A 128,154-nucleotide genomic window follows, 5' to 3' on the forward strand; every position below is an offset into this window, starting at 1 on the left:
GGATTGTTTCTTCACCTCATTGATGAGTGTTCTCTGGGTCATTTTGACCTACCGCCCACTTCTTGAATTGTATGTAAGAACAGAACTTGAGTGAATGTACTTACGTGAACCGAATACCAACAACTGACAAAGTACTTACTAACGCTGCACAGCACTAATTCAACTGACCAGATAAGAGTTTACAAGCTAACATATTTAGCATAGTAGCATAATTATTGGCCTGCATTCTGAAGCATCTCTGCTGAGACCCTCCCTTTACTCCCTTTTCACTTCCTCTAGTCCGCCTCTACTTGTTACTGTCTTTGTGTACAGTTACTGTGCACAAGGCGGATTATTGGCTAATAAACACAGTCAGCACCAGTAAGAACCACATAATAATGCAATAACTGTCTTGACATGTCAGCATATAGCATCATTATTTCGTGACTGATGATCGTATGACACTGAGTCTGAGAACGGGAGTGGACTTCATCATCCCATGTTGGATTCAGCTGAATTTACTCTTTTTGAAAACATCCCGATCAAAGACAGACTTTGGTGTAAATGTTTAAAAACCGGTTGCATTTGTCTCCATTGTATTTATCAGTTAGCTTCAGTTCCACTAACTTTCCATTCTGGGTATTTGTTCATATGAGTTTGTTTCATCAGCCATCCTGAAAATCTTTGTGTCTACATATTCTATATTAGTAGAATTAAACTTTACAGTAACATTTGATCCCCTAATTTTATCTGAGAGAAAAACATATATTTTATTAAGATATAGGCTAGCAACCGCAGCTAGCTGCCAGCATTATACTTCGAGGAAGTATAATGCTGAGTGCTAATAAAAGAATTAAAAATGTTTTTTAGTAAGACATGCCTGAGCTAAACATAGCTTGCTAAAACTAGTTAAACAGAGCTAGCCTGAATGTGAGTCCTGTGCTGTTCCTCAATTTAGTTTGTTCACCACAGTTTGTTCCCGTCTTACAAACATTTTCAGTTCTGCTTCTTCTTAGCCATTTCACATAGCATGTCTTTGAAAACAAAAGAGCTAATTGCCAAACCAATTTACAGCAAAGAAATAAAAAATACATGTAGCTCGCACTAAACTTTACAGTGTGACTGTAACACTTGTGTTTAACACGGTCTCTTTTTAGACTAAACTTTGTGATGACACCGTTAGCATGCGTTAGCTTGATTTGCCTCCACATGTTGTTGGCATGGCGCCGTCCCTGGCAGCTGTTGGCCCCTCGTCGCTCCGTCCGTGTGGTAACGTTAGCTCGTTAAAGACAGAAACAACACCCCCTGGTTTGAGTCTTACGCAAAACGCAGCGGAAGGCTGTGATTTGCCGGAGTCAGCCCTCCCTCTTCGGGGGGTAACTTATTACTGGAGTTCGCAGGCGGAGCGGGTTTCCCTCAGAGATAAATTGTGACTGGTACAACTGGTGGAGTCGGGTACGAAGCTGTCCTTTCTGGCTTCCTGTGGGGTGACAGGCAACAGGCTAAGCTACAACCGCCCGTCCCGGACCGTTAATTCACACAAGAAAGAAAGGGAGGACGCTGCCTGGGAGTTAACATGTCGGGGAATAAAGAGAGTGACGGCGGCTGGAAGAACTTTCTGTGGAATTCAGACAAGAAGGAGTTTCTGGGACGAACAGGAGGCAGTTGGTGTAAGTAACGTTGCTCCATTTCCTTTATTACGCCGAGCGAACAAGCTAACTATTGTGTACAGACGACGGGGAAAGTGTCAAATGAACACCGGCGAGTGGAAAATGTGCTCGGCGGCCGTCTCTTCTGTGTTTTCTCTGCCCTCGTTTCCTGGCTGTACAGACAGCACCTGTTCGAGCTCACTGCGTTTGACATGCTGCGTCGTGACTTGGCTTTTCGTTGGAGGCGGTGTGGACGACTTGCACCGTTAAATCACTATAAAGGTGTTTGTGAGACGCGCTGAGCCCGCTGGACATGCTACAGGTAGAATGGTGTCACTAAGATATGACATGTTAAAAAGAAAACGAGAACAAAATCAATGAAGTACAGGTACAAAATGAATAATTCGTTGCCCGTACACGTTTGCGTTGACTGGTCACTGTTAGCCCATGTGATTGTTTTGACAAGGCTGACTTCACGGTTAATACATTGTAATAGGAAATGATTATCCAGGGCCATTCATTAATAAACGCCCTTTTAGAAAAGGTCGTCTGGAAGGACAGTCTGTGTGATGGACCAGGACCTTTTAATGAACCAAATGGTGAAAGTTGGGCTAGGTTGTTGTGGTCCACCTCCTCCCGAGGACAGCAGACACAGAGGACATTTTATTCCTCCTAATAATAAGCTGAACAGCTAATCTCTGGCTCCTGTTTAACAGGCCCAAATATGCGTCCCCCCCCCCTTTACTCAAACCCAAGATTAATGGACCCGCCTCTGATCGTTTTACAACAGTTTTTAATACTTTTAACAAGGCCTCATAGGACCAGTAGTGTTTGCAGATTAGATAGGATAACTACACATATGATGCAACATCCCGTCAACATGAGGCGTTTTACACACTAGAAATGTGTTGTTTCACAGCCGTGCTTGGCGAGACGGCGCTTGGTTAACATGGTGCTGGGGAACAGATCACGATGTCTTAAGGGCCGCCCCTCTCCATCGCAAAGTCTTTTTTTCCTGAAAGAAAGGAGACATTGGTCGGCTTGTCTTTGCCAATTTAAATCGCTCATTCCTCAGACCTTAACGAAAGCTCAAATAAACAGTTTACTTTAGAGAAAGGCTGATTGTCCGACGAGAAATCACAGTAATGTGATGTCGCAGTCATAGCTGCGCTGTGGTAACGTGAGTCACTGGCGAGTTCCCAGCGAAGTTACAGGAGCTGCTGAAGGTGGAGATTGTTAAGCCCCAGCGTTAGGAGTTGTAGTAGTCTTGTAGTTATAGTGTTAGTACGCACTAGCGGCATTACATGGTGTAGTGTTGGTGTTTGTCGTGAGGGCAGGGATGTCGCACTAAGTAAAAGTGCAACAGGTATGTCTGTGTCTGGGAGTTGCACGAACCGTGTCGGCTCGTCGTCAGCTCCGTTCATACATATTCACTAATGCTGCTAGAAGCGACAGAGCGATCGCTATTTTCTGTTTCTTTTCAGTAGGTAAATATAGGAAATGACGAGTGTCAGCGTGACAGGGCGCTCACTTGTTCCCCTCCGGTGCTGCTGTGTGCTCATTTCAACATGTCACACGCACGGAATCTGCCAGGAAATAACGCTGGGAAGACGCTGAGCAGACATCACGAAAAGCGCCTGTAAAAGTGGAGACATCGGCCGTGCGGTGAGAATGTGGTGACGGTCCCTGCACAGCACGCTGCAGCAGTGTGTGGGGGAGGTGCTCTCCATTCAAACTATCTCTCACCGACAGCAGGCCAGCTCCTGTGCTCGGTACAGCTGCGTGCTGCACTGTTGATATCTGGCCAGCGTCGACACAAAATGGTGTTGTGTACCCATGTCACCCACGTGTACCCACACAATGCTGATCAGTCTGACATATGTATTTGGGTTGATTACCTATAAATACATATAAGAGTAGGGCTTATAAGCCTGCTCTGCTTGAAATCAGCTATGAATCAGAGGAAGGAAGGGAAAACTTTCAACAGTTTGTCTGTATTTTACCTGTGAGAACCTGTCATTTGTTTTGGAAATACAGCTCACCCACACAACAGGTGCTAATTGTATCCCTTTAGTGGCCTACATAAAGTAAAAACTAAAGTAATCATTTAAGTAAGCAAAAGCAATCACTGCACTTAATTGAAATGTGGCTTCAGTGTTGAGTTTATAGTTTTGCTCTTAACAGGTGCATCATGCAGCAATCTTGCATTGGTTGCATATATGCTTATTAGAAAATACCTCACAACGCCTCTACGTTGGCACCAGGCTCTGTTACAACTTCTAGCCATATTATGAACCTAAGTCAAGGTTTGAATCAGTGGCCGTTAAACATAAAGTAATAACAAGTTATTGGTATGTGAACCTTTAATTCAGCAAAGAATAAAGTCAGGTTTTCACTTGCCAAACAGTAACATTCCTCATTGTCTTAAACCTCTAAACCACTGATGGTATGTAACTACATTTGACCTCCAGAAAACAAGAGAAGTCACACTATTTAGCATTTACCCCAATTATTCAAAGGTGGGAGGGCTGCACTTCCAGTACATGATGAGTCAGTAGTGATTTTCTGTCAGAGTCCCTGTCACCTCTAACGTAGACACTTCCCCCACTGTCACCTCTTATACCAGGAAGTACTTGAAAACACAGGCCCTACTGAACAAAGTAGCCTCAGTTTCTTCTTGCTCTGGACTGCCAATAAAAGTGCAATTAGCATTTTCTACTTTGTGTTTCAGACAAACTAACTGTTATGCATTGTAATAAAGCAGCCCACAGATACATTTACCTACCACTAAATATATTTTAGATTTTAAAACCTGCATTTGTTCTTTTTTCTTGAAGGAATATGACCATGCTTTTTCTATCACTCACATAAAGTAACAGCTATATTCTGGCATCATACTGTCTGATTGTGGCCTTCTGAACTTTGACTGAGCATCACTCTTAATGTGTATTATGTACTGTGTCTCCAGCACTTGTGATCACGAGTTACATCCATTCATGCTCATATGCTGAGGTATGCACTTTGCATATGAGATAGTATGGCACATAATATACAACCTTCAAACCTCCTACAGAAGTAGTGCTAAATCTCTAAAGACATGTGTGCTATATTTTTTCATAAAATCTTATTCTGCTGCCAGTTGCGTACATTTCCAAACAAGCCACTGTCAAACCAGTTTGGTAGGTTGGTCACAGCTTACAGCCCACAGTATTATCTGTTGCCACAGACTTCAGAGGTCAGGAGATTGAGTTGGCTCAGTGGGCCTTCTCTCTCCATGCCTGTTTCATGCTGATACTGCGAACTTTTGCACTTTAAGGTTAGTGAGTAGTTTGATAAATTAAATAAAAGGTTTTTAAAAATACCCATCACAGTTTTCCTTTGTGTCCCTAATGTATTCTGAATTTCTTGTTTTGTCTTAACCAACAGTTGGAAACTTAAACATATACATTTTTTTATGAAACGAGAAAATTAGCTAATCTCACAAACTGAAATTAGTACATGTTTAGGATATATGTTTAATCCATTAACATTGTTGTGGATAAACAATATATTTATTGTTGCAGCTGTAATCATTTTAAGATTATTAATGCCGTTTATGCTCCCTTCCCCAGGTAAAATCACCTTGTTCTATGTGATATTCTATGGATGCTTGGCTGGAATCTTCATTGGGACCATTCAGGCAATGCTGCTCACATTAAGTGATTACAAACCCACCTATCAGGACAGAGTTGCACCCCCAGGTAAATATAATCCAAACCTTTTTACTTTTTTTGCCTTTTAAGTGATCTGCTGCATTTTTCATCAGCTCAGGTTCCCGTCACAGTAATCAGAAATCTGTTTGTGATATTGTTGGTGTTTGCTGTAGTCAAAATGACTGCTGGGTGTGCCTTTAAGCAGCTACTCTATCAGAAGTCTTTCTGACCTTAGATAGGTTCAGCCATTTTGTCCTTCAATCCTCTCAGCCAGTCAATGCACCCCCCTCAAGCAGCAGGGGGAACATTTGAGGCTTAAACTCATTGTGATTAAAACAATTCTTGTGTGCTATGATTTGTTACAGCAACTGACATGTTCACATGTATGTGTGGCTACACACACAGACTATAGTCCATACTTTGTATATATATAAAAAAAAAAAAAAGTTTAGTTTTTAACACAGCTAAGAATCCACTAAGCTTATTTTACTGGAAAAACTCTAATCTGTAATCTTGTGAGAACAACAACATCAAACACTGCTGCAGTCACTCAAAAAGCTTTTCAAAATTTCCTGCAAGCTTGGAGACGGTGCCGATTTTAAGTGCCCAGCCTTGTCTTGTTGTGCCAATACATGTTTGCACAGCACATGCTAGAGACTTGCGCAGTATTTTTAGCAGGCATTGTAAATGACTGGCTTCATGCACACGGGTTAGTTGGCCTGTTGTTTTGTCTTTCAGACGTCCACTGACCATCAAAGAGTAGCCAACAAAGTAGTGAGTGCTGAAGTGACTTTCCAGTAGTGGCATGATAAAGGAAGCCGAGTAGTTAGATGTTTTTTTTTTTCCACAGTAGAGGCCCGCCTCTCACTCTGAGGCTAAAAGTTTCCATTGTGAGAGAGACACACGTGAGAGTGGATGGGTGGGGGCAGGGGACTGGTGAACTTTCACAAGCCTTCACTGAAATTCAAATGTTAGTTCTCTGTCTCTGTTGGACATATTAGAGCAGTCTTGCTTCGAACTTCAACAACAAATAAACACATCCAACCAGGAGGCAGGCAGAGGGTTCATAAATGTCATGTTTCCTTTCACTCCTCTTACCCATCTCATTCTCTTCATGCCACGCCTCACTGGGGCCTTGTGCACAAGGTCTGTGGAAAATTCCTGCTATAAAGAGCCATCTGAGGAAATCCCCAAGACCCTACACTGTGTGCTGTCCTAAGATAATAGACCAGAGAGTCTCTGTGGGCCCTACAAAGAAGAGCATACATGACATACAGCATAGCTTCCGTCAGGAAATTTCATGTTGTTGCATTAAGTTCTTTTCTAATCAATACATTTTGTATTTTCTTATCAAAAATCTTTGTGTTTTTTTTTTCTAGGTCTATCACACACCCCACGCTCAGACAAATCCGAAATAGCTTTCAATAAATCTGATGAGACTACATATATGAAGTACATCGAGAGCATGAAGACTTTCCTTGAACAGTACAATGATGATCCTCAGAAGGATGAGCTGAAATTTGAGAACTGTGGAGGCAAGTATAAGCCAATCATACAGGGATTGTCATACTCTCTGGCTGATTCCTGATGGGTATGTAACAATTGTCAATCAAGATTTGTCACTCACATTTATCCATTTAGTTCTAATAATGATAAATAATCAAATGAAACAATAACATTTGTTTCTATATTCTGCTGATTTCATCTCAGTATGTTTAACTTGGGCTTATCAAAGTGACTTTGTTCTTTTTTTTTTGTTTGTTGTATTCATTTACATTTACAGGTCTAATGTTTTTCTTTGTACCAATTGCAGATTCTCCTCAGACGTACAAGGACCGCAATTCTCTGGAAAGTGATGTAGGACAGAGGAAAGCTTGTCGCTTCCTCAGGTCTTGGCTTGATGCCTGCTCAGGGGAGAGTGATCCCAATTTTGGCTTCAAAGAGGGAAAGCCCTGTCTTATTGTTAAGCTCAACAGGATTGTCAATTTCAGACCAAAGGTAATTGACCATAAGCTTCAGACCAAAGGTTTATAGCATACGTGCAACAGTAAAATTAATTTTCACACTGATAAAGATAAAGAGAAAGACTTCACCTAATAGGTTGTTAGCTACTAACATAAAAGTCGAACTGGTTTTTGTTGCTTATTTATATGATAAAATTGAAAGCTATGTGAACTAAATTAGGTAAGATGAATCAACTGTATCTCATTAACAATAAATCACACATGCAGGTAAAAATCCATAAAGTGCATAAAGTCCTAATAATATTATATTTGTTCAACTTAATGCAGCAAAGATAGTGTACACAGAACTACTGCAAAGGGGATTATCGTTTGTTCTTATTATTATTTGTTGTGCCTTTGTTAGATGCCTTTGTTAGATTCCTATGAAAACCTCAAAATAAATGATAACAGATGTATGTATGCACAATATTTATTGTAATGTATTGTAAACTACACAGTTATAGTATCATTCAGTGCAATGTGGTTCACTTTTTAAAGAGGAATTCCAATGATTTTGCACATTTTACAATGTGTTGACATGTGTTGGTGAGTGTTACTGCACATGTGAATAACTTTAGTGCTCCAGAGGGAGCTGTGTGAAGTCTGATTAACCACCTCAAGTGATGTCACTTGAGTGAGTATCACATGCACAAGCGGCTATCAGTTAAAATAGCAAGAAAAAGTATATGAACCTTTTGGAATTTCGAGTTTTCTGTATTAATTTGTTAAAAAATGTGATCTGATGTTCATCTAAGTCAAGAGTATTAACAAATACAGTATGTGCCTAAAGTAATAAAACACAAAAAGTCTGATCATTTCTATATTGAAAACACCCATAAAAACCTCATAATTCTAGTGGAAAAGTGTCTCCATTTGTAGATTGTTTGTCCAACTGTAGACTGGTGAATTTTTAAAGTCTTTGACATCACATCGTAACCCTTTCCAGCTTTATGTAAATAATCAATTCTTGATTTGGTAGATCCTCTAAAAGCTCCTTCTAGCGAGGTTTGGCTCACATAAGTGTATTCTTGTGCGGAGCAAACTCCAAAAGTTTCTGTGGGTTTTGTCAGCCGAAGTAGTTCTAGTGCACACCTACAGGGTGTAACTGTGACTAATTTTCTTAACGTATGCTAACACATGACTCCAATTAGCTTTCTTGATGAAATTTCAAAAGGTTCACATACTTTTTCTTGCCACTGTATCTACCAATCCACCAGTGTCCTGACACACTGCTGTTGCAAACTTTCTGAGGGCTAAACGTAGCTGTCCAGTTCTAAAAGTTCACATTGACAACATGCTGAAATACACTGGCATAAGTAAACTCAAATCAAACTAAGCAAGCGGGTTACACTATTTAAAACCACTGTCCTTGTTCTGCTGACAGCTTGGGTGAAATCTAGCATAACCACCTGCTCAGCCCACTTACTAATCTCTATCTGATCTTTTAGGCGCCTGACAATGAGTCACTCCCAGAGGGTCTGCAAGGCAAAGCAACGCCCAACCTGATCCCCATTCACTGCAAGAACAAGGTATGTTTGAAATGACAGCATCTGGCCAAACTTTCAGAATTAATGTTGTGAAAAGCTTAAATTTGGATTCATATTCAACCACTGTGTTTGCAGAGAGAGGAGGACAAAGACAAGATTGGAGAGATCAAGTATTTTGGCTTAGGCAAAGGCTTTCCTCTGCAGTACTACCCCTACTACGGCAAACGACTACATCCCCAGTACCTGCAGCCTCTCGTGGCCATTCAGTTCACCAACCTCACTCTTAATGAGGAGCTCCGCATCGAGTGCAAAGTATATGGAGGAAACATCGACTACAGCGAGAAAGACCGCTACCAAGGACGTTTTGATGTAAAGTTCACAATCAAATCGTGACCTCAGCCATGACGAGCACTCTCATTTTCAACACATAAAATGTAGAGTAAAAGAGTTCAGATAAACACCACTAGTCTTTGAACATTCATGATATACAGGACCTACACTTAATCCATGTGCTTTACACTAGTGTTTCTGTGTTTGTTGAGGGTTAGAATGTACAAGAGTAGCAATAGCAAATATTTATTCTACTGAAAATGAAAATATTCCTTGAGCCATGGGGATGTGTTCATCTATTACTGTAAAAACGCGATTCCACTACTGATGTGTAGCGAGCTGTGTTTTCCCCAAGTATTTCATCCTAATGTGGTTTCTATATATTTTTGGAGTGTCCAGTGCTGTAGTCGAGTCCTGTTGTAATCTCTTTTGTCTAATGTCAGATTTAGTGGTCCAAGGTGTGCAGGTGTCTTAGTTTATGTGAGCGTGTGGAGTGTGTGTCAATGTGCTCTGACTAACTGAAATACTAGCATGGTACTCTGAACCTTTAAAGCCCATGTATGAGTAAATGACTGTGCTCCACAGAATCTATTTTTGTCTGTTTCTTTATCCAAGTTTTTCACGTTAACTGTGGAAGGATACATTTGTACACATTATCCTTGTTGTTCACCTCAGCTGTAGGATTTAATTAGGTAACATTTCTGTTTGATATTCTTACATCCGTTCATTCTTAATTCATAGTGTAGAGCTTTGTGGGTCCAGCCTAGAAGACTGTCACCTCCATGGAAACAGAGGCAACTCAGTGCTTTGAAATCTGTTTTGCTGGAGTCGTCACACAAGATGTGATGCAACTTACTATTGAATGTTTTAGCCATTTTCATGATGGAAGAATTTTATATTTATGCAGTTGTACATTTTTTTCAAAGTGTAATGTATGAATCCAATACCAAAGTCGCTGGTCAAAAAGTTAGTGAATATCAGAGGCAATGCAGTATCCCGTGTAATAAGATGTTTAATTGGTGTGAAAATACTTAATTCAATGTTGAAGTTCAAAACACTTGTCAAGAGGCTGCTCTTGTCACTTTATTTAATCCACATAAGGCTGAAACAATAAACAGAAAATTTGAAAACTGTCTTTGAATTTGGAGTTAAATATGTTTTCTTCATTTTATGTTTTTCCTTTTGTTTTGCATTCATCCGTCCAAAATCTTGAAGAAATACTGCACCTGGAAAGAACATTGAAATGCATTACAGCAAGCACTGAAGTGTCAGTCTGCCCTCTCTCTCTGATATCACATAATACTAAATAAAGTTACAAACTAAAAAGAATAAGTAGGTAAATTCTCTGCACGAGCCCTTTCTTGGCCACTATGTGCCAGTCTTGGGAAAATGGCAGCTCAGTCACAGGCTAATGTTTAACAAGGAGGCATTTGTCCAGACCACAGATCAGGAGCTTTCCTGAACAATGGCGCTCAATGGGTCAGACCCACTCCCTGCAAAACAATGGTTTTGTTTCAAATTCCTCTGCAACTCTTGTTCTCCTCCAAACCAGTGTGATCTAGGGTTGCCACAGCCCACAGAGAGGAGTCATGAGACTCGGCTTCACACAGTCGAGGGGGGTTTGTTCTTGGCTAAAATGCAAGGTAGTTATTTATGCATGGACTGAAAGACAACGAGAAAACCTATTTGTAGGATCAGAGGGTGTTCTCTACACTACATGCAGAGTACAATGTGTGTGTGTGTGTGTGTGTGTGTGTGCTTGTCAGTGAAGTACCACCCACCTCCAAGACACCGTCTTCAGCGAGGTCTGTACAGTGGACAGCGTTTTTCACTTTGTCTTTGCCGTAAAGAGCACGCAGTGTGGTGGGACGAAGATGCCGTGCAATTTCCTATTGAATGAAAATAACGGAACAAGATGTAATTAAAGACAAAAGACAACAGTCCAAACGTCAAGTTTAAAACGGAACACGCTGTACTATTGCATGTTTCTGACAGAGTGATTATTCAGCAAATCAACGTGATTGTGCAGAGGAAATGACAAAACACTTGACACTCAACACACTGAATGCTGGGAGAGGAGTTACCGCTACTTCATAATTTCAGATTTGTTAGTACAGCGTCACATGTTGAATTATTCCCTTGAGTTCATTTTAAGATTTGCTGGAGTTGAAGTTGGTAAAAGTAAACTACTTACTTACTATTTAGTTATAAGGAGATCATTTATGTTTACAGTTTAAAACAACTCTTAAGTTCTCCTTTCTGTTGCTCTTAAATGGTGAGAACTTTTTCACCAGGGAGCAGCTTTATCTTGAGCATTTGTCTGTTTCCTTTCATCATCAAATATTCTCAAGGTCAAAGTCGAGCTATCTTGCCCTTTGCTACTCTGCCTCTGCTTCCAGGAAATGCAACCCTCCCACAGGGTCCACTGTCAGGGAGGGAGGGACATTGTGTGAATAATTCATTCACCAAGATGGCTATTAACTCTGGGGGAATGCAAACTTTATGTAACAGTTATTTTGTAATATTTAATATGATGGGAAAAACAAACTGTGATATTTCACAGTTTAAAAAAACAAAAGCTTAACACAGGTGTGTTGAATGTTCAATGAAAACCATCTATTTGTCAAAAAGAATATAAATAATACAACAAGATTGACTTAACGCTACCAAACGTTTATCTTGTGAAACTGAATGTGTCTGACTGTGGGGGAACATTTCCTGTCACAAGTCCTTTATTCTTTGGTGGTTTATGTGAGCACACACAAAAGGCAGGAACAAGTTTCAAGGTCATGCAGATCAACCAGAGCCTTCTCCTCAAAGCCATTCTTTGTCTTAAACAAAAACCTTTGTGGAAAACAAGTACCCTGGTTAGAATGACTGGAGTGCACAATACTAAACTGCCTATGATAAAAAAAAATGTTGCAAGGGTTAAGGATGAAGGGAACTGTAGATCATCTGGAAACTATGGCTCAGCTGTTTTAGTTCTTTTCCGAGATGTGTTGCATTTTGTAGAAACACATTTGCTTAGGATTTTAAATTAGACTTTAGGGACTTGTTTGAATGTTTCTATCTTTTGCACTTTTCCAGCTCAAAAGAAAAAAAACAGCTGTGGAGTTGTGAAGGAACAAACATAATGATAAAAGTGTGCGCCCTTACTTTGTCTCTCAGGAAAAGAAAAACAGCATCCTGCATTAAAATACATGCAAAACAGGAGCTGACCAGCAGCCTGTTGTTTATGCCACTCCATGAGACTAAAGCCAAAGACGGCAAAGTGGAAATTAGGGGGAGATCTACCTAGAGATAAAAGAATTTGTTGCAAAGCACTGCTCTCTGTAATTGCATTAGTTACCCATGAGTGACCTGCGGTCAGTGTTTAATTTGATTTTAATGAGCCCCATAGCATGCTAGAATGACATTTGCGTAATCACTACTGGCTTTTCGCACACAATAATGGCTGGAGCAGAGTGACCCAGTAGTTACATGACCGTCCAGAAATCGAAAAGTGTCACATCTGAGTATCGAGCCCTGCTGACGCGAGGGACAATGGACTCATACATACAGTCTGCCACTCAGCTACAACTATGGTCTACACTACTGTGATGAGTGTGTATTGAGAAAAAACTACTGAATAGTTTTTTGTTTTGTTTTAAATAAAATAAGAAAACTGTATCTGTACACACCAGCAGAAGTGAACAACTGCTAGAGACATTTAAAAACTACTACATCAAGAACAGTAGAATTGCTACAACAGTAGTAACCAACTTGAAACTTACAGAAAAGTTATTTTAACACTTGCACAATAAAAGAAAGGCGCAGTCTCCACCTTGGTGAGTCTGTGACATATTGTGTCAAACTAGATTAACTTGAAATTTGGAATTCTTGTCTGTTAAAAGGTTTTTTTTTTTTTCAAAAAGCCTATTTAAAATATAAATTTCTAGTAACACACATTTCTTGTCATCACATACACATCTTTTACATGTGATGACATTTCATTTTGATAATTTATAATGAAAATGAAAATAAACATGTATTGAGTTTATAACATAATGAACTAACCAGGTAAACAAAAAAATAAATAAATAAAACAAACCAAAAAAAGTAAATTCTAACAAAATGACCTACTATCAGGGAGGACAGCAATAAGAGACTGGGAAAGGACAGGCTAACATAGGCCCATTGTGTCTGTCCACTCTCACATAAGGAAACATCACAAGACAGAACACGATCTCATGACTAAGTGGGTGCAACGCCTCCAGTGAATCCGTTAGGATATCGTTGGGTGCAATATGTGATGCCTGGTTAAAGCAGTCATATAACACATGTAAGATACATTTGGATGTTTCTGCTATTTTCTACAATTAAATTGATCTCCTATCAACACTAAACAAGTGTTGGAGGTCAAGTAACGCATTATAAGTATTCAGCAGTACACTGCTGCTTTTAGATCAGCAATCAAGAATTAATCAATAACCATTTTCTTGTCTCAAACAACTGGCCCTTAACTATTAATAGACATTCTGACCTTTCCATTCAGTTTTGCCTTACAGCGTTACAGCTGATAATGACATCTGCCAAGTCTTTACACACTGCCTTTGAAAAGAGAATGTACTGTACTTTGGTACGTGTCAGAACAATGTTACACACAAACACACATGCCCTGTTAGTGATCTCATCACCTATCCCCCGTACGCACCAAAACACCACAAGTCTCAGATCTCAGGGGTGCTGTGACTTTCCACTTATCTTGTGTATCAAATAACCAAAGAGCAGGAGTGCTGAATGTTTAGGTTATATGTCAGATAATAGGGAGGTGAGTCTCAGGTCATGGAGTGATGAAACTGCTCAACCTCCCAGTTAGTAAGCAAAGTCTGAAGCAATCAATCAGGCTGCAAATAGAGGAAGAAGCCTGAAAACTAAGAATCCCAGCTACAGGAGTAAAGTATGAATTATATGAAACAGGTGGGAACCTGACAGGAAATACTGTATTGTATCTGTAATTCCCTAGAAGTTATTTACAGTTAGCATTTTTCTTACACCAAAATTGTTGGCACCTTTTCCCACCATTCAACCAGCTCATATGTATGCAGTTTTATTTGAAGGCTAGTATGATTCCACAAATGTCCTTTACAGTAAGTGTTGCTGTAAGAAACCAAACCAGGGTCGCATCTGGAAAGAGTACCTGATAAAGTGACACAGAGTGATTAACAGTGAGCAGTGGTAAGAGTCATGTGAACTGGAAATCATTAGCTTATTAAACTGTAACATTTTGACTTGGCCTGGAGGACTGATGGTTAAGCACAGAGTGTATAGTAAGTAAGGAAGTGTGAAAAACATTCAGCTGATGAACTTGTGGGAGATGTGTTCACATGTGTACAGTGCCTAATTCCTATTGTCACTAAACAGTGATTGGCAGGACGTCATTAGGTTTCACATCACGTACTAACACAGCCCTGATGCACTGGTTCCACAGGACCCAGGAACATACATACAAACACATGCACATGTTCACACATGCACAGTCAACGGTTTATTACAGAGTCCATGTCTTTTATCTAATCGCGAGACCACAAAATCTTTACAACATACAGCAAACAAGGGCTAAAAAAACACTTTCTCCAGGTCCTGACAAGTTGATTTGGGATTCTTGAAAACCAACAGAGTGTTTCTTTGCAGTGTTTCAATGAAAGCTTGACACCAAGTAGTTTGAAAACAACACAGGCAAAATAAATCTTAGACAATTTTGCAAGGCTACAAGACAGAGGGAGTGCCACATAATAGGCTGCACTGGCTCCACTCCAATTCAACATGCAAAAATGTGATTTGTGAAAGCACTGCTGTCGCTTTCATGCAGAATAAATAAGCAAGTAGATGTGTCTTAATGGCCTTTCATAAAACTGCCTGATGGATGGATAATCATTTCAACATCATATACACTAAATATTGTTTTAAACCACATTTAACCTATTGTTTGACATTTTAATTGTTAGAAAGGCTTATAGTGTACACATAACAAGAAAGTAGAAGATAAATATCATTAAATATCATTTCACTCACTGGATCAGCTGGCCCACAGAATTCCCTAAATGATTTGGGTGTGTCTGTGCCATGGATCTCCAGCACCATGCAGGGTCCAGAACACAGCTCGGTCACCATACTCTGTAGGAAAAGAGAAGGACTTGAGTGAAACTATAATAACATATGTACTTTATTTATTTCTTTTTTAACTTTATTTTATGTATTTTTTATGCAACAGCTTTGATTAGTGAGAAGATCTGTGATATCTTTTGTCACTCTTCTAGATCCTGACACTAGATTAGGCAATGTTTTCATTATTCTATAATCAAAAGAGACAGGGAGTAGACACTACTATGATGCAGTTACTTCCAAAACTGTAGCATTTTTACTCACAGGATACTCTGTAACAACTCCTTTGTAGACTTCATAGAATTCTTCTGCATTCGCCCTGTCCACATTGAACTGTGAATAAAACACGTCAGTCATGACAAACAAGCACCTGAATGAAGTTAAACAAAAGATTGCAAACAAAAGCAAAACAAACCTAACCCAAACGCAATGACTGTAACTTTTTTTTTTTTTTATCAAATAAGTGTACTAAAATAAAAATACTACACTTGTGTATGCTCATTGAGTTATACCAGCTCCGTTATCACAAAACATTTGTAATTTTACTTGCATACTAGGAACATCGAGTATATAGAACTACATCATCAGAACAAATGCATCAATTAATAACATGCACGTGGTCACAGAGATCATTGATTTATTTTGCCCAGAATGTGCACCAGATCTCATGTGGCAAAACGAATGGACTGTGAGAGGTCAATTAGGAGGTCAGGTTAGATCGGAGAAAGTCAATACAGTATGCATACTGGGTACACGAGTACTACTAAGATACAGCATATAAGCAAACTAACTTACCTGTAAAACTGATTCACATGAACACAATGATAGGACATCACACACAGACAATGTATAACTGTACCACATCAAAGCACATGGACGGGAGAAAAATACTGTGTGTTAAACTTTTACCATCTGAAGGGCTGAGATTTCAAATCCAGCTGAAGATATGGAGTTCACGATCTTTCCAGTCAGACCTGTGGACACATCAAAGCTGTTCTTATCTGTTAGCATTTATGATATGTTTACATAAGTTGAAAAGTATGGCATTTAGAGCTACAATAAACTCATAAGTGTGATGCTAAACAAATAATCTTGGGAACAGCAGTCACTGTTAATTTAAACAAAACTATTGAAATCACACAGGGCAATATAACTATTCTCATTAAATGGTTTTAATGTGCTATGTTGTTGGAGGGAAGCCATTGTAATAATAATATTCACACACAGAAGTAATTAAACAGTGGCAACAAAAAGTATGTGAATCTTTTGGAATTTTGTGATGTTCTGCATTAATTTGTCATAAAATGTGATCTGATCAGGTTTTAACAAATATAATGTGCCTAAAGTAACAACCCATACGAAATTCAGATATTTCATGTACTTATTGAGAACAATCATAAAAACTTTACAGTGCGAGCGGAAAATGTGAACCCAAATAACGTTTCGAGTTTACTCTGCACAAGAAGAATATGCTTACGTGAGCCATGCCTCGCCAAGAGGAGCTTTCACAGGATCTACGTTCAATAGATGTTGACTTACATGAAGCTGGAAAGGATTACAAAATTATTTCAAAGTCTACAGTTCTACAAATGGAGACACTTGGAACTGTGGCTCCTCTACTAAGAAGTAGGTGGCCAGTCAAAATGACACCAAGAGCACAACAAACACTCATCAATGAGGTAAAGAAACAATGATTTGGGCCTGCTTTGCTGCATCAGTGCCTGTCCAGTTTAAAATGATTGGGGGGAAGATGAATTGTGTATCAAAACCTTTTTCAGGATAATGTGAGAACGTCTGTACGTCAGCTGAAACTCTGTAGAAATTGGGTGATGGAACAGGACAATGACCCAAAACAGAATGGCTTTAGAAAAAAAATCCACCTTTTGGAGTGGCCAAGTCAGAGCCTAGACCTCAACTCAATAGAGATGCTATGGAACGACTTGAAGAGAGCCACACACATGAGAATATGACAGTTCTGCAGGACAAATGGGCTAAAATTCCTCCTGTGTGCAGGTCTGATCCACAGTTACAGGAATAACCAGACAGAGGTTATTGCTGCCAGTAGCAGTAATTAATTCCAAAGGTTCACATACTTTTTCCACTAGCACTATGAGATTTTTCTGGCTCTTGTCACTCTGGCCGTACATTATTGTGAAAATGGTACAGCAACAGTGACAATGGTGCAACAGTGACTGTGAAGGTCAGATGTCTGCAGACAAACATAAGTGAAAAAGCTCAGCAGTCTCGTAATCTCACTCCTCACTTTCTGATTGTGAATGCTGCTGTGTGTAATAATAACCTTCAGTTTGGACCAGTCGCTGCACCAGAGCCAATACATTTCTGTCTTATTTGGATAAATGTTCAGTCACAGTCCACTCATGTGTATTAGGTGAGTAACCACCTCCTGAGTCGTCTGTGCCCTCCCCTGGCAGCAGCCAGCAGCTTGCCTAGGATAAACACATACTCAACAGCTCCCAAAAGCAGCTGGTGCTGTTGCTAGGAGATCCTATTCTGGGTACCAGGCAACAGAAGCCTCTCCATTCCAGTCATGTCTGACTGCATTTTCAGTTCAAACTTCCTTTGTCGCTGTCGTGATTGGCTGCCTCGGGTATGTGTAGCTGTAGTGTACATCAGCCTGCTAAGTGATCCTCGAGGGGAATAAGCTTTTTGATTTGATTTGTCTTCGATCTGACTGGTAATCATAGTTTGGGCTCAGCTGGCCAAACACCCCAGACTGGGTTGCTATTTTTAGATAAGTACACAGGTGTCACCTTACATAGTGACATAGGGGCGTTTTACAAACACTACTCTAGACAAAGCTCTCAATATCTCTATCATAATCTCCCACAAAGCCAGAAATATTACCAATCACCTTAGTTTTTGTTTAAAAAAAGTTGTTAGAGCTGTAGACTTTCTACAATGCAGCCTGGCAGATGCTCGGCCAATCAGCAAATTATGGGGAACTGTGGTGGTGATTCTTGCTGCATCTCTAAACTCATGCGACCTGTTAATAACTTTACAAAACAAGTTAGGCAGTAAGTTTTACAAATCACTTTACTGTATTTATCAGTTGTGCTGGGTGGTTCTTGGCGACTTTAACTGCATTTTAAGATCAAATTCACCTTCACTTTAGAACTTGAAAATCAGAAGGCTATTGGCAGTCCATATAAGAGGCCACTAAGGAAGTGATCATGTCTTGGTGAGCAAATAAAACATCAGTCAAGCTGTAGACAGCACAGTCTACCTGACATAATGCAAGGCAAATACTAACTGGCAACCAACTGTCAGATGACAATAAGCATAGACAAATATGTAGGTTATGTATGTCACCATTAAAGACAAAACTAAAAGAGCAATAAGAGCGAGCCAGTGTCATAAGTCCTAATTACAACATTATCATTGTCAATATCCACATAGATCAATTAAAACATGCATACAAATGTATATACATTTTATATTGCAGCTGATTGTAAATCTAAGCAAAGCATGCCCAAACACATTGTATATAGGCTTTTTAACATAACCTCTCGTATGGACTTGTCAGAGCAGGAAAGGCACAGGTGCAACTAAAATAATGACACTATTGATGGCTCCATTCCATTTAGGTGTGGCACAACGTCCTGCCAGCAAGCAGCATGCACTTTACCAGGATCTTGGCATAGCTAGATATGATGCAGACACACTGGTTGCTAAAAAAATGTAATCTTAAAAACTGGACATCAAGTGCTCACAAACACATGAATACTATTATCATTCTGTTTAGTTCTTTTTAGTACGACACCTCCTTTCAGATGTTCCTTTTGAAAAAAACATTTCAAGCTGGAATGAGCATCTCCTAATCATGGAGACAATGGACAATGTTCAGCTAAAAGCTTCATGAAGTAACATAGAAGTATAGAAGTGTCTTTGAAAAGTAGTAAGAGAAAGAGAAATTACATATATAAATATAGCAAATTAGCTTTGGGCCCCTAGGATAAGAACTAGATATTAGATCAGAAACATAGATTAAGTTTTATGGAAGCCTGTTCATTCTAATGAATTGCATTTGGTATTACATGTCGTGAACCACCAGTCCAGTCAACAACTTGCTGCGTGCATTCTTTAGCTCTGTCCAGAGAATTTCACATTTCACAGGTCACAGCTCTAGAGGCATTTTCCTTGAACGGGGATCAGAGCAGGGATTTGGAAAAATCCATGTAGTGCCTTTGTGTGACACAAACACTTCAACAGCCAGGTGGAAGAGCTCATAAAAATGTGTTTACTATAATGCATAATAAAAATACTGTTGTTATCTGTAACTACAGATAATCTAAGTATCTTTGTGTCCCTTACCTTCTGATATGGCATGAGGTTTGATGATGCAGCATGTGCAGTCTGTAAAGATAGCTGTATTAGACGGCCCGTGACCAATTTTGGATGGGAAAAAAAATTCAAGTTCCTAAGAAAACAGAAGTGGAAGAACATATAGGTAACAATTTCTAGGAATGTGGATGTGGGTTACAAGGGCACTTACAAACATGATTAACGTCCTTACTCTCGCTGCTGCAGCAAGTGAGTCAGAGCCATGCCCGACATTTTTGATGCCATCTGTTCCAAACTGGGCACGGACACTCTGCGGTGCCTCCCTCCGCGCCACAGCAGAGTCTGCAGGTCCCAGGAGCCTCCTCCAGATAGATATGGCCTCATCACCCATCAGCTCCATGGCAACGACAGGGCCAGATGACACAAACTGCACCAGGTTACTGCAAAATGTAGCATTGGATTAAAGACAATACCTAGCAGTAGAAGTCAACCAGCATTTAATGTGTTCAAATGTGACTGAAGTGTAATAAGGATTACTGATCACTGATATTGGCCAGAAACCATCTATTGCTGTTCATATCTGCTTAAAACAATTTACATAAGCAACTCACTTGAAGAAAGGCTTTGTCTGATGTTCCATATAAAAATCTGCTGCTTGGCTCCTGTAATGTAAGAAAACCATAAACCACAGAGTTAATGAGTGACCAAATTATTCACCATATTTAATATCAACTCTGGATACTAAACTGCTGAGAAAGACATGTACAGAGGTAAGAGTGTCACTTTTTAAGTGTTTGGAATACAATTGTTCTGAGGTGACAGTACTAAAATAAAATTAAAAAACATTCTAACATTCTAAAACATTTTATGTTTGTTTTACAAAAAAAGTTTTTAAATGTTTATAAGAAGTGGAATTTCCATGGAACAACAACAATTTGTAGAACCTACATTTGAACAACTAATTGATGAATTATATAATCCAGATTCTTAAACAAACTCAGGATGTCTAAACTGTCCAACTAAAGTCATGGCTGTTTTACTATTATATGCTAAAACTGACAGGAAAGTACAGTGAAAATCCTTTTTATTGTTCTTCATTTGTAATGACTATCTGCAAAATATGTTTACTAGTCAGAATTACTCATTGTTGTATTTGCTTGTCTTTTGGCATGCCATATGTTCTTAATGTGAGTGACAAAGCAACACCATCCATCTGTTTATGTGAGGACACTGGCACCAGGCTGCCTGTGTCTGATACATTACCAGCAGACCATACCTTGTTTTATTATTAGACACCCAGTAGAGAGGCTTTGACCTTACCATGTAAGCTTTGTCATTTTAGCTTTGGTCACAATCAGGTTGGAGGAATATATCAATTCAAGGACATCTCCGATTTTCGTAACTACATCTGGTTTTACCACAGCCAAGGTTCTAAAAAAACAGAGACAGGAAAAAAGTATATAAAGGTACATACAGTCTTGTGTACTGCCTGATTGAGCCTGATTAGGCTAATTGTTTTGATAATTTAAACATAAATTTAGGCTTTTTGTAGAAAAATAAACAGATACAAGAAATAAATATATGTTGTTTAATGTCACATTTGAAAAAAGTCTTGTTACCCAACCCCATTGCTAACAGGAACAAAATGTGATAAGTATACAACATGTTAAGCATTCCTATGACAGAATGTATGTACTGTACATAATGTAACAGTTTAACAAAACATGTTGTGTGGACTAATGAGAGAAGAGAGAATACAGTATACTGTCTAAGAGAGCAAAATTGCAGGGTTGTAAAAGAAGACGCTGTAAAGTTGGGATCCATGTAACCAGTGTGAAGCTAACCAATCATACCTTTCTTTTTTGCTTCCAAGTTTGTTTGCTGTGTACTGATCCCCATATTCAATCAGGTTTAGCTGCCGCGAGAACACATTCACTCGATTCCCAATGAACAGGTCCTCTTGATGGAGGTCTTCATATTTGGTCCTTCTTAAAAATATACGTTGGTTCTTTACATCAAACTGAAAACAAAAACTATTATTGGTAGTTTGCATGATTAAGCAGTTCATGATTTCAACAAGATATCACAAGGAGTATATAACCGTAATCGAACTGTAATCGAAGCACTGCGAAGAAAGGCCAAAAATAATAACAATAATAACAAAAAAAAAACATTTGACCAGAATTTATTTCTCAAAACCTTGATAAACTCTAATGTAATTGCCTATTTAGAAACTATATTTTTAAATTCATTGATTATTGAGGGGACATTTAGGACACCACTGATGGTGTTGTAGCTGCTAACTCAGGAGTTAGGTGTCTTGCCCAAGGACACTGTGACATGAACATAGGGAGGTAGGGATCAAACTATTGTGGTTAGCCGATGACTGGCTTTATTAGCAGCCCCCCCAGCTAATTTGAACTATATTAACTGTGGTAGTAAATGTTTACCATTTCCACTGAGCCATCTTTAGGGTAGTAGAATAGTTGGTAGCGCCGCAGGAGAGCTGCAGTTGGGTCATACCACTCAGCAAGAAAGGCATAGCGATCCTCCTGAAAAGGTCAAGGAACAGGTCAAATCAAATTAATGAAGAGACAGAATAACTTACATTAGGGTTCATAAAAATCAAACATATTTCATATAGTCACCTGTAATATACAAAATGTGTACTTTTATATCTGCAGATCTCTGTCAAAAGCCATATCTGTGGTATTGCATGTTAAAGCTATTTATTGCAACGTAGAAAAACTTTAAATATGCTTTAGAATTTCAGATTTATCAATGTATCTTTCATCTTTCTTGTTGGTTATTGTAAAAAAATTGTGTAGACTTATTAAATCTGGCTTAAGATGTGGAGGCATAAAACAGTGTTTCAGATTTAAGTCTCTGCAAACTGATTTTAAGCATCCATCACCAGTGTCACCCTATGACCCTTAAGTTAATGTGTCAGTTTGTCTCAAACTTAGATTCGCAGAACTTGCATCTCATTACGGTCATATCATAGTAAGTGGGGCCTGTATTTGCCTTTCAGCACTTTCTGTGCAAACAGTTTTACTTTCATCCCACAGTCCAAAGTCAGGTAAGTCAGGTGAATAGAGGGGCTTTGTGTGTTTGTGTCTGTGAAGGGCACGTCCAAGGTGCTTTCTTGTCTTCTGTCCATTGTAGGGTCATGTACCCCATGACCCTGAGTAAGCAAGGAATGACCCTAAAATGTTACGTGTAAAGGGAAGTCTAAGTTTATCACTACATATTAGTGGATTAAGCTAAATAATATCATGAACTCCATTATCCAAACATTAGCATGTGCTCTTTCGCCATATAGACATGTTTTTACTTATATTTTCCAGTTTAGTTGATCGTTACCCCACTGACCAGCCAAACCGGTCAAGCAGCAAAATATTTTTGAGGCAGTTTGTTAACGTTTATGAGAACTAACTAATCGATGCTACTTCACTTGGCTAGCTAGTATTTCTGTACGTTTATATTTACAAAAAATTTTAATTTACGGTCTTTCTAATGTTGTAGGGTTGTGTTGCTTTATTTGGCTACTCAAAAACATGCTAATATTAGTAAGTGTGATTATAAGTGTAATATAAAGTTAACAAGCTAGCTAGTGTGCTATCCTATAGTTGCTATGCTAACTTTAGCAAACAATCGTCCAATTCCGTGGTAACGAAGTTTCTCTTGGTATCCTACGGTGTGTCCACACTATTACAAATAAACAAGAACATATTAACTTACCATTTTATGAACTAGATAACAAAACGTATATCTCCAACTACTGTTTCTCTAGCTAGCTAACGTTAGCTCTCCAGGACATGCTTCGTTTCTATAGTAACTGTAGCGACAAGCCACGATGCATTCAGGGAACTCTGTAACGTTAACGTTTATTCGTGATGTTTTACTGCACAGGGTTTGTTGGTGATGGAAGGCAATACTAAAAGTAATATTACTATACTACATAAAATATAATGCACATAGATATTTGTTACAGATACATTTACGTAATATTTTGCCTTTAATGTCTTCTCCCTGACCAGCTTAGCTCGGTTTGTACCTCACTTTTGCAACAAATTGTCTGTTAAATGACCAAATGTAAATTTAACTGAATATTAATAGGGTAAAAAAAACCTAAACTGAATGATCGCCCTGTTTAAAGGTGATTTTCAATAAAGAAAGGTACAAGAACCGATTCATTCCTGATCTAGATTATATTGCTGGATCACACACAGTTAGACTCCAGCCTCGGTAACATATTGCAGACTTTGTGTACTGCGTCATCTAGTGGTGATCTGACGATATTTGGAACTCGGAATCAACAGATTTTCTAGTTTCGAGCAGCTGTAAACGCAACCATTGACCTTTGACTGTTACCCGGAACAACAACTGTTTAAAAAGTAGCGTTATGTATGAAGTAGTTTCATCTGATTTTCTGTTTTTTAAAACAGTGTAACTTATATTTATAGTTGAATCCCCTCGATTTGAGGTGTTTAGTGTCAACAATACTGTTGGACATAACTCGACAGTCTTTTAATATAAGTGTTTCTCCATGGGTTCTCGTCTTAGACATTACCTGAGGGATGGTGGACCTTTGATCTTGGATGGTGGATTAGCAACTGAACTCGAAGCGCAAGGAATCAATTTACAGGTAAATTAATATATATTTTTAAATCTTCACGAAGGTTACTGCGTTAGGATTACAGTTCTACCAGTCAGCAGTTACTTGTCATCACACAGCGTTGTGTGCCGTGTCCTGTTTACGACTTGTAAGCAGTACTGGTGCCAATACTGTTCTCAAATGTTGATGACAAAATAGGAGAAAACAGGAATCACCTAGCGAAATCCTATATACTGTACCATGTCAGTCAAACAAATGCAGCAGTCATTATACAGTGTATACTGCATTTCAGTTGGACTTGGGGATATTATTTAAATGTAACTTTGCCATTTTCAAGGAAGTTTTTACCAACTCTCTATTTAATTAATAACATTTTTTAGGTGTGGGGTGCATCGATGGAAAAACACAAGTGTCTTAAAGTTAGTGACAGTCTTGCAGTCTCCTATCTTTAGTTAAAAGATAAGACACTAGAAGTTAAACAGTTACACAAAGTTTGACTTTGGTTGGCCTACTTTTAATAGAAAGGTTAACTACAAAAGAATCACTTGCTTGTGGTAGCTCTTCTAATGCTGAACTAAATACTAAGAATTGACTGATTGTCACATTTAGGGAGATCCTTTGTGGAGCGCCAGGCTTTTGCACAGTAATCCCCAGGCTGTTAAAGATGCTCACTGGAGGTAGGTTCATGCATCATAATGAGTATGTATGTATGTATGTATGTATGTATGTATGTATGTGTATATATGTGTGTGTATATATATATATATATATATATGTATATATATATATATATATATATATATATATGTATGTGTGTGTGTGTGTGTGTGTGTGTGTGTGTATATATATATATACACATATACACATATACACATATACACACACATATATACACACACACACATATATATATATGTATATGTATATATATGTAGATAGATGTATATGTGTTGAGAACCCAGCATTTAAATGTTTGACCACAGGTTCCTCCTCAGTGGTGCTGATGTTATCACCACAGCCACGTACCAGGCGAGTATTACAGGATTCATCAATCACCTGGACATGAGCTCTGAATGTGCCAGAGAGCTGCTGATGTCTGGAGTTCATCTGGCCAGAGAAGCCATCGAGAAATTTGTTTCTGACAGTCTTTCAAAAGGTACAAAATGATACAGTGAGTGGACCCAGTGTCACTGTGATGCTATTTCATTGTGTTTTATTTACCTCTCAAGGGCAGAGCTGTCCCTTGGTGGCAGGCTCAGTTGGACCATATGGGGCTTTTCTGCACAACGGCTCAGAGTACACTGGGGATTATGCAGCAGAGATGAGCATTGAAGTGAGTGGTTTTCAGCACCCACATACCTAAAAGTCTTTATGCATGCTGTGTGAACGCAACAGCAAAGGTGCTCTACTGCCACTAAAGACAGTCATGCTGTTCTGACTTGCATTCAGTTGTGGTCATGGTATTAATCATTGATCAGGATCTTAATGTTTTGCTTTTTTTTTTTTTTTTTTTTTTGAAGGAGCTTAAAGATTGGCATCGGCCACAGATCGATTGTTTAGCAGCAGCAGGATCTGATCTCATTGCTTTTGAGACAATCCCAAGTATCAAAGAGGCGGAGGCTCTGGTGGAGCTGCTCCGAGAATTCCCCAACGCCAAGGCGTGGCTCTCCTTTTCCTGCAAGGTAACTAATGCTTAGGTGCATTAATTAATTAACATGGACCTATTACTGCATGAAAATGTCCCCATGTTCTGTACAAAAACACAGGATGGGAGGTGTATATCAGACGGCAGCCTGTTTACAGATGCAGTCCAGATAGCCAACAGATCCACGCAGCTGGCTGCTGTGGGAGTCAACTGTTGTCCTCCAGTTGTGGTGGAGCCGCTGCTAAACTCAGCAAGGTCACTGCTCAGCCCAGACATGAGCTGGGTGGTCTACCCCAACAGTGGAGAGGAGTGGGACACCAAGCGGGGGTGAGCCTGTTGTCAAGGATTTTCAATAGAGGAAAAAGTCTCAGGATTCACTTCAATGTGGGAAAAATGTTTCCTTTTCAGTTAAGAAAGTTTGCAAACTACGTAGCCACAAGTTAACACTCTACATTTTCAGTCTCTTAGGGAAAGCTCCTCCTTGACTTAAAAGATACAGACATGGATTAAACATACAATTTCCAATAAAACTCTACATTGTTCAGAACAGCAGTATTTATTTATCCAGTTATGTTGGAAGGTGAAGATTTTATACATTAAAAAATATTTAGTTTATAAAATACGATGCACCCCCTAAAGGTAGAATTGCCCAACATATTTTAAGTAATTAGTCCTGCATTAAAAGTAGTTTCGATACAAGACTTCTGGTTAGGCTTTGTCTTTCCTCTTGTCATACAAAGGTGGCTGCCATCACAGAAAACATCTGCATCCATACATGAACTCAGCAACACATGGATGAACCAAGGTGCTGCTCTCATAGGTATGGTGAACTGTTTTCTCTTCAGCCATTTCTGTCCCGTTTTCCACTGCTTTGTCTGACGAGCTTCTCTTTGTCCATTAGGGGGCTGCTGCCGTATTGGTCCTGCTCACATAGCAGAATTAAAACGACAGTTAAAAGGAAGTTGTGCGTCTCCAGCCTCTGCAGCGAAACCACATTAAAGATGACGTGTATTTGATGTCACATTAAAGGAACATCTCTGCTCTGTGAGTTTCTAAAAATCTTAATTTATTGGAAAATAAATAAATAAATAAACCATTACATCAAAAGCCACTTGAGGACACAATCATGTCTGAGTTGGGTCAAAGACAGTGGGCACCACGAAGGTGCAAAATCAAATGTGAGAATTTCTGTCTGTACATTAACATGAAATAAAAACCATGCAGTGTTCACTCTCTGTGGTTCACATTTTGTTTTTGGGTGATTGAGGGGATTCCACTATCGACTTCTGTACAGCTCCTCGCTTGAAATAACTGGGATCATCTACGTGATGGTCTTACTGTAGGTTTCACAACGGACAGTACAACAGAACGTCACCTGCTTTCACGACACTTGGACTGAACAGCATTTCCACTGAACTAACCACTGTACGCCAGGTGCAAGACAAGCCCACTGACTGTACCTGTACAATGAAGTATGGGGGAGTGTCGTCTTTGAACAGAATTTACAGCACTGGTTGAGTGTAATGTTTACTGGTACATATCACATCAGTTTAAGATGATGCAACATAAAGTCAGAAGTGTGTATGTGATCGGTAGTAAGATGGAATGAAAGGTATCCTGCAGTGTGAGCACCTAGTCTCCCACTTGTTTTGTTTAAGTACAGGGCTGGACAAAATAAGAGAAACACCTTACAGTGCAGTCGCCCATCGGAAGTCATGTAACGACTTAGTGTTTAAAACTCGCATGATTGTTGAGGCCACAGTTGTTGTTGTTGTTGATGACATTGCTGTTCCACTTTGTCACTTCAGTTTTCTTCTGTCTTCAGTTGTCACTTTCTTTCCAAGGCTTTCCGCTTTTCCAAGTAATGTAATTTAGTGTTTTACACGGCCGTTCAAACAGTCCTATACAAGCTGACTTATCATAGCACTAATAGTCAGGTCGCTAATAAAACCTGCATGCTGATAACTAATAATGAATACAGTGTGGCTTGTGTGTGTAGCTGCCTGTGTTACTGTTATTTCTAGTAGTTGCTGGTGCTTCAGTTGCAATCTTGAAAAAAAAAAAGGTGTTTTAGAACTGGTGAGGACAAAGAGGAACAGTAGGCACACCCTCTCAACAGAATCTGATTTAAATGGCCTCAAAACAGTTGAGTCATTAATTGAGCAATTTTAAAGGAGAAGTCTGTTTTAACATCACACCCAATAATGACCTGATCCTACGAGCAAGAATTATCTGCATAACCAAAGCTTAATCTTATTTCTCCAGTGGAAATAATCACTAGTCCACCGTGTGTTTTTTGATCCAAATGTACTATTTACTTGAGTTAGAATAGCATTTTCTAGACTAGCGATGCTCAGTTGATATGTAGGAACAATTAAGCTTGTGGCTGAGCGCCACATAAGGGAGGTCACATTCTACGTAGACCATTTTAGTGTTTTCCTGACATTTGTTAATGAATAATTACAGAATGACACCCGACCTGACCTTTTAAACTCTTTCTTACAGCTACTGTACTGTATTGTAATCTCAATTATTTAGTCCTGCCCCAATATGTCCTGCCGAGCCTCGTCAGTCTGTGATGTCCTCCTCGAGATCGCTGTCAGGGGAAATCCTCTGTCTGTTCTCTGTGGTGTTGGACTGGCGTTTCCAGGAGGTGTCTTTCTGACTTCCCATGCTGTGCGAGCGCCCCAGATGGGCCAGGCGCTTGGATGACGTTCTCTCCTCTGTGTCCTCCGTGCCACTTCCGTGAGCTCGCTCTGTGCCACGTTGGTGAAAGTCGTGGCGCAGGTTCTCCAAATTCAAAGCCCAGGGGCCGAGCTTCTGCCAGTTCACTCTCTGGAAGGCCATGATGCAGTGCAGGTTGCCACCCACCTGAGTGCCAGAGAGAGTTCTTTTAGTCATCTATACGTTAGTCCCCTAACATGATTCACATCATTTTCATATTCACAGAACCATTCAGTGCCTGATGTTACGCTCCTCCACTAATTTAATTTCCTTTCTATGTATCACCTACATGTCTTTACATAAAGGGCATCACTTAAATTGATGTGTGAGGGGCACCTTTTTGGTTTTGCGGCGCTGAATCCCTCTCTCTGTGTGCCGAATATCCAAGTATTCTGGGTTTTGTGTGTTGAGGTCTGTCACAATGTCCAGCCATCTGAAAAAAAAGGATCTGTCATTATCCATTCTTATTAATACTGAGACACAAGCCGCACAGTGACAGGTCTTACTTTTTACAGTGAATAGCTGGGTGTTTCCTGCTCGGCTCCCCAATTAAGATCCAGTACTCCATTTCATTTGTAGGTAGAGGGCCCCTTCACACAAACAACAACAACAATCATTTATTTCTAGATTTTAGCTGAAACAGAAGAAATGCTAATGACACATGCCAGCTGCGCCTCTCCAGAACAGAGGGGCCTGGTGGGAGCAGCTGTCTTTAAAACCCCTGCACTAAATGACTAATTGATGAATCAAAATAATATTAAACTAACAAATCGATACAGGAAACAATATATTTAAACAGAAGTGATGAGACCTACCTGTAAGCCTTTGCTGCTTTAAGTGGCGTGGCTTCAAATCCCACTGGGCAGAAGTAGTGGTTCTGGCAGTGGTAGATATAGGCCATAGACTCGTCCTTCAGCCCTTGTGTCAGTTTCATCAACGCTCCTTCAGCTAAAAGCATTAGCGTGGTTATCACTGTTTTATATCATCTATGAGATGATGTGTGGCTGGTTGTGACACCTGAAGGTCTCACCTGTTTCTCCTGCCGTCTTGTGTTTTCCATGTGGTTTGTACAGAATGTAGGAGCAACCTCTCACTCGGAAATTGTCATTGATTTGTCTGAACCAGCTGTAATAAAAATGTTCTGGTTTCTGAGCTGCAAAAAACAACTGATATTTAAAAAGACATAAGGAGTGATTTGCGTACCGCATTAGAGTAGCATTGCCGGTGAAAGGACCGAACTTGATTTCTTCAAAAGGCGGCTGAAACCCCAAAATATGCAGCGCCTCCTCCTGAGAGATGGGTGGAAGACTAGCAACGCAATAAGAAATGGTTGCATCTTTGAAATTGCTATAGAAATCAACTCAATAAGAACAAATTCCAAAGATAGTATATAGTCTTTGAATGTTTTGAGTTTTGTGATTAACACGGTTTTTCTTTTCTTTTTTGTGTCGTGAGCTGTGTTATCACATGAAAACTGACAGGACAGTACATAACATTTACCTCCCTGCACCCAGAGTGCTGTACAGGAAGTTCCAGCAGGACACCAAAGAGGAGATTCCGCATGAAGTCTTGTACTGTGGCCGACTGATGCAGTACCTGAAGTAGTAATGTAGAAATATAGAAACACAAATATTAACACAGTGAACACTCAGCCTCTTCACTTTTCCATACATTTTCATATGTTGATAATGCTTTGGTGCTGACATCACTGCTACAGCCTGATGTAAATTTGCATCATGTTCTCTCCTATAAAACTGTTGAGGCACTAAACATAGCGTTACCATCTCCTGAGGTCGAACACTTTTCTCTGCTTGATCTCCTCCATTGAGGCATGAGGAGGGATGTCTTGCAGATTTCGGCTGGGTCTGTCTGATGACTTCATCTTCTTGGTGCTGCATTTCTTCACGTTGCCTAAAAAAACAGGTAGTTAGTCAGCATAAAATGGGAATGGTGCGTTTGGGTGATAGTAAAATTACTGTGCACCAAAGAATAGTCAATTAACTTTCTTACAATTAGTACCATAGACTTCAAGAATAATGGTTGCCCTACTTGTTCTTATTTTTCTGGTGAGCACGCTGTTGAAGTCTGCTGTATCAATCTCCCAGGCCAAAATGGGTTTAGTGTTGCCACAGGAGACTTCCTCCATGTCAAGGTCCCCATCTGATCCCACATGGGCACCTCCAGCTTGACCAGCTCCAAAGTCAGCAGAGGGCTTTGGTTTCACAAGTGGGGGTCCATCATCCTGCTTGCTCTGGACCCTGTCCCTGGCTGTGTTTGGAGGACAGTACACAGAAGCCGCCTGGTTGAGAAGCGCATAATCTGAGCACACAGTGTAGAACTTCTCTCTGGAGTGTGTGACCGGACAGGTCCATGGCAGGTGGAGCTCAGCGCTTGAAGCTCGCCTTACTCTTGCAGCATCCCGGGCGACGGAGCTGATCAGACCGCGTTCCTCCCCCCCGTCGCTGGGCTTTTGCATTCCCGATGGTTCTGCTGGCCCAGATAGGTTTGCTTCCTGATCTTCAGATGTGTTAGGCATTGAACAGCCACTTAGATGGTGGATGACTGATCTGGCAGAGGCTGATGGCTGCCTCTTCTGGGGATGAAAGGACAGGCAGTTTAAGTACACTACAGAGATTTAACTGCAGGATGGAGGTCCAGTGGCAAAGTGAAACCCCTACAGAGCAGACAGGGAACATAATAATCTTTTTCAAGTAATGAGCATACAGCCATTGTTTCATCATCTCAGAGCACCGTGCAACACGACCTTTAACCTATAATAAGTCATCTATCATTCAGAGAGCCCGCAGTGTGTCTTACTATCTGTTACTGAACATTAACTAACCTGTACAGACGCTGCAGTCGACACAGACACACACACACACACACACACACAAAGACACACACAGCTACATCAGTGCTGTTAGCAGATGTAAACACGCCCAGCTGTTACGTTCACGTTTTTCAGGGCACCTTGTGGAATGAGTTACAAACAAACAGGACAGGAAACGAGTAAAATAACAAGTTAATAACGCATTACTAAAGCTGGGCGCACATTAACTTAGAACATCGTTCAAAATGAACGACAACATTACGGGAACGTCGTCTTCCTGACCCGTGTCTTCTTCCTGGGCAGGTCCAACGGACTGTACCATCCGTTGCGGCAACGGGGGCGTCTGAAAACAATAAAGCACATGTAGCTTAATAGTAGCATGAAAACAATCAAGTGAGAGATTACGTTAAACACAAACATGATGTCTCATTTAAAAAAATGTTATTTTCAATAGGTAAAATATTTACCTACAGCACACTTGTGACTTCATTGTCATTCCTGAATCCCCGTGTTAGTGAACAATAAAAGAGTCCCACAATTTGAACCAATCACAGGAGCGACTGAGTTGCTCTTTAAACTTGACTCCACGCTCTGAAGGTAAGACTTAAATTTCACTGACATTTAATCATCTTAAAGTTAAACCAACAACAACAACAACAGTAAGTTATCTACTTATCAGCTTGACTCTACTGACTTTTATCCCGTTTAAGTGATTAAGTAAAGTGCAATTTTTTGTAATAAAAAATTTCAGAAAGGTGACTGGACATTAAAGGATAATGATGTTATTATATAGCATCACATCATGAAACGTATCTGATTTGAAGCAATAGATTCTTAACATTGACAACTGAACAGAAAGCACACGGCCCATATATGAGATGGTTTAGATTACTCAATAGGCCTATGGATCAAAGGTATAGACACAGGCGCAGATTAATTCACATGCTGGCCCACACTGCAGCCTAGTGCCCCCCCACATATGCAAACAGGCAGAGTATGAGCCTTTGAAAGATTTAGATTTGCCACTTTGACGTTAATTGTGGCGATTTGAATTTTACAGAAGACCATGGCAAAGAAGCTGGTGATCATCGACACAGACTGCGGCATAGATGATGCTCAGGCTTTAATGATGGCCTTGGCAGCACCCAACATTCAGATCCTGGGTATAACCTGCGTGTATGGAAACGCCTCAGTGGAGAATGTCTGTCAGAATATTTTGAGGGTGCTCTCCATCTGTGAGCGTGACGGGGTGAGTGTGCTGAAGCCATATTTCTAATGATCACACCTGAGCAGACAGAGTATTAACGAGTGTGAACCCATGCAACACCATCACAACACCTCATACATACAGATTTTTCTTATTAATGCCAGTTAATCAAGATGATAATGCCATGTTGTTGTTTTCTTCTTCTACAGATTCCAGTGTTTCAAGGTTGTGCTGGTCCTCTGGTTGGAGCCAGCAGCTCCCGTACTGACCACTTTGGAACTGATGGACTTGGGGATGTGATCAAAGACAAAGATCCCCGGTGGAAGGAGAAAATCCAGAGAGAGCACGCAGTCGATGCAATGATCAGACTGGTGTCTGAAAACCAGAACCGGGTGAGAAACTGCTGTGTGCAGTGTCTGTAACGTGTGGCTGCCTTCTGTTGTTGTTGTTGTGTTGAACTGTGGTTTCTGCAGGTCTCCTTAGTGGCTCTTGGTCCGCTCACTAATCTGGCATTGGCTGTGAGGGTGGATCCATGTTTTCCCCAGAAGCTCAAAGATCTGTACATAATGGGTGGCAACATGGAAGGTAATACCATGATTCGATTGTTTGTATTTGAGTTACGTAGGCTTGTATAACTTATTGTGTCTTTGTAGGAAAAGGGAATTTGACACTTTGTGCAGAATTTAACTTTGCAATGGATCCAGAGTCTGCCTATGTTGTTCTGGAAGAATTCCTCTGCCCTACGTACCTGGCGACGTGGGAATACGCCTCCAGAAACTCACTGACATGGGTAAGATGTGTAGAGGCACATAAAACCTCTCAACAATAAGGGTCCCACTTAAGACTGATGTTATTGATTTCACTAATGCAGGAGTTCTTTGAGGAGCTGATCAATCAGGATGCACCTGCTGCACGCTTTATGAAGACAATAACATCCAAATGCTGGGCCTACTCCAGAGAAGCCATGATGAAAAAGAGAGGCGTGTACTTTCCTGGTTGTGGCTTCGTCTCCTATGATTCCTATGCAATGGCTGCCTGTGTTGACGGCACCGTGGTTACAGAGAGCATCGAATGCCCTGTTCGTGTGGAACTGCAGGGTTCGATGTCTCGCGGTATGTTGGCACTGGATCGCACAAATACCCTGAAAAAGAGCCACAAGGTGTTTGTTTTGACTAAATGTGACAGTGCAAAGTTTAGTCAGCTGCTGCTGGAGTCCCTCAGGCAGCCCTGCAACAAGTGACGTTTGGTTCCATGGTGAGAAATACACGTGACAGAAAAGTAGGATGAAGTTGAATAAACAAGAAAAATAGTTTGAGTTAATAGTTTCAGATGGTTTCACACAGGACACAAGGGTTCACTAAGGACTATCTTCTGGAATAAGAGCACTGAAGCAGCGTGTTTTTTTTTTTTACAGGGAGTGAAAGTGAACTTTGGTTCTTGGACAGATAACATGAACTCTGTTTCTTAGAGCTGGCTTGAAAATCGAACTGCTTTCTTTGTCTAATCTGTCACCAATGTGTGGAAGAAGTACTCCAATCATTTACCTACGTAAAAGCAACACTGCAGTGCAGAAAGACTCTGGTACAGGCTTCATTCTTTATGCTACTTACGCAAGTATGAAAATATCAGTTTACCAAAAGTAGACGTACTTTAAGTAAAAAATGTAAAAGATCACTGGGCAGACAGGTGGTTTCAAAAGGCCGATGTTGTGTCTGCATGCTGTAGTGCATTGAAATAAGATTTCATGAGATATATGCATTTCAAATATCTAAATTCAAACATAAAGAAGCTTTCGGTATGCATGTATGGTGTCATAACTGGACAATAATAATAATAAAAAACAACTGTTTAATTTTGTATCTTCAACTACAAACTTGTTTCTAGTAGTTAAATAAAAAAGAAGCTAACTGAATTTGTGTTGACCAGCAGGGGGAAGCATAGACCTGCCAGCAATAAACACAAGATCTAGTTCTGTCAGTAGTTTCATGATGAGACTCTTTTCCTTATAAAGAGAGAAAAAGAAACAAGCAAACACTGAAACATGAAGTTCTGCTGAAATCCTTTATTTCAATTTGCTTTGACAAACAGAGGTGATGTACAATACAAACCTCCAACTTAAATATTCTTTGATTACTTTGGCCAATTTGTTTAACACAGAAGGCTTTGATAGTTCCAGGGCAGGGCCCTCTTTAAAATGGGGAATGTGAACGTTATGTGAAGCCTTTTTGGGCCGTCGGTGAAGACTCATACTCAGGGTTGTGAAAGACGTCTCCTGCCAGTTAAAAGCGTAGTGCAACCATTTCAGTTGACAAGTATTCAAATTGAACTTTTCAAACCAACATTTGGAAGAAACCGCTTAGAGGATAAATTATTGTGAAAACAAAGACACATGGCTTAAAATAAGACGTCTCTTCCAAACTGTAAAGATTCTGTGCCCTTTTCCACATTTTCAGAACAAAATGCAGCAGCAGCCTTTCTAGAACAGCAAAACATTTGCACTGGCATTAGCATACCATGCTATCGATATGGTTTAATTTGGGAGCACCTGTTAAAAGAAATCCAAATAAAAGTTAACATTTCTGCCCCCTCAATAAAAAGCTGCATGAACTAAACTGCAGGGTTGGTAACCTACACCATGGGGCTACCAAATACTTCAGGTAACATTGCTTTCTGTTGGGATTCTTCAATTTAAAAATAAACAACAATTTCATTTAGCGTACAGAACACATCAAATCCATGATGTGCTTCTGTTAAGTGCCTTCGTGTGCCGTTTAATTGCCGCTGTCGGAGGAGCTAGGCCAGGGCTCTGAGCTGCGCCTGCTCAGGGTGGGGCCCCACAAGCTCCACAGGTGGTAATTCCGGCTCATCTCGGTAGAAGCTGGTGGCGATGGGGCGGGGCTGTTCACCACATCAGTCAGAGCTGCTGAGTTGGTCGTTGGAGCAAAAGGGTGTAAGGCTGAATCTGCGCTTGTAGACCAAATGGAGCTGCTGAAGGGCGTGGTTGCAGACCAGGGACTGCGGTTGTTTCCCAGGAGTGACTAAAGAAAACAAGAAGCAACTCTCACAATGGTGTCATGAACAGGGAGAGTTTTCAGTGAGCTGCGTTAAAACAAACTAATGGATCTTACTGCAGTTGGTGCAGCTGGTGAGCTGGGGCTGCTGGCCCAGGAGTGCAGGGGGTCACTGCTTGGCATGTCCCAGATGGAGGAGTTGACAGTGCTGAACTCCGGCCAGCTTTGCTGAGGCTCACTTGACTTTGGGAGATTCATTCCACTGAAAACTAAAAACAACACACATTTCAGTTTCAGTACCAGTTACTCTGCATTCTTCTGCTCTGTAACCGGCCTGTGAGTCACAGAAACTAACCTCCAGTCAGGTTGAAGGAGTTGTTGGGCCCAAAAGCGGAGAATGAGTTGGCAGAGTTGTAGTTTGGAACGTTGGCTGTGCCAATGGGACTCCACATTCCAGAGCTATGGGACACACACACACACACACACACACACACACACACACACTCAGCTGATACTGATCCTGGTATCATGTCTGGAAGTAAATTTATCATTCATCAGTCATTTTCTCATGTTACCTGTCAGAGCTGTCGCTTTCCACTGATGTCATGTGCGCCAGACTCTTTCCTTGGTTGTCAGTTTTCCCTGGACCAGAACCACCTGAGAGAAGCAGAAAATGTTGGTGTCACTACAAGGACAATACATTCACATAGATACAAATGTCCACTGTTAACACATTTACCTGGGCTTTTGTCATAACCAGCAGCTACAGCAGCAAAGGTAGGGTTTCCATTTTTGCCTGGGAGTGGAGTGGCTGTAGGTAATTTGTTTCCTGGGGCCTTCTTTTGGTTTCCCTCACTGCAAAAAAACACAACAAAGAATCCAGATTCGGAACAGGAAATGATGGTTTGACTTTAACAACAGTGTCTCTTAAAGTGCTGAGACACACAGCGACACACCCGGAGTCTGATAATATGAATTTTGTTGCTGAAAAAGGGCAAAAAACAAACTACTTCCCCAAATGACGGGACACACTTGTCAGACAATTTGTTGGCTGGGTGGTGGTTTGATTACTAAATCATTTTGAACAATTGGATACCTGTTACTGTTGACAACACTGCTGTAGGTGCCTCGGGATAGTACGCTGGGTGAGGTCGGTGGAGGGGACAATGTCCCGGTCGTAGCGGCTCTCTTCAGGAAAGGGTCCGCGTTAATTGTCTGGAGGGAGATTTGCTGAAGACTATCTGCTTCTGCAAGGGGAGAACAGTGGTCAGTGAGGTATGGAACCCGTCCTGAGCGGGAAAGAAACTGGGTTTCAGGTCTTCACTTACGGACGCTGTTTTTGGAAAGTGGTACATCCCACTCTGGTGAAGCGAACTCCTTCTCGCCCTCGGAGCTGCTGCTGTGGCCCAGCTCTGGCACCGACCCGCTCGAGAACAGTTTGGGGAAAAGTGGGGGGCGTCTGTCTTCCAGCTTCCCATCTACTGCCAGAGCAAACATGTCAGAAACACATCTGGTGCTCAGGCCAAAAATAGTGACAACATTTTTGTGGGGGGGAACTTACATCTCTGTTTCTGCAGGGGTCTGTTCTTTGGGATGTTGGTGAGAGGGTGCAGAGCTTTGGATGTGAAGCTCTTACGCTGCTTGTTCTCCAGTGGCGTTACATAGGGCAGCTCCAGAGTGCTGAGAACAACAAAGACTGCTTGTCAACAAGGTGACGAAACAAAACAAAACAAAACAAAACAAAACAAAACAAAACAAAACAAAACAAAACAAAACAAAACAAAACAAAACAAAACAAAACAAAACAAAACAAACTCATCAATGGAACTTTACATTAAACACACCTGGTATCCTCAGCTTGGGTCTCTTTCTTTGTGGTTCCTTGTTTCTTGCTTTTGGTTTTCATTAAGACATTTGAAGTTTCTTCTTTCCCTTTTCCTGGGTCTGCTGTCCTACCTTTCTTCTTCACTGGTTCCTAGGAGAAATTATAGGGAAATGTTATAAATGCATATTTAGCAGAGAATAGAAGTGATGTTGGACTACAACAACATGTCTATTTCAGAGTACCTCTTTGATGCTTGTCTCTACATCTGGATTGGAGGTCTCTGTAGTAGTGGAGGAGCTGTCGTCGTTGTCGGCCAGGCTGTCTTTAAGCTCGTCTCCCTGAGCCTTTACTGTAGACTTTTTCTCCTTCTCTTCCTTTTTCCTCTGAGCTTTTGTTTTACCTCGTGGCTTCCCTTTGAATTCCAAAAGAAAACAATATTAACACTACTTTAAAACATCTACACAACTACAGGGGCCTTCTGCTCTTCCAGTCTCCACTCCGGTACAAATCAATGTGTGTACCTTTGCTCTGTATAGTCTGAGAGCTCTGCTCCTGTAGAGGCTCTGCACCAAGTGACTCTGGACGGTCGAGGTCATTGTCCATGGCTCCTATCAGGTTGGCATATTCTGCATCCTCAGGGCAGAGGCCCTTTTGAGGCAGCAACGACGCGGCTAAACTTTGACTCTGGAGGTCCAGTTGTTTGGTACTCCGAGCCTTCCGGTTGGTTAGCTGACAGGCCGGTGGAGGGCCTTCTTGGCCTGAGTTTGTACCTCCTTTGGTCAGCTGGGAGGAAGGAGGTTGCATAGATGGGCGGCTGAAGCCATTTCTGGACCTCTTATCTTGGTTGTCGTTGTCTAATAAGATGCGGCTGTTGCCATGTCTGCCTCCAACCCGAGCTGCTCCATTGGTGGATGCATATAATCCTCTGGAGTTCTGGGATGAGTCACTATAATCGTTCAACCTGAATATTGAAAGAAACAGTTCTGAAATTGTTGTTTTGTTGATTGCTTTACATTCGGCACCTGTCAGCATTTGCACACTTTTTGAAAATTCAACACAATATCCTGAAAATCTGCTACTTCTTGTTATAAGATGCTATTGTCTTTGAGTGTAGGTTTAATGAAAGTCAAGTAACTAAGTGTCTATATTGAATGTGAAACTGAAACAACTGTACAACAGGTTAAATCACTCATTTGCTTGTCGGGCAGCGCAGACTGTCCCAGACTGAACATGCAAAGTTGTCGAATAATGAGTGATAAAGTGTGATAGAGAGGCAGACATGGCAAAAACCGTGGACAGCGGTTAACCACACGGACATAACCACAGTCCAATAGCAGCTGAGTGACCGATGTGTATGTCAGAGCCCTTCAACACATAATCAGTCAGAACAGTGGCCCATTAGTTCTTTTTAGCTCTTCATAACCCAATTTCAACTAATTTAGGCTGTTAGAAGAAATAATGACGTACTGTAGAGAAACATCTTGAATCCTTTGTTTCGACAACGTCAAACATCCTGTTTTCTAGATTACTACATTATATGTTTCTGTGCAGTAGGCAAAAAAAGCATGTGACTCCTTGGGAACAACACCATCTTTAGAGTAAATCTTTACAGAATTACTCTGACAATTTCCCAGAATGGCCCCTTAACAGCCATTTCACAGCATCTCTATTGGGATGAAGACTGGGCTCTAAGACAGTAAACTTTGTGGTGGACAGTCACCCGAAATAGAGCTCCCTGATATCTCTATACATCGGCAGGTTCTTGGTGTTTCACTTACTTTGAATCACTGTGAATTTGCACAATTTCCCTGAGATTAAACGGTCTCCCAGTCTCCAAGGTGGAATTGGACTCCACAGACACGCGTCTCTTAAAAGGCTCCCAGATGCTCTGAGCCTCCAGGTAGGCTGTGGCGATCACCAGCAAAAACATGGAGCTGAAGAGATGAAGTAAAACACATATGAGATGCAAGTTGGGTTGAAACACAGTAACCGGACTGAGCTGTGGTGTTTTGGTGCAGTGCTAATGCTACATTGCACTGCAGAGTAACACTCACCTCATTATGAGAGACACGATGATGTAGAGCTCCAGCTCCCAGCTTGGTCTGGGCAGGGTCTCTGCACATGCAGCTAACATGTGGTAGGGCAAGGAGGCGTTCAGGACAAACACGAACTCGGAACCTCCACAAGTTACCAACTTCAGCTCCCGGATCACACGAGATGTAGTGAAGTCAGGGGTAAACCTGGAAAGAAAGAAGTAAAACAGCTTAAGACCTCACTAACTTGAAATCGATGCAACCTTATCAGTGACAATACACATGTTGAATGCTCTTTATTTTGCAATGCATGTTCTTTGCTGACTGACTGTTATAAAGAACACACCTGGGGTGAGACATGCAGCAACCTGTTTACTACTGTACTTCCTCTCAAAACACACTTTACTGTGTCCAGCCTACATGCTCACAAAACAGAGGCAGACGTGACCTATTTTTTAAGTAAGTTATCTCTGAGAAGGGAACGTATTTATAGTGCTCTGTATGCCTCTAACCAATCAGGTGACTGGTACTGAGTAGTTCAAACAGGTGTCTAGCAATGTTTGACAAGTTATAATCTAGAAGACAAATGTATTTGTCTTAATAGAAAGGGAGGTGAGAGAGAGTAGAAAACAAAGTTTTTGAGTTCATTAAAGGAAGCAACAATTGCACCCAACCGAGAGGTGCCTCGCTTGATTTCACATCTTCTAGATGATTTCTGGTGGGTCTGTGCTTTGCAGGACTAGTAGCTAATAGCAGGCTAGCTGTTGCCATGTGTTCTGAGGATCTCTAGTCATGCAGATGAAGTGAGAACACCTGTAGGGTAGGGCTTTTACAACATTACCCTCTGGTGTTCCAATTTAAAAGCAAATGTACTAGTTTAATTAAAATCTAATCACCTAATTAGCAAATAATATAACAGCATAACATTTATATCACACGGAAGCTGGTATGATTTATAGTTTAGCAGCATTTGGAAAGCTCCTAACTGCATTAATCAGCCCTGTTGGTTGTAATCGTTTATGCCACCTTCGCTGTTGCAACGACAAAATACCCATACATGTAACCAACAGTTTTAACACTGACGTGGCACAATGCTTCTAGCTAAAAGGAGGAACTGGGACAGATAGTCTGCTTACTGCGTCATAATTTGTAGCCAAAACTGGGCAAATCTTCCCTTATGCTGCTGTTCTTATGATTATTAAGTGAAATTCCAATGTTGGACCAACATCCAAGCAGACTTTTGCAGAAATTTGTAAAAACATAAGCGTTTTCAATATTGTTGTCATATTATATATTAGGTCATTTGACTTCAAATATGTGTCCATCTATGTAAGAAGGTGGACACAGAGAGGACTATCAGTGACAAAGAAAAATCAGACCTAAAAGAAGCAAGAGCTGCAAAGAGGCGATTCATCCTCTTACTGAAGGCTTGCACAGGAAGGATGAGGGCAAGTATTAATAGAGCTTGAACATGAAGGGAAAATCGCACGCACGCACAGCAAAACACTCACGTTAAAAGAGAAATAGCATGTAGCAAGTTGTTCACTTACAGTATGATGAGGTCTTTTGAAGCATTTGGCCTGAGTGCAAATTCTTGACAGTTGAGAACTTTGAATCCATATCCTTCACACGCTTGGCCGTTGATTTCTGCTGACCGGATGGTGATCGGAAGCAGGCCTGTGTTCTCTACCCTGAAGGTTCTTTTGAGAGTGAAGTTGGGCTCTTTGACTTTTGTCTCTGAAATAAATGTAGGGATAATAGGGTAGAGGCACAAAGATTTAACAACAGTATACTGAATGAAATTAATTTAATGCTAGAGCCTTGGATTTTCAATTATGTGGAATAATCCCTCAAATCTAGTGTCCCTGAGATTCCAGTGCAGTAAACACAATACTTTTTTTTGTCACACTGTGTGAATATGTAGTAGTTTGTAAGCATTACTGTAGAAGCCTATCTGGACTTAGCAGTCTTATTTTGAAGGATAGCAATAAACACTACATTTCACATTCTCGTTGATAGAGTTTTAGCTATTTTATGTTTTGTTGATTTAATCCCTCTTCTAGTTTACATTAAGGCAATATTTCATATTTCGACTTTCATCAAAAAGTTAGTAACAGGTTTTTATATAATGAACCATAACAATACAATGAACAGTACAGTGAAGAGACTAAAACGTTCCTCTAATATGCCACAGATGTTCATGTGGATTATGAACAGTACACACCTCCCTCAAGTTGGTCGATGATGATGTAAAAACAAATGCAGATTTTAATTTCAAAGTTTTTTTTATACCACTAACAATGTCTGGGACAGACAGTCTAGTCTATAGTCTAAGTCTATAATATGAACCATGTTCATGAGCATATGCATTGACCTCGGACTGTGAAAAGCAAAGCTGTCTGTGAAGCCGTTAGAAAAACCACAGTGCTCATATTTTTCGTAATGAAGAAACGTGTCATCCTGTGTGGCTCACTGATGATTATGCTGATGCTTCAAATATTAGCCTGCCAACTGTCAGCTGCTGAAGTGCACGAGCCTTCGGGGCTAACCAGACAGTCTGGCAAAAGTCAGATGTTTTGCAAATGGCTTAGTGTAGATGAAGTGTCTTAAATCTCATCTAGATTTTGTCTGGATATCTCATCTGAAGTGTTGTGTTCATCACGCTGATATGGGCCTCAGCAACACAAACTCACTGTCGGTGCAGTCTTTCAGCAGGGATTCGGTCATCTTAAACCTCAGCGAGCTGCCTTGTCCTGGAGGCTTCCCTGCAACTTTCAGGCTCTCCGTTGTACCCCGTCCGTGAAGTATGATCGTGTCAATCACGGTTAGATTATTCCTAAAGAGATTCCCAGTGAGGCAAACAATGTCAGAAGAGGGACTCACATTTCCTCACTGGTTAACTGCAGGAAAAGCTGATTTTACCTGACTATGAGGAGGGAGGAGACACTGTGGTTGCTAATGGGGGTAAACCTCACGTTGAATGACTTGACTTCTCCAGGCAGGAGGAGGAGGTTGTACACAAAGGGTCTGGTTGATCCCTCTACAAACCCTGTACTGCTTTTCATTAGAGGGGTCTGCCAAACAAACAGAGGGTCTGTTAAAGTCAAACGGCTTCCACATGCTGCCTCAACCATTGACAAAACCATTGACTGGAATGGCAACTAGCTGATTCTCTGAACTGAACACTGTTGAAGTAAGTCAATAATCACCAACACTTACTTGATTTCTGTGAACTTGGAACTCAAAGGTGTTTGCGTTAATATTGATGTTGGACAAATTTCCTAATGGCAACCTGAGAAATAGAGTTTAGAAGATTAGTGTCAGTAAAACGATGAGTTAACAAGAAGGAAAATGCTGCAGTTAATGAGAATTTGCACCTGTCAGCTAGCTTTCCAGAAAACACTGAAGGATTGGGCAACAGCGCCAAGGGGAGAACCTGGACATAGACTGGGACGTCGGCAGGATTCTGCAGAATCACCTCTTCATCCTACATTGAAACAAAAAGATGTCCCTCAACTTCAAACACAGAACTATAACAACATGTTGAAATATTCCTGTGCATGTTTGCTGCTACTCACAGAGGAGCCGTTTGTGTTGGTCAGAGGGAACGTTATTCGTTGTGAAGAGTTGACCAATGAGGGCCACGTCAAATGTGCTGTTATTTTAGCCTGCACATTTTTCTGAAGGTCTGTGTTGACTTCAAAAACGGCTTCGATCCTTTTGGTAAGAAAAGACAACATTATGCGATATTCTGTCAGCAGTTTATCAGAGAGGAGCAATGAATTTAAATATTATACCACTTAATAACTCTGTTGATAACCAATGCCCAACACTTATGCTTACTTATGTCCAGAGTGCTCTTTCAGCTCTCTCCATCGTCTGAGAAGTTTCTGATGAAGGTCAACATCAGCATCCCAGATGTCTTCCTGCAATGCTAGCCCGTGAGGCTTGGACTCCGCTGTGAGACAGGTAAGAAAAACATTAACTGTTTAATTTGAACATTTTTGCCTGATTTGGGCTGGATTAGCAATGTGGTGTGAAGTGGGGATTTCAGGGTCAAAAGCTTAAAACAGAAAGCAAGAAGTAGGTGTGGAGGGTGAGGCAATACTGAGTGGGATGGATTAGAGCAAAAATAAATTTGTTTGAGTCAGTCAAAGCCTAATTTCATCATTCACTGAATGATTCACTGTACTGATGACATCATCTGGAGGAGTTTTCAGCACAGGTGACGTCATCTTGAGGAATGCTGAAGGATCGGCTTGACTACAACCTTCCTAGTCAGAGCAACCAGATATGATCCTCATAACATCATCGTCCTCCAGATGATGCCATCTGTAGGAGTGTTTTTAGCCTTACATAAGAACCACAGACACTATAATAATGAATTATTAAGTAATCCATTAATAGCTGCCTGTACACTGCAAACAAGAACTTATTCAGTGTACTTTAACAGGGGTTGGGGGGGGGGGGAGGTTAGTCCTCCCAACTGCTCCAATGGAAAACTAATTCAGAGATCCACTTTGATGCTCAGGGATGTCACTCAACACAACACACACACATGTTTAATTACAAGAGGAGCAGCAGTAACAGCTGTTTTTGGGCTTAGAAAACAAACAAACAAAAAAACACACTCCACCTTTCCTAGAGAAATAAATCCAATCCAAATCAGGATTTAGTTGTAAACACACACACACAAAACTTACATTTAAGCACAAATGGCAGCCCCACATAACAGTGATCACCACACTGCAAACTGGCATCAAAATAAATATTTGCCACCTGAAAAAGATGGAGAAAAGAAAATAAGTTTTTGTCTCTAAGGACACAGATGGCTTTCTGATTTAGCTCTTTGAGATGACTGCATACCTTCGATTTACGTCTTGGCTCCAGTTCATCTTTGTTGTTGCGGAGTCGTTTATAATAAAAACGGATATCTTCCGTCAGGGATCGAATCTGCTGCAGCCTTACTTTTTGTGTAAAAGAGCTCTGTATGCTGAAACTTTGATGAACAACTTTTCCCTAAAGAAACAAGAAAAAAAACAAAAAAACAACAACATTAAATACACAGGAAGTTACATTCACACTTATCTCAACATGTCTTTGTTGCTAGCACTAGATAGGTGTGAAATGGTACCGGTGAAGATATCTTAATCTTACTCACTGGAAACGAAGGTGATAAAATTATATTTTTGGGAGAGCTGCTTAGAGTGCCCACTGCAATAATGGCTTTCACTGGGATGGTTAATATCTGAAGGAAAGAACAATTTGTGCAAGAGTTAGACTGAATGCTGGCTGTGTATTCTTTTGTATGCTGTTAAAATGATATGACAGACCACCCACCTCATAATCTGTGGTTACGTGTATCGCTCCGTCATACATGCCCTCCAGTGCCTTGGCCACCAGTGTCACCCTGAAGGCTGCATAATAGCCAGATGCTAATATCACCTGTACAGACATAGATAAACATTAGTTTCACTTTTTTATGTAAAGCACCTCGCTACTAATTATACAGAGAATAACGGGCAACAGACACATGGAGCTAATTCTCACTGCTGTCATTTGTCAACTTATTTAGAATTCGATAGGGCACTTGTTAGTTTCAGTGTTAGTAAGACTTTAAACTTCATTTAAAAACAAGGAGGCATCGCTCTGTTTTTAATGATGTCTTCTTACATCTAGCCACTCTACTCTGCTACTCTCCCTGTCTACAGACCTTTGCCCTGCACATGCACTCTTTGCATTAGTTTGGTGACACTTCTGACGTGCACTGTACTGCACTGCACTGGCGTCATGTAGCTGCCCACATCAGGTTCAATGTCCTGACTCTTGCCTACAAAGTGGTCAACTTAACAGCACCTGCCTACCTGAACTCCCTCATCCTGGTCTACAATCCTTCCCACCCACTGCACTCTGCAAGCGAGCAACGTCTTGTGGTCCCCTAAGCTCACCTCAGACTTACACCACATGTAAATGAAGTAGCTCTTCTCCTTGGCTTAAATATTTGTTTACTTTGTACCTCACTTGTAAGTCGCTTTGGATAAAAGTGTCTGTCATATGACTAAATGTAAATGTACTGTACAAAAACCTGCTAACAAGTGTATTTCTATTACATTTAAGGTTAAGATAATTTGAATGTGAAGCCAGTAGCAGCTTTGAAGAGACACCATGAAGCTCTTACTGTTTTATGAGTAGACGCTGACGTGTTCTGCAGCTCTTGCAGGTGACTCAGAGCCACTGTTGTGTTTCCTTTCTCCGTCTTCAGCAGTTCCATGGAAAGACTGTCTCCAGTGACCAGCCAGGACTTTATCTCCAGCTGGAGGATGGAAAGAACAAAAATGTGTCTCTCTCTTTAAACTAGGATTCATTTTGTCATTTTACTGAACTATATTTGATGTATTTTGAACTGTTCAAACAATCAATTTCCCCACTGGAAACTGGAAAGAAGCACAAGGGCTTATGTTGCAACATCTTTTATGTGTATTGTAGTGTGCATGTAGTAAACGGTGTTATCTCACCTCTATGGGATTACTGTTGACCACCACAAACGTGATGCTGTTGGTATCTGTGGCACTGCGGACACCAAAGTCCAGGACATTTTCCTTCAGACTAGGAGGCAGGACCAGTGGCTGCTCACACAAGGTGACAAAGAACAAACAACACTGCACATCACATCACTTAGAGCAGGGATATCTTATGTGCTTTATAAAGGCAAAACACGGAAACTAAATATTTGTTCCGAATGCTGTTGAAGACCTGAATCACAATTCTTTTCATGTGTAATACTACATAAAAAATTATTATGGCATTAAAAGGTGGAATGCATTTTTACATTTTTAATAACTGCACGTAAAAAACAGTGTAAAACATGAGTCAAGGACCTTGAGAGCCAATGATTTAGCCACACCCAGCCTAATATAGGGTGAAGGTGAACTAAATCAATCTACTCTTTCTCTGTACACATAAATAACAAATGACCATTTTATTAACTAAGATTTCACATAACTAAGTGAGGCAGTGTTTGAATCAATTTTAATCACTTTCTTTATTAGCTTAACAGATTTCACTAGCTGCCACATCTGCTTTTGATACGGTGGTACACATGAATAGGAATACTTTTATTTTCTAAAATATTTTGACTAAAAGAACTGGCTAAGAATCCCTGACAATCCAAGTGGGATTTAATAGGTATTAGGTTGATAAAATAATAAGTGTTGTGCAAGATCACACTTTGCAAGAGCTAGTTCCAAGTTTACACATAAATGAAAATAAATTAGTTCACTTTCAATTTGACGTCACACTGAAAAACATCAGATATCCGATTCAGAGATGGAAAGTAGATAACCTAGATATTTTTAAAACAACTGCAGGCTCATTGTGTACCTCCAAGAAGCCTGTGTAAGCCCGGACAGGCAAGTGAAACTTGGATGCGTTTGTGATGAGCAGAATGTTGCTGTCTATGTGAATTGATGGTCGGACTGGCCGGAAGAGGAGGGAGAACATGTAGCGCGACTCGTGGGGGGGGATGAGGATGGGTGCGCTGAAGTTCTGCACCTAAAATAGAAGGTTAAAAAGTGATGTTATTTAGCACTCTGCAAACACATATATACTGTGTAACTCATTGAGAATGAATCCTGTCTGTGCCGAAACTCACATTAAACATTGTTTTGGCCTCTTCGGGCAGAGACACATTGTGGATCCAGATTGCGAAGCTAAAAGCATTTGTAAGGAAGATGGGTCTGTCCACTGGGTCCACAGGACTGTCCCTGATATGGAACAATGTAGCTGTGTGGTCAAAGCCCAGGTACCTGCCAGAAAAAAAATGCTAACATCAGAAACTTGTCCTCCTATGTGATACATAAACCCCCCCTCTCCATGTACTACACTATATATCCATTAAAAAACACTCACCCTTCTAAAACTTCTGCCTGGTACGGGATTTCAAGCTTGGAGTAGCTCTTTTCTTTCGCTTTAACAGTTATTTTGCCAGAAAACTGATATGGTCTTCTCGCTTTTGAGGCTGCAATAACAAACGGATAAAGAGGGTAAGTGTGCTGCAAAAAAGATGCAAGGCCCCACAAGAGGAAGTTGTGCGATACAAAACCAGAAAGAAAAAGAAATTAAGGACACAGTGACACCTTTGAAGCTAAAGGAGATTGTGCAGACCACAACTTACCATCAAAAATAATACTTGCAACTTTGGTATATCGGTTCTCTCCAGCTTTCAGTGTGACTGCTTTGAAATCTACAGTGACTGCTTCATTAGATGGTGTTGTGCGTACACTCTGTTAATCACAAGTAAAGGTTAGGGTTATACAAGGGTTGAGATGACAGTTTGAGGATTTAAAAAAGATAAAGATACATACTGTAATTGGAACATCTTTTGTTCCTGAATTTAAAAGGTGTAGATTGAGCAGTTTTGGACGATCTGTACCACAAAGCAGTTGGGAAAGAGAACAAGAGGAGAGTGAGCAAGAGCCCAACAAATGTTATTTAAGAAATAATGCAAGATTCTTTAGAACTCTGCACCTTGTGATCGCAGTGTGCCAAAGTCAAGCATTTCTGTGGAGGAGTATATCCCAGGGGCTGCACACAATAAAAACACAACATAAGCAGGCTGAAAACACATTTTTTACAGTGACAATAAAAAAATAAACCACTGAGAGTTGCAGACAATGTCATGTACATAATAAGACTCCCTGAAGATTTGTAAAACACACCTGATGTGACTTCCACCTCTACAGGGAGGATGATGAACTGATCCTCATTGGGGGCATTTGTTTTGATTCGGATGAAAGCCGTGTGGTTGTCAGCATCTCGCGACGAGAAGCTGGCTCTCATCACCCCCTTTGTTTCAAATGGAGGAATCTCCTGGAGGGAGAGAGAATGGTGAGTCTAACTCTGAATGCAATTATCACTCATCTTTAATCAATCCATACAACATAACAAATCAGCTGACACATCAAACTAACCCATAACTTTCCAGTGCCTCCTTGTTGACCTGTGGGAAGCTCTAGGTGCAGATCTCCACCACTGGAGTACATCTCAACAACCTGCAGTGGTTCACTGAATGGGTTGTGGATGTTTATAAGAGGTGAGAAGCTGCTGTTTACTGGCACTCGAGCCCCTATGAAAGGTCGCAGCCTGTAGGGGTTTGGGATGCCCACCCCAAAAACCTGCAACAAAGCAAAACAGATTCACATTCCTCCTGCTGGTAGAAATTTTAAAAAAGAAAAAAAAAGTATTGCTCATTTTCATTTTGTACCTGGTATGTAAACACTCCATGATGTGATGTGTTAATAAATAAAGTGTTTTCTACATTCCCAACTACTCGAGCGAGAAACACGACATCAAATGATGTGTTCCCTCCTGGTGGGATTATCTGTTGAAGACACAGATTAAATAACTTCAGTTAGACAGATTTTGTCCTCTCAGAGTTATTCTGACCCTAAAACAGCTAGGTTAATAACCTCAACCACGTGAACAATGGCTTCCACAACATAACAGCTACACACTAACATTTTAGTGGTGACTGTGGTTGCAAGTAGTGACTATTTGGTGATTTGTGCTGCCGACACCTCTGGACTCTTCATTTATTTAATAGTAACAATAGAAATGTACAGAAGTAGCTAAAAGATAACATCTTGATGATTTATACAGACCAAAGTAGAAGCTGTACAATAATGTAACAGAAGAGAATCTTGTACAATCTCTGCTGCAATATTTTGTGTGTCAAGATGCAGATTGTGGAAGGAGTAATATTTAACACAGCAGCTCCACTTTACCATTCTCCTGCTCCTTAAGCTTATTGCTCAGAATGCAAAAACTAAACTTTAGAAGTGAGGCAGACAAAAAAAGGGATTGTGAAGAATGGCAGAACATGGCTCCCTTCTCTCTACACCATTGCTACACACAGTCAGCTGGACACTTTAAAGATCTGTATGCACACGAAATCATACCATAATGCAAGGCAGACAGGAAATGGAGAAGCTAACCACAGACTGAAAACAATATAACAAAAAAAAAAGTGTCAAACAGCAACTTTACACTTGAAGTGACGCATATAGTCTGGCATACATTTTCAAGTTTAACTACACAGGGTTTAGTTTCACGTTAGAGTATACATTTAAAATGTCCCAGTGCACATTAGAAAAATAAATCTCTGAAATAAAGGCACTCTCTGGAGACGTGATTGTGTGTGCCTTGATGTAGAAAGCCTTTATACCAACACATCCCATGACAGAGGACTGGAGGCCTTAGGTTGTTATCTTTAAAAGTGCACTGGTTCCCTCCCACTGAATTTCTCCCATGCCCTTAAGTTAAATGTATTTTTATATTCACTGCTGAAAAAAAAAAATCTCATTAATGCAATAGACTTCAGGTAATCTCTGTCTATTAACACTTAAACACTTGAGGCAAAAAAACAAACATCTTCCTCTAGACGGCTTTATTCCAAGGCATCAGCCAAATGTCTAAATGTAATGTAATGTAATAATCAATGTCTTAGGGCAATATGTTGGCTTCTTACAGGAACCAGTCATAGACTCAGTTGGCTGTCGGCCTCACATATGTTTTTTAGCTTCTAACTTCATGCAGCCTGAACCATTCACTTTGTATTTCTTTCATAGTACATTGCTGCTTTGATGACGCATCACTGACACATGTATTATTGACACTTTTTAGTTGTTTTGGCTGCTCTACTGCTCTGCTGAAAGTTTTAATGTGCTGATTTGTGACAGCAGATGCAGTCTCAAATTTTTTACGTGCTCCACTCTTAAAATTAGTCAACTTTCCCACAAAAGAAGGGGAACAGGCCTTATATGGCGAGTTCAGGGGCAATTGCTCAAGTTTAGGATTGAGTGTCACGAGCAGCTCTTCACAAACACGTTGATTCGACTTCAAACATTTTTATGAGCAAGCCTGACACCACTATTAAACTGTTCCTGCCTTCACCTATACACGTACACCGTGTGTTGCAACAATGCCTGAAGGCAAGAAAACAGGACCTTCCTGTAAAGAGAGCCTCTACATGCAGTAAAAAAATCTATTAGGAAAAAATAAACAACAACAACAAATAAAAAAAAAAAATAGAAAAAGAAAAACTAAAAAACAACAAAAAACAAATAATGAGTAAAACTCTAGTAGTTATAGAGTATTTTTATAGTGTGGGTTTATCCTAGTATCTATTTTGAACTTCTCCATTCCTCCTGGGACACGGCAGGATGGACAATTTCTGTGTTTTAGACTATGGATACAGGATGCTCATAACTTAACAGTTTGATGTTTACTTTGCCCAGTCTCACTTACTGTGGGATTGTGTAATCTGGGTCGACTCTTTATGCACAAGACTTAATTTACACTCAGTGACTTCATGAAGTATTCAGACCCCTTTAACTTCAACTGCACACTTGGTGGTTTAGATTCAAAGCCAAATGACCGTTTACACGGCATGTCAGAACAAAAACCAAACCAGGAAGCCTGTGGAATTCTCTGCAGACGTGCATGATCACATCTTGTGGTGAGGCACGGATCAGGACAATGCTATAAAAACAGTGAGTGTTCACAGGGACGCAGTGGCCTCAATAATTATAAAACTGAAATTAGGAGTCTTCCTAGAGTTGTCTGTCAAGTCAAACCGAGTGACAAGACAATTAGGGCATTGGTCAGGGGTGTGGCCAAGAACCCATCCTTCACTCGTAACAGATCTTCAGAAGTCATCTGCAGAGGTGGGAGAACCTTGCAGAATGACAACTATCTCAGCAGCTCAGAAGTAGAATCAGGGCTTTACAGGAAAATGGTTAGATGGACAATATTTAAAAGACAGGCCTCTAATGAGACTAACATTTATTCTTTGGGCACAACTTCAAGCATACAACTAAAACAATGTAGATTAATGGGCAAAAACAACAATTTTAGTGATTTAAAATTAAAGCTATGACACAGTGAAGTGTGCAAAGAGTGATGGGGTCTGATTACTTCCTGAAACCTCTGGAGACTTGTGCACAGTTGGAGATTCTAGTCCTCAGAGCCTGGTCACACACAGGATTTGCATCAGGACTTCCTTACTGTCTACATGCCGTTTTTTTGTTTTGGTCTTTCTCTACTCTCTGACTATACAATTTTAGAAAGGAAAATGATGACTTACTAACATGGTATCAACACACAGCCAACGTGAGTAGAGTTCAAGGGTCAACAGTTTTTGGTTCTCTGTAATAAAAGGTTAATGTGCAAAACTAGAAGTGATTTTAAGGCGATCAACACTTACCCTATTCTGGAAAAAAGATGCGTGAAAATGTGCTGTTGTTGCTGATATTGATATCAAACTAATTTCTTCTGAGCTAGGATTATGTAAATAAACTTTCTCCATTTTTGGCATTCCAACAGGCCTGTGGAGGAAGAAAAGAAACCTTTGTAAGAGCAAATAAAAAAAAAAACAACATATTTTAAGAAATCAGGGGCTAATTTTAGAAAAACCCTACCAGACGTATTATATGAAACAGTAACATGAAACTTAGACCTGTTTTTTGAGTTGTTGTTTTAAGGTCAATGGTAAAAACAGGATGAATAACCTGAAAAGTCAAAGAACAGTCTGGAGTGGAAGAGGAGAGTATAATTAAATAAGTAAGAGACTTACTAAAGACGATAAAATATAAGAAAGACAGATGTCAGAGCCAACAAGAGTGTTGTTTAAGTTTTTTCAGACATGACCTGCCCTGAGCAGTCAGTTGACACAGTGACTGATTTTCTTGTCTTTCCACCTACTGTCAGTTTATGCGCTGTAAACGACCACACGTGTGGTTTTGCATGTTATAATCCATTAACTGCATTTACTACACTTTGCATTGCTGCCAATCAACATCCAATGTGTACCATAAACTCTTTGATTTAGTGCCTTGTAGGCAGCCTGTGGTTTCTGTCATTTCAATGTGGTATGAAAATCAACCAGCAAAGACATGAAACTAATTCTCCATCTCTATCTCTCTCTGCATAATGCATACTCGTGCTGTGACTAAATTTAGCGAAAGAATGGACACTTCGCTTAAGGATTACATCTAAGTCAACTGATAAAATCTGGGGAAAAAAACTCACCTGTTTGGTTATTTAAAAGACTATAAAGTAGATAAAGATGAACATATAAAATTTGCTAACTCAGGCCCCGCCATAGTTTAAGAACTTCTCAGGGTTTCATTTTCATACCCTCAAAACATTCACAGCTGATAAGAGGACTGTTTGTTGTCGTAGTGGGACCTGGGAAGACAAGCTGAAACAGCTGTGTTTCTTACCCAGGTCCAAGCCTCTCTCAGTGCTACTGCATCATACTGCTAATGTACTGTAGAGACGCTGGGTTATACTACGTGAGTGTGCAGCTACTGATAGAGCGGAATGTGGTCTATTAAGTCGGGCCTAGGTGAAGCTCGCTGCTGGCATGAAGTTAAAGAATATGTGGTTTTGTTAAGAAGATTCCACAGATGGTTAAAATGCTTCTTAAGCAATCAACTTACTGTTGACAGTCACCTCAGAGTGACTCAAATGTTTTAGATAGAGAGCTGTACTGTGGTACATGTTGACTTAGCACGAGACTGCAAAATATCCACTGGGTTTGAAGATATATTAGATGCTTTTGATCCTATTTAAGGAAAATAAATAAAACCACTTATGCAGCATATGGGTTTTAATGGTGATACTAATTCTCCAAAAGAAAAAAACATTTTTTTAAATGGCCTACAACAAGTGTCTGAGAGAGTGTAAGGAAACAGAATAATAAGAAAGGTTAAGAATATAGCAAACACTTACTGTTCGTGAAAGTCCAACATTGGAGGTTCAAATCGTATAGGTCGGCAGTTCCCACGCTGCGGGGATGTGCTGTGAGAGACAGGAAGATGTGACAGCAGCAACAGCAGGCTAGGAAAAATGGTATCCATGTTTGCGTGAGTTACAAACAAATGAGAGGCTAAGTCACAGACACCACAGGCTGTGTCCGGGCCTTTTTAACAATGCATTAAGCTTGCCGGGTGACCACTCCCATCTGCCGAGCACTATTTCCATATGTGAAAATCTCCACAAAAATCCACAGACATAATGAGAAAAAAAGTTATATTAAATTAAAAACTAAAAACACATATCTACTCTTCAGTGAGCGTTGTTTGCCAAACAGGAAGGCAATGACTTTTGAGCATTGGTTGCACCCTCCTGGTAGTCAGAGACAGGCGTGACTCACCAAACCTGTTTAACAACAGGTGTATTTTAACAATAGACAAGGCCGCCCCTAGAGAGAAGCAACTCTTCTTTGGCAGAGGTAGTGTATAACAGAACAGTGTAATAAGAGACTTTATGTAAATCTCATGGAAAGAGAAGTTCATCAGTGAGGCAGGTGTGGCTCGTAACCGTGCAGTCCAGTCAAAAGCAAACACCTGAAAGTCACATGCTTTTTTTTTTTTTAAGACCAATAATCTAATGGGATAAGATATGCAACATAAATATAAGATAAAGGTGTATTCGAAATACAAAATGCATTCAACTATCTGCAGAGATCCCTCGTGGTAGAACATCTCCTAATGCATTACTCACATGTAATTACACAAAACTTCACCTAAGAGTCAGACATGTTACTGGAGATCAACTTTACCTATTTACTACCAAGCCTACGTGTACAAGGGCAGACAATGGGTGAGCTCGCTAGAGATGGGATAGATTTCCATCCCCTGAGGTGCATTGTAAACCACACAGAGTCCCCGACCATGCAGTGTTCCTTTGGGACGATCTGTCATCTACAGCCTGTCTTCACTGCTCTCATTAATATAACAACTACTGGTGAAATTCTTCTCGGATTAAGTATTCAAATGGATCCTGGCTGTGAATTCTACATGGCCTTTCATTTGCTGCTGCAGAGCTAATGTGTTGAATGTCAGTGTGTGTAATTGGAGGAGCCAGGGGAGCTCATGAGCAGGGCCGATCCTCTTGAACTCAAGATCTGCATATGTCCAGTGTCAGGCCAACCTCAAGAAGACGAGTGCATGTAAAAGTAACCATGAAAAGCGCTGAAATCCCTATGGAAGTGACTAGCATTATTCTCAATGTTCCTCAGAGAAGAGGAGCACAGCAAGCACTGGAGAGGAGATAATGATTAACAACAGAGACATTTCCAAACACTAGATACTCAATAAAGAAAAAGGGAAGTTCAACATTTTAAAAGACTCAACCAACAGAGTCAAACAGCAAAGCACCCTGCCCCTAACTTCAGGGAGTGGTCATGCTATGCCTGTGCAAGATAACTCTTTAATGGATTAGAACACAGTGTGCAAATGGTAAAGATTCACTTTACGTTGCACCAACAAAAGTTGCTTATGTCCATATTTGAGCACTTCTACCTGGATGAGAAACTCACACAGACATATCTCAGACAGAGCCTGGGCAAAATCTGCACAGACTCATCACACTGTTAATAGGCTGTGGCTACAGTGCTGACTGTGAGCCAGTGCGAACTAACAGGGACACCTATCATTATCAGAGGAACTAATCAAAAGAAAAAAACATGAGCCTGTCTGTTCCTCTAAGCCTCGTCAGTGTGGGTGCAAACTGTCAGTCACTGTGGTTTGCCCTGGTAGCCTCAACTCTCTGGAGGATTTCATGCCATCAACCCAACATGTTAGTTAGTGTAGCTTCAGAATCGCCTTTTCCTCAAGGCTTTGGTAGCTTATGATTTTAATGCTTAAATTTTTATTTTTGAGTGATAGCTGATACTTTGTAGGCAGCCAGATGTAATAAAATTCCTGCCTATGTTTGTTAGCCTTGACAAAAACAACCCTTTTATGCTTGCCTGTTCACATGACCTCAGTGACTGATAATGCATTTGCCAATTTGTTAAAAGTTACAATTTCAGCAGCATCTTTGCTATTTTGCTCTTGGGTGCTTGTTGTGCTAAAGCAGAGAGCATAATACAGTGCACTGTTAGTGTTGTACTGACCTGTCAACTCAGTTCAACAACTCCTCAGACTATATTTACAATTTCCACTTATTGTGCGGCAACACTTAACAATAGAGAGCAATACAGGTGCAGGTATTAATACTCAATGTATAACAGTACAGTGGTAACTACCTGACTATTCCAACACTAATATACAGTACCCATACAAAAGAATCAACCCAAATCAGTCAGCCATCACATCTGAACATTTCATTTGAGCTTTTTTTTGCTGCAAAGAAATGCAAAGGGAAACTTACCTCTGTTGGTGATATAAACTAAAATCAATGTCTGACTCAGCCTGAAAACATAAACATAAAGAAACAAATCACTTCAATCTGATAAGCAAAAGCATCAAAATGCAATGTACACTAAGCCAATTACTTTATTTCTGCCTTTTTGAGCTCTGTGGTTGTGTAATTGTTTGTAACTGTAGAATTACATCTCAGTGACAAAGAGAAAAAAGGCTAATACAACTTACCTGTAAAAGGCTTCCCTCACCAAAATGTAGAACCTCTAGAATTGTGTCAGATTGAATGAAGGCTGTAAAAAGAACAACACAATGAACTTTTAAGTATTACCACCACTATGATTTAAGTGTGGTTATTAGATCAGTTTCTAAGTTCAACATTTTGCAGAACAAGCACATGAAACCCAACAGGTTAAGCGAGGAAATAATATAAATAGAATGACATTACAGCTCGCCTGTAAATGAAAGAGGATTTAAGATATGCAGGAGCAGCCAACCATAAAATTAAAGACAAACTATAATAGGGCTGGACATAACGCCTCCTCCAAAATCCTCAGTGAAAAGTCACCTGTTAGCTATCATCATATCTTCCTGAAACAGAAAGCCCACACTGAAAACCATGTACTAAGAAGAAGAATTACATCTATCATTCACGTCTGTTTTCTGGTGTCACAATCCAGGTTTTTCTGTGTATAAAGAATGAACCTAAGTCAGTACAGTAAATCTTTAGTTATCACTGTATTATCAACAGGACTTTGAGAACCACGTCTCTTCCTCCGACTCACTCTAAGTATAAATCAACAAGCTCGGAGAGCATAAACTTCATCTCACTACTCAGCACTTGCAATGCTTTGACTGTACTGAGAAGCTTTTCATCTGACACCATGGCAGTCCCACAGCCTGTAGTGTACAATCACCCTTTCCAGATAATGTTCCCAGCACACGTTCAGCATAGAAACCTGTTATTAAGTCAGTGTATTGACAAATTAAATGCAGATTGAATTACTTTGAGCAGGTTGCAATTGCTGCCTAAGCAGATTCAGGTGATCTAATCACTTGGTACAACAGTTTCATTTCCTTTTTAGATTTCACTAGAGACATTGGATGAGCTAAAGCGTCTATTCTGCCATAGGTACGCATCTGGTCAACGGTTTGTGCAATTGTAGATTTTTTTATTTTTTTGCCCCCAAGTTCAAATCATAACATTTTTTATGTTTTCATTCAAACATTGTCTCAGTGAGAAATCTAAGACAAACCAGGACTAGACAGTACTAGTTATACTGGGCTACAGTGCCGGATGCAACACTACATAAAGTGAGACTCTTAAATAGATATGAAGGTTTCTAAGTGATATTGCTAAACCTGTGATATTACCTTGCAAATTCATCAACATAGTGTGTAGACGTAAATTGATGCTTTGAAATTTAGCAGCCCTTGTTCACAACAATTATTACAGAAATCTAAATGTCTACAGCTAAAACAGCACTTGTTGCTGAATCTGTCAAAAGCCTGTTGGTTACAGCTGTTGCCCAAGTGCAACTGTGACTCTCAGCAATTGCTAAATGGTTGGAAATCAGGAAGTTTTATCACTTCTCTCCAACAAACCACGTCACTACTCCTGGTATGGGCCTGTGTAAATCTCTACACATAGTTTTAACAGTGAACTGCTATTATCAGACTATCCAGTTAACTTAAGGGTGATACGCTTGGAGTGTTGACGTTGGAAGAAGTGACTCCACAGTATTTGCCCAATAACAGTGAACAGAGAGTCGGCTGTGTTGAAAGGACCTCTAAACCAATGTAAACAATTTAAAGGCTTCAGATATGTCTCAAAGCTGGCACAGCTTATCTGGACGTGAAAGGCTGCTGTCCACGGACGACTGGTGGAGACTTATCACTGTGACCTGACATGATCAGTAGATGTGACAGCTGGTCACTTCAGTTCGCTGGATAAATAACACGCGGTGCACTGGAGCCCGGGGTCACAATCAAAACGCTGGAGCCACGTTTACACATAGCAGTCATCTGACCGATTCAAACATTTCCTTCACCTAGTCCACTATGAGGAAGTCGTGTTTGGTAACTTAGCCTGCGACAGACACTGAAGTGCCATTAAAGCGGCCACCCTGACATGTTTGGTCCCAGCGCTTAAAGACCACACAGTGCCTGCTGTAAGCTAACACTTGAACTAGCCTCGGTGCTAACAAGCTGCCCCGTCCGTCCCCGCGTTGGACACTTTTATGTGTTAGCCTGGCACCGTGTTAGCCTAACTTAGCCTTATAAGGAGAGATGACAACATGACAACAAGCTACAGACGAAGCTAACTGACTGGAACGTTACAGGCCACGTAAAGCTAACTGACGCTTTTTAAACTCGTTTGGTAGAAACGACATGAAACTGCACCGATGTTGAACACAACTGAACAGTTTAGGTATAAATGTAGACGAGGTAGCGGGCTAGCCGTGATAAAGTTGGCCCGTAGAGGTAACCTCAACCCGCACTCAGTAGAAATATCTACGGAAGTTAGCGCTAGCTAATGCGGACGTAGCCAGCTAAGTTACAAACCTTGTTTATTCGCCCGCGTCGTGTGAATAAAAGCAATAAATAACATCCTCAATAATCCGATACATGATGTTCTTGCTCTTATGTGTGAGTGGCGACAACTCGGGGGTTTCTCTGGACTCGCCATACTGCAGATCTCTCTGTTACGATAACAACCGAGCGAGTGTACGGACATGCCCGTAGAAACCTCTGCTGACTCTGTCAATCATAGCCGTGATGAGGAAAAAAGGAAAAAAAAAAAAAAGCAGCCGAGCGGCAGCAGCTCTGTGGCAGCAGCAGGACGGCGGCCTCTCTCCTCTGCGCTTCCTGTTCCGCTCGACGCGTGACGCTCCGCAGCAGCAGCAGCAGCAGCAGCAGCAGAGGCGGTGTTTACTGTTTACTGTTTACTGCTGCTGCGGAGCGGCCGACGAGCTTCATCTGCAACACGTCGACCTGTTTTGCTTTTTTCGGCTTTTCTTTTGGGATTTAACCTTTGCCACTCGATTTTCCTGCAGTGCGTGCAAGTCGGTGAAAGAAATGGTGGGAGGGGGGGGGTGCCCTGCAATCAGAGCGTGCCTCACACAGACTCAGTAGCCAAGTGCTGCAAGTGTTTTTATCATGTCTCATCAATGTTCCTGCAGAAAGTTAAAATGTTCAGATTTACAACCTTATTGTAAGAATGGATGGTTAATGGATTGAGAATTATACCCAACAGCACCAAAAGTACTCATTTATTACTCAGAGTTAAATGATGAAAACATCATCATTTACAGTAGATAAAATAATAACTGTGAAATAGAGTTAGATATCAGCTTTAGATTTATTGTTAATCTCTTACATGTATTAGACAGTCATAGTTTCATAGTCAAACACTGATGCATGGGCGGGTAACATCCGATAACACAATATTACTCATATTGTGATGTTGTGTAGCATTTGTGTGTGTGTGTGTGTGTGTGTGGCAGTGCTGCATTTAAACAACAAATTTTCTTCTGGGAAAATTAAATCTATGTGAAAACAATGTTAATATGTTCCACGGCTGCTTTCACTGATTCACTTTTACACACCATTTTCACTTTTTTCCAAGTTAGTTGTTTATTTTATTGAAATCCCTATTATAAGTCCTCTATAACCTTTTCAACACACTCTTTAATAGATCTGCGGGGGCTGAACTCAAAGATACAAACAGACTAGACTTTATCTCTCGTAGCTACTCTTAGTATTGGGATAAGAGAGTACAGAGTGCAGATCTGTACTCTATGGAGGACTAAGCAGGACCTAGATAAACATCAACTGCTCTCTACATTGCAGCGAGTTGGTTTACATACACACTCTGTGTTTCATTCAGCCAAAGAAAAACATCTGGAGTTACTAAGAAGAGTCCCAAACCCAGTTACAATATTAAGGAGTTTCTCTCTCTCTTGCTACCTGTCTCTATAAATAGCAATTCACCATACATGATACAAAAACACCATATCTACAGGTTCAGATGATGCACTGTGATCAACTTTTCATGCACTCATAGGAGAGTGCATATTGCTGAGTGAACGTATCATCACGTGCTGCGTAAAACACAGCACATTGACTGTATGTTGGTGTTAATTATGCAGAATACCATAATTTCTTCAATCCTGCCCTGTATTCAAACACTGACATACAAAGAAAAGGGGAGGAGGTCAATAGCAAGAATTGCTAAAAGGAAAAAACTATGAAACAAGTATCAAGTTATATAATACCACATGTGGCTGTGAATTAAACTCCAGCACTGGGTTAATGGTTGACAGTGATAAAGCCAGATAACAAGAGATGTTTATGGAGAAAATTAAGGATAAATAAAGATAACATGAGACAAACGTGACAAGTCACAGTGTTGTTGGAATATTTGACCTCTTCTTTTAAAGCTTGTCTCCATAAGATTGTCTCTTATGGTTTGTTAACTTAGGTCCTTTCTTCGTATATTCTAGCCTTTAGTTTGCCCCTGGGGCCTAGATGGGTTGACCTGTACTGACAGGAGGCCTGGTGAGGCAGCTTGTTGGGGCTAGAATGACTATTTCTTGATAGACCATATCACTGAAGAGCTCTCATAATGAGATAACATATTACTTATTTGATCATTACAAGAGTGACAAAGGTTGACTATTTTCTGCTGGGTGCAATGTGTCCTCTTTACTATCAGCAGGATACAACATTGTAAATGTTACCAAGATAGAAGGAGCCACACTGGTTCATATGAATTAGCTCAACACACTGTAGTTGTGACAGAGACATGTTCACCACTGTGTTATATCACCTTTCTTTTAAATATAGGAACTGTGCATATTAATTAATTACAAGTAGAATATTTTGTTTTTAAATGGACACGTGCACTAATACCAGTTTGGATTGTCTATTTTATCTTTGGCACAGAGAACCCATCGATTTTTTCTGTCCGTCTGACATGAACTTGGGCACAAATAACTTATATGGTGTTTCTGCACAGATTTCATGTATGGCTTCTTCCTTGCATACCAGAGTTTCATTTTGCATTTATGGAAGCAGCAGCGGGCGTTGTAATGTTTTCCAAAGCACATCCAAGCCTGTGTTTCTGTATTAATCACAGAATCACAATCACTGAAAAAGTCCCAACCTTTGTGCAAGTGGGCTTCGTAATAATGTGTTTTTTGAAATATATCTCATCTGTTAATGACTAATGAAACTAAGTGTTAAAGTGTCAGGCTTTTTGGAAATGTTGGGAGTGTCAAATGGAAATAAATCAACTCATCACTGACAAACTTTAAGTCATTTTCAGTAGCAACAACATGAACGATGTGGACTCTTAATAAAGTAATTAGAAATAAATGTTAAACAGTATAATGTGGTGTAAGTGAATAATTAAAGAGTGTAAGAGATATGTGCTACTTTTGTCAGGGTCACAGTATGGTATGACCTGAAGCAGAAGTCACTTTAGAGGAGCAGCTCAGCTATTAGACACTAGCAGACAAAGGACTTTATACTGTAGCTTAAGCAAATAATGAGGTAATAATACTCATGCATGAAAAATTTGGATGAATCACTGACAAATGACTTGCTAAATGTAATAGATAATAAAATAAACGATGAGCATGTTTACTTGATGTTAATGTTTTGTTCAGCCAGCCCATGGTGACAGCAGATTATCACAACTGCTTCAGAATAAAGTTTTAAAGTTTAAACAGGTTGTAAATTAGAAGCAAGTTTCAAGTTCCCATTTTCTTTCTACTTCTATTATGTTTAAATCCATAGTACAATGTATTCATGAATATTGTACAATGTTAGCTGAAAGCAGGGATTCAAATCTAATTAAACTATAAGTTGCATTTTTTTACTCTTACATCTTGTGGCCCTGTCATAAAATGGGACATTGTGTCAAAACCTAGTTTTAAGTCTGACTTCCCAATATTCAAATATGTCTCTGCTTCAGATGATGTCATTTTGTTGCTTATGCTACAGAGATCTTGGTTGACCTGCCTCTCCATGTAACATGATGAACAACTCCTCCAGATGACATTGCCTGGTGGACCTTTCCATCTTGAAGCAGGGATATTTGAGTGAAGACAGAGGAAAATTGTACGTGTTTCTCAAAGTTCAACTGTAGGAAAGTTGTTGTTGAAATTGTTGAAGTTGACCTTTTTGTGTGTGAATGAGTGAGTGAGTTTCCTTTTTATGAATTCATTTCAAATGCCACTACCAGTTTGTTTTTGTTTGTTTAAAAAATGACTTCAATGATTAACTAGGTATTAATTATGCATGATTGTTGTTGTCGAGCTGTGTGTCTACATGAGAAGTGGTCTAAGCTGCTGAGTGAATGTTTCAATGCACCAAGCTGAAGCTGCTCCTCTCCTTTTTGTAAGAACTGCTGCTATGATAATAAGTACATTAATTATATCTGCAGCCACCCTGTCATTATTCTGCAAAGGTATGAACTAATGAGATGTGTATACGTGACAGCTAGTAGGTTAGCCTGCCATGGTGTATACTGAGTCACAGACACACCTATAAGAAGCTGGGACATCACTTGTGTTATTATTTACTCTTGGCTTTTGCCTCTGTGACAAAGTGATAATGCCAGAGCCATCTATTGGTCTTCATTAGAAAGCCTCTCAGGATGCAGGCAGGATGCAATTTACTAAGCTTCCTGAAGAGGGCAGAAATGATACAAAATGCAGTGTCTCACTAAGTGTGTCTTAGTTAGACTGTTGCATCATTACTTTGTCAAAAACAGTTGAGCATTTGAATTAGAAAAACACAGAATATGGTGAATAGTTTGTGTTTACCTAGACTCTATTACCAGAAGAGGGAGCAAACCTAAACACACAAAACTCAGTCCAAGACCCAGCTTACATGAAAACACAAGATCCTGTATGAGCAGAGTCCAAAACAAACCAGGAACCTGATGATGGGACGCTCTGATGACGCTCTGATGGCAACACGTGAGAGTGGGGGTGGGGTGGGGGCGGCAGCTGTGCATAAGGTGTGGCTCATGGATATATGATGGAATCCAAACAAAGGCAGAGCACAGGCGGGGCAGAAAAAAAGCGTGTGTGTGTACGTGTATGTGAAGGGGAACAGAACAGCAGGGGTGTGGCCAGGTGAGGTTATGTGTGTATGTCAGTAAGCGGGTGTGTGAGTGCAGGGGCAGAAGGAGGAAAAACAGAAAAAACAAAAAAACGCGAATCATGACAGACATGGAGCCAAACACTGACTAGTCACTGTTCCTACAAAAAAAATTTTTCCCAGATGGATTACTGAAACACTAAATATATTTCTATATCTCACAATATCAAACATGTCTTTCAGTTTTCTGCATCAGTTTGTCATAAAATGTGATCCAATGATCACTTACTTTTTCTTCCCACTGTACAGTGTTACATATTCTATTCATTGGTCTCAGGAAACCACATAGAGACAGTGAGCAAACATGTACGTTGACCATGACCTTAAAACTGAAGCAGCTATGTGAAACTAATTCATTCAAATGTCTTGTGTAAACTGTTCGGGAAACGTTATTCATTTGTCAATACGCTGTTTTCTGACCTGTTCATTCTTCGTTGTGCTTCTCAACAGCCTCACATGAGGCTTCAAGCATCACAAGGATGCTTGAAGAGAAGAGCCAGAAACAGCCAATGGCACGCTGCTAAAATGATGTCATTTTGCAGTTTCAGATTGTTCATGTTTAGCGTGTTATGGCTGACATCTCTAACAAAGGCCTGCAAATTTGTCCTTGAGGTTGTTATAGTAACAAGTACGTGTAAGTGTCGGGCGAAGGATAAATCATTTTCTCTGTTTGGAATGAAACAGTGACAAGGTACAAGTAATCATCGTCAGCGTGTGGCGGACAGGGTACAACTCATCAGCACAAGTGGACTTAGAGCAGTGCTGCAGCCACTTAAACTGATAGAGGCTGCGTTACAACTGCCTCAAGGTTGAGTCCAAATCAAGGCTAACGTTGCTCAGTGTCCATTGGAGACAGATATAAGCCACTATTTGCTAACATGTTAGATATAGCACATTTAAAGACGAACGTTTCGTTTGTTTGTTTTTTTGCTTTTGTGCATGTTGCCCTAAAAAAAATCAGTCATATTGTTTTCCATCCCTGACTTTTCCTTCAGTGCCACCATGGGGTTGACATTTTGGTTTCATTGGAAAATCAAGGAAATGACTGTGCATGAATGTCCTCTTTCATGTACAGTGTCTCCATGTTCAGGTCAAACCTTTAATTCACCAATTCACTACTTTGATTTTGGACCAAATACTAATGAAGCTAACGATATTCACATCAGTCGTGTATATATGTCAATGCACCTGCGAAATATCAACATGTGATCATTGTCATTGTGAACTTGTTGCATGATGGCTGCAGGTTCTTAATCCAGACCTGTTTCTTTTTTCCACTGATTGAATTGTGATTTAAACACAGTGAAATGCCATTTCAGTTTTTATTTCACTAAGATTAATTCTGTTGTGTGCGTGTCTGTGTGTTTTTTAAGCCCCTCTTGTCCTGCTGTCCATTGTTACTGTTCACCTGCTCTCCGGTTAAGACCGTGCTTTGGCCTCACGCCGGAGGCTCAGCTTTGGCTTGTTGTCTGCATCTGCAGCTCACAGGGATTCTTCATCGACGGTGAGCATGCAATAAAATGAAATGTAGAACACAATGAGCAGACTGACCAGGGGATTGTGAGTAAAAATGCACAGTGCTCTACTGATTTTCCCACCTTTAGCTTTCTCCTCTTAAATCACCATGTCCACGTTGCCTGATGTGGACAAAGTGAAAATGTTACTATTTTTAGGTCAGCACTATTTGAAAACTGTATGATGGGCGTCTTCTGGGACTCTTCCCTTCTTCCTTTCTGTTTAGAGCTACAGAGGAAAGGTGCTGCCAGCTGCTCTGAATAGACACTCATCATCGGACCGGATCCAGCTCATCGTTGAATGGCTGAGGGCTGTAAATGAAGGGGCTGAACAGTCTGATTGACTTGGAAATTCACAGCAAAGCCAACATGCACAAGACCATTGTTGCACTGTGTCATGATGCACTCTGGGAATATCCAGGGTTTAGGATGCAGTAATTACCACGTGCCTTCTGGCAGACATGTAAAGAGGCTTTCAATAGATCTCTATTCACCTAGAGATAGTCCTAAAGCTAATGAGGTTTGGAGAAAGGGGAGAATGAGTGGTCAAACAGCTTGATTTCCTCCTGCTCCAACAGTGTTCAATAAAATTAGGTATTTTAAGGTGATTTAAGAATATACTATATGGAATAAGACACTCAGCTTAAGGAAAATAATATTTCTGGTTGTCAGTGTGCACAGGCCCCAAGTTTACCATACTAGCATTTCCTATCATGTTGTGATGACCACAGAAACACATAAAACATTATCCTATCCTGCAGCAGCACTGTTCTGATCTGAATTTCAGGTATTATATATATTCAGTCATAAATCTCCTGAAATATCTACTGTATGACTGAATATATAGTCAGGAAGCTTTTGCCTGGATGGAGACAGGTAACATGTAGGTGATATGACATTTGACTCTTCATGAATTGATTGTTATAAACACAAAAAGTTGAATATTGTAAAAAAAAAAAAAAAAAAAGAGAGAGATGCACTGCTTTAAGTGAGGGGGCATTAGGTGGCTGAAGAAGGCGCTCAGGTCTAAGCTTGGATTAGCAGTGCAGCTTTGTATATTGCCAAGGGATTTCTCTTTTAACCTTATGCCTTCAGGTAATATTGAGAGGGCCGGGAGACAGAACAGTGAGCCTGTTGATACTTCATCCTAATATCCAGAGTTATTCCTCATCAAGTGACTGGCCTCCAATCAGTATTACCATGTCTCTAGGACAACCCACTATGTCCCGGCATAACAGCAAGGAAGACGTGCAGGAGACTGAAATGTATGTTTTCATGTCATACCTGCACTTCAGTGTGAACCTTTGTGAAACATGCGCCTGTAACCTCAACCTGCTGATGTAAACGTGATCTCATAATGATGATGTCACCACAGCTAGGCTTTTATTGACTTTTATTGTGAAAAGGTGATAATTCACCACATGTTAGACATGTGTACATGATCATCAAAGGAATTAGTATTTTGCACAGTACTACATTCATAACACAGTTAGATATTTTCATATTCTAAGTAAAATCATAGAAGCAGTTTTTTAGATGACATTAGTAGTTCCCAATCCCCTCTCACATTTTTCACATGCTTATTCTCTGTACAGTTCTCACCCATAATAATATTTTCTCAGTTTGTTACAGTATTATGACCTGAATTGAATTGCTAAAATTAAGTATATATGTACTTAGTTACTTTTGAAGTATTCATACGTTTGCAGTGTTGCGTTCACGTTACGTTGCAGAGACTGATGGTTGAGTGATGGACACGACTCCTCCCCTCGTCTGATCTGGGACCTGTCAGCTGTGTCCCCTCTCTGTCCACCGTCCAGCTCAGCCGCTGGGACCAATTATGGACACACATCGCTTTTTTTTGGTAACGCTGCTTTAGGACAGAGCGATCAGATCGGAAATAATTCCCTGGAGAAATTATTCAATATTTTTGCTTTGAAGATGGGATTAAAGAGAAGACACCAAGGGGAAATTGCTGTTTCGTTCTGCTTGGAGAACTCGGTGTGAAAAGGCTTCAGACAGGTGGGCATCAGTTCCATGTATTAGTTTACTTATCGCACTTTCAGATGTTTGCATGTTGTGTTGCTTCTTGCACTCAGTCGCAGCAACAGGTGAACTGTTCCAGTTTCAGCTTAAGTACCAGCTAAGTCTGTGATGCTTCTGCACATCCCGACATTTGAAGGCTGCACACAGATGAAACATGAAGTGCGGACACACTTGTTGAGTGTTTGGTGGGAATCTGTTGACACAGTGAACAGTATAATGATGTGAAATCATGTGCTAGAGGTGTCAGATAAAGAGCAGTGTTAACTAAAGACTGCACACGATATGTGCTCATCATATGACAATCAAACATCAAATATCATGACATCACATCCATCAGGTTGTTTTATATATATGTTTGCACACTATACTGTATGAATATGTCAGTGAGCTTTTTAAAATGAATAGAGAAGGTTATAATCCTGTTCATCATCAGACTCTGATATGGTGCAGCATTAGGTTCAGTCCGTTCAGCAGGTGAATACACATGAAGACACAGGTTTTCATTATAGAATATATCCCTAGCTATCTTTACATTCAGATTTCATATGCGAAAAAGCAAGGCTGTAAATTTCCATCGAAATGTAAGCAGTTTGGTACGGTTTAATAAATATAGTGTCTTAAATGGCAGCTTTTTCCACCACAAAATGGAAGAGCGGGTGTGCATCTCACCATCCTACTCTTCTGTGTGTGACTGACTTCAGTTGTGATAATTATGTTTGCAATAATATTAATACAAATCAAAGGTAAGACACAGACATGAAACTGATCCATTTCGCTCTCCCCGCAGTTCATTAGAAACATGTGTGTTGTCAGTGTGTGTTTCAGTGATGATGATGTAACACACATTCAGTGTACAGACACACTGGTGGCTTCACCTGTTGTCACCCTTCAAGCACTTGGCTTCTTGGTGATTCTGTCAGCGTGATTTAATTTAGTGGGGGTTGGTTAACTCTGTGGTATTAGCACTAATCTAATGTGTGCACGTGTTACAATCATTGGTGTTCCCCAGAGATCAGTGATCCGTCATTATTTACCACTAGACAAAAATCTATTCTTTCCAATCAGACATATAATTATGCCTATTTCTGTGTTTTAATTAGGTAGATATATTCTCCCAAAGCCGAAAATCCATCTGCACTGTGTCAAAATAGAAATAAGAAAATGGTTTTCTCAAAGTGTATTTCTGGGGACTTCACAGAATCGAACATGGCTGATGTGACTGTACCCAGATCTGAGGAGAGCCACATGCAGTTGTACCTGTTCTTTAAGTGGGGCCCTAATAGACTTAACCTGCTGTACACATGACCGAACATAGCGACTGTAAGCCATAGCTTAGTTATTTTAAAAAGCAGCTGATCGTTCACAGAGAGAGGGCACTGATCCTGTTTAGTGTTAAGGACATAATGAGGATGTATTTTTAGTTGCTACTCTCAGACAAACGGCGAATGCAGCAACAACACGGCTCTCAAATGGCTTTTGATGTACGATTTTTGGCTGACATGTGCACCACGTTTCAGTCTCACAGTGTGTCTTTATCTGTTCTCGTGTGTGTGTGCTCCAGGCCAGTAGAGCCCCAACGTGACAAAATGGCAAAAATCTGCAGTGAAAGCTCCTTCTCAGCCAGACAGCGGTTGACCGCCAACACACCTGATGATGAGCTTGCTGTCATTGAAAATGGGGACAGCAGGTTTGATAACACTATATGATTCTTTACAGTCACACTTTAACAATTCTGACAACTCACAGTCTGAAATAAATCACTAGGTAGGTGCCGATGTACTGTTTGCATAGCATGATGCTGAGCACGTCGTAGTCATTTTCACCGCCTGCTTCCTTGCAGGGCTCACTCTTTTTGTGAAGACAACTCTGAGAGAGCGATGTCTTCAGTGTCCCATGGAAACTCAGTTACAGGTGCCGGGGCAATAGCCAGGTAAACACCTGTAGTAATACTTTGAACTTGTTAGTACCAGTAGTGGAAATTAACCAAGTCTATTTACTCAGATACTTGATAGCAGATACTCGCTTGAATCTTTATGTGACAAAAGTACAAGGTGTGTTTTCTCTGACCAACTTTTTTTTCTTTGTTTGATGCCTGCAACACAAAAACAGTATAAAAACTGTAACAAAGGCAAAATAATACTCAAATAAAATATTTATGTAACACCATCCTGGATGATTTAAGCGTCCGTCCAAAGGCCCAGTCTTTACATAAAGCTGGAAAGATGGGTTGTGACTCACCTCTTTGTTGGAAACTTCGTAAGAGAATTGTCAGCTAGGCCTTTGACCCCTCAGGTGGCATTGCTTAAAATGTTACTTACTAAACAGTCTACCTCATGCAGAAATGTAATCTGAAACAGAATTGCAGAAGGGGAAGCCAAACATGAATACTGTGCTGAATTATCAAAGCCTGAGCTCATGTCAGATGCACTGATCAACGGTGGAAATATGTTCTCTGGTCACATAGTTCACTTTTTACTGTTTCTTTCTTTTTTATTAAAAACAGATGCCAGGTTTCCAGTGCCAAAGACAAAAAACGCACTAAGACTGTGTGAGCTTGACTGTCTGATTTAAAATCCAGATATGTTGGACTATAGACGAAGAAAACCCCAGACTGTCGAGCATCTGAAGTTTTGTATTCAGCAAGAATGGGGCAAATAATTAATATCCTCAGATTTCCAAACCAATAAAACCTGGAATAAAGGAAAGGTTCTGGTTTGTTTTACATTTGTTTTGAATGTGTCAGAGCAGGTAACAAACTCTAAATTAGCTTATTTTGGAAAAATAAATTCACTGGTCAATGAAAACACTGAACATCCTTTTCTTAATAAAGATTCAAAGGATCCACAAATGATCAATTTAGACTTTGCATTTTAGAAAATGTCCCTAGTTCTCCTGAAATGTTTGTGATTTCTATTCCCATGTATTTTTGCATTGTTTTTCTGTTACTAACCTGAACATTTTTCCACTACTGGCCTTTCCAGATTTGACTTAAAGACCGGTCCCAGCATAGACAGGTGTCACTTTGTACTGTTTTACCTCCACTTGACCCTCTAGGCTTTCTTACTTCTTCTTCATGCTGCGGAACTGGGCATCTCACAGAAGAAACCCTGAAGAAGAGAGGCACGACTCTTTCCTGGAGCGCTTCAGAGGCCCTGAGCTCAAAGACATGTCCAGTCGAGAGAGCAATGCCCAGAATGACACGCTCTGTAAAAGAAAGTAAGTACTGGACTGTATAGAAACACAAGGTCAGTTCCCAGGGGTTATGTTTTCTGGATCACGGTGGATATGATTTCTTTCGTTTGAAGAACATCTAATAAACTCAACAAACTGAAAACAAAATCTACTGATGAGCTTTGATAAGTCGAACTAGACTGAACGGAACTGCAAAATGACAGTAAAGTGAAACAGACATAGCTTCTTAAGCTTCAGTAATGTGACTAGTTCCTGTCGGCCTCCAACCAAACCTCCTTCACCTTTGTCCTGTGATCAGACAGAGTTAAATAAGGCCGAAAGATCTCAACCAACGACTCAACGTCTTTATCAACTGAAGTCCAGGCACGCTCCTCCTGTGATATTGCTCTATAGGCCCATCACTAGCTAACAGTCAAGTGCAGTTTTCTATCATGGGCAGGGTCAAACACAGATAGCCAGGGGTCATCTGATCCCTGCCAGAATCTGATGATGGTGGCTATGTGGCTTAGGATCATAAACCAATATAAAACTTTTATTTGGTGCTGAAATAAACATAACTAATATATAGTATGTACATTTAAGATGTATTCATATTTTGTCATACTAAAACTGTGAAACAGCAGCAACCAGGTACATTATTTGAGAGTATGTGGAGTCCTGATCATTTTTGATATTATGGACATTAAAATGCATTCTTAATTTTGTTTAGTCTTTAAGGACCCAATGAAGCAGCTTTATAATGTAATAACACGGTTCTAAAATCTCATTGTCCCAAACTGTGTTCTTTATTTCTCTTCAAGTGCTAATAAGTGGCCATTAGCTACTTACAACATGAATAACTGCAACAACACAGACGAGTAAGTGTTTGCATATCGATGTCGGAAAGAGGAAATAAATGTAGATTTTTCTAAAATGAGTCACAGATCATGTGAAACGTCAGTATGTTGTGTTGTAGCTACAGTATATTCAGTGTAGTGTAGTTCATAGCATATGAATCCCAGCCTCTGTTCCTTTTGGTGTTTCCCCAAACACTAGACAGAAAAAAACTTCCCGCTTCCTGCATTGCTGTTGAAAGTTATGATGCAGGTTGTACTGAAAGAAGACATGAACCTGTTTTATGCTGACATCTAGAGGACAAATCTATGGCCTGCACCAAATCTTCCAACAGAGCCATGCATCAAAAACTGAAAAACGGTGGTAGACTCCCTTCGTGTAGTCTGATAGACAGTTTCTCATTGACCACCTCTGGCGTTATACCACTGTACAAAATGACACTTCTGGTCCATAGCAAAAAAGAGGATAAAAAAGAGGAAATAAAAAAAGACGAGAAGAAGGAGGAGGAAAAAAAAGACGAGAAGAAGGAGGAGGAAAAAAAAGACGAGAAGAAAAATGGTGACAAGAAAGAGGAGAAGAAAGATGAGAAGAAGGACGAGAAGAAGGATGACAAGAAAGATGAGAAAAAGAAAGAGGAGCCCCCGTAAGTATGGAATCACACGAAAAGAGTCTGGTTTTCCTGTAGAGAGGGAAATAACAAAAAATATGCACATGTCTGTTTATGTTTGTTATGTCTTGCATCAAAAATCCAATAAATCTTGCAACAAAACCAACTAAACTCGATGGCTGATATGTTTTTAGGAAAGAAATCTGGATAATGGATTCAGCAACAGACCAGTACTACAGATGGCTGACTGTCATCGCAGGCCCAGTGTTTTATAACCTGATGATGATCGTGACGAGGTATGATCAACTTTTACACCTTTTAAAACTGATTGCTCTCATTTAGCGAAACATAAAAACGCTGAAGAGGCCTCGTTGTCTTCTAGAGCCTGTTTTAACGAACTCCAGGAGTCATACACAAACCTCTGGGTTTTCTTGGACTACACCTCAGACTTCCTTTACTACACAGACACATTTGTCAGATCGCGAACAGGTCAGATTCTTGAAAATGTTTCGAGTCAGAATTTATAGGTACAGCAATTTGTGTTGATTGTACCCTGCAGGTTTGTCTTCTAATGTTGTGTTTGTCACTTAGGTTACCTGGAGCAAGGCCTGCTGGTAAAAGATGCCAAGAAACTGAGAAGTAAATACAGATTGACATCTCAGTTTAAGTACGACATCATTTCAATGATACCTACGGATCTACTGTTTTTAAAATTTGGATTCAATAACCCAGAGTTTAGATTCAACCGTCTTTGCAAATTGCCAAGGCTTTTTGAGTTCTTTGAGCGGACTGAAACCAGGACCAGCTTCCCCAACATGTTTCGAATCGGTAATCTAGTACTTTATATTCTCGTTATTATCCACTGGAATGCTTGTATGTTCTTTGCCATTTCGAAAACCATTGGTTTTGGAACTGACACTTGGGTTTATCCCAATATCAGCCATCCAGAGTATGGCCGCCTGGCTAGAAAGTATATCTACTCCCTGTACTGGTCCACGCTGACCCTCACCACCATCGGAGAAACCCCTGCACCTGTCAAGGATGTGGAATACCTCTTTGTCATTGCTGACTTCCTCACTGGTGTGCTGATCTTTGCTAGTATTGTGGGTAATGTTGGTGCCATGATATCCAACATGAACGCCTCTCGTGCTGAGTTCCAGGCAAAGATTGACTCCATAAAGCAGTACATGCAGTTTCGAAAGGTCTCTAAAGACTTAGAGGCCAGGGTCATCAAGTGGTTTGACTACCTGTGGACTGAGAAGAAGACGTGTGATGAGAAGGAAGTGTTGAAGAACCTCCCAGATAAGCTGAAGGCTGAGATTGCCATAAACGTCCATTTGGATACGCTGAAAAAAGTGCGCATTTTCCAGGACTGTGAAGCTGGTCTCCTGATAGAATTGGTGCTCAAGCTGCAGCCGCAAGTGTTTAGTCCTGGCGATTACATCTGTAAGAAGGGGGATATTGGCAGGGAAATGTACATCATCAAAGAAGGGAAGCTAGCTGTGGTGGCCGATGATGGAGTCACTCAGTTTGTGGTGCTCAGTGATGGTGCATACTTTGGTGAAATCAGCATCTTAGGTATCAAGGGCAGTAAGGCAGGCAACAGAAGAACCGCCAACATCAGAAGTGTAGGCTACTCTGATCTCTTTGCTCTGTCCAAAGACGACTTGATGGAAGCTCTCACTGAGTATCCAGAAGCCAAAAAGGCTCTGGAGGAGAAGGGGAAAGCCATCCTGATGAAAGACAACCTGATTGACGAGGCGATCGCCAATGCTGGTGCTGACCCCAAAGACCTGGAGGAGAAGATAGTCAAACTGCAGACGAACCTGGAGGCAATGCAGTTGAAGTTCGCCCAGCTAATGGCGGAGTTCACCTCTAGCCAGACGAGGATGAAGCAGAGGGTCACAGAGATGGAGTCCAAAGTGAAATCCATACAACCAGAGGACCTGTCTGAGGTGGTGGCAGACAAAGACAAAAAGGTCCAGTAATGTGAGAGACACCTGAGGACTTTACAGGAATTGAACGGATTAGCTGAGAGGCCCTTATTAAAGACCCATGTTTATAAAGTGGCAAGAAAAAGTATGTGAACCTTTTGGAATTTCTTGGTTTTCTACATTAATTTGTCATAAAATGTGAAATGATCTTTATCTAAGTCAAAGAGTATTAACAAATATAATGTGCCTAAAATAATAACACAAAAGAATTCAGCCAGAAAAACCTCATAGTGATATTGGAAAAAGTTTGTGAACCCTTGGTATTAATAACTAAGTTGACTTGAGTTTTTCTGAAGTTCTGTTGTATGTTTTGGTTCAGTGAAATCACTTTGTAACCCTTTCCTGCTTTATGTAAATCAACAATCTGGATCGTAGATTCTCTGACAGCTCCTTTTGGTGAGGCATGGCTCACATAAGCGCATTCTTCTTGTGTGGAGAAAACTCAAACAGTTTAAATGTTTTTTGTTAGTCGAAGTAGCTCTAGTCCACACCCTCAAAATTATTTTTAACCTGACTCCAATTAGCTTTTTGGAAGTTATTATTCAAAGGGTTCACATACTTTTTTCACTATCACTATGAGGTTTTTATACTTGTTCTCAATAAAGACATAACATATCAGAATTTCTTTTGTGTTGTTATTTTAGGCATATCGTATTTATTAATACTCTTGACTCAGGTGAATATCAGATCACATTTTACAACATGATTACTGCAGAAAATCATGGAATTCTAAAAGGTTCACATACTTTTTCTTTTTCATTTTTTGTGTGTATACTTGACAGCCAACATGGTGTCATGAAACTGCTCGAATATGTTGATCAGAAGAACCTGTCTGCAAAACTATGGCTTTCCATAGTAATAAATGGACTGCACTTTCATAGGGGCTTTTCTACCTTAATGGACAAAACTTTATAATTTGCCTCTCATTCACACATGTACACTGATGGTGGTGGAGCTGCCATGCTGGCGTATTGGGGGCAGCATCTTTTCCAAGGACGCTGAATCGCCAGTTGGATCGGAATAGCTTGGCACTAAAGCAGAAAATATCAATAAACAACATAACTGCAATATTCGTTTGATACTTTATATATACGTTATCAACATACACTACTGGTTGTAAATCTGTGATCTTATATGTGAAAAACATTAAAGTGTTCATATAACAAATTCTCAAGAGTCACAGGTCCTTTAAACATTTTGGATTTCTGCAATCCATAAATAAATTAGAAAAACCCAATCTGGACTTTCACCTGACAAGTAAATCCAATACTCTGCTTAGAGCTGTAGTTTGGAATCTGACTGATCTCCTGATGGAAATCTTTGGCTCTTCAGCTGCTGAGTGCTCCACACCATTTGCCCGTTAGTAGCTAACTGTGTTAGGTGGCATGCAAAGGGGTTTCTCAAGGTCTTTTTTTATGGCGACCTCTCTCTGTATCCAAAACAAACCATTGACAGGCAAGACACAAAAAGCTCTTTAGATCAGACGGGACTGCAGTCACATGATAACCTTTCTGATGCATAGTGACCAACTGTTGATATAAATAGATGCACTATAAGAGCGTTAAGTTATCAATATTTGTTGACAGTAGAAAATTCTTCAATGCAGATGATGTTTATGGCAACATTTTCTTTCAAGTTTCTTTTTCTTTATTCACTTTGCAAAGTGTTACCTTGCATAGATGTTTCACATTATCTGCACATTTCTTATGTACCTGAGATATTTGGCCAAAACAAAACACTTCAATGTGACTCATTTCTTTATATAGGCATTTCACATTTGGCTATAGCACTTACAAGTTTGCAAGCAATAACACTTTAAAGCAAACAAACCACGAGGAAAAGAAGCATAATTTCTTTCCAATACATGAAAGTCTGATCAGTGAATACGGACATTCTGAAACCGCATGAACTACGGAAACCACATTATCTGATCAGGTTAGCTGTTTCACAACACAAAGTATTCATCTGAAACCTAACACACCAAGTACAACGCACAAATACCATAAAATAACCTACAGGTTACTTTGTTCTCACACTGACAGAATGTAATCAACATATGAGCAGTCAGTGAGGCTGTTTGGATTCTCAGTAATATAAGAGGTTCACCTCAATATATTACAATGACAATTAGAACCAAGAAGCACCATTATGCCCACTCCACTCGGCCGTAGTAAGATGAGGACTGGCTACTGCTACATTGTGAATTATAGCAAAAACACGTGTTATTAAATCAATTAATACACTGTATACTCCATGTGCTGGCATTCACTAAAATCATGTGTGTAAGTGCACTTTCACAGTTTCACAAATAAAACAATGTTCAGAAACAAAACATACATGAAGAAATGTTGATTAGGCACAGGGTTATTGCAGCATTTTGTTTCATGGCATCTCCCTCTATATTCCTATTTGTTAAAATGCAGTCAGAAAAGCTTTCCTTGAGGATCTGTCACAGCATCCCAAATCCTTTGGCATAAGTGATGGCCTTGAGGAGGCGTTCTCTCAGTTTTTCTTTGGATGAGTATTCTGGCAGCAGCAGTGCATTAAAGCACGTGTGAGAGGTTGGTAGCCTGCAAGACAGGAAAAAACTGTTGCCAGACTTGTTGTTGCACTGAAAATGGGACAAATTTGAACACCAACCAGTGCGTTCACATGCACTGAATTAACTGGGTTACAGTCGGCCTTCTGACTGTGTCTTTCCCACAGCGCAGTCAGTCACCTCCCCTGACACACATATCAATTAAACAAATAAAAAGAGAAAGAGTGAGAGAAAGAAAGGGAAAAAAACGACCAGGAAGCATCTTATCTGTTTCCATACAGCAAACATCTGTGGACCACGTTTCCAAAATCAGTTGCTGCTGCATGTATACTCAGATTTCCAGTACACTGGTTACTTGAGTACTAAATGTCTTTACCTGAACTAACCAGATTAAAGTTAATGTACTGTACCTTTTAGAGCCAAAGGAATAATAAACTAAATCAGATTTTCCTACTGCTCACAATTGTGTACCTGTCTGTGTCTGAACCGTTCTTGGCTATGATCATTTTTAATTTGCCAAGACCGCCAACTGGTGCTCTGTCTGTGCCGGTGGTAAACTGAAGGAACAACCTCTTCTGCTCATCTCCAAATGAGTGAATCGTTTCCCAGAAATCTCTGTGTGCAGAAAATATAGAGGCACTTTAAAGAACAATAATCTGCTGCTAAAAAATAACATTGAAGTTGTAGAGTGATAAAGAAAAACTCTCTAGATGTGGAATAAACTTACTTGATTATTTGAGTATCTTTGCTATAACCTCCATCGTATTCTGTTGTCTTTTCAAGCTCTTCAAAGTCAAGTTTCTGTGAAATCAAACAAGACTGCTCTGTAAATCATAAAAAAAACATTAGTGACAATAATGTGACAAAGACCAAAATTGAGCTTAATTTCTCACCCTGCTTCCACAGATAAGCAGCTCTACTTGCTCTGGTCTAAACAAATATTTCAGTGGTGATTCATTGGTGACCATTAGGAAACCTTTTTTGAAGGCTCTGAACTGTCTCTCCACACTCTTGTTCAATATGTAATCAGCATACAAATCCACAAATTCCTGTGAATCACAGATGTAAAAGCAAAAACATCTTAGAGAATGCGGTGAAGGTAATGCAATTGCTCTTTCTATTTTTTTTAAAAGGACTCAGTCTAGATGTAAAATATGTGCTCTGAACTGATTTATTTTTTATTTGCTGAATGAGAATGAAGCTGATAGTAAAACTCGGTCTAGTGAACCAACTTCCAACTGCCATGCTGTAATGGTAGAGTCTATATAGTACCTTAGAGAACTGTCTAAGTTGGACACCGCCCCCCTCAAACTGAATTATTGAACTAAATAAACGAGACAACAAAACAGCATTTATCATTATCTTAATTGTCACTTTTGGGCACAAAAATCCAAAACAAAGGCTTCTGGAAGTTGAGGTTCACCGACATAATACAAAGGTTTGTATAAAACAGAAGAATGGATATTTAACACTGCACCTGTCTGTTGTCCTTAGTAACAGGGAGTTGGTCTCCCTGCTCCTTCAGGTCATAGAATACTGGATTTCCAAAAAGATCTGTGTGTGATATCTGGAAGGTCAGCATCATGTCTTCCTCCACATTACCGGTGTATTCAAGCAATCCCTTCAGACTCTGGTAGAGAACCTACAAGAAGATAAGAGGAAACATCTCTTCTTAAAGCAATAGTTTAAAAGCCTATTTGCTTGCTTTTCAACAGTTTAGAAGAGTTACACCATCCACATGTCTGACTATTAATTCTGAAGCTACTTTGAGTTGATCTCTCTGCCACAGTTCTCAATATTCCCAGTATTATTTAACTAGTTGACAGCCCTTATTGGCCATGGGCAATAAAAATGAAATCATACAGACATGTGGTGTCTCTCAGGGATCTATCTTAGGCCCAGATCTTTTTGGTCTTTTTCTACAGTACCTGTTTTGACAAGAACCAGACAGAGAGCCCACATTACTCTAATTTTAAAACATTTACATAGTTGGCTACCTGTCTTAATAATTCTCAGTCTAAATATTACATATTTTTAAATGAAATTAAATCATTAGTATAAGTTGTTGTTTTTTGTTTTTTTAGGAGAAAGTTACTATACTGGATGTGAGTCGGACAGGTCCAGGTAGGTCCCTTTCTTGCCCATGAGTTTCCTGTAGACAACCATTGGGAAATGGACATCCAAGATGCAGTTGTTGTAAATTGCCAGCCCGAGAACAATTCCAATAAGATTGTACTGTGCTTCATTCTCCAGTGAAGATGAATTAAACCAGAAAAGCTTTGTGTTGTCGTCATAGGTGAACATTCCTGCTCAGAAAATCAAAAAAAGGACAAACACACATTAGAAATACATAAAGGTATAAATATAAATTTTAAAAAATGCTCCCATCTCACATGTGTATGCTAAATACAAAGCTGTAGCCAGCAGCCAGACAGCTCAGCTTTCCAGGGACAGGAAATGAGGAAATGATTAACTTGGTTCTGTACATAGGTGACAAAATCCACTGTTGGAGCACTGCTGATGAATATATTGTATCTCATTTCTATGAATAAAACCATCACAGAGTCCAGGAAGTCACTGCTCCCAGCCAGAAATTTGTATAGCCTACCTACCTACCTATCTACCAGTCCATTCACCTGGAAGTGTTGGCCATACTGGTAAGTTGATTTGGCTTGTTTCAGAAAGAACCAGTCTAGTTGTTGCCCCCAGTTTTCAGTCTAAATCCTAAACACTGACATAATCTAAGCTTCAGCACCTCCAGTTAAATATGTATTCTACAAATAGAGAATGATGTTTATCTTCTCATCTAAATAAATGTATTTTTCTAAAATGTCAATTTATTATGATAATACGATATACTGTAAATCAGAACTATATATACTGACACCACCTGGATTTAACTAAGCAAATAGGTAAGAGCCTCCCACTGGATAATTACCGCATAGATGATTTCTTTTCTGGCAACAAGTTATTTAAGTAAAAGCTAACAAAGAAATGAAATATTATTCTGTAAAGTCTTTGTCTTTGGACGGGCTGTGTTTGTAAATATAAACGTAAACTCTCACCTATGTCGGGATTGAAAATTTCCTCCAAGACCAACTGAAAAAACTCCTTTGAAACCCCTCCTTCATCAACACCTTGTTCCCCTTCAAACTCAACAAACAGCTGTTTCTTCAGGTCAGAAGGATTCTCCATGGAGATCATCTCCAGCTGCAACACAGAGAAGTTTGAATTATGTGACAAACACAGCAGTGCTGAAGCTCAGTCTGATGTACCACACTTGACTCACTCTGACGAGGGCATCGTCGATGATGTGATCTCTGCGTACTTTGAGTTTGAGGTAGGGGTTAGGCTGCTGGCCCTGCACCATGCTGTAAAGGGCTGTGAGTCGTCGCTCACTGTACATCCTGATCCTGTTGTCGTAGTACAGCCCTTGACTCTTGGTGATGATACTGAGGATAAAGGGGCAGCTCTGGAAAGAAAACTTGGTTTCTGCATTGACCTTAAAGAAGGTGAAATCCTTGTCCATCTCCACCACGTCGTTCAGTGGCTCGTTCACAAAATCGTCAAAGGGGATGAGGGGTCTTATGCTATCAAGGGGTCGGACGCCCAGTTCTTTCTCCAGAGGATCGACCTGTGGACCCTTCTTATAGAGTCGCTCCTCCCCCAGGAGTTCATGCAGCGTGAGCTCATCTGACTCAGAGTCCTCCTCCTCCTCCTCATTGTGCTCTCTGTCAACATCACCTCCTAGGATACTTGCATAGAAGACAACCTTTAAACACTGGGTTGCTGCTACCACAGTCTCATCATCATTTACCAGATTTTCAGTGTCGTATTCATTGCTGATGACTGTAAAAGTGATTAACTGCTGGAAGGTTTCCATCATGCGCCGTAGGTGAGGAAGGCTGTACGTAGACCAGAGCTTCGACAGCCTGCTGAGTGCAGTCACCGGCAGCTTGGTCATTGCCTTGCAGAACTGCGCCAAGGCCACTTCAAGGTACTCCGGACTGTGAAGGTTAGTGTTCTCCATCACAATAATGAAGATATTCAAATAATCGGGGTTTGTTTCGTACACATCAAGGTATTCCAGATCAAGTTCTATGTTTGGAGTAAGATAAACAAGTGCGTTCACAAGAGCTGACTCCACCTGGCTGATGGTTAGAAGTTTGTCGTAGACTCTCCTCACGGCGCCGATGTCCACTGTAACATCACAGGGGTCGAACATCTCATTTCCAGGAGGCTCTACTGACAAAGCAGCTTGAGAGGCAGCACCCATCGTCTCTGAGGTTCCTTGACTTTGCTTTTCATGCTTGTCAACATCTTCTGGTGTTAACGACTCAATGTTGTCTGTAGCGTTTTGTTCGTCCTTCCTAAAACTCTTCACCAGGGCTTCTGCATTAGAGAAAACTCTGCCAATGATGCGGATCAGAGCAGAGTAGTCCCCTTCCTCCTCACAGAAACTCAGGATCATGCACACAGTGTTTTCGGTGAGGTAATGAACATCTGCAACAGTAATAAAAATATATTTAACAGAGTTAAAATGATTCAAAGTCAGCAACGGAGTGTTGAATGAGAGTCAGTTGTAGAGTACCTGAGAAGTCGTCCTTGGGGGGAAAAAGGTCTGTATTGCTCATCTTACTGTCCAGCTCAGTATTTTTGTCGGGACTGAGGTTCGATTCCGTCTTGGAGGGGTGAGGATCACAGAGTTTAGCATTAATCTTAAAGAGCTCAAGTGCTTTGGCAGCTGCTGCATTGTTATCCAAAGGTTGAAAATCACAACATGATGCGCAAAACTCATTCGTGCAGTTGCCATTTCCACAGCCTTCAGTTAACTGCCGAAAGTAGCGCTCGATTAAATGCTTTGCAGTCGCTCTGTTCCTGTGTAACACATTCAAAGAGGAAGTCACTCTGAGGATTCAGGGTCATCAGTGCGTAGGAAAAAGCAGAAACACATATTTGCAACGTACATCACAAAAAAAAAATATCCTCATTACTTTTCTTCCCTAGAGAACATGCACATGTTCCTGTCACGCAGATCTACAGATGAATCACAGCTAAATAAAGTGCAACTCTTCAGAAAGACATACTAGTTGAACTACTTGCATGTATGGTATATAAGACTGACTTACATTCGGCTGGATACAGGTGTCGTCCTGCAGGCCCAAGGGACGGTCCTCTGAAACAAACATTTAGCAATGATGTTTACTCAGCGACTGCAACTGGGAGCCTATAATAAAAGCCACTTTCTAGTCAGTTGGTCAGCTGATATTAGTTTGTTGTCCACTAAAGAAACTTCAGTGGAGAACTACTGTCTGTCAGTAACATCAGCTATCTGATAGCAACATTTACTACAGTCCAACATTTCTTTTTTTTGCATAAACACCTTTGATAAACAGATGTTTTAATGCTTTCATGAGCACATGTAGGCGCAGAGACACAGTGATACAGATGTTGACAGCTAGTTATTACTCTTACTGACTAAACCACGTACAGGCAGCGCCGAGATAAACGACGTGTTTCAGCCCCATTAGCCTGTTTTCTCTTCTAACACGACAGTGAGCTGTCAAAGCGTCCTTTCGTTGGACTGTCTTCGTCTGTGAGTCTGTGTCCTCTCATGTCGGAGCCAGCTCCATGAACCAACCTGTGATCAGGACACTTCAGTCAGTGACGGTGCAAAAACCAAACGCTCCGTGTCAGAGAGCTGCAGCTGAACCACGTCGACTCTGCTCCTGTAGAAAAGCTTTAGCGAGACAACACTGTTAACACGAAATACTCCGCTGTGTTTTTAGTTTTTTCTTCTGGTTTTTAAATCACAGCAACATTTTCTCCGCTACCAAGTTGTAAACAAGAGCGACATGTATCTCCCGGCATGCAGCGCGAAGCGGTCAAACAGCCCCCCCCCCCACAAACAGCAGCACACCAGACTGTGTGTGAGTTTCTCCATGAATCTGTGTCTGTATCCATCAAACACAGTTATTCAAACAGCCAGGGAGCTTAACTTCACTCACTTTTATTTTATTTCAACGTTGCTGTAATATCGGCATCACCTATTTTAACAACGGATCACGTTTTCCAGTATGTACATAGCAAACTCATGTGCGCACGTCAACCCTATAGGCTATGATTTCACATAAATGCATGTATGTAAATGTAAAACTATAAGTTCTTCAAAAACATACGTCAGTACAAATTTTACATTAAATTGCTTTAAATAACTTTCCATCAACGACCATATGCATGTGCAATCAAACACACACATCAGGAATTGGGCCGGCTATTTTGCTCCTCTACCTGAGTGCAACTGCACATGAATCATTATTACAGCTGTTTACCCCTAAAATTACCAAATAGATTCAGTCTTCTGAATCTTGAAATGAATTGAACTGGATAATTTAGTTAAGTTCTGCGTCCGTGCAGAAGTCAGAGCTGAAGAACCATGAATCACACTGGCCAGCTGCACTGACAGAGGCCAACACATGATGTAATCTCATTCATACCCTTTAAATCATATTCATAAACCATAAATCAAACCCGACACATACAGCAGGTAATCAAACCGCCGTGGTCTCATTCTGCAATAGAACCTTTTGAATCATACATTTTCTGATCCATGTGCGCTGCTCCCATGATGCAGAGATGTTTGTTATTCTGACAGCGTTCGAGCCTGATTCACACTTTTCCACTTAGTGTTACGTTTGGTTTCTAAACCTTTCTGTCCTCTTTGTCACACTGCACAAACACACACTGAGATGACTTCATCTTCCACCACTAGGTGTATAAGAGGACAAAATAAAGTCAATGCTGTGTTATATGTGGGAATACAGTAGTAGTAGTAGTAGTAGTAGTAGTATGAAATGGAAACAAATTTACATTCCCACAGTAAACGAGTGCATTCATATTTCATATTCCATCAGCAGCGTGCACCTGAAAGCTGTTGTGAAAGTCTGTGCTATAATCACTTCCATGATGATTTGAGATTCACGTTAAATTTGTGGCGTAGAATAAAAGGACACAATAGCATTTTGTTTCTATATAGATTTGGCTGCAGTAATGCACATGAACACTGGGAGACACTGTAAGCACACACCGTGTCAGGCCTGCAGCTCACCGACACTTCTCATGAAGGGATTTCATGTTATTAATTTGCTTCTTATTTAGTGGTAAAATACCATAGTTTAAAAAAAGACACATTGCTGAATTATACCAGTTGCCCCCAATAGCACCATGTCACTTTTCAGATGTCATTTGGTTCCCCGAAGATGGAAAATGATCAAATATTTTGTTACAAAAAGACAAAGATGAGAGAAAAGTCCAGTGTAATAGTACAAACAAAAAGCAGAACATTGTTTTATTCTTCCCTGATCCATTAATCATCTTCCAAATCCTCAGATTTCTCCCAGATACCAGATTATGAATAAATGAGCCCCTGAGCTGACAGGTAGAAGACCCCAGCTCTCACACAGGAGACACAAAACTTCTACAAACGGTCTATTTTTGGTTGCTACGTGTCTCTTTGTGATTATTTTTCATTATTTAACTTCCAACAACTTAGAAAGGTCTGGATTCAGATTGCTGGTCTAGGTAGTTCCTGAGTCCATGTGAGACATTTATACTCATAATTCGGTCGCCGCTGCATGTAGGAATGGAAACACTGTCCTGAGCTTTACAGCGCAGTGCTCACAGCAACACGGTTCATCATTTCCGGGTCACATTTCAGCTTCTGTTGTTATGGTTAATGTTTCAAATAGAGGAAATTAGGGTTTAACAGCCACTGATTTGGGTACAAGATAGTGGCTGAACATTAACTAACACTACCAGCCATTGCTTTCTAAATCATCTCCCTCCCACTCATTTGACATAGGGGCCTAAAACCGAAATCCTCGTGGCACGTCTTACTTCCTGAAATGTACCAATTAACCTCAGCTGTGCTGTTGGCAGTTTAGGAATGTGACTGTTGAGCCGAGGACTCTGAAGGTTGGATGTAGGACAGGGCTGCTATCATGGTTCTTAAGTGATTCCTGGAAATGTGCCATACAATGAACAGAGACCGAGGTCACCGAGGCAATCAAGGCAGAGCTGATGTCTCCTGTGATCACGCTGCGATAGAGACATGAAGGCCCCGGTTCTGGTTTTTAATCTAAGCTCATCAGCCGGGGGCGGGGGGACAGGATGAATTTGAATAAGTTTTTATGTAAAACCATCATTAACAGAATTGTTGCGTAACCTTTATACAAACACAACCTCTGACCGTCTTTGGTTTAGCAGTACATTCAGTACACGACAAGCTTATCAAAGTACTGTACATGAGGTTGTTTCAGCAACTTTTTATTTCCAACTGGGTCATTTCCTGTATCAGCTGATTTGAACACAGCTGTGAGGCGAGGAACCACCACACGAGCGTACCACCCACTGGGTAAAAATGGCATTCATGGTAGCGTGGCCAAGTGAGAACCACTGTTAACCCTGAAGACTGTGAAGTCTTGTCTCTGCAGCTGAATGACCCCTCTGCCGTTTTGGAGAATGCTCTATGGGCTGATGAGTCAAAGGCGACGCAATAAGAACATTATAGGTGCAGTGACACTAAATCATACCAGGCAGGTGAAACCACAGCGGTCAATGACGGCTTCTTGTCCACGTGTGAAGTTAGTTAGATGGTTATACAAACATAAGAATAACTAGATTGGATTTGTCTTGGTTTTTCTAGGGAACAGGAGTCTGTTCCCACCCACAGCTCACAGGTTGTAGGAACTGGAGGCAGTAAATTACCTGTAGGTGTTCGTCTATCTTTGTGCTATCCGTTCCTGCCATTTCTGTTGGATGCGTTCCTGCGTCAGTGGGAAGTTAGGCTGGAAAAGAGCAATAATGCTTTGGCTAAGTTACTCATGATAGTGCTGAATGGAGCTCTACAATGCCTCCCCCAACTGGAAGACAGATGGCCCTGGCTCGGAAAAAAAAAGCCTCCATTTGTTATTTGGAATCAAAAGTAACGTGGTGCATATCTCCACCGGTGTAAATGACGTCTTCTCAGCAAAACTCGACACTTGGAAGAGTGGACAGGAGAGACTGGGAGGTTTTTAAAACATAACCACTTCCCATAACTTAACGCCCCTGATGGCTTCATTGGACCTGCTTATTTATGAGGCAGCTTAGGAAATTGAAAACGTCCTGATTTAAGCTAGTTAAAACAATGGGTCATAAAGAGGGTCAAGGCGACTTTAATGACCAGAATCAATGAAGCTGCTCTATGATGAATGCAAATCAAACTCCATTAGCTTCTTCAGAATGAGTCTCCAGTCTGTCTGTGGACTGCAGGTCATCAAAAAAGTAATTAGAGAAAATGGGGAAAAAAATAGACTGTGAGGATTTGTTCATATCCAGAGTGGAGCCTCTTTAATTAAATTATCAATCATTTTACATAAACACTCACAACACTGTATGTGGCACCTGCCACAAAAATCCATTTTAGTGCATGTTTTTAATGCAAAAAAAACACACAGTATGCAGAAGAGGCTGCTTTACAGCCAGGCTTTGAAAGAGGTGGAAAGAGCAGAGCTGCAAGGGTACGGGAGTCATCATTATCTCTGTGTTCACACAGGGAAGCTGCTCTTGCAAAGTGCAGCAGCAGTCAGTAACGTGGTCGTCCCGTTACAGCGGCTCACTAACGGCAGCATCAGCAGCCCCTCATTTGTCCCTCATAGAGAAACATTAATAACATCCATCCGCACTGCAGGTGTGACGTGCACGAGGCAAAGACAAACTGCTGCAACACCAGGCCAAAGATCATCTATCTCCTGAAGGCCTTTCATCGCACGCCTCAGTTCTGGTGTGGGAGTTGGTTTGTTAGGCACATGGACTGAGCGAGGGTGAGGGGTTTAACTATGTTTAAAGTATGTCAGGTCTGCCAACAGTGCAGACCTGACATACAACTGCAGAGTGTCGCTCTGCAGTTGTTGTTATAGATGTACTATTCAGCATCACAAGACACTGATGTCGAAACAAATTTAAGCTACTCTGAGTATTTAAATACTGTTGTACTGCAGTAACACCAGTCAGAATACTCTGAGCTATGGACGGTGGTGAGCTGCTTCATTTTCCCTAATGTAGAAGTTATTTTCTTTATTTATTCCTTATTGCCATAAACTCAAAGTAGTAAAAGAAGAAACATCAAAAGTCAAAGACTATAAAAACTGAGGACTCAAACATTTTATTAAGCAAAGAATACATTTTCCTGAACAGGGAATTAGGTAGCAAATGATAAACGCTTTATAACTTTTATTTTGTTCACAAACAACCCGATACAAGTTCCATTTACTCAAAGGGCAAAGACCTATAAGGAATCTGAACAAATCTGAAAATATAGTTTATTCCAAGTTGGTAATGTGCATGAGGTGATGAAGTGTATGTTGCTGCTGTTGTGGGCTAAAGCTCTTCAGTGTTTCCAGCTACAAATCATTTAATTATAGAGGCTGAACAGAACCGGAACTATGAGCCACGGTCCATTAGATATTTAGATTATTATTAGCTTGAATAACGAACTCGAGGATTAACAGCAGAAAATGTCCCAAATGTTAAATGTTGGCTTAGCTTGTGGCCAAAAACACAAAAACGAAAAACTGACAGATAACAGATATGTTCAAGGCTCCGTACGGAGCGAATGTTCCTGTGAGGAACTCATGAAAGCGGGTATGTTGGAATGCAGCAGTGAATACGCTCGAGCTTCATTCTGGCACAGAAAGTGCGACGGCAAAAGCACAGAACAGACAGAAACTATAAAACAAAGTGGACAGACTGCGGAGTCAGAATCTGAACAACATGCCAGAAGATAGCACCAAGTGCAAAAAACAGATGGGAGGAAAGAGACCACGTAGCATGTATCATCTACACAAAATGCTCCTCATTGTACAAAGATGCACCGTCATCTTTAAACAAATACAGACTCAGCATTATGAGCAAACTCGGGGTTTGCAATTTCTTATCCAGTGTTAAGGCACATACTATTGCTTAGAAAGTACAGAAATATAAATGATCTTTGGTCAATGACACTCGGTACAAAAATGCTCTACACTGACACGAGATACAACAATCATAGGATATTAAAGGTGCTGCGGCTTTCTACAGTAAACTGTAGCATCTTTTACCATTTTTATCATACGGTATTATGTTTGAAAGAGTATGTAAGTAATAAAACAACCCATTCTTTTCATGCTGTGGCTCAGCACTGTACATGTCAACAGCACCAACGATACGCTATTGAAATTCTGAAATAATGACATGAAAGTGCACATTTAAATCTTTAACCTGCATCTTTACATCAAGCTTTTTTATTTACAGTTGAACACCAGCAGAAAAGAAGAGGAACAGACTGGGTTGATATAAACTCAGCACAAGAAACAACCTGTTAAAAAAGGACCTTTAAGTAAACCTGTTTATGAAATGTAACTGAAAGATGGCAACCTGTCCTCAACAAGTGCAAGAAATAATTCAGCAATTTGGGGAAAAACTCCACACTCCTTTGCTTTCTTGCGGAGAGTTAAATGAAAAGCTGAATATGGCTGTTTTGAACAGAGAAAACAGCTGGAGATAATTAGCTTAGCTTAGCATAAAGACTGGAAACGAGGAAACAGCTAAGCTGTCTCTGTCCAAATGTAAAAAAAAAAAAATCTTTACAGCTCACCTCTCATTAATAAAGTTTGATAATAATTCATTTATCTGACTTATTCTAAGTGTGCAAAAATCTTGAGAGTAAAACAACAAGGTGAGAGTAAACTAATAGGATGTAACATATTAATAAATGGTCTTTACAGGGGCTACAAGGTGCATTTTCTTCTTACATTTGGACAGAGCCAAGCAGCCAGCTGAACTGTTGATGTTATTTGTTGACAGGTGCGATGACTTCCTAGACTTTACACTGGTTGCCTGGACATCTTACAGACAAATCAAAGAAATGAGCTATCATTGTTAATAAATATATTTTAGAGCAGCTGGTAGGTCTGAAAGACAGACTAGTTTCTTCTTGTTTTCTTTGTGCTAAGCCAACTTGCTGCTTGCTATTGTTTCATATTTACTATACAGATAATAGAGCACAATAAGCCTCTTTCCAAAAATACCAGAACTATCATTTTAATGTGAAAGTGGGTGGTACGTTTTACACCAGTTCAATTAGTCACTGGACACACAGACACAGACACAGACACAGACACAGACACAGACACAGACACAGACACACACACACACACACACACACACACACACACACACACACACACACACACACACACACACACACAGCATCATTTCTGGTAAGTTCTAATTGTTTAAAGACCGTGCCATTTACATTTCTTGGTGGTGTCTTATCACACGGATCAGCCACAACATTAAAACCACCAAGAGGTGTTTATGTTTAGCTGACCAATGTATATTTTAGGTCCATGGCTCTAATCAGTGGAATGTACTCTACAACATACAGTATCTGTTACTTACACACTCTTTCAGCTTTCTTTCAATAAAAAAAAAAGTTTGTAAATCCAGCAGCGATGCTGAAATCAACATTGAACAAATGCCACTATTTGCTGATTTGCTGTCTGTAAATGTGCTAAAAGTCTGGGATAATCTGCTTAGAGATCCTCACACAAACTTAGTCACGATGCTGTAACGACTAAGGCCTCAGTGGCATCTGATTCAGATCTTTATGCATTTACGAGCCAAGCTGAAAGAATGACCAGGGTACCATATCAGAAAGAAAACAAACTCCCAAATAACCCAGCAGTGGAATGTCTCTCCTCGGCTCCTCCTTAGGTTAAAACCTGGTCAAGTATGGAGATGTATCTGTGTGGAATAAAAATTAGGATAAAACAAACAAACAACTGAGAGACATTCCAGTTCTTCCATCTCCCAAAGACCAAAAATAGCTTGAACTTGAAACACCCAAAATATAAAGTACCTATCTCTATCTCTCATACAAGAATCTCCTGGAAAAATACAATTAGATAAAACAAACAAACAAAAAAACCTATCGTGCAAATTGGAGTTTGAATAACATATTTAAGACTCTAAGGCATCACAAGATGGTGTGCAGCGACTGTTCTGCCAATTGCTCTGTCCTGTGTGCTGGGTGAACGGTGTGGTCACACGAGAGTCTCTCCTCTGAGTTCCTCGTGTATTTGACACACTGAGAGTCGCTGTCGGGGGGCAGAGTCAGCTGGACACCGTCTGTCTGCGTGAGCAGTGGGGTGGAGGTGATCCAGCTGGACAGACTCAGATTTTGTGGCTCTAAAGTCTTATCGAGAAACTCAGAGTTTTTGGTGGAAGGAGGCGGCTGCTCCCCTGAGAGCTGAGTAGAATCTTTGGTGTAAGGAAGAGTGTCTGTTTCTGTTGGAACTAATGTGTAGCGCTCCAAGAGCTCCTTTTCACTGTCCGGGGGCCCCAGTGGGCTTCTAGGGCCCTTTCCTTGTTCTGTTTGTAAGACGGGCCCCTGTTTGACCAGTGATGTCTTGGAGCTCACAAAGCTCCTCTGGTCTTTCTTATTGCAATCATTAGAGGAGGGCTTGGTGAGGGACAGGAAGGGAGGCTTGGGGCTGAGTGGCGACCCCACCTTGACCCTGCTCAGGCTGAGGATGTTCCTGCGGGTTTCAGCGGGGAGTTTATCAAACTGCCTTCCAACTCGTACAGGGCTGGGAAACAGTGTGCCTTGACACGCCCTGTAGAAATATCTGAAAAGAAAAGACGACTAGACATTAGGATACATCAGCACTACTCCACATGTGAGGCTCTTGAGGAAAATATGAACTGATATAAATGTTTCAGTCAAATACAAATCAACCCCAGTGTACCTGGGCAGCAGTGCTGCGAAAGGAGTGATGACACAGAGCAGGTAAAAGAGGGGGTCCTGCAGCAGCCTCTGCATGGTCCAGTAGGGGTTAGAGGGGGAGTAGCAGGTGGGACAGGAGGCATTGTAGCACAAAGCCACAGTGAAGAACAAGGCTATACTGAAAGTGATAGAGAGCCAGTTCATCCAGGTCTATAGGGGAGAGAGGTAACTGCTTTAGTCATTTTTGTCAATAAATTGTATTATATATGAAAAACAACTGACAGTGATTATTTCACTGTATCTTGTAGAGAGTAATAATAATTAGTGAGAATCACATTTCATCACCCCTATTGAAACTCCCTATATATTAAACATGGACTAGTATATTTGAAGTGATGTAGTCATGATTATGAAATTAACTTAGTGAAGTTTGCCTCTAGTGTTTCAAAACAAAATTGTTTAAACAGAAAATTATAATGTACATCAACAAACCGTTTACTGAAAGTGCTAAAGGGATCAGTATATCATTTCTTTATACATTTGTTATGGCCAACATTTTAGTAATTAGCAGCAGTCACTAACTGATTTTCACCCTCCTTTTACCTTTATTGTTGATCTCCACCAATTAGAATATCTCTAGTTATATATATTTACTAGCTAAGAAGGAATTACCATAGGTTTTAGTTTCACTCAATGCAGCTGGCTGCTGCCGTTGGGACCATTCCTATAATAGCACCCAACAGCTTACAAACAAGTTGTGGACTAGAAAACCAAAGCAATCAGCTGAAAGATGCTAAAACTGTTTAACAGAGCTAAGGCAAAAAGCAGAGCCTGGTGATAATTATGTCTGGGTTCATCATTAAATGCGAGGCCTTTCACAATACACACGGTAATTTGCATAATACTATCAAAATACAGAGTAGTGCAGTTTGTTTCTCTCTCTCTCTCTCTAAGATGTATGATCCACCTGGAAGTGGGAAATTAAAAGACAAAGATTCACTACTTGTGCAACAAAGTAGTTTTGTCACTTAGGGAAAAATGCACTTGTTTCATACTTTAGTTGATTAGCTGGCATCTGCCACAGTGAATACTGTACAGTTGCTCGAGTATTGTCCCTCTTGACATGCCAGCACATAATTAATTATGGCCTTACAGCTACTGTATGGGGGAAGAGAAAGCGTGCTGCCTGCTGTCACCTCAAATACCTTTAATTGACTTTCACAGCTCTTTACCAATCATGCATACATTATGTTCCTGAGCAGCCCCAGAATGGAGCACCTGCCGTCTAAGCATTTGGAAATGTTTTCCGTCAGTCAATGCTGTTCACTATGAATCTTTCTCTGCTCGAAGGGCCATCATGTCCAGGAACGCAGTTAGTGAAAAGGACATTTTTCATGTGAAAATCTTGCCAGGCTAAATTTACACCCTGAGCAGAATGAAAAGGAAAAAAAAAACCTGTGATATAATGCCAGGTCATAAATTTAAAATGGCTTGTGACCAAGACTGCCGGGCTGTTTATGACAACAAAGCACAAGAATAAAAGCAAGCAGGAAGGGGAAAAAATAAACAGGTGTTGTTGAGCTCTGTGGTAGTGTGAAGTGGTGTAGACCGTTTGCAGAGGGCCTGGGTGAAGGCAGACACACTGTGAAGCAGATATATTGGCCCTGATGCTGCAGTGCTTTGTGGTTCAACTGAATCAACACAAGTCAAATATCCATGTCCCTGTCAGCCTTCACACCAGCTCTCTTAGCGCCAGCAGCATGATTTGACTTCAAAAATGCTGAGACAGAGGTAATTTCTCTAATGGGCTATGTGAAGTGGACAAATGTTACCCTGAATCAATCATAAATCGTGGTTCTTACCCAAGTTTTGGTCTCAATGCCTAGGTGGAGCAGAATGGTGAATAAAGCGAGGGTGGTGATGGGTGTTCCCCATGTAAACAGATCCACGTCAGAGTCAGCGTAGGCCTTGGGAGAAGGAGAGAGAGAGAGAGAGAGAGAGAGAGAGAGCGAGAGAGAGAGAGAGAGAGAGAGAGAGGGAGGTGGTGGGCAGAAAGAAGGGAAATAATGAGTAAGTTAGAGCAACAAACCGAGGAGGATGAGCTGATGGAAATAACAACGACAAAAAAAAAAAAGAAAAACTGACTCACAAAGTAAGGAATGAAGAAGCAGATCAGACTTTGGTAGAAGGCATCGATCATGTTCATCCAGAACATGTATGGCTTATATTCCTGAAAGATAAAGATTCACTGGGGTCACAAACCTCACTGTCAATGTCACTAAGCAGTGTGCTTCATTAGTATCTGTTGTTTGTCATAGAAATATAACATGATGACATCTGAACCATCCCCAGTACAACTGAGAAAAATTCAGTAATTTAGGAAGTGTATAAATACACCTTCTTACACAAAATACACAATTTCTTTTGTCAAAAAGTTTAAAACCTAAAGATATTTCACTTTCTTTATGACAAAGAAAAGCAGTAAATTATTTTGTTTGAATCGCTGGAACCAACAAACCTTTTGGCATTTAGCCAGAAAAACGTGAAAAGTGAATAATCAAACTGTCTGTATTGTAATATCTTGTTATAGCACAAACATTAACCATTTTTATACATGGTGAAGTAATGCCAGTTTAGTTTTCCACAAAGAAGAGACATCAGGTTTGTATTCTGCTGAGTGTGTGGGTTTAACTGCACACACCGGTAATAAAAAAAAAACACTAATGCTAAAACAGGCACAAGAGACAAACACGCAGGAAGTACAGCAGACGCAGACCTCAGAGTTCTGGCCGTTCACATAGAGCTGAGGTAGATGTTGGAGTGTCTCTGCTGACACGTCTTTGTCTAGAGTGCCAGTGATGAGTTGTGGGAAAGCGGAGAACATCAGGTTGAAGAAGATAAGATACCACTGGTCAATCATGGCTGAACCTGAGAACCCACAGTAGAACTGATACCAGAATATGAGCGCAACAAACATCTGTGGGAACAAAGCACGACAGAGACAGATTCACAAAGAAGCAGAGCCAAGAACTTAATATTTAGTGGTTCACTTTCACATTTAAATCTGCAGTGAGATCAGAAATATATGTGAAAGAAAAAGATGTAAAACATGCTCACAGCATTTTTGTAGAAGAAGTAGAGAATCATGTTGGCCAGTCGGGAGTAGCACCAGTGTCCGTGGACCAGCAGGAGCTTCTGGAGGTACCGGAAGCGTGGGAGAGCAAAGTCGCTCGCCATTACTGCCTATAATAAAATAAAAGAAAAAAAGAAAAAGAAATAAACAGAACATTGAGTCTCCATCGCTCTGCACGTTCTCTCTACTCTCACACTATCAACACACACATATGTGACTTATGCAGTTATTAGGGAACAGTAGTTTGAAATGGCTGCCACTTCCCTCTACTCTACCTCTGCTTAATGAATCTTTAGCAGATGTCATTTTTCCAAAGCAATAACCCTTAAACAAGTAGTCCACCTTTTGGGATTCGTTGTTATCTATCAACATTTCAAACTAAAACCTCCCTGTAGTCATGTCATGTTTATAACTTGCATCTTAAATAGCACAGCTAACCCTTTATGGCACTTCTCAACTGTCAACATTACCTGTCGACAAGAAAAATAACAGCAGATGCCTCGTTGTGCAGCAAATTTAGTTTCCGCTGCGCTCTAATAACGAGCTCGTAACCCCTGCATGGGGAGTGCGCTCCTAACAGAAGAAATGTGTGTTCATCATAACTGCAGCGTGCACTGGCCTCCATGCAGAAATGTGCACCTCAGCTCACTGTGGAATCCCGAGGAGTGGCTGCTGTCCCATTAAGAAAAAGTCTGATTAACAATGATTAATCTAGTGGTCCAGGTAAGGACAGGGTACTGGGACTTTAACAGATGTGCTACACAGCCGCATGCCTGTGAAGCCTCCCCTGGAAGTTAATTGGGATTTTCCATCATTGCTATGCAAGATCACTTTCCCAGAAAAGTGTGCTGGAGTAAAATAAGTGGTCAACCGAGATGTTTTCTTTCCTGCTGCCATACCTAATGAAGCTACCTTGGCTGTGGCATTAGCTGTGACCTTAGAGAATGGAGAGAAGCGGATGTGGATACAGTCCAAACTAAAGCACCAAGGTGCTGCTTCTCTGCAGGACATAGGACAAGCAGCTTGACTCAGCGGCACACAGGCAATCCTATTAAGACTATGTGTATGGATGTGGGCTAAAACACACACTTAAGAGTAATGATATCACATACTAAAACTATGCTAAAGAATGCCATCCCTTATTCCCTTATCTTCTCTCCCATGGCTCCTCCAACTCTCTGCTCAACCTCTCTCATCCTCGAGTTCATAAATTTTATTTACAGTGCCCTTACATTACTCATCCTGCCCCCTGTCTCTCTGTCTGACTGCCTTTATTCCTGGCACATTTCTCCTTACCTGCATGCCTTCCTGTCCTGAGATCCCCACGCCCACATCTGCTACCTGGATCATGCTGACATCATTGGCCCCGTCACCTGAAAATTAATGTGGAGAAAAACAAATTTCCTCAGAACAAGAAACTGTGTACATAGCCATGAGATAAATTAATACTTAATAAACTGTAATCAGTTTAGATCAGTGGGGGACCAGTTTACCAATAGCCTGAAAGCAGAAAGAATGCTACTGAGCGTGGTGACAACCTCCCTGAGCTGTGTTGTTTTTTTACTGTATGTGGGAGAAATGTCAAGGCTTCACACAGCTTCACGTTTCTTCAGCTGTTATATTACTATGGCTACGTGTGTGTGTGTTTATTACACTGTATTGTTTACCAGGTGCCCTTCACAAGCTCCATTATCCCTCTGGCTAAGGAAGAGCCAGGCCTACTGGCCGCGGTGGCTGACAAATTCTGTTTTTGTTTTTGCTCCACTTTGAGGCATGCAGATCTATATATTTTTGTCACCACAGGTGGTGGAGTGGGAGATGAAGTGTTGGTGGGCAGAGAGTGTTGTATGTTCATAATAGTAAACAGCAATGAAGTGGCAGCGCAGGCTGAATATGAGAGGTAGGTGGGGATTAGCACTCAAACAAAGGTGACTAGTTTGCGATGGCTGCCAAATGCTGCTCCTTTGACAAAATCTATGCAAACACTGCTGCAGCAGTGTATTAACTGGCATCTGAACAGACCCACAATAGATTAGATATTCTGAGTAACTAACTTTTTAAAGCAACATGCAAGCTTGTCTATATTGTAGTTGAGTAGCTGAGACGCGAACCGCGACAAAACATCCATGCTGTCCAGGAAATCTATGGTCAGGAAAGGTTCCCCTCGACTGTCAAACCCACTGTGACCCTACTGCAGACATCCGTCTCTCGCAGTAATGTCTTCTCTGCATATTAATAGTGAATACCCGACAACTGCAAATTCAATACACAGAAATCTGATCTTTCTTTTCAAAAGAAGATCTTTAGACTCATCAAGTCTATACTGTCATGTCTGCGCTCACAGACATGAAAATGCAGGTCGTCTGTATTTCAAAATCCCCCACCCCAAAAAAAACTAAAAAGCCCTGAACCATGGCTCAAAACTTAGTCTTAACCAAACCATGGATTTTGGTTTCATCCCTAATATTTTATTCACATGTACGCACCTTTTTTTATTTAGTGTAAAATAATGAATACTGCAATAGAAAGAATGTGTAACCACACATTCAAATTATTTATGAAGTGAAATAGAAATAAAATACATAAAAGTGGGTGAGAGTCCAATCTTTGCAGTGGTGTAACAGCAGACTGCGTCTGGTAGATATTAAAACATCACAATCCTCTGTTGTCCCCACTGAGTTATAAAATCAAAGAGTGTGTGGAGCTGCAGTGTTTCCCCTCACATAATATAGCAATGACAGAAAAGCGCTTGTCTGGCAAAAATAGGATTCTCCCGAGTACAGGAGGAACAAACAAATAGTAAACAGGGAAAAGACAGTCATAGGTCACACTGACATCCTCGTGTCACCTCTATTACTCTACAGCTTCATTAAGCCAGAGTGTATAATTACTAAGGTGCATTCTTTAAACTCAGTGGTCACAGCAAGGTGCAGAAGGTGTGTATGATAAGTGTGTGCTCCTCTCCGATGTGAATTTCAAGTCAACTCATATTGACATCACGGCAAGAGGAACATGGAGGAGCTTCACTCTGTGTTTCAGAGAGTCTGCCAAATGGATAGTCATGATAAACAGGGACATAGTGTAGGAGGAAATGTCATGAATTATTGAACAGGAAAAAAATAATATGTTCATGATGCTTGAAGAATTTGTTGACTATAATAACTGTTACAGGGTTATTTGACAGTAAAATACTATTGGGGATCAACAAATGATACATTTATGAATAATATATTTAGTTTGCTGAAATATTTTAGGGTGTGACACTAAATTATTAGCTGTTCAGATTTTTGGTATTGGAAAGAAGAAAGTGCATCCATTGTTTTGTGTTCTTTCAGACTCTATTGGCAAGGCACTGAAGATATCAAGGTAATTTGGTCTGAACCTCATGTGAACTTCAGTTTCTACACACTGGATACAATATGTACTTTGTTAAGTTTTGGTATTTATCTCTAAAGTCAGTGACAGGAGAGTTGGTTCAGTCTGAACTTTGAAAAACCAATTTAGTATTTACTTTAAACTGGTGTTCCAGCTTTTTGGTATTGTACCCCTGTAAGGTCACGAACGAAGCAACAGATGGATCCTAGATTTTCCATGGTGTAACTCAAAAGCTCCAAACCCTGTCTCCTACATGCGCATGTAGTCCAAACATATGCTAGACCATGTTACTGCTCTTACAGAGGGGAAACAATCTCAGACTTCTTAGTCTGTCTTACACTGTCAGTCAAAGCAGTATCTGGCCCATAGGGTATTATACTGTACACATGTATGTATATAATAGTACATATATTGATGACCTTGTGCTTACCTATGGCCAGAGTCATGACCTTCAGCTTGTTCCGCACCAGTTTGACCACCATGCTCTTCTGCAGCGGCGTGGAACGGCAGCAAAGCACTGAACGGCAGCTCCGTGCAACAGCCAGAAACCTATCCTCCAAACTCTTATCTAGGGCATAGGCCAAGGTCCGTCCGTCAATTACCAGGCCCAGGCGGTGCACCATGAAGGGAGCGGTGTGGGAGAATGAGGAGGAGGACGGGGTTGAAGAGGGATAGATCTCAAAGAGTGCAAAGTTGGTGTGGAATGCCTTGGTGGCTTGGTCTGTAGAGCTGCAGAGGAATTTGGCCTGGATGTAGTGTAAACTCTCCTCCAGCAACAACGCACATGCCTCCTGGTTCAGAGACAGGCACAGAGTGGGCTTCAGTTGTTTTATATCAAACTGTGTGACCTGCTTCACATCTGGCAACCAGATTCTTCAACAGCACAGAAATAAATACTGTCTTCAAATAACAAATGGACCTCATAGTTTAAAAAAACAGGTGATATATATATTTTTTTTTTTAAATGGGGGAAAAAATAAAATGAAGCAAATAAATTATGCTAAAGTTTTAGTTTTGGGAAATAGTTTTATTCACTTGTCAGGCTTTTAGGTGACAACATAGACACCGCTCTTCTGTCTGTACAGTTAATGTGAAGCTATATCAGGTATAGCAGCTGTTTTCTCAGATGTAATGAATTTCTTCAATATATTAAGACTTTTCTTATTATTATATTAAATGCTTAATCATCTGACACCTAAATTATTCAGTCAGTTCACTAATTCAATCAGTTCTTTATGTTTCACTTGCTTAACTGTAAAAACTGAATGTAATGAAAACCAGCTGAGGTTTTACATGGAGTTATGAAGGGCTTGACTATTTCTTGGAATTAATAGTTATACTTCCTGAATTCCTGATGCCATACTGTTGCCAGGCAACCAGCGAAAACTCCAGGAAGTCCCTGCTTCCAGCTAAGAAATAGCCAGGCACATACAGACTTGGATAAAAGTATTGGTATCAACGTTTTGTAGCTTTTACACACTTCTCAGCTGGTACTTTGGACACTTTTTGATGAAAGTGCTCCAGTTCTCTCAGGTTTAATAGGTGCCTCCTGCCAACAGCGAGTTTCAGCTCTTTCCATGGATGTTCAGCTAGATTAAGATCAGCACTCATACAGGCCACTTCAAAATGATTCATTGTTTTGTTCTGATCTATTCTGGGGGCTTTCAGATGTATCTGACAGTGAAATTTTTCATCTTATTCTTGGCAAGAGAAGATTTTCAGCTACTGCTTTAAGAATATATTCATTGACAATTTGAGGAAATATTTTTCAAACCACATAATTATATTCTAGTTGCTAAGCGACATTACACAATTTTCTTTTGTAATTATTGTAGTCATTGTTTACATTTTGTGAAAGCTTCAAATAGATCAACTCTCGTGGCAGCTGCTGCTCACCTGAGAATCAGCATTCAGTGTCAAGATTTCCTCCTCAGGGTCCAGCAGCTTGCAGGCGTATGCTATATTCACAGCCGTTTCCTGTTTGTCACCTGTCAACACCCATATCTGCAGGCCAGCCTTCCTCAGAGAAGCTATGGTTTCAGGCACGCCGTCCTGCAGCCGGTCCTCAATGCCTGTCGCCCCTACAGGTGAAAACGCACATGTGACAAACTCGCTCTAATTTTATAGCAATTTAAATGTACAATGGTTTAAACTGAAAGTATAGTATGTAAACTGTATGTAGCATAATTACCTAGAAGCTGCAGGTTTGTCTCCAGTCGCAAGGCCGACTCAAAGAGCAGCTGCTCTCTTCCCTGGATCGATGTCTCAGCCTGCAGGTGACGCTGCAGCCAGCAGGCATATTCCTCCTTGGTCAGAACCTGGCACACAAACACACAGCTTTATACACACAGAAGCACATACACATCATCATCTGCTAAAGTTTTGGGGCAAAATCTAACAGTGGAGCAGCTTTTCCTTCTTTGCCGACATGCCAGAGGATCCACGGGAGAATGTGAGACCTTGAGAAGGTGTTTTATCACATTGCCTTGGCGATGGGTTTTGCACGGGCAGGGATATAATGAACCCGGTTTGTGAAAGCATAAATTAACAGCCTCAGAAAGTGGCACAGATTGCAGCTGAGTCACGAAGAATGTCACTTTGGAAGGGCCAGCCCATTTGATCATCTGTGCTGGGCCACAAATACAAGCTGCCAACCAGCCACTGAGACACATCATCTCCTCCTTCTAAAACAGTTAAGAAAGGGCTTTTGTTCACTTCTTCTTCAGTGGTTTAGGAATCCATGTTACCTTTTTCGCAATACACAGTGTACGGAGGCCATCTGCAGCATACAGGTTCAGGTAGTTTTGGGTCCTGTAGACAATCTTTTTCTGATGTTTCCCTTTGGAGTTACCTACGAAATGTAGAGAAAAAAAACAAAACAACAAAAAACAATTAAAATAAACAGATGAGTGAAGATTAAATACTCTTGATTTTAGGGAATCTGCATAAGTGGTTTAGCATTTTGGTTTTAGATTGCCAACAACTTATTCCAAGAGGCGCATTAAAGCCATCTGTCTTCACACCTAAATTAACCATGTCCGCTGTGCCTCAGTATATTTCACCAAATCTTCATACTACGTATCAAGCTGGGTCTGGACTATACTGAGCAAAATGTGATTAAGACAAACAAAAAAATCCATGTACAAACCATCTATCTGTTTCAGTTACTAGAAATTATTTTAATTGGACATAATATCACATTGTTTAAGATGTTTTAATGGAGGTATCAGATTTTGTAATACAGTCTTATTTAAGTGTCTTTCTGGTGCAGCATGCCGTCCATCTTTCTGGCAGGGGGACAGTGTACAAACAGATTGGCCTTATCAGTCTCTTGACACAAATGCACCAGCCAACACTGTGATCGCCAGCCATGTAATCTCACTAATAACACAACAGCTTGGCAGGCCGTGCTACACATGCAGCACCACGCAAAATAATTTTTACTGAGAGGAACAAATTAACAGCACTGTCAGTAATCGAAGAATTTCAACTCTAACAGGGATTTTTATTTTCTTAACCATGATATAAGACAAAATCAACTAAATCAGTAATCTGGCAGCTTCATCTTGATCAAAAAATACACTGCGATGACATTTCTGATAAACAGCTGCTAGGAGCAATGGGAAAATGGGAAGATATATCTAAAACAGGAATTGTGTCATGCACGTTAAACACACTCTGTGAAGTTTGGAGTTTTCAAATATGGCTCCACATTTTGCTTTCAACAGCTTTCTTATCGAGGCAGGTGACATGATGCACACACAGGCGAATGGTTTCCCGATACTCTACTGATCAAGTTTCCATCAACTTGCAGAAAGCCTACACTTTGAGAACAGCAGATTTTATTTAGGCCTGTCACCAACTGTAATCATGAATTAATGTTAGTTAAAGACTAACGAGCTACTGTTCAACATTTTAAACAGGGACTGTAATATGTAAAATAATTAAGTAATTATCTTCTAGGCTGAGTTTTGCCAACAATAACTTGTCTGAAGTCCATGAAAGTTTTAAAAAGAAAATTAGAAAATGTATATAATATTTGTATTATTATGACTATTGAGAATTGAATATTGCTACTAAAATGTGTAAATACATTCACGTGCTGATGTTTTTGATCTGTGTACAGATCAAAAGCATTCAGTTCTAAAGTGAAAATAAGATTTTAGCCATTTTAAATAGTTAAATCAATGTTGATCTTGTGGTAGGCAACCACAAATAAATTTTAATTTAAGTCTAATATTCACTCTGCCTTTAGCCTTGTTAAAGTCTGTGTCAACAAATATGGCTAGATGTTCCACTATGTTCACCACACTAAGACTTGTACAGTTGGCTGTTAGGGATTTTTTTAAGCTAAAAACTGTTACCTACCACATATGAAAATAACAGTATGAGAGCAATTAAGAGTGATTCAAGACAGTAAAGTTGTGAACATTATAACCTACACAATGACAAGAAAATAGTTCAAATGTTTTGTAGACTTGTAACTGCTGAATTGAGTTAATGTTAATGACACGTCAACATGAGATGTAGTTATGTGATCTCTTGTTAATATAAAAATAAAAATATTCACAGCTTTTATAAATATATTATGTTAAGTTCAACAATTAACATAACAAAGATACAAAACCTCAGGCACCCAAAATCCCAATCCAGACATCTGGATTCTCATCTTAATCTAAACTTCTCAGTTCACTCACAAAAAAACAAAAACACAAAAACAAACAAACTAAATGTTACTCAACAGTTTTTCTTTCCAAATTTCTTTAAGGTGGAACTGGATTTAAACACGAGAAGTTAGACTGGAGTTATGTCATGAGCTACGAAGTCCAATTTCTAAACCCAGAAGGCTGTAAGGTCTACCTCCAGCACCTCCACGTGCAATGTTATTACAGTGACACTGAACAACTCCCTCATCGCCTGAATGGAGCCATTATGGAGGTCTGTGTTATGAGGAGGCCCAGTTCCTACTGCGTTCTAATTGGCTGGTTTTACCCAATGGTAAAACAAATAGTGTGTTGTCTGTGTGAAGGCACACCCTGTCAGCCATTAAAGCTGCTGAACCGAGACACAAGGTGGAGGAGGGGTGTGTGTGTTTATGTGGGTGAAGACTGACCTGATGGAGTGTTTCTCCCCTAGTGAGCAGCAGTGCTGTGTGAATTTTAAATAAGTGAAAAGTTCTGTAAATGGCCCACTGTGCCAACTCAGACATCTGAGAGAGGGCAGTAAAAATGATCAACAATCAGAACAGCCTTGTCCCTAAATGCAAAGGGACCAGCATGGCTCTCACAATGGAAAATCAATACAATAAATCATATTGTAATTCAGAATTCCTCCGAAGAATACAGATGCACATTAGCAGCAAAACAAGATGAGAGTGCTTTCCTCCCCTGTGCTGCAGTTAGCAAGTCTTCATTTACCGTAGAAGGATGATTTAGCTGGAAACCATTTTTTTCATGAAGCAGAGCTGCTTTGTTCTGATGAACTGCCTGTCTCTAATGAATAGGAGAGAGCCACTCACCAGGCATTTGAGATAAACGAATTACCCACTTAACAGGGGAGGGGGGAGTGCATTTACTGAAAGGAAGTCAAGACAAGTTGCTGCACAAGTTCATTCAAACTATACGTTTGTGGGTTAATTGTGTCCAGTTTATGGGGCTTTCAGAGCTAATATTAAATCCTTAATTAAAATCCAGATTGTAACAATTTCCAAAGCGTAAAGAAAAGTTTAATCTACATATCTCAAAGGGAACTCACAAGGTTTCCTAATTTACAGTCTCCCAAAATGTGTGAGCATACACTTCCCACTGTGCTACTCAACAGCATATTGGTACACTCCTTCTGTCTGCTCACATCTTCAAGGTGAGTATTCACATTCGCACTTTGGTTTATTCCTTTGATCATATATGGTTCACTGGATTGTAAATCATAAGAAGTAATGAATGGGTAGAAATGGAACTATTTTTTTATTTCAACATTATGATGAGACAGTTATGTTTTGTTTAGTGGTAAACCCAAACTGATTTTTCAATGACTGATTCAGATTATACAGTTAATACAGCGGATATATAATGTTTATCCCCCTCAACAAATACAGGAATTTAATATTTACAAATCAGACACAAAAAGAATTGATTTAAAAGAGCATTTTATGACTTAAAAAAAAAAACTACAAAATATTTGAATTATTTCAATATTAGAAAAAACAGATGAGCTACACTCTCTACTGTCACTGAATGCCTCACCAACAGTGCTGCTGTTAGGCTGTGTAATCCTGTGCAAGAAATACCCACTTTAGATATTATCTAATTTGTGGGCATCAGGGAGCTGCTGTTAAAATGCCGGAGACTCTCTGAACTTCTGGGAGAGGTTGGGATGTTTGTTTTTCTGAGAGTTTGCATTTGTGCTAAAAGTGCATCCTGGAGAGTTTCTCAAACTGCTGCACACAAAAACATTGCTGTAAATTTCAGTCATACATATGTGTATGAAATGCTGGACTTCTAGGCTGCAGATATTGCCAGCATGAGCATAGACATTGGTCAATGCCAATTAACTCAGAAAGTCAAAGACTGATTTATCAGCCGACTAATAATTATGTTGTCACAATATTTCAATTTCACCAGTGTTTTCATTGAGAAAACACTGAAAACATATATGAAATGTCAACAGTCTGCTTTGGTGCTAACAACTGTTTGCAGACTATAGAGGAGTTACAAAATGATCCTGCATAACTAAATCACTTGTACAGTTTGGTATTATTTTTATCTGCTGATTAATTATTTTAAACACCAGATGAATATATTAGCAATCTATCTTTGAATTCATACCAATTTTACATATCTAGACTCAAACAGCCTTATGGCTAATCTGCTTTGCAAACAAACAAAGCTCACCACCTGAAAAACGACACCTGAAACCAGACTGAGACCAGTCTGCTTAGTCCACACTCGAGTTTACTAGAACTTTAACACCAGCCTAAAACCAAACAGGCAAACAGATTAGCTCTACAGGCACCATTAAATTCTATGTTCCAGTTTCTAACACAGGCTTTCTCATGAAAAGTTTAAATCTTCATGCTCAAGCTGAGATGGCACCTCAAATGAGTTGATCTACAGAAAATAAATCTGCAATAAATTTGAAAAGTAATTAGTAATTTAAAAAGTATTTAGTTTAGTTTTTCATTAAGCAATTAAATGTCTTTGGATTTGAACCGTTGGCCTGACAAAACAAGCAATATGTAGATATAGCAGAGATCCAGAAACAAACAAACAAAAAAATATGTAAAATGGCTTCTGGCACGACTGTGTATCATGTCAAGTCTTCAACTCAACAGTCCTTGCTAAATAATCCTGGACAGACATGTAGTGAGTATGCACAAAGCATTAGTAAAAACCTTTGGCATAGCTTTTTATGCTTCTGATACACTAACAACCAAGTACATCTTTGCCATTAGAATAGAACTAAAGAGGGATGGAAATCCAGGTTTGGATGTTACAAAGGTTAAAATACACAAACGAGTCTGAAGTTGGACACTGAGTTTTGCAGCAGTGTGCTAAAATAAATCTAGTTTTTACTAGTTATTAGTTAAAACTATATGGTTAATTTATATCTTTGCATTAGTAGAAAAGGATCACATAAAGCTTAATAATTGTTAACAGCAGAGTCATCATGCATCAAGATATAGTATATGGCACATATACAACATATATCCTATAAATGTGTGAATGCCTACCTGTGTCTGGGGGTTTGATAAGGTCCATGATGACAGAGTCTGCTCCTTTTGTGTACACTGTGATTTGATCCGTCAGAGGATGTCTAACCACCACGGACATGCGTTTCCTCGTAGAGTCGAAGCCCAGTGTGTGCAGCAGTTCAAAGTTCAGCTTCCCCAGGTGTGGCAGCTCCACAGTCACCTGGTCAGGGAGGCGTCCGACCAGGGAGCACTTGTAGGCTCTGGCAGCATAGACCAGCGCAGCTTCATCAGGCGACTCAGCTTCATAGCGCAGCTCACCTTCATCCACAGTCCAGGCCTTCCCATCATAACAGGGTGGGGCGGGGCTGAAGGCGTGGTCCAGGCCTCCTGGAGACTGCTCCTCTTCCAGTTTGGTGAGTGTGCTCTCTGCAGACGGGGAGGACAGCATGCTGGAGCATCCCTTGTTGGACGAACGGTTTGTAATAAGGCTGGAGGAGCTGCTGTTGTTGGACCCTGAGGTCAGTCGACTGGGGGTAAAGCGCTTGATGAAGTCCTCAATGGTCTTGACAGGAGACTTCAGCTCAAACCTCATCCGAACCTGGAATATTAAAAAACAAAACAAAGACAAAAACTGACAAACCGGATGGAAGAAAAAGATGTAATATACTTTAACCTTTGCCACCAACAAGAGCAAATCTGAACTTCAGAGTCAACGATGCTGTCTAATCATTACATCTACGGTCCATCACAAGTGTGTACCTATATATGCACCCATCTGTTTAGAGATCTCAGAAAAACAAGACACTCCTTATGACTCCAGAACTTCAATGATAATCACTGCATCAGAGGGGTGTTAATGATGATGCATTAATTCTTATTTTAATTCCAGATTAATTACATTCGATGAATCAAAATTTTTTACCTGTAAAATTTTAAACCAAATTAATCATGTGACCAAGTTTGACGATGATTGACGATGTTTGATGGTCCACTGGCTGTGAAATAAGGGCACATTATGCACAGATAATATGATGACAGATCTGAATTGTCTAAAACCCACATGTCCTGGCCTTAATATTCCAATGTTAAAAAATGCTTTTTAGTATCCCAATTTATTTTGAAAATAACTAGCATTCAAGTTAGTCAGATTAAGAAAAGTAAACTCGTTCCTCTTTAAAAGTAAAGACATAGAAACTGAAAAGAAGCCATGGGAAATGTGGCATTTAATACATTAGGCAACAGTTATTAATAAACATAATTTATTTGATGATGCTTTAAATAACTAAATACATAAAAATATTTAATTTGGCAGAGTGATGCATGTACAGTCATCACTTGCACTGCATAAAAAGGTGGCAGATGTACTGTAAATCAGTCGGCAGATAACCAGCACGTGGTTGGAAACACTTATCAAGCCTTAAAAAGGTTTGAAAGATAAATTATTTTGCTTGTGGTACAGGAGCACTGATGACATGATGCATCCCCTTACTATATTTCTTTAGCCAACCCCTTGATTCAACACAGTACAGTACAAGGAGAGTGACTTACTCAGAGGTCTCCTGGCTGCAGGAGCCACATTTCTCACATATAAAGATATAAATCATCCAGCTGCTGGGTTAACCACAAGGACATCTTAATAAAATGTGAACAATTACTCTGGCACAAAGGATGAAAAAGCACAAAATAAATAAATAAATAAATAAAAACAGAAGCCAGAGGCAGAGCCAGTTCTACTGTGAAGATTTACATTTCCTTCAATCTTATCAGATAACCTCCAAACAGAAGCACAGAGAACATAAACAATGTGTCACTGCACAAGGCTTAATCTAAACAGATTTGTGCCTCTGACTGGCAGGACAGTGAGCTGGTGCACAGTGTGTGGCGAGCAGGGGATATCACCTCTGAACAGGACGACCACACCCAGGCTCACACAAAAACGAAACAAAACACGGATACACAACCGTGTGACATCAAAAGTCTCAGGCAGTAAAACAGTGAAAGCTACGTGCAAAAACACATTTTAGAAGGTTTTTGTGGTTTGGAAACTGTTGTTCTAGGAAAAGTCCCAAAATAATGCAACAATTCAAATTCTTTTAGTCAAAAGATGGAAACGACTCCCATGTTGTTCAAAAAAAGATAAACAAAATATGCAACCGTGTTAGAGCTTTGGAATGATATCAGTTGTACAAGACCCTAAAGGATCCTCCAACACAAACATTAACAACCACAAATGAATTCAAAGCCATCAGAAGGAGTAAGAAATCCTGCAAAAAAGGATGTAAAACCACAAACAACCTGACCTTGTGTGTAGTCACGTTACATCTCTTTCAATCCGGGAGTCCTACAGAAAAGGGGTAGGGGAGCTTTCTACTTGTCTAAGCCCAGGAGTCTGCTGTCTCTTCACTTGACAGTGAAATCTGGTGGGAAACTGATGGACCCTTTTTTTACCTTCTTAGGCCCTAATTCCAAGCCTTTCAAGACTTTAAAGATGTGCAGATTTACACAGTTTCCCATTGTGTCCAGTCCTTATTGACTAGATCCAAATATACTAAAAATAAATAAATAAATAAAACTAGCTACAAATCTGCCATTATATAGGTCATATTAACAAGAAAATATGATAAAATGCTGCTTCTTCTACACGTTTTTTCCAATTTAGTTGTAAATTTTTACTTTACATGAATGTATTGTCTGATAAAGGATAAACTAACAGAGAAAACCTTTTGGGCAGCATTCTATTGACTCTGGCAAAAGAGCACCCTGTTATTTATATGTTGTCAGCACAATATTACAAGTTCAACGTCTGCAGCTGTCAAAGGGACAAGTCTATTATAGTAATTAAATACAAGGCCTGCTTTACCTACCAGTTAGACACAGCCATTTACTTTGCTTCACACACACACACACACACACACACACACACACACACACACACACACACACACACACACACACACACACACACACACTAAAATCAGTGTAATTAAGCACAACTATCTGGCACCTTATCTTACTAAATCAAAAGATAATATCCTATTAACTTGATGGTTTGACTGGATAGTTTTACCTTCTGCCTGGGCTGGTTGGGGGAGGACACCACCACAGTGTTGCAGATGGTGAGAGCGATGAAGAAATCAATAATGTCAGAGAGGTCAGAGGGCAACTGGGACATGGGCTGGTTGTGGAAGCGCATGAAGTCCATCTGACTGCTGCATTCATTGACTTTGTCCAGGAGCTGGGGGTCGGGGGTAATATCTTTCTCCTGCAGGACAGAAGAGAGTTTATTATCAGTGAAGAGCAGACAGTGCAGAGGAAAAGGACAGCAGGAAAGTGAGGTACACTAACCATTGGGCTGCTAAAGGCCGTGTGCTTGGACAGAATGCTGGCTCGCTTGGCCTCTGCCCTGCTGCCTGTCCTGCGGTGGGACTTGGTGCTGTGGGAGCGCAACACCACACGGGCGCTCTGGTGGCTGGCCACACTGTCCCGCCTGGGTAGGGTGCCACCGTGAGACGTACACTCTTCTTCCTCAGAATCTATCTCCTGGTACATAGCAAGTCTCCTAGCTGGATTTCACACACACACACACACACACACACACACACACACACACACACACACACACACACACACACACACACACACACAGACACACAATTTTGTGAGACTTCATTAGACAGTGACTGCTAACTGTAACGGAGGGTGTGTGCATTTACTAAATTGTCTCACCATTGGCATCATGGGAGTACTCCACTCCTGCCACAGTGCAGCGACGAAACACCATCTTGTTCTCTGTGAGTGTGCCCGTCTTGTCAGAGAAGATGTATTGCATCTGGCCGAGATCCTCAGTGATATTAAGAGCTCTGCACTGCAGGTGAGAGTCTGTCTCCTCGTCGTACAGATCCATGTCCTGATGGATGAAATACACTTGGCAGATCTTGACAATCTCAATCGACACAAAAAGGGAGATGGGTATCAGCACCTGAGAGAGAAGAGAATGCTAGTTAGGAAAGAGCTTGTTAATTTTTTAACATTCTCAGTAAATACATCTTGAATTGTACTTGTGCATATACACAGGGGTTTCATTTGAATGTATGAGAAATGGAAGGCTTTTTCAATGAGGTATTTAACAAAATAATGAAATTCCTGTGAGTGTGTTGAAATAAACATACAGAAGAGGGAGAAATGTAACAAAATTCTGATATTCTGCAGGGGAACATGCACACACAATACTACATCAGTAGGTCAACAAGTATAAGCAAGTACACTTTTCTGTCTGCTTGAAAATGTCCCTGATTCACTGAAACTATAGAATTTCTGGAAAATTATATAATTTGGACCTAACTAGAGAACAACTATGGACAAATGAGGAAACAGGCAGGAACCATGTAGCAAAGATTCATTTCATTCCTTGTTTTCCTCCTTTTATGTAATCATTTAAATGTATTTTCTTTCAGAAAAGTAGGGTTACACTGACATTGTCACTGAATGAAAAGAAAATTGCTAAAAGGAACAAAACAAAACAAAACAAAAACAAAACAATAATGTTCAATGGGACATTTCCAGGCAACATTTTTGGAAAGCTGTTGTGGAGAGATGAGTCATAACTTTCGGGAGGGCAGTTCAGCCTGTGCACTGTGACTGTGCCTCTGCGCCAACATGGTTGTGTGCTTTGAAAGTGTATGAAAGCTATGTCTGGCAATACTGATGGGGCTCCAGACTCAAACCCTTACTGTTTGTACAGCGTAAACAAACTGCTATCTTCACTGACTTTGTATTCATTTTAAACTAGCTGCAAAATCTCTTATAGGACATTTCAGTTGAATGCAAGATATAAATTAAATTATTAAACAGGATTAAGGAATCACTTTCTCCTAGTTTTACCAGACTAAATGTGTCAATTAAGATCTAGAGGAACAACGTTTTTGAACAGTGCCATGAAAACAATTCAAACGTATCTTGTCTCCGATTCCTACCTGAAAGACAATGATCAGAGTGAGGAAGAGATAAATAGCTGACATGATGGGCGATAAGTCTGTCCCCTCTGGACTAAGCACGTCAAACACAGGCCTTTTATCTCCGTACTGAAACATCCACAGACCATGACCTGGAACAGTAACACCACAAAGTCAACTAGCATAAACACAGCAATGTGAATATATAGTAAATAAAAGATTTTTTTTCCACAATACATCTACAGACATTATGGTTGGGAATTCAACTAGATCACAAACACATCCAGAACAGCTCTTTACATAAACGGCTACGCACCCACAGCAGCAAACAGGCACATGACCAGCAGGATGATGACGCACCAGAACACATCTACATTCATCTGTCTCTCCAGTTTACTGCGCTTGTAGCGCGGACCGTTGTTGTTCAGCATGGCTTTGGTCTCGTGACCTATTAAGACACGCGATGTGTTAGGAGCACTTGGTCAGAGCTCAAATATGGAGTGTGACAGCTGACAACAACAGTTACGTTATAAAACCTGCGTAGATGACGACTCCCACGGCCTCCTCTGTGTTGCGGATGGTGCAGCCTCGCAGCAGCAGGTTTTCTTTGTAAAGTGCATCTCTTCTGCCACTTCGATGGATTCTGTCAGATTAGAACATGCATAAAAAGGACCTGAAGTGCCATCATCAAACAAAGTGAGAATGATCATGGTTATTTCTTCTTACTGAGGTGAAAAATATTGAGGATCAGGGTCAAATATAGTATCTCTCTACACCAGAACCCCCAGGACTAAATCAGTTTACTCTGAGGAGAACCTCCATCACGCTCCAAAGCATCACGGTCTTCCCTCAGCAGGAGCCCTTATCTCAGCACAAATTCCCTCTGATACACAAGCACCGATCGCACTATCACTCAACAGAAAACCCCTCAGGCTTGAAGTCAGTCAGGCGATTATACCGCCTGACTGACCCTCAGATCTTACATCAGACTCATTTAATGCTTTTCAGGCTCATCTAGAGCATCAATGTCCCACAAACATGGAATTTAACTCACAACCAGCACAGCAACAAAGTTCACACCCCTTTTAGAAAAAACATCTTAAATGAAAGGGAGATGTGTTAAATAAAGGCCTAAGGTGGGAAAGAGCTGAGCTCTAAATATCAGCCTTAATCAAATTACCAAATCAAGGATAACAAGTTAAATAACCTCTAACTGGGAGCAGAATTGAAATATTCTCAGTTGGACAGTAGCTTCTTTAAAAGTCACAAAACTATCAGCTTGTTTACCCCCTTGACAGCAGGCTGACACGTCACCAGCAATACAGATTAATACCAGTGTCCCTGAGATCTGAGCAGCTGCAGTACTTCATAACTCACACGGTTAAAGAAATTGATAATATTCCGAGATGCACAGTGTTTTCTCTCCTAGAAAGGTAGTGAGATTAGACTTGATGCCATTGGCCATAATATAATAAAACACTGCAGAGACAAGTGCCACCACCCCTCCACAACTCTGCTGCTGTGCCCTGTGCTCCACTGTAGCCTGGCAACTGAACACTTGCAGCATCTGGTCTCCTTCTGAACAAAGAATAAATGTCATGATCATGTGAGTGCAGGTCAGCCCAGCCAGTTTGCTGTAGGCTCAGAGGACTGCCTCACATGAACTTATCTAACACATTGCACTTGGCATGAATGCAGGTATCTGAAAGCTCCAACAATAGCTGAGAGCTCAGCAGTGGTAACAAGCCGAATCTCCCTGATAAACATAAACATGATTATGTTGAAGGAAAAGTTTTGGTTAAGTCACTAACATTAGAGATGGCAGTACAGTAGCTCAGGTGATAGAGCATGTTGAGATGGCCTTGCAAAAGATATGACCCAACAGTAACGCCATAACCTACTGTACGTCTGTGTGATGGTGGCTCAGTGTGTGATGGTGGCTCAGAGTGGTTCAAGTGCTAAATACATGTCACTGGCTAAAACAATGACCATATGCTTTAGTGCAAGAGTTACTACTGAAGGAGATGGACAGATTAACACATTAACACAGGGACAGCACAGTCATACCAGGCTAATACTCAGTGCCTCTTTCTTTAGGATCACTTTCAATATGTTGAAAGTGAAACACAATCAAAAAGGAAGTAAAGCATAACACAGGAAACCAGTAGAAGGTGAGGGCCATGTTGTTGCTTAATACCCACTAGTTGGCTCTAGTACAGGCATAGAAGCTATGGCAACAGTAATAAAGTCCAAGGTACAGCTGATAGTTTCTTTTATTCTGGTTTTAAGGAAACACATACATCGTCAAACTTGCTGGTCAAATGGGCAAACTTCTACAACCACATCCCAAGAAGGCAAATCGTAATCTTGACTTGGAAAAACTGTTTAAGTCATAATTATAAGTTAGAAACTCCTGGCTCTTCAACAAACCACAGTTTGAGATTATTGCCATTTTAAGGCTCAGCAGTCACTGCATTAATTTACAGTGAAATAAAAATGAAATAAGAAACCTTTAATATGAGTTAACAAATATGAAAGTTGGTTACCACCACGTGGTGGACAGCCACCAACCACATGCAGACCAGACAAGGAAATACTCACATGTAGCCACGGAATCTGTTCAGGTCATTGTTGGGCTTTTCACATTCAATTATGCTGTTGTACTTTAAAGGGTCAAAATCACAATCCTGCAAACAAAACACAAACAACAGATTATTCAGGCAGAGGCCACAACTTCTGACCAGCGAGTGTAAACTAAATACAGATGTCAAACAACTCCACACCACTGGGCTTGAGGCATGTGGGAGCAGCAGTGAGCAGCAACTGGTGACAGTAAGAAGGACATAGACGCAATTGAGAAAATGCAAAAACAGACAGTGGTAAAACTGACCAGTTCAAAGAAGCTGCGGACGACCTGCCTCTGCTTGAGGTTGGTCTCTCCATCCAGTGTGGCGGTCTCGATGTGGCACAGGCGGTCCGGGTCACTGGAGCTCAGCAGCAGAACATCAGCGGGGAGGATCTCGTTACATCGCAGCTTGATGAAGTCTCCCACCCGCACCTCCTTCCAGTACTTCTCCACATAGCGTCTCACCGCTCTGCCAGAACAATAAGAGGGCGAAGACATGGTGTAAACTGCTCGATGAAAGATGTGGCGCTATTGTTTTCAATAACTGCTGGTTCCATAAAGAGAAACTATCAAGTCAACTTTTATAAATCTATATAGACAGCGCATATTTATGCATGAGCGCAGCCTGTTTGTTGACGCTGAGCAACAAATTCCAAAACTGGTTCTAGCTCCTTGCAACTTCTTCCTCAAAATACACGACTGGATTAAAACAAATTTTGAATGTAGGTCAAAGTCACAGAACTTTTTAAGAGGGCTAAATTAGAACATTTCCCAACCAAGGAGGATGGATCCACCTCATATGACACAACATTGTCTTTGCCACAAGGCAAACACTGAGGAGATTCTCACAGAGCTTTCCTATTTTTAGACAATGTCTCAACAGACTGATTCTTCTCACCACAAAATGACTTTGTGAGGTTATGTTAGTATAATGTACATGATGTCTCTATTGTGTATGTTTAACCATTAATATACAAATCAAAATCAAACTGCGATAATGGCAATCACGGTTTAATCAACCAGGAGCCTGGCCAAAAGGGAAACCCATGGCAGTAAATACTGAATGCAAACAATTTCTCCAAGCTATCACTAACAACAGTGGAAAAAAAAAAAAAAAAACACAGTTTATTCATTAACCCTCCCTCCTGACATTAATGACTTATAGTACATTTAAAACAACAACATTCTTTTCCTTGAATTTTTTCACTGATACACATGTGATACCCGCGTGAAAATCAGACCCATGTTACATTCCAGAGCAGACAAATGAATGGTGAACAGGACGAAATCCACACAGCATTCAAGACAAGTGAAAGCTTTATGATAATTATGCTAATTATGTTAATTAATACCTATTTTCCATTGCCTGAACAATATCCTCAGGATGATGAATAAACTCTCCAAAGCTGCATGCCAGATCAGTTAGATAAGAGAAGTGAGTGGCCCACATTTGCTGTTGTAGAAAAAGTAGCCACAGAGCAAAGTGTTACAACCTTTATACTGTACAAAGGCCAAAGTGATAGTGATGCTGAATGATCAGTCAACCACTTTACATAAAGAACTTTATGCCAGGATGCTTATATTTGCTACATTTGGTAGCAAACTGAATATCTTTTGGATTGTTGGCAGAATAACACCAGCAATCCAAATATATCACCTAAGGCTGTGGAAAATATTTCCCATCTTAATAATTAATCAAGAATGAAATTGGCAGATAAATCCATGACCCAAAAACAGTTAGTTGCAGACTGAAGCCGTTTAGCAGAAGCTAAAATTGAATAAATACACATCAAGTACTGTCGGAGGAATCTGCAGGCAAATATTTTGACTATTGAGTTTTCATTTCAGTTGCATTAATGCCAAGATGTTGAGGCTTTCAGCTTCTCCAGTGTGAGGATCTGAATTTGAGAACTTATCTTACATTATTTTAAACTGAACATATTTAGGTTTTGGTGTATAAAAACAAACACTGTTAGACATTCATCAACATCATGCCATATATTTCCTGTAATATCATTTGTCCTGTTGTTTTTAAAGGCCACCGACAGTCCGTCCCTTCTTAAATGGGAGGTTTATCTTTCATTCTTTGCAAATGATTACAAACACAGCCGAGACAAGACGGCCCTTCCGTGTTTTTAATGAATCATCCAGTTATGGAAGAATATATCAGACCAGATAGACAAGATCAAGATAAAGTATCCGTTCAGTGACCTGGACAGTACCAGCGGATGTTGTTAACAGCAAAATATTTATATTCCACCAAACTACATTTACTAGTGATTGGTATGCCTTTGTCTACATATCTGTAGCTGCTCCAAACTCTACATCTGTAAGGAATCCTCTGAAGTCAAATGTGCCTGTTTTCATTATTCAGACTCTGAAATTATTAGCATTTTTGATAGACATGGATGTTCTATATTGTAAATGCAGGCCCCTTCTGGGTTTACTCATTCAAACTCTTTGTTTCTTCTTGACTTAGATTTTGTTGGCTTGCCTTGTTCATCACTTGTAAGTCGCTTTGGATAAAAGCGTCTGATAAATGACTAAATGTGAATATGTAAATGTAAATGTAACATTTATCTAGATATGGGTTGACCAGCTGCTTCAAATTCTGCAGAGACAGATGGATATAGACAGTTAATGCAAATGTGTATTTTGCCTTGAGAAAAGCAAAGTCACACTGCTGTGTAGCTTCCCTCAAATCAGCTGTGGCTATGTCAAGAAAAGGGGATGTTTTTTTTCACAATGTCACTACAGCAGAAGAAAACGTAACTATGTCCAACCTTGAGAGAACAAACTTGGGTCAAGTTTTAGCTAAAACTCTGGAGCTGCTAAACACTGAGCCTTTTGATTACTATGAATTATGCTCTGTACACGAGCGACAGTGCTGCTTTTCATTAGCAAAACACACTGTGCACATACAGACTTAGGAAAATAGTAGAGAAAGCTTAGGGAACAAACAGGATGTCAGGCTCCATATTGACAGCATCTGTATGATTAGACTGTTCGATTTGAAGGCTTTCTGCACTCTTGGATTTCATGTGTGATATAAACTGCCCGTCCAAAAAAAGTCACACATTAATATTTAGTTGCACCACCTTTAACTTTGATTACAGCGTACATTCACAGTTGCGTCATTTCAATAAGATTCTGCAATGTCACAACATTAATTCACGTCCAGAGATGCATTCATTTTTCGTCAAGATCTTGTATTGATGATAGGAGAGTCAGACTGCTGCACAAAGTCTTTTCCATGCACATCCTAAAAATTCTCAAAAGGGTTAAGGTCTGGACTCTGTGGTGGCCAATCCATGTGTTAAAATGATGTGTCATGCTCCCTGAACCACTCTTTGACATTTGAACCCGATGGCACTGTCATCTTGAAGTATGCTTATGACATTAGGGAAGAAAAAGTCCATTGATGGAATAACTTGATCATTCAGTATATTCAGGTAGTCAGCTGACCTCATTCTTTGGACACTTAACGTTGCTGAACATAGACCTGACCTACTGCAGCAACCCCAGATCATAGCACTGCCCCCACAGGCTTGTACAGTAGTCACTAGGCCTGATGGGTGCATCACTTCATCTGCCCCTCTTCTTACCCTGATGTGTCCATTACTCTGGAACAGGGTAAATCTGAACTCATCCGACCCCATGACCTTCTTCCATTGAACAGTTCTTAACCCAATTTTAGTAGTTTCATCAATCTCCTTAGATGTTTTCTTTGCTTGATTCGTCTGAAACAGATTAACATCTTTTCCACACCCACAGGATGTGTATTTCAACATGGTTGTCTAAACAATGAGTAGCTCCTCACTGCATCAGTTAGGGTTAAATAACTTGTTGCCAGCTGAAACATAATCATCCATGCAGTAATGATCTAATGGGGTGCTCTTAACTATTTGCTTAGTTAAATCCAGGTGGTGACTTTGTTTTGGATGGGCAGTGTATATTCCAGCCAAGTGAAACTCCACAATAATAAGGCCTTAGATATTAATGAGCATCTGACAGCGAGCCTGTCACCTGCATGAAGGCCATTTTGCAACATCTGATAACACAGTAAAGAAACTGTGTCTTGATTGCGTCTATCCGCCTTCATCAGCTGATGTAAAGATGCACTAGGGGAGGGCAGTTTGTAGGTGCTGGTGGAAAAACGAGCAAACACACACAGTTGCAGCAACAGCTGGACACTGCTGGCCGCTAGGATGAGGCCCAACTTACCTGCTGTACACCAGACAGTCCATGTGGTTGATTTCTTTATCCGACCTGTGTCTTCTGTAGTCCTCCCATAGGTCTTTGATGGCAGTGACAGACAAAATAAAAACTACAGGAGCCAGGGCAAGTTCTGGCTGAAAGGCATTGACAACTGGGACGAAATTCAGCAAAGCGATGAAAACAAAGTAAACATTAGCAAACCTATGAAACTGTTCAAAAAGATTCTTTGGCAGGAAGGACAGCACCGTGTATTTGGTCGTCTTAATCTTGTTGTTTGCATAGTGTCGGTTTGGGTTTTCCTCCCCTTTGGCGTTATCATACAGTATGTTAGCGTGGACAGTCCTGGTTTTGTTCTCCTTGGTTTTCTTCTTTCTTTGCTTTTTCACTTTTGAAGCACTTTTGTCCGTCCCGGTGTCTCCGCTCTCCCGCGCCATAGCCACTCGTCGCTTCAAACTTTTCCCCCAGTTTAGCTCGTCGTGTCCTCTCACACAAAACAACGCAAACCAGCGGCTATGTTATCATGCTTTTACCGTGGGAACCAGTGTTTTCGCCGGTCGTTTTGTCCGGTCACACGAACAGCTCCTTTTCATCCATGTCGGCTCCTCTTTTCGCGAGTCGGAGGAAAACTTGTGCTTGTTTAGCTTCTTTTTTTTTTTTTCCTTCTGCTGCTGGGAAGGATGCTGAGATAGTAGCGCCACATAACTCGGGCTTCCCTCAGCTCGACGCACGATTTCTAAGTCATGCGGATGGGACTTCGCCAGCGGCCGCGCGCTGGTGCTGTGTGTGTAGATCAGCGGACGCGCGCAGGCTGAGCTCTAACAGGATGCTCGTCAGCGAGTCAGGGGTCGCGCTCCCGTGGAAACCCGAGCCGCAGGCCCCGCCCCTCTCCCCACCACAGCTGGGGTTTGTGTGTCCAAGTGCCACGCGGTATGATCGGAGTTCACGCTGGCCCACAGGAAGAGGCCGAAAAACAGGTCTCCAAAGGTGAGATTCATGTATGGAGAGAAACAGGTTGATGCAAAAGAGAGAGAAAACAGAGCTACGCCTAAACAAATGTGTTATGTGTTAAAAAGTAGTGCCTGTTTGTGGTGATAAATCTGTGGATTTGTTTCATGTTGACTACAATCTTGAGACAGACCACTAGCATGTTTGTGTGAGTTACATCTATCTGTTACTGACGATCAGTGGCTGCATGAAGACTTAATCTAGTTTTGTTTGCCCCCTTTTTAATGGTGTTTTCTCTACACCCGCAATTAATGGCACCCAGACGTTTGTTTTGGTTTCTAACAGTGGTGGAGAAGCTGCCAGAGACCAATTACTGCACCCTGTGAGAGCTGAACTGCAGCAAAGCTACACAGACAGGAAATGTAGCTGCTTAGAAAAAAAGTAGTTCAAACTGTTTAGTAAAAAAAAAAAAAACATATTTAAAATTTAACATTTAAATGTGAAATGAAAGGCGTTGTTCATGAAGCGCTTGTATGTTCACTGGTCGTCCAGAAACCAAAAACAAATAAACAAATAATAATAATAATAGTTTGTCACAGACACGCAAATATTCAAGATTAACTCAGAACATTAAAAACTCGACTTGACAATCTAACGTCCTAGAATAACCCTGAGACACCTACACCTGTCCTAAACACAACAAAGAGGAAGTCAGAGAAGGTTGAGTTACAGTCAAGACACAGTCAACAGGTTAACAACACAAAAACAAAATGTAATTTAACTTGAATCATTATGCACATATCCAATCCAACCTTACTTATAAAGCGCTTTACCACAAGTGACCAAAGTGCTGTACAAGAGTAATCAAATGTAAAAAGCAATACAAATAGCAATAGACTGAAATTATAGTAAAAAAGCATAACATAAGCTTTTTAGGTGAGGTTTAAAAACAAGAAGTGAAGATGCCTGTCTAATATAGTAATAGTGTGTAATACCTTTGTCAGATGATCATCAAGTAATGTAAAGATTTTTGCATAATATTTGATGCAGGGTGAGAAAAGCCCAGTACACTAGTACGCTGTGATATAGTACGAAGACTTTCCTGAAGATACAATGGATCCTGTAACATATGTACGTGACACTGAAAGATCTGAAACATTAGGACTTCCAGAGACAGACCGGCCAAGTAACCAGGTTCCCCACAGGAGATAAATCAAAGGCCTATCCCAAGGCAGTCTGCAGCAATTTGCTATGAGGGCATCCAGCCGTTGGGATAAAAACTAATGGTTGATCGTACATGGTGGCATCTTGGCACAGAAAACAATTCAATTTCCCCATGATGAATGACCAGAGTGAGGTGGATCTGAGACAACAGGCCCGCCCTGGCTTCAAAAAGCCAGCTATTGCACTGAGGAAAGACAACTAAATCAGGATGAGCTTTTCACTAACATAAAAACAAAATTCCTTTTTGTGCATTTTGGAAAATAAGGCTTAGTATTTTTCAGACATCACAAAACCTATTCATGTTTACAGTAGGTTATTATTATCTGATGTTGGATGGTGTTCCCCACACCTTTACATTTTATAAATCAAGTTAGCTTTTTCTTTTTGCCACTTTTATGCCACTAAGTTGAAATTGTATAGTTTTTAGTCTGGTTATCTACTGTATTTCCTATATGTCTGTATTAATTCATTTGTAAAGATTCCCCAAATATCGAAGTATTTATTATCCACTTGTAAATTTAAGTGATGTTAAGTATTGCTGGCAAACAATCTTGTGTCTCCATGGCATTACAAAAACAATGACTGGCCAATGCTGTCCGGTTCCTGTTTTAATACCAGTTCACTGTCCTTGTGTCTTCACTCTAACATAACATAAAAACTTTAGCATAACCAGAGGACAATTCACTGGATAAATGTACTACTGCATTGATGCCATGGACATTTGTTAATTATTTTAAAAATTAGATTCAAGAAGCTTTATTGTCATTTTAACCATATACAGTCAGTGTAGTACATAAAATGTATTTTTGTTTTTTAGTGAATTTGGTTCCTATAACAAGTAGGAGTATTAAACATTTGACAGTTATACCTTCTCAGATGGGACAATTTGCTGCAGTTGTCTTGTTGTACTTTTTATTCTGTTGCTACAGTATATAGTTATTCAAGAAACTCACTACAACTCAGTGGGCCACTATCATCGGCCCAGTAGGCTCTTATCATGTGTTGAATTCAGTAAATGTGGAGTGTACCAGGCTGGATCTGGTTAAAAAGAAGTGCTCACTGAAGTAACAGCATGAATTAAAAGGCTGTCTGCTGTGATGCATTTTTTCTTCAAATCCTTTGCCATTGCAGACTCTATGGCACCTGGTACCACAACAACTACTGCTGAATGCAAATTCCAAGAAATGTGGATTTAGCAAAAGGAACGGAGCCTCCAGAATCATAGGAAATTCTTTTCATCCCTTCCATTTGCATTTTGGACTTTTACCCTCAGGGAGGCGTGTAGATAAGAGTCACCACTGATGTGCACAATAAGTCCTTCTTGGCAAATGCAATCAGAATGCTAAGCTTTGTCTTTCCCTTTTCATTTGAATTTATAAGTTATGAGGTTTGAACTTAGTGTATATTTGATGTTATTCTTGTGTGTATTGCATATGGTTTGTGATCTTGTATTGTGTTGCCTTGGTGAAGCAAAGACAATTTCTTACACAAGTTCCTAACCTACCAAACTTAATTACAACATGGATTAATGATAGATGTAATGACAACTGATAATGACCATTTTTAATGAGATAAGAATGTGGGATGTTTTTAGCTTTGCTTCGAGTGGTGCTGTACAGTAACCCAATTTGACATTACCAACATGTCATAAGACCAACATAGGAGGATAAACATCTCACAAAAGAAAAAAAGACACTTAAAACAATAAGACTAAAAACCACAGTGAGGATTGTGTAAGAGAAGGCCTGCATGCCACAAACACACAGCTCGGAGGTTAACAGGGACACAGCTGCCATTCATTCTCTGTCACAGACAGAAAGCAACCTGCCAGAAGAGGGCATGATACTCCAAGTTCAATGCAGCGCTTCACCATCCCCAGTGTCTAAACTACAGTATGTACTGTATGCTGACATGTGTGAGTGTGTCTGTGTGTGAGTGGGTGCAGGAAAGGGAACGCTACTGTATAAATAGGCATACTGTAGGTGTTATATGCCAAATGGAACATATTGCATCATATTTTCTTCTTTAATTAGGATTTTGTTCACATAGCATGTTATATTAAATCTCAGCTAACTTAGGATGCAGTGTATCCAGTTTCTACACACATGAAGATTTTGTGCGAGCATATTCAGATCAAATTCCTCCACTAGTGGAAAATCTCACCTTGAGGAGTCAAGAGGTTTTGCTCATGAATTCTGTGACAGGAAGGTCTATGAAATCTGACAGTGTCTATACTGAGAACATCTCATTCCTGTTGCCTAGTGACAGCTAGAGATGTTTGGCGCCTATCAAGTGATCAGTAGATGTTTAGACACCAAGAAGAAACCTTAAATGCAAATGAAAAGGCAGATACAGTTTTAGTTCCATCTTCTTTTATGTCTGATTACAGTAATGCTGCATTTTTGGTCAGCAGTCTATTTTCTGTTTAGCTGCTGTACCACTGTGTAAAAATGCTTTGATGCCTTAAGAGGTTGCAGAATTTCTGCAGATATTTGTCTGATGTCTAAAGTTAGCAGAAAGTTGTTTTAATTCCCTACTTTTATGTCAGTTTTGTTTACAGCTTTTTAAAAATTCATGCATCTAAAAATCTGAAGTTCAGTGTTCTCAGCTCAACAAAATAGGTCAAGTTAAACTGATAAGGACAGACGCACAGGTGGGAAGGTGCGAATAAGCATTCATCTCACTGACTGTAGATCACCTTATTCATCCTCTTTCCATAAAGCAATAACTGCCTAGCCCTCTGATTTCCACATGAGCCAGGAGCAAACCTGCTGATTCGACTGAAGTTGCAGATCAATCTGCTGGAATGATGTACAGTGGCTCGAGGCCGTTGTAACAAAGGTAATCAGTTACTGCACAGCATCCAAAACCCAGAGAAAAATAGGGTTCTGCAGCAGAAACAGCAGAGGAATGATTAAAATCAAGCACATATTTAATCTAATAAAGCAGTGTTGCTGGATACTAGTTCCAGTACCAGCTAATGTTGCAATAGCTGCATGTTCAAATACATGTCTCCTGATGCAATATGTAGATTTTCAAACATGTTACAAATCTAAAAGAACATGGGCGCTGTTAATATTCACACTTGCTGTCTTCAGAGTTAAGTGCATCCCATAGTTCACCATGGTTTGCTGCTCCACCCGTCCAGACAGACAGCAGACAGTCTTAATGTTATTAATTATTATGTCTTAAACATGGACAATATACAGCAACTTTTACAGATGCATAAAACAGTAGTTGGTGTCTGAACCTTTTCAGAGTTTCTACACTTTGATGTGACAATCTAATTTGGATAGTGATGAAATATGGGACAAGAGGACAATGTCACCTCTTGTCTGGGAATTAATTTGGACACATCATTCTAATTTTAGTTAATAGGTGTCCCAGCCTCCTTCAGTTTTGACACTAGACTGGTTCGGCAGAAACAGACATCTGAGTCCTCGGGAAACAATCCACCAGTGGCTGAGGTCACCGCTGCTTTCTTTCGCCACGATGGCAGAAAAGCTTTCCGGAAGATGTGCGCTTTAGCCCTGGTTTTGTTCGGGGTTTTAACAGGGCTAAAGGAAACTAAACTGTCTGCAACTTTTATGAAATATAGAGGGGACAAGAGGCCTTCACTGTCTAATGCCCAACTCAAACAAGCTTAACACAAACAGTGGGAGCACAGCTTTTACTGGAGTTATCCAAGGGCAGAAAAAGGCTTGCATTAGCAGCCCTGGTACTCCCCTCACTTTTCAGAGCCTTGCTGTGGCCTTTTTCAAATCATCAACACGTGTAGAAAAGAAAACAGGCGTCTGTGACCTTTATATCATCTGCGAAAGCACTAAAAGATGACCTCACACTTAAGGACATGGAGCTGTAACTTTCATATCTCCAGTCCTGCAACAGCTTGAGCAATGTTTTCTCCGGTTAGAACACTTGGAGTCATTTGTCATGTAGACCCCCTGCATCTTTGATAACCCACCCCACCTTCTCCGGGTGTCACATTACAAACGCCTACTCCAGCCTTGTCCTAAATTGCTCTGGGAAACAAGAGAAGCTTGTTTGGAAATTAGTGTTGAAATCATCACAAACAGAGAGTGCCACCGGGCGCTAAGCGCGCCCTGATGTGCAGGTGGAACTGGTCTGATTAACAGCATCACTTTAACTTTAATATAGTAAGCATAGTCTTCTGGGTTCGTCTCCGTCTTCCAGCTGTATTAGCATGATTTTAATAGCAAAGACAACATGCGGCAAACATTAAGGGAAGGCCTGTGTACACAGAGTGCCGAGTCTGATTGGTGTTTAATGAGAAAGCCCAGTGAATGAGCATTTCTCCCGAGAGTTCACAATATGGATACAGATCTGCTTAATTAAAAAAACATGTTGCCATTTTGATAAAGATGTGTTTAAAATTAGTATCTCCTGTAACTGCGACTGAGCATCCTAATTATTAATTCTATGCCATGGAAAGTGTGGACTAACAATTTATTGTTATTGTTGTTGTTTGGACATGTTGAAGTTTAATGACAGTCTACATTAGGAAACATCACAAACATTAGTGATATTATTCTTTTTCTCCAGAGGATGAAGTCTGCAAACTTTCGCAATCCCTACATGCCACCAGCATCTGCTCCTCACTTCCTGGTCCGTGCTTTTATTTTGACTTTCATTTCCTTTCTTAGTCCTGTCTTCTCTTCTCCAGCTGCACTCCATCGTCCCTCATGCACTGTACCTGTTCTCACTGTCATTAATTACCTGCTCACCTGTGTCTCCCTCTGCTCGCTCACCTTGATCACATCATCTGTTTCACCTGTGCACCAGCCTCCCTTTAAAAGCTCCCATCAGTCTTCATCGTGTTGCCAGATCGGCAGTGTTAATACTTTTTCTGAGCTGTGTCCCAGCCATGACCTTGCCTTGTGTTTCCTGCCTGTCTTCTTCAAGTCCTTGGCTTTGCCTTGCCTGTTTTGAATCTTTTGCGTACCCTCGCTGTTGTACTTTTTTACCTGACCTTTATATCTGTTGATACTTTTTATCCGTGCAGTCCTAGTTGTTCACTTTTGTTCTTGTTTTTGGGCTCTGTTGGTTTTGGTTGTTACTGTGCATGTCTGTGCCTCCAACATGTTTCCTGATTGTTCTCTTTTGTTACTTTTTTTATGTGCCTTGCCACGTGTTCTTCTGTTTCTTGCCTCCCATGCCTGATCCTTGTATTATATTTTGTTACAATAAACTCTCTTAGTCTTTCTCTTGTCTGACATTATAATTGGGTCCTTTAAAACACATAATTCTGACAAGTTTTTGGTTTTCCATGACATGTCTCAACAGATGTTGGCTGGACTTTGTCTATCCATTCATAAATTGTAGAGCCTTTAGATCTACCATCAGGTCAGAGTTTCCTCTTAAGTTCACAAAAATTGGTATTTCATGGTCCCCGGGTCTACAGACTTTGGTAATCCTCTGACTATTGCTTTAATGGGTTTCCTGTGTAACATATTAACACCATCTACGGTATGAGTTGTCATAAACACTTGTTTAGAGATTCATAGTTCACAGAAGATGAACCTTAATGAAAAGTCGGTATCAACACCCTGACTTGCGTAGTGCCACTATGAGGTTCATACTTATAGTTTTCAGTGAAACGACCCAACAACTATTGAGTGGGTTTGTCCTGAAATGTGTTGCAAGCACTGATGTTCCCCACAGGAATAATGTTCATTAGGTCAAATCTTTTAATTTGTCCAAAACTTTGGTTCATGAGCAAATCAGCACTGCCTCTGTTGTGTTTTGTGCTAAATAGTAAATATAAGCATACTATTATCCTAATATAGTAAATAGTGAACATTATACCTGCTAAGCTTCAACACTTCAGCATTGTCATTGAGAGCATGTTGCGATGCCTTTAGTTTCAAGCACCACTGTGCTTAGTACAACCACAGATCTGCTAACATGGCTGCAGAGTTTTTTTGTTTGTTTGTTTTTTTTTTGTACTGGTTAATTATTCAAAGATCTTCTGTTTCATTACTGTTGATCCATAACACTTGAAAACGTTCTCTGATGTGCATGCACGTTTGGGTCATCAAAGGTTTGCATAATGCATTCACAAGTTCATTGTGTAGAGACCCAAATGAATCAAAGTAATTAACTCAATAATTGATTTGATGAATTTACCCACAAAACGGGGACATTTTTTTGCATTATCTGCAGAAATGTGCAGCTGGTGGGGCTTGGGGAAATCCTAAGGAGAGAGAGAGAGAGAGAGAGAGAGAGAGAGAGAGCTTGCATAAATAAATTGCCTATACCAGAGAAAAACGCAATTTTAATTACAACACGCTGAAATGTACAGCCACGATATGAACCTTTAATCAGTGACTGAGTGGTAGATAAATGTCAGGCGTGAAAAATATAATAGATAAGGACCTCATGTCAAACAGACTGTGTTCATTATCAAATGTGATTTTATAAAATGAGGCCAAATTATAACAGTAGGAAACATACATCTATAAACTAATGATTATAGTTTAGAAGTTAAAATATGAGAAGTGGAGGTTGGCAGCTTACAGCTACAAGTACTGGCCTACAGCCCTATGAGGTAAACACTAACATGCTATGCTCAGGACAGCAATGCCATGCTGATGATTTGCAGATATATTGTTAATTATGTCAATGTAGCATTAAATTTGTAGATATTTAGCCATAAGTACTAAATTTTCAATATTTCTATTCAAACCAAAGGTAATACAAAAAAATACCAAATGCTACCTAATTTGAATGTATTAAAAAGTTCAGCCTCAGTTCAGAGAGTAAGATTTCACTCGGGACTTCAGTGGCGGACTAACAGACCTCGTGGCCAAAACACACAGTAAGCGGTAGCCACATGTGACATGTAATGAATAAACATTGCAGCGTGATGAATTGAAATGTTACTCTAACAAAATAGCTGTTATCAAATGAAAAATAGCAGGAGCAATGCGGATTCCCATGACATTATTGAGTGATTTAAATCAATATTTAATTCCAAATTAACAGCACATTGTTCTTGGGCAGGTATTGATCTGAGGAAAAGTTGCTGCACACAAATCACTTCAATTATTTTGCGATGGCTGCAGGGTAATTAAGACATTTCAGACAATGCAGTGACTTTCCCTTTGAAAATAGCAAGAAAGAAGCTGTATTCGAATCCATCAGAACCAAGACTGTAGAAAAATACCACCACAACCTACAACTGAGGTGACACATTGTCACTGAGAATGCCCACCAAAATCAGTCAACAGCGAACGGGAGGACATTCACCAGTCTGCCTGTGCTCTAAAGAAGCAGAAGAGTGGGGGGAAAAATGAATTGCCCCTTTTTGTGGTATGGCCCCTGGTTCAATCATTCTTATAAAATGTGGAAGCAGTGATTACTTTGTCCTTCTGGTCATCAGTCTTTGGTCTACCAGTCTTCCTTAATGGCATTTGATATGTTGTTATAGTTAATCTAACATAAAACTGCAGAATGTGTTTATAAATCATATCACATGCAAGATTTCCTATTTGAATGTCAGTGTAATGAGTGGAAAATCCATGCCTCTGTTTAGGGATAACATCTATGAGAGGCTGTTGAGGCCATTAATCATTGTCTTCATGCACAATATTGTAATTTACCACATACACCTCTGTATTCTTCCAGAAACACTGCATAAATGATAAACAGAATAGAATACACATAGAACCACAATGCGGGGGTCACATTAGCACTAGCGCTTCCACAATCCTGCTTAATATTTTATTTGTTCAAATACAATTGCACACTAGTCTGCAGTTACTGCAGTGACTTGAAGAAGACTTTGTGGTTGAAACACTGACTTAGTAATAAATCATAGTGTCACACAGTGCACAATTGTGTGTTTTCTGTCCACAGTCAGCACATCTTCAACACTGGTGCTCCGCTCCCCATCTGTTGTTCCTGCACTGTAGCAGCTACGGTGTCACCGAATGCCTCTGAAAGGAGAGTTCCTCCTACTGTATGTGCATCTACACAACACGTGCTGAAGCCTACACAGTGTAATGTAGTAAAATAATAATAGGCATTTATTGGCACAAAGTCATTCCTTAATGTCTCATTTAGGAGCCAAAGGGCATGCCGTCCTGCATTCATCTTCCCCCTCCGTGCGCTCTCATCTCTTCTGTTCCTCACCTCACCTCTGTTATTAAGTTATTTTCAGGTTAGGTGAGGTGAGGTGTTTTATTGTATTTCATATAATAAGCAGAAAAACTGCTGTTATTGTAATTGACTGGTTTAATGTAGTAAACGCTCTGTACTGTGCTGCCTCATGTAATATGGAGAGCCTGCACAAACCAAAGCATGGCTGTGTGAATGAGGATATTGCTATTGTTTGATTTAACAAGCTCACTGAAGATTATAGTATATTCTGGCAGCATTAAAAAAAGAATGAAGCATATGAATATTAATATCTAAGTATAATAGTCGTGTTTCCCTGATGGTGATATGTGAAGGCAATCATTCAGACACTTGTAAATCTCTGCTGACACTCTCTTCTGCTTGGGGACAGTGAGGCCGGTGTTTCGCCTCAGGGGCCTGCAGCTTCACACTGCAAGTCCTTCATGTGAAGAGTCATGATACAAGTAATCCAGCACAAGAAAAAAAGTAGAAAAACTGCATCTACTACTATCTCTATGTCCCCGTAGGAAACCTGCGATAGGGCTCTCTTACAGCTCTTACATCAACCCCCTGGCTCTGCTGTTTGTGCTGTCTCAGAGGGAGCTCTGCGCCTCGGAGACAGTAACCTGTGTAAAGACTGGCTCGGAGTTCAGAGGAGAGGGTCGGAGAAGAGGAGCTGTGCCAGTAACAGACCTCTCTGCTTAGATTAAGTTGTCATAAACAAAGTCGTAATTTCATTAAAGGGGTTTATGCATTCAAATCCAGCTGATCAGGCACCTTCTGAGCTCTGGTGGCTTAAATGTCTTCCAAAAAGCTGCATTAGAGTCCAGATTTACAGGGACTGCAGCAGTAAATCCCAACCTTTTTGCCTTGTGATGTCTTCATGGCTAGATAGGTGTGGTTAAGGTACTTAGTAATTGACAAGAAAATGCAAAGATGACATAAAACAGCATTTTTTTAGCACTGTACTGTTGGAATGAGGTTGTCACTAAACTCTCGCAACTTTTGACAGCGACGACTAAAACTGTATCTGCTATTTGACTAATTGTGTGAATTTAATCAAATCTGAAGCCTGGTCGTTTTTTTCTTTTAGTTTGTGTGTGTGTTTATCTTGTCACTGTGAATTCTGATAAATAAAGGTACATACTGTATACTGTGACTGCTTTTACAAGACTAATTTAAAAATTATTGAAAATAGCTGCTTGTGTATAAATCAGCTTCAATTAAAGACTTAAAACATGATATAAAAATATAATATTGTCCTTTCTTTGCTTCCATCGTCTTGCGAGGGACATTGTAAGTCCTTAAGCCAAGTGGTGTTGCAGGAGAAGTGTGCTTGCAGTATCGGTGGAGGCTCAGAGAAATCAGGTGAACACAGCATATGTACTTTTATCTCATTAATTTTAGGGTTTCTGGGCAGTCTGCCAACTTCGACTTCGAATCTGCCAAGGCAGTGGAGCATCATAAGGCTAATATTATTTAGAGATATTACAATAATCTCCACTATGCTTCATTACATGCAGGGTTAAAGGTGAGCGTTGTACAGGGACGACTTTGCTCAGTTGGCTGACTTCTTCAGCGCTGACACTTGCAGGTGAGGTGGCTGCGGGGGCTTTAAATCATCTTGTTATCTGGTGGTGTAGAACTGTTTACAGACAGGGCAACCCCTTCAGAGCAGCTGAAGGCTGCCTCTGGGCCCTGATTTTTATGGTCATCAGGGACAAGTGGTCCCCGGCCTCAGAGCATAGGATAAGCTAGACTTGAACTACGGCAGACCTTTCATATGAGTGAGTCAAAAGCAAAAGGCACGACAGATAAATTATCCTTCAAGTTCGACGGGGACTTGATTTTTGAAGGTAATGCTGCAACATTTAAAAAGGCAGTGAACCCCTAACATAAAACTTCCCCAACTATTTGGACAAAAGAGCGTGAACTGTGGGAAGGTTCTAACTCAGCAATGAAAGAGCCCGAAGTGCTGTGGAGAGAAGAGTCAATAAGTTACCACAGTAAACGTAAGACTAATTTAGTGCAGCAGTTTCATTGTCCTTGACCAATGAAGTGGTGGCATCACTGCCACAAAGGTGCAGTCATAGTTACTGATAACAAAAAATTATATGAACAAAAATCACATTAATCAATACATTTTTTGCAGTTTAGTACAATGTGAAAACACAAAGATTTAACTAGACCATAATGTGTTTGTCTATGTATTTAAAGCCAGAGGTGGGTTATATTTCAGCTAGTATGTACTGACTACACTGCACATTTTTCTTGCATCAATCAAAATCTGTTTTACTTTTATTCCAGGCTGGATGTTCATGAGTCGAAACATTTTAGCAAATGAGTGGAGCAGCTCTTACTGCACACAGTATAGTGAATAACTAAACTCATCGTGGTGTGTGGGTGTGCATTGTGGCTGTATGATTGGTTGTTTCCAAACATTAATCACATTCATTTTC

The 128,154-nt window shown here is 40.3% G+C and overlaps 9 protein-coding genes across 15 annotated transcripts; 4 read left to right on the forward strand and 5 right to left on the reverse strand.

The window, feature by feature from the left end:
* The first annotated feature begins 1,555 nt into the window (after positions 1-1,555).
* Positions 1,556-10,273, forward strand: atp1b1a (ATPase Na+/K+ transporting subunit beta 1a). Its single transcript, XM_026345607.1, has 6 exons — positions 1,556-1,649; positions 5,240-5,368; positions 6,700-6,855; positions 7,134-7,318; positions 8,772-8,852; positions 8,946-10,273. Exons 1-6 carry the CDS (start codon positions 1,556-1,558, stop codon positions 9,201-9,203), a joined length of 903 nt encoding a protein of 300 aa, XP_026201392.1. The 3' UTR covers positions 9,204-10,273.
* nme7 (NME/NM23 family member 7) lies at positions 9,537-23,428 on the reverse strand. The gene is made up of 12 exons (XM_026345605.1): positions 23,328-23,428; positions 22,037-22,138; positions 21,440-21,606; positions 20,907-21,017; positions 20,198-20,248; positions 19,819-20,026; positions 19,617-19,722; positions 16,194-16,258; positions 15,549-15,617; positions 15,195-15,296; positions 10,922-11,029; positions 9,537-10,366 (listed from the first exon to the last, which is right to left on the reverse strand). Exons 1-12 carry the CDS (start codon positions 23,328-23,330, stop codon positions 10,334-10,336), a joined length of 1,125 nt encoding a protein of 374 aa, XP_026201390.1. The 5' UTR covers positions 23,331-23,428; the 3' UTR covers positions 9,537-10,333.
* Positions 23,429-23,966: 538 nt separating this feature from the next.
* zgc:172121 (homocysteine S-methyltransferase) lies at positions 23,967-26,886 on the forward strand. The gene is made up of 8 exons (XM_026345606.1): positions 23,967-24,234; positions 24,814-24,881; positions 25,188-25,360; positions 25,434-25,537; positions 25,725-25,886; positions 25,971-26,176; positions 26,590-26,669; positions 26,751-26,886. Exons 1-8 carry the CDS (start codon positions 24,136-24,138, stop codon positions 26,846-26,848), a joined length of 990 nt encoding a protein of 329 aa, XP_026201391.1. The 5' UTR covers positions 23,967-24,135; the 3' UTR covers positions 26,849-26,886.
* Positions 26,887-26,894: 8 nt separating this feature from the next.
* Positions 26,895-31,705, reverse strand: LOC113152381 (basic immunoglobulin-like variable motif-containing protein). 3 transcript variants are annotated; one of them, XM_026345604.1, is made up of 10 exons: positions 31,666-31,705; positions 30,623-31,166; positions 30,355-30,484; positions 30,074-30,169; positions 29,777-29,881; positions 29,604-29,698; positions 29,389-29,521; positions 29,080-29,163; positions 28,910-29,006; positions 26,895-28,720 (listed from the first exon to the last, which is right to left on the reverse strand). In XM_026345604.1, the coding sequence occupies exons 2-10, from the start codon at positions 31,107-31,109 to the stop codon at positions 28,418-28,420; spliced, it is 1,530 nt and encodes a 509-aa protein (XP_026201389.1). In that variant the 5' UTR covers positions 31,110-31,166; positions 31,666-31,705; the 3' UTR covers positions 26,895-28,417. The 3 variants fall into 3 exon arrangements, with proteins under 3 accessions (XP_026201389.1, XP_026201387.1, XP_026201388.1); XM_026345602.1 differs by having other exon boundaries at positions 31,416-31,701; XM_026345603.1 differs by having other exon boundaries at positions 31,626-31,695.
* A 163-nt stretch (positions 31,706-31,868) lies between these two features.
* On the forward strand, positions 31,869-33,850 carry si:ch211-201h21.5 (nuc_hydro_CeIAG domain-containing protein). 2 transcript variants are annotated; one of them, XM_026344667.1, is made up of 6 exons: positions 31,869-32,000; positions 32,464-32,652; positions 32,820-33,002; positions 33,084-33,195; positions 33,264-33,400; positions 33,482-33,850. In XM_026344667.1, the coding sequence occupies exons 2-6, from the start codon at positions 32,470-32,472 to the stop codon at positions 33,848-33,850; spliced, it is 984 nt and encodes a 327-aa protein (XP_026200452.1). In that variant the 5' UTR covers positions 31,869-32,000; positions 32,464-32,469. The 2 variants fall into 2 exon arrangements, with proteins under 2 accessions (XP_026200452.1, XP_026200458.1); XM_026344673.1 differs by lacking the exon at positions 31,869-32,000 and adding an exon at positions 32,053-32,062.
* An 802-nt stretch (positions 33,851-34,652) lies between these two features.
* tmem131 (transmembrane protein 131) lies at positions 34,653-58,528 on the reverse strand. 2 transcript variants are annotated; one of them, XM_026344834.1, is made up of 40 exons: positions 58,253-58,528; positions 55,919-55,980; positions 55,698-55,738; positions 53,271-53,339; positions 51,742-51,862; positions 48,742-48,858; positions 48,449-48,652; positions 48,197-48,347; positions 48,006-48,062; positions 47,843-47,904; positions 47,653-47,761; positions 47,388-47,496; positions 47,131-47,284; positions 46,860-47,030; positions 45,995-46,105; positions 45,658-45,792; positions 44,820-44,924; positions 44,641-44,727; positions 44,346-44,498; positions 44,183-44,258; positions 43,323-43,437; positions 43,058-43,196; positions 42,857-42,966; positions 42,699-42,771; positions 42,402-42,553; positions 42,173-42,315; positions 41,030-41,216; positions 39,501-39,686; positions 39,225-39,380; positions 37,968-38,407; positions 37,689-37,858; positions 37,466-37,596; positions 37,183-37,301; positions 36,950-37,099; positions 36,718-36,868; positions 36,361-36,476; positions 36,197-36,278; positions 35,977-36,080; positions 35,739-35,890; positions 34,653-35,648 (listed from the first exon to the last, which is right to left on the reverse strand). In XM_026344834.1, the coding sequence occupies exons 1-40, from the start codon at positions 58,422-58,424 to the stop codon at positions 35,382-35,384; spliced, it is 5,409 nt and encodes a 1,802-aa protein (XP_026200619.1). In that variant the 5' UTR covers positions 58,425-58,528; the 3' UTR covers positions 34,653-35,381. The 2 variants fall into 2 exon arrangements, with proteins under 2 accessions (XP_026200619.1, XP_026200618.1); XM_026344833.1 differs by having other exon boundaries at positions 36,950-37,102; positions 58,253-58,527.
* A 9,478-nt stretch (positions 58,529-68,006) lies between these two features.
* Positions 68,007-73,041, forward strand: cnga3a (cyclic nucleotide gated channel subunit alpha 3a). Of its 2 annotated transcripts, XM_026346030.1 has the most exons (8): positions 68,007-68,107; positions 68,261-68,350; positions 69,475-69,636; positions 70,413-70,469; positions 70,901-71,089; positions 71,248-71,349; positions 71,436-71,542; positions 71,645-73,041. In XM_026346030.1, the coding sequence occupies exons 1-8, from the start codon at positions 68,007-68,009 to the stop codon at positions 73,039-73,041; spliced, it is 2,205 nt and encodes a 734-aa protein (XP_026201815.1). The 2 variants fall into 2 exon arrangements, with proteins under 2 accessions (XP_026201815.1, XP_026201816.1); XM_026346031.1 differs by lacking the exon at positions 70,413-70,469.
* Positions 73,042-74,786: 1,745 nt separating this feature from the next.
* Positions 74,787-81,459, reverse strand: ube3a (ubiquitin protein ligase E3A). 2 transcript variants are annotated; one of them, XM_026346018.1, is made up of 11 exons: positions 81,228-81,459; positions 80,716-80,762; positions 80,178-80,464; positions 78,876-80,089; positions 78,652-78,796; positions 77,687-77,892; positions 77,064-77,228; positions 76,480-76,635; positions 76,314-76,387; positions 76,058-76,201; positions 74,787-75,617 (listed from the first exon to the last, which is right to left on the reverse strand). In XM_026346018.1, coding segments are annotated over exons 2-11 (2,514 nt in total). In that variant the 5' UTR covers positions 80,718-80,762; positions 81,228-81,459; the 3' UTR covers positions 74,787-75,496. The 2 variants fall into 2 exon arrangements, with proteins under 2 accessions (XP_026201803.1, XP_026201804.1); XM_026346019.1 differs by lacking the exon at positions 81,228-81,459 and adding an exon at positions 81,078-81,221.
* A 4,315-nt stretch (positions 81,460-85,774) lies between these two features.
* atp10a (ATPase phospholipid transporting 10A) lies at positions 85,775-116,039 on the reverse strand. Its single transcript, XM_026346039.1, has 21 exons — positions 115,394-116,039; positions 111,434-111,638; positions 111,145-111,230; positions 109,080-109,186; positions 108,860-108,991; positions 108,565-108,695; positions 107,318-107,570; positions 106,937-107,154; positions 106,659-106,853; positions 103,631-104,189; positions 98,649-98,752; positions 98,093-98,219; positions 97,798-97,982; positions 96,332-96,692; positions 93,823-93,899; positions 92,511-92,636; positions 92,170-92,370; positions 91,543-91,623; positions 91,256-91,360; positions 89,416-89,603; positions 85,775-89,295 (listed from the first exon to the last, which is right to left on the reverse strand). Exons 1-21 carry the CDS (start codon positions 115,819-115,821, stop codon positions 88,644-88,646), a joined length of 4,521 nt encoding a protein of 1,506 aa, XP_026201824.1. The 5' UTR covers positions 115,822-116,039; the 3' UTR covers positions 85,775-88,643.
* Positions 116,040-128,154: the final 12,115 nt, after the last annotated feature.

Source organism: Anabas testudineus, chromosome 4 (genome assembly GCF_900324465.2).
Source record: "Anabas testudineus chromosome 4, fAnaTes1.2, whole genome shotgun sequence".
Lineage (NCBI taxonomy): Eukaryota > Metazoa > Chordata > Actinopteri > Anabantiformes > Anabantidae > Anabas > Anabas testudineus.

Coding starts and splice junctions, on each gene's coding strand:
- atp1b1a (XM_026345607.1), top strand. CDS start 1,556: ATGTCGGGGAATAAAGAGAGTGACGGCGGCTGGAAGAACTTTCTGTGG. Junction 6,856..7,133: donor GAAATTTGAGAACTGTGGAG/GCAAGTATAAGC, acceptor TACCAATTGCAG/ATTCTCCTCAGACGTACAAG. Junction 8,853..8,945: donor CCATTCACTGCAAGAACAAG/GTATGTTTGAAA, acceptor CTGTGTTTGCAG/AGAGAGGAGGACAAAGACAA.
- cnga3a (XM_026346030.1), top strand. CDS start 68,007: ATGGCAAAAATCTGCAGTGAAAGCTCCTTCTCAGCCAGACAGCGGTTG. Junction 68,351..69,474: donor GGTGCCGGGGCAATAGCCAG/GTAAACACCTGT, acceptor TTGACCCTCTAG/GCTTTCTTACTTCTTCTTCA. Junction 71,350..71,435: donor CTGATGATGATCGTGACGAG/GTATGATCAACT, acceptor GTTGTCTTCTAG/AGCCTGTTTTAACGAACTCC.
- tmem131 (XM_026344833.1), bottom strand. CDS start 58,424: ATGTCCGTACACTCGCTCGGTTGTTATCGTAACAGAGAGATCTGCAGT. Junction 44,499..44,640: donor TTTTATCACCTTCGTTTCCA/GTGAGTAAGATT, acceptor TTGTTTCTTTAG/GGAAAAGTTGTTCATCAAAG. Junction 44,259..44,345: donor AGCCAAGACGTAAATCGAAG/GTATGCAGTCAT, acceptor CATCTTTTTCAG/GTGGCAAATATTTATTTTGA.
- ube3a (XM_026346018.1), bottom strand. Junction 78,797..78,875: donor TCGACGATGCCCTCGTCAGA/GTGAGTCAAGTG, acceptor TCTGTGTTGCAG/CTGGAGATGATCTCCATGGA. Junction 76,388..76,479: donor TGCTTATCTGTGGAAGCAGG/GTGAGAAATTAA, acceptor TTGATTTCACAG/AAACTTGACTTTGAAGAGCT.
- atp10a (XM_026346039.1), bottom strand. CDS start 115,821: ATGGCGCGGGAGAGCGGAGACACCGGGACGGACAAAAGTGCTTCAAAA. Junction 98,220..98,648: donor CACTGTGTATTGCGAAAAAG/GTAACATGGATT, acceptor TTTGTGTGCCAG/GTTCTGACCAAGGAGGAATA. Junction 89,296..89,415: donor TTCGCAGCACTGCTGCCCAG/GTACACTGGGGT, acceptor TTTTCTTTTCAG/ATATTTCTACAGGGCGTGTC.
- si:ch211-201h21.5 (XM_026344667.1), top strand. CDS start 32,470: ATGGCAAAGAAGCTGGTGATCATCGACACAGACTGCGGCATAGATGAT. Junction 33,003..33,083: donor TGTCTGAAAACCAGAACCGG/GTGAGAAACTGC, acceptor TGGTTTCTGCAG/GTCTCCTTAGTGGCTCTTGG. Junction 33,196..33,263: donor AATGGGTGGCAACATGGAAG/GTAATACCATGA, acceptor GTGTCTTTGTAG/GAAAAGGGAATTTGACACTT.
- nme7 (XM_026345605.1), bottom strand. Junction 19,723..19,818: donor CACTTGCTGCAGCAGCGAGA/GTAAGGACGTTA, acceptor CTGTTTTCTTAG/GAACTTGAATTTTTTTTCCC. Junction 15,618..16,193: donor AAATCTCAGCCCTTCAGATG/GTAAAAGTTTAA, acceptor TTTTATTCACAG/TTCAATGTGGACAGGGCGAA.
- zgc:172121 (XM_026345606.1), top strand. CDS start 24,136: ATGGGTTCTCGTCTTAGACATTACCTGAGGGATGGTGGACCTTTGATC. Junction 24,882..25,187: donor GTTAAAGATGCTCACTGGAG/GTAGGTTCATGC, acceptor GTTTGACCACAG/GTTCCTCCTCAGTGGTGCTG. Junction 26,670..26,750: donor CCAAGGTGCTGCTCTCATAG/GTATGGTGAACT, acceptor TTTGTCCATTAG/GGGGCTGCTGCCGTATTGGT.
- LOC113152381 (XM_026345604.1), bottom strand. CDS start 31,109: ATGCCTAACACATCTGAAGATCAGGAAGCAAACCTATCTGGGCCAGCA. Junction 29,882..30,073: donor AGCACTCTGGGTGCAGGGAG/GTAAATGTTATG, acceptor TTGCGTTGCTAG/TCTTCCACCCATCTCTCAGG. Junction 29,007..29,079: donor CCAGCTATTCACTGTAAAAA/GTAAGACCTGTC, acceptor CTTTTTTTTCAG/ATGGCTGGACATTGTGACAG.